Raw genomic sequence first — 119,213 nt, 5'->3', positions numbered from 1 at the left:
AAAATCCGTTGGTCTTTCTTGAAGTATTTTTAATTAACGACGGTTGGGACAAACTGAGCCATGAGTTCCAGCACAATTGATTTTGCTTCCATATTTATAGCCGTCCTAATGTGAACTAAGCATTCTTAAGCAGAATTGATTTATACGGAGGTACGCACACTGCTGATTGTATTTTCAGATTTACACTGTATATTAAGTACCATATGTTTTGTATTTTTCTAAAACTTTGTTGTTGATTTATGATATACTGTAGCTCCATGTTCGAATTTGGAATATGTCATTTTTATACAGGAAGAGCTAATCTACAAATCATTGTAGATGACTGTTGCAAGTCTTTGTTGTTACATACAAGCAACGTTAATTAATCTTAAATATCTGGCAAACAAAAGTTGTCGTCTCTGTTCTCCTCTCACAAATAGTCCTGGAATTTTTTTTGTTGGGTGCAAGGATTAGACCTGTCCTGTTTGTTTCGGACCTCATCTCGATTCGGTGCTGCTTGCACCTGTTGCTGAGGGTTTTTGCAGGTTTCAGTAACGTTTAATATTTCATAAGGCAATGGAGCTGAATTTTACAATCAAATCCCCCTCCCCTTTCTTCCCACGGGGCTTGGGCCAGAGTGAATAGCATAATAATAGCCCCCAATTCAAGGTATTATTGCGATATCTGGTAATTAACAAACTGACTGATTAGCTCCATCCTGTCAGTAATTTGCTCATTTTCTTAAGATATGAACGGTATGTCTGTAATTACAGACGCTAATTAACCGATAGACAAGGACTGTCATTCCTCCATAACCTGTCAGTAAATGAACTGATAGGTACTGAATGCTCCAAATCTCTCAGTAATTGCCGTTTCTGTTGACTCAAAGACAAGCGTCCCAGCCAGGCAATTAAACGAGACAGTGAGGTCTTTTGTAGGTAGGTGATCCTACATTTGGTTGGCTGGTTGTAGTGAGCCTATAGATCCACAGAAACCTGCTTAATCCCTTGAATGAACACTCTACCACTCCTGATGCGACTTTTGGTCGAGGACCATTGCCAGCGCAAAACCAGCTAGATCTAAGCCTATCAACCATCATGTGGCAATATCTTTCGCGGTGAGTGAATCGTGTATAACAGAAAACGTTGTTTGTGTCTTTCGGTAAGGTGTAGCTGTGACAGCACTGATAGTGATAATCAATAGCAGTTCTGTGACTGTGTTTTAGTGGTGTAAACTGCTCCCGGGAATGGCCTTTACTTTCCTTTGAGCTATAGTACCTTCAAGTTGAGTTAAAGTAGGTTTGATGTCTGTATTGATTATCTAGAAGATAAAGCTGGAGAAAATGTTGATCTTTTTGAATTACATTTGTGTTAAATTATTTATTTTTTGTGGGCGCTATTAAGGATAAGGTTGAGTTGATGTCTGTTGTAAGTTAACAGTTTGTGGTGTGTTTATTTTAAAGAGAAAGAAAACGTACATTGAAGATATAGTTGAATTTTTAAAATTCTTTGTCGGTGAAGTTGGCATTTTTATTTTTCACAGAGTTCATGCTAAACATGAACCTAATAGTTTAAAAATTAAGTTTTATTGAAAACAGAAATTCGCAGGGCTTCATATATGTGCGACCCCCCGCCCCCTTAAGGTTGTTGGCAGCGCCCCTTCGCCGTCACCCCCTCCCCCCTGCACACACGTTTAGACCTTTGGCCTCCATTCCAGCTTCCTTTATTCCAACTTGCTGTCCAGCCGCTTCAACCCCTCTTTCCACTGTCGTCTTGAGCGTTGAATGGCTGAAAGTGTCCAGTGCTTGGGTCTTTAGTTTAATTAACATAAATCGTCATTCATTTGCATGCGACCGATGAACAAATAATCCGTAAACACACGCGCGTGCGTGCACAGAGAGAGAGAGAGAGAGAGAGAGAGAGAGAGAGAGAGAGAGAGAGAGAGTATATCTTAGTTTAACCAGACCACTGAGCCGATTAACAGCTCTCCTAGGGCTGACCCGAAGGATAAGATTTATTTTACGTGGCTAAGAACCAACTGGTTACCTAGCAACGGGACCTACAGCTTATTGTGGGATCCGAACGGTTACATTATGACGAGAAATGAATTTCTATTACCAGAAATAAATTCCTCTAATTCTTCATTGGCCGGTCGGAGAGTCGAACGCTGGGCCACCACAGAGAGAGAGAGAGAGAGAGAGAGAGACAGACAGACAGACAGACACACACACAGACAGAGAGAGAGAGAGAGAGACTAAACATACCAAGAACCGTTCATATTATGTAGTGTTTTGCCCTGTAGGTAGCATGTTACAGGGCTATCGATGTAAACACGAAATCCAGAGATACGCGTTTATATCTGCAGTCATCTTGACTGTGACATGCTGTATATATGAGTCGTAATGGGGCCATAGCCATCTACTGTACCCATAAGCGTAAAAAAAGAGTTGGTTGCTTTTTGTACACGTCTAAGGGTTTGGACAACCTAATTCTGCCAGGAAACTTGATGGGTGGAAGTTCTTGGTATTGGCAGAGAGAGAGAGAGAGAGAGAGAGAGAGAGAGAGAGAGAGAGAGAGAGAGAGAGAGAGAGAGAGAGAATGTGCATCTGGAGAGGAAGGGAATGAGGTGTCAAAAGGGCATAGGGTATAGGGTATTTTGATAAGGTCTAGGTGACCGTATGCAGTTGGTTTTGAAGGTCGTGGAAAGTCGAGGGGAAGTGATCTTGCTGATACGAGTTGCGCAGTTGTCGAGGTCGGTTGAACTTTTGCTTTGGTCGGAAGTTTTAAGGGTAAGGAACAATTGGGAAGGTCAGGGAGGTCATTCATAGCCGGCGCGTGTAGGTCTTTTTTTTTTAATTTTGATTTGATTTTTGCAACAAGATTAACTTGCCTTCTAAGATGCGAATGTGCTATATGAAAATATTCTGTAGTATTAACTGATCGGTGCTACTTTGGCTTGTTATCTACGCGTCACCTACTCTGAGGTGCTAGTAGTCAACATGGCAGAAGCTTCTTGGGACCCCGTGTTTAGTAGTAGATATCGTTTATTATAATTTGTCAACCACACATTATAGAAATAGGTGCACATAATACGTTGATCCCCGAGGGGTTAGTACTAAACACGGCTTCCCAAGGAGCTTCCGCCATGTTTAGTACTAGGAGTAGTTGACGCGTAGACAACAAGCCAAAATAGCACCAACTGATCCTCACTAGAAAATATTTGCTTGAACACGAATTTTGAGGCCGTAAAAGGGAGTTGGGATACTCATATTTAGTGTAAGGGCGAGATCACATAGGCAGTTTGAATAGGGTTGAGATTTTCATTTATTTTAAAGGAAATTTAAGACTGAGCCCATTTATGATTTGAAAGATGGGCCTAATAAGAATTTGCATTACCAAGTGCGGCCAAATTGGAGATTTCTCAAATTATTGCCATCAATCCAGTGACCGTACATGGAGTTTTCCTATCCGAAAAGATAGTGGGTGTAAGTTATATATTAAAATTTTTTGTATTATAAAAATACTGATGTGTGTAAAAGTCTGCGTTTTTGCCATCATCGTAATCTCACTGATTAATAAATATATATATATATATATATATATATATATATATATATATATATATATATATATATATATTTATTTATTATATATATATATACATAACATAAAATCGTCATGCGACAAAAGGCCATTGTGAAATTCTACCAACTAATTTCCTTGTGCTTTGCAGTATAAGCAGAATATGACTTTTAAAGCCACTGGCGAATTGACAAAATGTTCGTGACAAATGGTTTTAGCTGCATAAATGTGTAACCGACTATTAACCCTTTATCGATCAAAATTCTTTTATTCCACAGTGCGAGAATGAGTGTTCTTCCAAACGTGAGCCGTCGCTTGCAAACCCCGTTGTTAACTGCCACTTTCGTAACTGCGTGGGCATTTAGTGTAAAGAATTTAAGCATGAAGTTTGCTTAGTGTCCCAGCAAAACGTACATCTTGTTCATGTTGGATGTTTGGAATGCTAAGGAGCTTCAGCTCATGTCGAATGTTTGGAATGCTAAGGAACTTCAGTTCAGCTCATGACGAATGTTTGGAATGCTAAGGAACGTCAGCTCATGACGAATGTTTGGAATGCTAAGGAACTTCAGCTCATGTCGAATGTTTGGAATGCTAAGGAACTTTAGCTCATGTCGAATGTTGGGAATACTTAGAAACTTCAGCTCATGTCGAATGTTCGGGATGCTAAGGAACTTTAGCTCATGTCGAATGTTGGGAATACTTAGAAACTTCAGCTCATGTCGAATGTTTGGAATGCTAAGGAACTTTAGCTCATGTCGAATGTTGGGAATACTTAGAAACTAAAACTCATGTCGAATGTTTGGAATGCTAAGGAACTTTAGCTCATGTCGAATGTTGGGAATACCTAGAAACTTCAGCGCATGTCGAATGTCAAGAGTGCGAAAAACTTTGCCTACCGTACACCTTGATCATGTTTAAATGTTATGAATGCTAAGGAACTCACACCTAGCACACAAGTAATATAATATGTTAAATATTAGATATAATAAGAACACCTAGCACACAAGTAACATATGTTAAATATTAGATATATACAATAAGAAACTTGTGCTTTTCATACACTTTGTTCATGCAGATTGTTAGATGTACCAGGAACCGGTTCTTAGTATTCACCATGTTCATGTCAAATGTTAGTAACTAACTTCTGCGTAAGCATCATAAAAGATGTAGTTATTTTGCTAGTACTTAATTCAGGTTTTTAATGCATTAAATCTGGTATTTTAACAAAATAGAATTTTATACTTTTATAAATTTTAACGGTATAATTAGCAATTTCACATGATCCGGGTTAAGCCTATTACAAAAACTGAATGTTGCGTAATATACATGACCTGATGCTAACAAAAAATCATTTTATACTTTGGTGCAAGTAAGCAACTTTCTTGCGTAACTACATGAACGATTGATGTGTTAGTTTATGTGAGTTAGCAGCCTTTTATAGCAATATATTTTTATAATGTAAGGAAAGATGAAATTAAGACCCTTTTCCAGTATCAGTATTAAAACAATAACTAGTTTTATAGGAACTTTGTTTTCTCCGTAACATTAAGCAGCAGCCTAATCCTGTAATGTTTTTTTTCGGTTATATTAAACAACAACAGAATGATTTAAAGTTTTTGGTGTCATATTTTGCACTGTTCAAGTAGCTGGAGCACGCATCCCCTTCCTACCCCTCCGTGGGTTGGGGGTTCGCGTCCACCCACCTTTCTATACGTCAAGTAGCAGCTTACAATGTCCATGCTTAATAAACAATTTGACCCCGATGTGTAAGCATTGGTTGTGTGTATAGTCTGGTTGGGTTTTGCAGATCCTGTTATGTGATTCTTCCATGTTTTGATGTTTTCTAGGGGAGTTTGAGTTAATTGGAGAGAGAGGGGGGGATGCGCGCGTGTTTGTAGCGTACGTGAGAGTAACTCCGACAAACTGATGTTTTTTAGGTGGTGTCTTCTTTAATTAAATTCTTGTATAGAGACTGAGAGGAGTACTGGAGAATCACCTATCATTCGTTTTATGCATATTTGGGTCTTGTACTATGTGGCAACGTGGTGTGTTTATAATGAAAATAAATTGTGCCAACCCATATAGTTCTTTTACAAGGTCATGCACTTCCCAAGTTACCATGTTTACCCGCCTTATAAACAAACTCTACCACGGAAGATGACCATGTTTGTATGTTTCTGTTATATGCAAATGAAAAATTGCAAGTTTTAGTTATTTATCTCGGGTTTCGACTGAAATAGATACTGTATTGATAATGGAAATTATGAGAAGAGGGTTGCTTGAATTTTTCATTTTGCTTGGGAAGCGACGGAGAATAGTTTTGCCTTTTTTTTTTTTTGATACCACAATATGAAGATACAGTTGCCAGTTAGTATTTTAATGTGTTTAATTCACACATATATGTGTATATGTGTGTGTATGTATATTCTAAATTTAATGTTAATACACACTCACGAAATAAGATTAAGATATACCCATTCTCTCTCTCTCTCCAACACATCTTCTAAGCCCTTTAGAATTCCCCAGATCGTCTGCATTTTGAGGAATCATTTTTCTTTATGCACCCATATTGTATTGGGAGAAGAATTTCTCTTAACTTTCGTAATTTTTGTAAGTTCATTGATGCTTGAAAGAGACCTTCCTCGGCTGTGAAAGAACGTCGACATTATTCTAAAGTATTCCCCCAAGCCAAAAAGATTTTCTTTTGGACATGACTGAATCGTAGAGGACCAGTAACAAATGTTGCAGGAATTGGACAAGTCCTCTTAGTGCATCAAATTTGTTGGGCCAATGCTAGCTAGGGGTTCTGCATGGGCTATTTGAAGCAGTTGGAAATTTGATTACAAACCTTAAAAGGACTGGAATTTTTTATGCCTGAATTGGGATTCAGGCAAAGCTGATAATTATTAATCCATATGAAAGTTCTCCTCAGGGAATTGTACACGTAAACCAAATCATGCAAAAAATTGCAGGGAGACACCATTTCATGGCTGTTTCTAAAATGTTGCATTTCTTTTTATACGATGGAACATTAACCTTTCGTAAAAATTCGATTCTCGAGCGCCTTTTCTCTCCCTTTCTAACGAAACTGTTTGGCGGCTCTGTTACTTGCAAAGAAGTAATTTTGACACATCGAAGACTAAATGATAGAGTTGCTTCGAGTCCACTGTACCATCTTCAATAATTTTCTTCGGTACTCGTCCCATCAATGACTTTTTCTGTGTCTTTGCACTGGAACCCGTTGATCCTTGACCCCCTGTCTTTGTCGGTGTTAAATCTCCTTCCTCCCCCGCAAACGCCAGGTGTATCAAAACATTAGTTGCTTCGACTTTTTTTTTCCTCAACCTGCAAGACTATTGCCTCCCAAGTTTAGGTGACTTTTGCCTATTTATATATATTTTTGTAACACCTGATTTGCCTCGCCCCTTCTCTTTCACACTGGTTTTTGTCCTTTGTAGCCAGTTTTTTGTTTAGTGTTTTGTCCTTAAACTAATTAAAATGGTATTTTTAATTTTGAATTGATAGGTTTCCTCAATATAATTTTCATCTATTTTGGGTCAGGTGTCAAAACTTAATTCTGTATCATTTAATGTTACATACAGTCCTCTTGTACATCATTAGATTGGCATACATATGTTTGTATGTATGTGCACTAAAAAGTATGTTTGGTATATACGGCTCTTCATGGCAGACCCGAAACTATTGACCTGTTATCTTGGATGGTGTCCAAGACTCTGCGTCGCCTTTGGGCTGTTTGTTACTAAGCAAAGAAATCTGGCCTTGGTGGTTGGGTGGAGGTTTTCTCCTGCCGAGTGAATTTTAGGTCTTGAAGACCAAGCGCCGGAACCCACCAGGATTATTCATAGTGTTCGATTTGCTACGTATATTTCATGGTGATATCTTCAGGATTTAAAGTCATTCGTGACATTTTACGAATGAAGGGGCTTTCATTAGTGTTTCTCCTTAAGAAAAGAACACGAACCCCGTGTTGACACAAGGCCAGTTTGATCTAACTACGTCGGTTAGACCTCTCTGTAGTCAATTTCCTCATAGTTACATTCTTAAGGCAGTAATAGTAACTGTCCTATTTGAATAGAAAGAGTTCTGTTTATATTAGGAGGAAAGTTCATTGACGATATAGATTCGGCACAATTTCTGTCAGTTTGTGGTTTAGTTTCCACGTAAAACAATACGTTTAGGAGGAGAATTACTATGCTGTTTGTTATGAAAAAAATGTTAAAGATTAAAGTAAGCATTTAGTTATTTTTGTTAACTTGAAAATAACTTGGTTGTACTTTCTCACTGTATAAGCATGTAAACGAAATGGTCTTCATAACGCAAAGCTAATATATCCTCATCTGAGTTCGCTTCCCTGAGAGTGCAAGGTTTCAGAGGTGCGTAAATTTGTAATGACTACTCTTTTTGATACAGCATTTTACAAGGTGCAATTGGCTGCCTGGTTAATCGGTCTCGTGTTCGCTCGTGTGTCCTTCCTACCTATTGAGATTTAGCTATTTAAAATTGATCTCCTTTACTACTGCAGGTCCTTTTAATTAATAAATTATGCATACGCTTCTTTAACTCTTACTTTGACCCTCATTATTCTACAGTAGCATTTGATTGGACTTAATTTTTTACATGTTTTTTAAATGATCATTTGATTATTTTTGCGTCATTTATTCATGATTTAGTGGTAGGTTCCAGAGCTTAAATAATACCTTACAAATGAAGATAAGTAGCTTGGATGCTTGAAACTTGTCGGTAAAACTGACATTTTTACAGTTGTCCTATTTTCGACTTTAAATCAGGAAATATTTGTGTATTTTTAGAGCAGTTCCTAATTTCATAAAAGATTACCGATTTACCGTGACCAGTAGAAATAGATGTATAGGCTACCTTATCCTACTCATGAATCTCATGATTGTTATTTTATTAAACAAATAAAATTTGGAACTCAGGGATTGAAATGAAGAATATTAATATTTATGAATATTAGACTTTTTTATGCCTTTTCTCCACTTCGTAAGATTATTGATGACAAGAACATTAGGGAAATATTTCTAGCTGTTTTTTATACTTTAAACAAGACCTTATACTAGTAAAATCTGAATGCTGGCTCGTATCTGTTTTTAAATGAGGTTTGTCTCGTTGTTAGATATCATTACCTGTGTATTGTTACTTTTAATAATTTCCTCGCATTTTGTATATATTCATGTATTCATTTATGTCAGATACGGCCCAAAAAGCTTTATTGCCATTTTACCGATATTTTTGGAACAGTCCTTTATTTGTCTATTTATTTGCAGAGATACGAACCCAAAGGCTTCCTGGCGGAGGTGGCGGGGGAGCGCCGTCGGGAAGCGAAGGTGTCCGTGCCGATGTTCCTGGAGGAGGTAGCATATAGCCGAAACTCTCTACCTCCTCTTGTTGCTGTCGAAGTAAGGCCGAACACCAGTGCATATCCTGTTAGTAGCCGCTAATTCAACTTTGTGCACGGACTTAGAAAATGTTCCGTGGTAGTAGTGGCTATATCATGAGTGGCAGTTGGAGTGTTGTCATTTTTCTGCTGCAGTTCATGGTAGCTTTTGCATGATGTTTGATCAAGCAACTACATAATATGCTTTTGAATATCTCTCTCTCTCTCTCTCGATGTTGATTTAGGATTTTTTATTATATTAAAATTCGGTCCCATTCGGTTTACGCGTAAAATTAATGTCTCTGTTGTGTGAAATGAAAGTACTGCATCTCTCTCTCTCTCTGGTGAAAATTCACTAAATTCAGGGATAGCATTTTTAGTGCAAAATACACAGGTCTCCATTATGATAGATTGAAACTTTTTTTTTTTTGTATATTTTAGGAATTAAATTGTTTTATAGCATGATTACAATGATGTTAAAAATTGTCATATAACAAGTTGAATTGCAGATGTCAATTTGAACTAATGCCAGTTAGGATGCTGTTTTAGGTTGTTTTTCAGCCCTTGGTCTGGTGAATGCTGTTCTATGACTTAGATATAATCTGTCTTTAGTAGTAAGTGGAGCCAATGTTGTTATTTCAGATAACAAAGTAATATTTTTTTGTATGGCAGAAACACTGTAGCTGTTTAAGATTTTGTGACAGTTAACAATAGAGTTCAATATCTGTAGACTATTTCATCCACAAAATATAATTGTAAGAATTGTATTTTGTATTGTATAATAGTAATTTGCAAGAACTCATTTTGTGAAATATGGTCAATGTGAATGCATCTTGTAGCAGTTTTTTGGCGGTATTACCATTGTACTGTATTTTATTTTATTCAGTTTTTATAAAAGATTTTAGCAATTTGGACTTCGCTATATTCTGGCTGTCTTGAGCATGGCTTCTTAGCGGCACATGCTTTTAAAGCTATTTTTAAACATCAAACATCAACAAGATGATGATTACCAAAGGGGAATGGTTATAGTCCATTTTCCTAACCAGTTTTATATGCAGCACTGAAAAATTGCGTAATATTCAGTTTTGAGTAAAAAAGTTAGTCATATTGCTTCCACAATCTTTATGGTAAAAGAATAATGTGGTATGGGAGCCATCCAGTTTTGTGTTAAATTACCTTTTTGCAGATTTATAGCCCATATCCGCAAGATTAAGGAAATAGGCAACATAAAATTATTAAAAGGGCGAGGAGAAATTTTGCCAAATAATTAAGATAAAAAACGGTACTGAAATATTCAAAATGCTGAAACTGACCATATAGAACTGGTATGGCTGTGTTTTTGTTATCTTGGAAATCTTGATTAGTATACTGTACTGTTTTTCAGTCTAAACCAGCATGCCAGGTGGAATAAGTGTTCAAATAAATCTGTACTTATGCTTTATAGTTAAATTTTTGGTTCAAGCAACAGTATAAAAATTCATGGTTTTTAAAGTTTGGAGTCAGTGTACAGGGATGACTTGTCTGCATGTGTTAAAATAGTGCAAAATATTCATCTTCATCATTGCCTCCGTCACATGAGAATAAAGGGACCTCTGTGAAATGAAGGCATTTATACCTTTTCCTTGCTTTATCTAACTCACACCCAAATTTACGACCAACCTCCTTTCTTGTAGTTCTCATCCAAGTAGAGTTGGGCTTTCCAGTTCTTCTGGGTCGCAGTTGACACTAACTTGCAATATGCTCCCAGTGGTTATGTGAAGGATATATCCAAGCCATTTTCATCCACCTTTCTTCATTATCTCATCTATATATGGAACTTCAGTAATCTTCTTATGGTATAATTTCTAATTGCCCTGCCATCTTCCATATGGTATTATTTTTAATTGTCCTGCCATCTAACTCCTAATATTCTGCTTAGAGCTTTATAGTTTCATTGCCATAAAAATTGCCCATGAAAGTAAGATTTAAAGAATCTATTTGATTTTCAGATCTTGTTAAGCCTGCTCATTGTTTCATATATCTTTTTCAGTCTTTCACTAAATTCCAACTCGAGGAAACATATACTGTAACTGGTTCCAGAATATTTTAGGATCGAATGTTGTTTCATGCCTTCGCACATGCTCCCTTATATCCAGTGAAAGGGAGAGAAAGAAAGAATATTTACTTCTCTCTTAAGAAACTCTTGATACATTTGCATCTTGCCGCCTTTGGACAGCTTTTTTTTGTTTTAGCAGACAAACAGACTTACTGTAGGGCTTGATTTTCAGTCAGCCACTTCAGCTTCCCTTCCTCTTTGTGTGTCTGTTTGTGTGTGTGTGTGTGTCTGTTTGTGAGAGAGAGAGAGAGAGAGAGCTAACCTTTTATATACACGGGCTCTTGATGACAGCATCATCTAATGTAGTGAAGGCTTCTCAGCCTTCCACCTACCCTGCTCAGGAGTCCTCCCCCTCTTACCCTTTCATCTCCAGAGGCCTCATTACTTCTGTTAATCTTAGATTTTTCTTTAGTCCCATCTCTCCAGATATATGACTCATTATATTAAGCCAGGTGTGAAATATTTTAGTGTTTTATTGATTAAAACCTTATTATCTGTATGTTTGAAGTTTTGTCAACTTTCTGTTGTTACTCTAATCTCAACCTTTTCTTAAATTCCTCATTGGACGGGTTGGTATCATTCTTGGATAGCACTCTGCTGAGCCCATGTTCGATTCTCCGACAGGCCAATGAAGAATTAGAGAAATTTATTTCTGGTGATTGAAATTCATTTCTTGTTATAGTGTGGTTCGGATTCCACAATAAGCTGTGGGTCCTGTTGCTAGGTAACCAATTGGTTCTTAGCCACATAAAATGAATCTAATCCTTCGGGCCAGCCCTAGGAGAGCTGTTAATCAGCTCAGTGGTCTGGTTAAACTAAGGTATACTTAACTTTTCAACCTTCTCTTACATTTTCGACCTCTATTTCAATATGAAATCTGTATGAAGGGCAAACAAATTCACTTGATAAGACTACATCAACATTATTTTGCATGTGTTTTGTTTGCAGATAATTTTCAAGGTAGACATACATAATGGGAATGTGATGGTATATAATGGGAATGTGATGGTGATGCAAGACCTTTCATAATTTTGCTTCTCATAAGCAACAAAAGCCATCAAAGGGAATTTTTAAACTCTATACTGTACTTTGCTGCAGTTTATATCTTAACACAAAGATTTGAGCTGTGTAACTCCTGGCTTTTGTAACTAGTTAGTTTATCTCTAAGCTTTTTATCAATTAATATTTTCAGTCTGTTAAGGATAAGCAAACCGGGTATTTTCATTTCAACTGATGAAAGTGCAATATCTCTATAGTGACCACATTCTGTCAGGTCCCTTTTTGTGGTACCTTAGCCATGACATACAATTCCCAGTCATCAGTCTTTTTCCTCATTCCATACTATGCAAAACAGTCCTGTTGTTATACAAGGCGTCATTTCAGTGACAGCTAAAATTTACAGAGATTCTATCATAACTTGGGTTCTGGAATATCAATCAAATTATCTCCATCTCTTATTCAGGACCTCACAAAAACGTTCCATCTAATGCTGTCTTTCTTTTGCTGATACTATTATTGACCCATCCTGCCTTTTGATGGGTACCTATTTTCCTTTTTTTTTCACCTATGGATATTTCATTAATAATTGGTGAGCTACCCAACACCATTGCCATTCCCTGAATACTTGGCTATGTCAAAATCAGTATTTTTGTCCAAATATTTTCTCTTATCTCTCCTTGATCTTCATTGAATTTCACTATTTAAACTTATGTTTTACTTTGCATTCTTAATCTCCTTCCTGAAATTTGTCTGCATGTACTTTTGCTGTTGTTTATTCTTTATTGAATCCCAGGTCTCATGTTCCTCCTCACATATGGATTTTAGAACTGCTAACCTATTCTGAACTGCAAAACTATTTTGACATTCAGTTGCAAAAGCCTCTTGATGCTGATTTTCAAGAAGCTTTTCTGTATTATGCCCAGATAATCTGTTATGTTTTTGTTGGGTGCTTTTACATCAACTTTAATGTGGCAGTAATGACAAGTTGGTGATCACTGCCAACATCTGCTCCTCAGAATTCTTCTCTCGTAATTACCATAATAGCTGTGATTTAGGTATTTGGCTGCTATGATTACCCTAAATAACTTTCCATCTTCAGATGGATGTTCTTTTGTTGGAAAAGAGTACTTCCAATTACCAAATTATCTGCAGCAGAAAAACTGATAAATTGCACCCCATTTTGGCTTGGAGTCTCTTCCAGGGCATCCTTCATTGTTCCAACTTTGTCATTCATATCACCAGTAATTCTTGTATCTATTTCTGGTATTTCATCTACAGCATTTGGCAGCTCTGTAGAAAATTCTGGTTTTATTTCTGTGGAGAGTTCATTTGCTGGTGCATTATAATACTCATTCCCACTGATTTTATTTAAATCTTGCCAGCAGTAATCTACTGTTCTTCTGCATTTGATGTTAAGATTACAGTACTGCATGTATATTCCTACACCAATGCCATTTGTTTTTTCCATTCATTTGCCTTGTGATTCACCAACAGCTAAGATGTCTAGCCTTATTTTACTATCTGCCCTAACTTTCCAATTTTCTTCAGGGTTCTTACAATCAAGTTTCATATTGTCAATATATCCTTAGTATTTATAAAGTGGGAGGTTCTTAGCACCCCCATGTGCCCAGGACTGGGGCCATTTCTGAGTTGTGCTTGCCCATTCAAGTGGTAAAATCCATAGAATCCGCTGGCTAATACACTAAAAGAGAGCCCAAGACTGGGGTCATTCCCAGTTTGTGCCTGTTATTCAAGTGGGAGAATCCATAGAATCCACTGGCTAAATAGTTTACTGTACACCAAAGGACAGCCCAGGAATGGGACCATTTCAAGTTGTAGAATCTATAGAATCCAATGGATAAATATGTTGAAGGATAGCTAGTTCATAATGGTCCCTGCTGTTACCTAAAGGTTTTTAACCAAGATCATCTGCCAGGTGTGCAGTGTTAACTCTGTCCATCATCCCACCGACACTGATTTCTGGTGTTCCCCCTGAGCATGGTCACAATTTTTTTTATTGTGGATCTGTCCTTTATATGAGGTGTAAACCTACAAAGTTTACATGTATTTCTGAAAGATACAGAATTATTTGTAGGAAATGGCTTTTAATATTTTTCTAATTGTTATACAGTTTTTAAGGACTGTACTTTGTCATTCATATACCTTCATTCATTTTTTCTGTAGTCAAGTTAGCACAGCACATTCATACATATTGTTGGGACAGTTCATTTACCTGTACAAGTATTCAGCTGGTTGTTTTGATAATTTTCTTTGTGGGATAATATTTCTTGTATGACACCTCCATAGAGTGGTAACCCTTTACATGTGCAAGTTGAATATATATTCAGCTGGTTGTTTTGATAATTTTCTTTGTGGGATAATATTTCTTGTATGACACCTCCATAGAGTGGTAACCCTTTACATGTGCAAGTTGAATATATATACAGTGTTCTATCTCAAGTCGGAAATTTACATTGTATTCTCTCTCAGAAGTGAGTTGTTTACCAATATTGATTTTGTAATGTTTCAACAGGTTCAAGGAACCGAAGTTGCAGCCTTAATTCACACTGCTTCTCACATCTCTTTGATGTCGTCGAATCTAGTGCAGGAGCTTGGAGTGCGACAAGATGTCATTCCAGACAATTCTGTGCCACCTTCCCCACTGTCAGGAGGTATGTTTGCCTTTTTGTATTTAAAGCCAAGTGGGACTAAGCTTTCATACTGAAAAAGTATTTTCATAATATTCATGGTGAATTGTTTGTAAATATTAAATTGATTCATTGGATTTTCATCAATAAAATCTTGATTCAAAGTTTTTAGTTTCATTTTGATTTGAAACTTTGGACTGACATTTTCATTATATTTAATTTTTCTGTTTGCATTGCATGTTCTTAATTTGGCCTTGGATTGTGTACTTCAGGTAGACTTCATAAACTATTTCTTTAATGGGAAATTTTTTGTGGACTATAATTGCAGATTTAGATAACTAGAATTTCCAAGCTGTTTTGTCTTCAGAATTTTTGAAACTTGAAAGGTTTTGGGTTTTGATTTTCATAATACAGTAAACTCATATTTTTGCCACCTTGCATAAATCAAGAAGTAAGGTATTTAATGCCTGTACAATTAGATATATTTAATTGAACAGTAAACAAGAAAGGTCCAGTGATGAAAACATGTACTAGTTAGTGTGAAAGAAAATGCATGGGGGAATGTTAATGCAGCTTTGAAGTTTTCATAGTTAGTAGTTGTCAGGTATTTCATTACATCATTCTAGTACCCTTGGGCACGATGAAAGTTAAGATTCAACCCTAATTGGCAGGTTAATGATTTTTATAGAATATTTCATACAATACAGTATCACAATTTGCTCAAAATATTAAAAGGCATAAAACAAAACTCATTGAAATTTGTAATATAGAATAATTAAAGTGTTCATTGTAGAAATAACATCAAATTAGTTTTTTCATAAATGCAACACCCATACCCATAAATGTGTAGGGAAGGAACAGCTTTTGTTATACACCACATGGATTTTAAATATTTGATTTTGTTTTTCAGGTTCTGGTTCATCCTGGTTAGTGGAAGGAAAACTTCGATATGTAGAATTATCGTTTAATGGCTCAAAACACGTCACTCAGTTGTACATAGGTAAGAGCCAAAAATATTTCAGCCAAACAGATGGAATAAATGCTTTTTTATATAAATTCAGTACTGTAATAGTAACGTAGCCCTATAAGAAAGTTTTTAGCTAAATATCACATGAGTTTGTCATAGATTTTTAAAATTGAGCACCCCTTGGTAATAAATACATGTAGTTAGAATACTGGGGATTCCAATCCTAACTAGTATGGCTAGACTGTGCAAGTTGAGATCCTGGTTCACTCATTGTTGCTTGTATTGCAAACATTTGAGTATCCTTTTGCAAGAAATCTTTTTCTATTCATATTTTCTTTATTATTAAACTGTTGGCTGGTCTATTTGTTCACTTGTTTTCCCCTTCATTACATTGTATTAGCCCCTTTTTACACTAATATTTCTTCATTCATTGCCTGCTTTGGCAGGAGTGTATTCATGGTATGGAGCAATTAGTTCCAGTGCCAGGTCATCAGACCAAACTTCCATAAATCAGTCAGTCATTCTTGAGTTTGTACATTACTCTTCATGCTGTCCACACTGTTGTTTTGAGGTGCCACTATTTTGAACTGTCAGTACTGTACTGTACTGGAGGACTTTTATTCCCTGAACTGGTTTGTTGGGCCTTGGCTTTTCCTCCATATTAACTGATATGCTGTACCCCAAGCTTTGTCATTAATTGTAGTTTTCACATTCATGGCCTCCATGGAAATTATTTTAAGATTAGGATTCCTGATTGCATATGGAAAAAAGGCATGAATTTCACCATATTTTTTTCTTTTGGAATCATCTTTCCATTTTTTATAGGCTTGTTACTGCAACATTTTTTTTTTTAGAAAAGCCTTGATGATCTCATAAGTAGCCTTAAATTTTAGTGTAGGTTAAGCAATGATGGCTTTCTTTTTGCTTTCCCTGGAATTTGGGCTTAGGAACTGATTCCCTTCTCATCAGCTCCTTACACTCCTGACAAGTAAGTGCAGCTTGTCTGTGCTTAATTGGCTGCTTTCTATTGGTATTCAGCAGAAGTGGTCTGCAAGTTTGTCATTCCTTTGGTTTTGCTAAAATTTTATGGAAGAGGCACCAGCTGAAAAGGTATTTCCCTTGGAGGGGGAGATGGTATCATATTTAAATTAAGACAAAACTGTGTTCCCGACCACATTAACCATACTGTACATTAATGTATTCATTACTACGTTCTTATTGTGACCATGTTTGTTTTCCCTTCAGTACAGGTGACAATGTTTACCTGATTTTCACATGAGGTCCAGACTATTTTTGTGTTGCACGTGCAGCAGCTTCAGATGGTTTATCACTTGGAATTGCAGTCATATAGCTAACACTGTTTTTCATATGGATTCCTGTATTGAGGCTCAATTATGATGCAGCTATTGAGAGATTGATACAGTGCAAAAAATAAATTTCTCTATTTGAAAGTCTATTTGCAGCATGTTTGTTTTGCTTTGTTGCAAGATAATCATCCAATAAAAATAAACTGTTTTACCAAGTTTAATAGACTCCACAAGGATGAGACTTGTCTAAACAGGCAGGGTACAGTAATTTTTATGGATAGTTTCAAGACTGAGGGGCCTTTGGATTAAGTTTTTTATTGTTATAGCCAAGTAACTGACATGAACTTCATGAGCATTGAATGGACTGACATGGCAACACACTTCATAATCTCTTAAACTTTATTTGCTTATCTTGTTTGAATTTGGTTCACATTGATCATTCTCAGTTCTTTGTATACTTTAAATTGAATATTATTTGTTCTTTATACCATTTTGCTTAGCTTACTTAAGGCAGCATCAGTGCCCTTTTTTTTAGGTTCCATTATGGTGCTGTCCACCTTTTGCAGTTTTGATAGGCCTAGGGTTTTTCCTTGTGTATGATATATCAAAGTCCTTGGTTATATTTAATTTCTAACAGTTCATTCTTTTATATTTTGGATGGTGGTGATGGTCTTCGTGCCATCTGTACAAGTATCACTATTCTGATTTAGTGTAACAGTTTGGTTGGCAGAAAGTTCAAGTTTGTCAAGTATTCTTTCTTCACCTTATAATGATGGGAAAATCATGGTCTAACCAACTGCAGTAGATTTCTGTGGATTTACTAAATTGTCCTTACACTTTGACCAATGATTTTTTTTTTTTTTTTTGGCTAGTTGTCATTTCCCAGCATGGGTGTTGAACATATTCATTCAAGTTGCCAATATGTATTGTGTCTCAAACAACACAAAATTTTCTTCCCAAGGGTGGATGATGATTTATGAAAATTAGACTGTAAAGCCAAACACTGGGGCACTTTCAGCCGTTCAGCACTTAAGACAGTGGAAAAGAGGGAGTTGGAGCTCTGAAAGGGAGAAAAGGTTTTATTCCTGTGTAAATGAGCCTAGGATAAAATTTGCAATTAAGATTTAACTTTTAATTGATATCTGGACATACGGTGAGTTTATATAATTCTGGCATTGCTGCATAGATTTCACAAGGAAAGATGGGTTAATTTGGAAGGCATTTCATATGTAGATGGTACTCTTAAGTCAAGTCTTTTTTAAATTTTCTATCATTGTCTTTTCACCTGGTCTTTTCGGTTCTTTCACATATAACTTGGCTTGTCACAAGTTTTTCCTTCCTTCCTCTGGTTACTATTTAAAGCTATTCCTGTTGTCAATAATCATCCTTGCTCCTGCTCACCTGGCTCTGCATCATACCACTTATGCTCAAGATTTTCTTAGGCATTGCCTCATGCTACACTGATTCTCCTCTGTAACATCAAGTTGAAGTTGCTCCTCTATTGTTACAACAAGTACTGTAGTTCTTCCTTCTCTTCTCAGTTTTGGAACGAGCAAAAGCCAAGATGAAATTACTAGAAAAGAGTGGAAAAATAAGGAAAAATAAAGAGGAGAAGAGAGAGCAGCAGCAGAGTTGATGCAACCATTCAAGAAGAGTGAAAAGCCAAGGTATACTTGGAAAGAATGAGGAAAAAGCAAGAGAAGAACTGATGTGACCTAAAGCAAAGGAGGGAAGGGACAAAGTGATATCCAGGACACTATAAAAAAGAATGTGAGAAAGCAAAGTTCCTCCTAACATGAAGAAAAGTGTGATAGAAGAGACAGTGTGACCAAGAAGATTAGAGAGAAGAGAGCAGAGTTGATATGACCAAAAGAGGAAGAAGGAAAGGGAAGAGTCAAGCCATTGTGACCAGTAAGGGTCATGAATCTTGGTTGTCACCCTCTCTTCCTCTTTTTCTCCTCTTCCTCCTTTTCTTCGCTTCTGGCTCTGCTCTCATTCTTTCTTTTTCTCTTTGCTTGCATGGGTTGGGCTCTCTTTCTTCTCTACCTCATTTCTTCAGGTTGCATCAGCTCTCTGTTCTTGCTCTTTCCTCTGATGTTTTTGCCCCTCTTTTTGTTCCAGTCTTCTTGGCTTTTTAATGCTCATGCTTTTTTCTTCCTCATGAAGAGGGAAAGGAAGAGTCAATACAACTCCAAGAGAAGGAAAGAGTAAGATCAGTCAACACAAATGAAGAAAAGAGAAGGGAGAGGAAAGGAAGAGGAGGCCAAGTTAAGACACTGTCTCAAGGATTACATTTATTTACTTGCTGCTCTCATGCTTTCTTACTCCTTTTCTGGTCATGTCAACTCTCTTATCTCATCACTGTCGTAAGTTGACAAGAGTAAAGCAAGATTCACTCCTTTCCTCTTCTTAACTGGTCATGTTTGCTTGGCTCCTACCTATTCTCTTCTCTTTTTGGTTTTCATCATTGCTCACACCTCATGAAGGCTTCACTTTTCCTCTAACATTTTGGCATCTTATTGTGTCTTTTCTCTCTGCCTCTCTGCTTGTCAACAAACTCTTCCCTGCATCTTATTATCTTTATCTTTTGGTCATGTCATTTTCTCTATTCTTTGGCAGTGGTTGTACTCAGAGATCCCTTCTGGTACTCCTTCTCTCTCTTCATATCTGGTAGTGGTGGTGCTCTCTCTCTCTCTCTCTCTCTCTCTCTCTCTCTCTCTCTCTCTCTCTCTCTCTCTCTCTCTCTCTCTCTCTCTCTCTCTTGCAGGGGTGTCTTCTGGCAGTTGAGGCATGCTCTGTATGCCTTTTCTGTTCTCGAAGTGGTGCCACATACTCAGCTTCTGGCAGTGGCACACTTTCTTCTTGTCTAGCAGTTGTGGCACACACTTTTCTCTCTCTTTTCTGGCAGCGATGGCACTTGCTTTTTGTTTCCTCTTATGGTGGCAGTAGTATACCCCCATGTCTCTCTCTCTATCCCCCTGACTACCACTGCAGGAGGAGCGAGAGTGTCACTCTCCTCTTCAGGCAATGATGGTGCTTGCTCTCTTCCTAGGCAGTGGTGGGTGCATGCCCGCACACATTCCCTTGGGGCAGTGGTAGCTCTCACAAGACTTCTGGCAGTGGAAACTTTTTACTCTTTCTCGTACATTCTCCTCCCGTGGATCCTCTGGCGGTAATTTTATTTTTCCATCCTGCTTTGGTGTCACCAGCTTGTGTTCTAGGGGCTGCCTTGTTCTTTCTATTTTATATAATACTTTTGTCAGCACTTTAGCTTCCTCCTCTGCACTTCTGGAATGGATGTTTTTGTTTTCTTCCTACCACCTCTTTTAGTCTCCTTCCATATTGTATGGTTTCATCACTTGGTTTCTTTATTTCAAACTTTAATAATTGTATATTCTTATAGCTTTGATGCTCTTGGGGCTAAAACCTTTTCAATTTTTTTTCTTATAGTTTTTTAAAGGCTTCTGTTTATCCTTTGTTAATCTGTGGTTAATCAAATTATATTTTAGCTGATGTTGGTTACTTTAGTTGTCTGCCGATTATCATCTCTGGTACAGGAAAAATATAGTTTACATCATCGAGACATTTTAAAAGACCTAGGTAAACTGATGTATGTAAAACAGCCTGTGTTGTTGTCCAATAAGTATGTACTGTATTACTTTGTTCTTCAACAGCTCGAGACTTGCCAGCTGATATAGTTCTTGGTGTTGATTTCTTGAAGAAGGCGCAGATAAGAGTCAACTTTCCAGAAAATAACATCACCCTCAATAATGGAACGCAAGAAACCAAGGTGTTTTTTCTCAGCAATAAGGAGATGAATCAGCACAATCAGCGTCGTGCCTCTAACAATGCAACAAATGTTGTTAATAAAACAAGAGCTTATTCATCTAATTATTGACTGGAAAATGAGTACCTGCCATAATCACCACTGAGTGCCTTTTGACATTCCAATGGCCAAATTAGCAGGATCACTCTCTCTACATAATAACTCCCCCTATTACAACTGCCATAATAGGAATTTTACCCATAGCTTTCCAAGTAAAAAATAAAATTAGTATCACTAATGTTAAAAAACTCTAAAAAAAAAATATGATGAATACCTTCGTGCATTGGTATTCGTGCATTATTTTAATAATAAAAATTTTGTCAAAATGAATTTTTCTATACTTAAATTTGTTTTCTTATTTTTAGATATGTATATTTTTATTCAATTTAAGGAGGATACTAAAAAAGGAAATGTAGAAAATAACCTTAACTTGGACATTTCAGTGTAAGCACCTGTGATATTTTTGTAAAGTAATTGTAAATGTATGTAAATAATATACATGTGTGTATTTTAAGTGTTACAATTTAGCTTGCCATTTTCATAGTTTAAGAGATTGGTTTTTTGGCTGTAAATAAAATTATTGTTGGGAAGCACTGGATTTTTTGCCAAATGTTTCTTTTTTTTCTTGTGTAATCATAAATAAAAAGCTTTGTTTTGCAATGCAAAAAATTTCAGTGGCATCTTGGAAAGACTGAAAAACCTTATGAAAGGTGAATATCATCACAATTCTACAAGACAATTTTCATCAACAAATTAACAGATTAGTTGTTCATAATTTGGTTGGTAGAAGTGGGAGTATTCATTAAGAGGCTTTGTGGTTTGCATAAACAGGAAAAAATAAAAATTATTTGTTCCTATATGAATTTAACCCTTAATGGACAGGAATTCTCTTATGAGTATTAATACTACGCGCCATACTGTTTGAATGAATTTAGCGGGAAAGATGTTCCTAACACTTCAATGGTCCATAAAATGACTTACGGCAACTATAATACCTCGGCACGGAGACACATCATCAGTATGCCTTGGGATTTCATAGGGGGATGTACTAGCTGTTTGCAGCTCCAGGACATCTTTTTATGTATATATCCAGGGGTTGCTGTTGGTTTTAGTTCTTATTTTTTATGAGACACTAATGTTAGATATAACTGTAATTTTGTAAGGAAGTATTAGAGAAACCTGTATACCTCACAAAAAGTTACTAAATCTCCCCATCTCGGTAAATCTCGTAAATATATTACAACAAATATACTCGGAATTTGTTACTGATTTTAGTTTTTATCCGTTACGATATTGTGTCAGCTGTAATTATATAATTTTACAAAAAATAAATTATTAGAAAAACAGAATAAACATGCATAACCTAGTAAAATTAACATATTTTTACAAATGTCTTGTAAAAAGAGGCCCCACACAGGGTTGTAAATAGTCACTTTCAACTTCCTGTGGAAGGTAGAGAAAAATTGTTAAATTTTTTTCTTACACCATGTGCATTTGCATATCCCCCTCTTTCCATTGTGTTTTTTCCTTAAATTGGCCAACCTTAAAGTTTGCCCGTTGTGGGGGTGTGCTTGATATATATTTAGCCCGTCCCTTAAGGGTTAAACCAATACCTTTTTAAAGGAGACTTTATGGATGGGAGGCTGTCTCACACCTATGAGAGAAATGCTCCTGGGTGAAAGATTTCTAACAACAACTCCTCACAAACCTGGTGAGAAGGAAACCAAAAAGTGAAGACCTGGGCTGTAACCCCTAAAAAATGGGATAATTATTTCCAAAGAATCGTGTTACTTCCTTAGGGAGAGTGATATGTTGGTAAGCAGCACACCCTATTACTATGAAATATGGGGCTTGGAAAGCAAGAGCATTCAAATGGCTAATACTAAGTAATGGGGTATGGTGGACTATCATATCACCTACCCCTTGTTCAGGGAGGTGACCAAAGGAGAGACATTCTAGACTAGTTAGTCTGTTGCTCATTTATGTACTCGCCTGTAAATCTCAACTGATGTTCAGTGTGTTAGAGGAAAGAAACAAACTACACTGAAACTTCTAAAGAACACCTAAGTGTACATTATTCAGATAAGATACTTCAGTCCAAAAAGATTGATTGATTAATTGTGGGTTATCTGGTGTCACAACTACCAGGGTCAGCTGGGATGATTTACACAACCTGTTGAGCAGCCATCTTGTAAATCCAGAAGAAAAGAATTTCCAAGGACTTGTGAGACATCCCTCAGACAGGATGAGGTTAAGGGTGGTCTGTCTACACCAGACTGCTGCCGTCATTGCACATGAAACTGGGACATTCTTGAAGAAAGCAAGTGATGGGCTCACACCACTGACTTTGTGAGCCCTCAAGTGAGATGTTTACAGGCTGCTCTGAGTGAGAAAGCCTGTGCTGGAATAACACCAGCTTAATCACATACAACAACTATAGAATGATATGGGAGACAAGACATTCAAAGATGGTCTATATAGCCTCTGAATGACTGAATGAAGCCAGAACCTTACACTGACCAGTACTAATGAAAGTCTCTTGCACTCTGGTCTGACAGTACAGGTTCTTTTCAAGTAGTACTTGACAGCTCAGAGAAGGCATGGAAGCATCTCATCTGGGTCACCCACCAGCAAAATCCCGGAGAAAAGGAACCAAGAAGTCTTGAAGGCTACATACTCAAAGACAAAAAAGAATGATAACTCTGAACAACCCCTTGAGTGCTGGACAAGATGAGAAATACCATGAAATTTTATCACTCTTTAGCAAGGCCACTTCCAAAAGAAAAATTCTTCACCTGTCCAAAGCTTATGACATTGGCTCAGTAGGAGAATTAGCCAAACTGCACAGTGGAAAGATCCCATCCTTTCAGTTTAAACACTTGTAACAAAGCTGAATGATATAGCCTTTCACTGCAGAGACCAGCAGGGACTTGTCTTAGTGTTGGTTAAGAAAGGAAAGGAAGTGTGCTATCAACCTTTTGTTGCTCTGATGAGAGGTATCCCTGCTATGACACCAATCTTAGAAATTGGCCCAATTTCCTTGACAGACATTGGTAGAAAGCCTATGGATGTCCTGACACATCTTGTGCACCTCTGTGAAAAACTCTCTCTCCCTGGGGCTGGATAGCTTCACCCATGAAGAGGAAGAGCGTAAACTGATGGATGGTGCCTTAAATTGTGGGATTGATGAAGCGTGGACCATAGGGGTAGCTCCCTTGGGGTATATCAAAAGCCATAGCTGATCTGCAAACCATTCTGCTGGCTGTCACATACGAGCCATCCTGGCCATTCGTAGGAGTGGAGCAGTAAGAACTGTTGATTCTTAGAAGAAGATTAAAGATGGAAATGCTACAAGTGTCCAGTTGTCCAAAGGATGTTGTAATGCATCTTCCATCACTGCTCAAGGGTCCAGAATTGCAAACATTGAGTAGAGGGCCCCCAATATGCAGACCACCCTTACTCACCATCTTGACCCTGGCAACTAAGCTGGTCTGCTAGCACATTTTAGTTGCCCAAAATTTATCTGGCTGACAGCTTTACTGAACGGAGAGCTGCCCACTCATGGATCATCACAGCCACATGGCAGAGAGCTTGAGACATTGTTCCCCTTGACTGTTGACACAGGTCACTACCGTAGTGGTGTTGCTCATCAACATGACTTAGTGATAGCAGAGCTAGCCAAGCAGCTAACATCTCCAAAATGTTGATGTGCAAGAGGAATACCTCTGTTCAACACCCCAAGACATAATTCCCCTTTCAGGGAAGCCCCCATCACCTCTTCAAGGCATCTGAGAATAGATGCATATGTGATGAAGAGAACAAGGGAATTCCTTCCAGATGTTTGTTGGTTAACCACCATCCAAGATCTTCCCTTCTTGGTTCAATGGAACTAGATCGAAGGGAAAATAAAGGTGAGCTGAGCAAAATTGTTTTAGTGGCTATTGGTGAGATTGAAGAGGACAGCAACCATGAGGAACAAGAGCCTCCTTGTTAGGCTTACATCCTCACAAAGTCTAGCAGCATATCCAGATCACTTTTCTCTTGATTTTGTACAGTCTGATTTCTTCCAATATACCACAATGCCTAGTGTTTTCCATAGGTCCAGAAAGTGATCCTTGTCTTGAATCAGACATGATCTTGATGAGGCTAGGATTAGTTAATCACTGAGGTACTTCCACAGATGAATACCTCTCGAATGGACCCAAGCCAAAACTAATTGGCCACTCCAGGCATGAAGTGCCAGCACTTTCACTGCCTGATGATACCTCTTGACGTGCAGCTGGCACAGTCAACAGGTCTGGGAACCACTTGGCGTGTGGCCACTGGGAGCTATCAGAGTTGATCTGAAATTTGGGGTGATAAGAGGCCAGTTGATCACTTGATGAATCAGAGAAAACAGAGGGAAGGCATAAACTTATAAAATGTCCGCTGGGTGCTGGGAAGCATCCTCTATTGCAACCCATGGTCCAGTGCAATTGAGTAGAGCACTGGTAACTTCCTGTTGTACTGGGTCACAAAGAGATCATGGTTGGGACTCCCCATAACTCGATGAATCTCTCTGGTATGTTATGGCGTAGGGACTGTCCCTGTCACCAGGCTCTGGCAACTGAGCTTATCTCCCACCACATTCCAAGACCCTGGAATGCATCTGGCTGACAGTCCCACCGAGTGTGCTACTGCCCACTCGTGCACCTGTGCCATCAACCTGGGCAGCTGAACTGGAACACCATCCCCCTTGAGGGTAAAGAGGAGGTACTTGTGGGAGGACCGATGGGTAATTATTGAAAATACACATCCCTCAAATCCACCAAAAGCATGAAGTTGCCCTCTCTAATGGAATCGAGAACCGAATGGGCTGTTTCCATCTAAGACCAAGTCTGGCAAACAAATCGGTTTAGTGGGGAAAGAGGTAGAAGACTTCCACCGTGCCCTTCCTGAGCATCGCATTTGCCTCTTCCCTCAGGGAGAGGTCCTTCTGTGAGCCGGGAAAGAATAATTGGAACCGGACCAGATTGAGGGTGAGGGGTGAAAAAGACCCGAAGGGCAGTCAGTACCTGCCTGATGGGTATCTGCTACCCAGGCCTCCACCCCATGTTGCTGCCAAGTTGGCCCAATTGCTCGACAGGCACCCCAACCCCATCAGCAGCAAACTGGGAGAAATGCTGCCCCACCCTCCTACATCCTCCTTCCTATCCTCTCCCTTAAAAAAACGGGAGGGGTGCAATTATGCGCCTTACACCTGATGTAGAAACAGCCTCGGTACCTCTAAGAGGGGCCAAGGAAGACTGGTATTTTCTCTGATTGAAGACGAAAGGCCAGCCTAACCCAAGGGTTCGACTGTAGTGCCACACGAAGACTTGGAGGTCTTAGCCACTGCCTGGTGAACAAGTTGTCGTTCTGAAGCCTGTCCACTGCAGCCTCCTCCTATCTCTTGCCAAGAGGGAGAAGGATCCCAGAGCTGGTCTGTTCCCACGTGTCAAAGCAGACTCGGGACCAACAAACCTAGAAGTTTGAGACAGCACAGCATCTCCCCCGAACAGGTTTGCTGTCAGGTGGAGGTTGAATAACCCTTCCTCTAAACAGTAACAGTCTCTTGAAGGCTGCATTCTCCTCGGGTGTATGACAGCCTGAAGAAGTGGTCTTGGCAAGTGACAAGACTCAAAAGATCAATCTACGAGACTGACTGGAATGCTGCCATGACAGTCAATTCCAGCACCACTGCCTCTGCCTACGAGAGGGAGACTCCCTCTGCACAGAGACACTCTATTAACAGACTAGGGCACACGTGAGTCAGGTCCGGATCAACCTGCTTAGTCGGCAATAGGTTCTCTGAGAGAACATGATATTTCCTTTGGCAAGCCAGAGGCTGAGGAAGTGCCTTGCATGAACAGCTGGACTGGGGAGAATCCTCTGGACCGGGAAGAATTCTCTTGCCTGGAACGAAGAGAATTCACTTGGAACAAAACCTCATCAGCAAGCTTAGCCCATAATGGGTTGACTGAAACTCGGGGTTCCTTTGGGGTCCCCAGAAAGACTCAATGGCAGAAGCACAGTGCAGGAAAAGCCAAAGTTTCTTCCTTGAGATCATTAAAATGATGTATCTTTCTAATGATCTCCACAAAAAGCCTCTTTAACTCTGGGTTGTCTGTGTTCTGAGACAGAGGACCCTCAGGTCCCCCCAGGATCAGGCCCTCCCTCCGCTCAGAGGGACACTCATCAGAGCTGTTAATCAGCTCAGTGGTCTGGTTAAACTAAGATATACTTAACTTTTTTCAGAGCTCCCTGGCAATCTCTCGATCATTCGGGCATACATCCTGTCCGGTCTGAGGACTGAACGAGGAACGTAAGCCTCCGTGTACAGGCTGGGATGGGAGCAAGAACAGTCTTGGTTTTAAGCCCCAAAACCTGTCTGGCTCCCGGCTCCCAAAAAAAAACTCAAGAGGAGGCAGAGGGCACAAGTGAGGGATGTCAAGCACACTTGCCCAGCCTGTCAAATACCCAAGGCCTAGGTTAGCAAGGCTGTGGGCAGTCATTAACCTGCTGTGACAAAGTCTGCATGGATCAGGGAGAGTGGTCCTGCTCACGCAAACGTGGGCGAGGGTTTCCCATAAGCATACTCTGTTCTTCTTAGAAGCCGAGGCTTACAATAGAAGAAGACTGAGCAGGGGACCTACTTTTGCCTTGCCCGAGTGACTGGGCTGGGCCACTGTCCTGGGACCCCTGGGCTGCTCTCTTGAGGAGCAGGAGGGAGATTAGGGAGCACCTGTATGTTCCCTGCTCACCTTCTCTTGCTTGGCTGTGCCAGCAGCTGGGACTGGGTCCATAGACCAGAGACCCTTGCTAACCCTGGTAGACGGGCTACTGGGGCCAGGGCTGGCGCAGGGCTGATAATGGTGGCCCCGGCACACAGGCAGTGCACTCAGTAACGGGAGCAGTGGTACTCGCTGTAGCACTAGTGAAACCGGGGATGGTACCAATAGATAGTGAGAGACCCATCAGGCCCCACTGAACATAATGAGGGCTGGCCACTGGAAGGTGCATGAGACTTCCAGCAGGGAGGCAAGGGCAACTTCCTCCTTCCTCCATTTGCACTTGCTAGTTTTGGAAGATGGGGAGGAGCCGACAGCACTCGATGACGAAGACAACTTCCTTCTACTCTCCTTGAGCTTCTTGCCGAGAGCAGCCTTTGACAACAGCGTGTAGAGGAGGACATCACCCAGAGATAATGTACTTGGCAGCATCCAGGAACACATCACCGATGCTGCATGAGGGGTTACCCAGGAAGTAGGAGCAGTCCTACAGCTAGTGGATACCATGACCGCTAAAGTCATCATAGTTATGATTAAAGTAGGTGCAGGCCCCTCCTAGCCTATGAATGACCAGTAAGTTCAGACACACTCAGCTCCCCCAAGAGGCCTACAGAGGGTCATAACTCCCCAAGTCCCTCAGCCTTCACAACACGTGAAACAAAACTTGGGTTAAGTTGTTTTGATTATACTCATGTCATGGTATATGACACACAATGAATGAGGGTCAACTTCAATAGAGGAGAGAAATTGAATGCACGGCTTGTCCTTCCCTGGACAGTGCCTAACCCCTGCAAGTTCCTCTCCAAAAAGAGATAAAGTGCTTGAGGGGTTTGTATTATATATACTGTACTGTATATAACAAACAACAATCACACAAAAATTTTTAAAACATAAAACAGAAAGCAAACCAGCAGTCGGGCAGAGAAGCACAGAGACATCTTCACATGACAGCAGCTGTAAGCAAAGTGGAGTACTGACTGACGAGTGGGTGGGGTACCTCCCTAATGTCAGAAGTTAACCACCTTGTCTGTAAGTTAAATAGCTGTTCCAGCTTGCACTCACAAGCTAAATCCTATGTAAAGAACGAAGGTTTGTATTTGTGTAGGAACAAATATCAAATCTCTCCACCTGACAATGCCTTATTATTCATAGAGTTGTGTACAATTGCATCAGACATAGAAATAATTAAAGAATCATCATTCAATAATTCTGTGACTTAGCAACTCAAAAGTGCTATAAATTATTACTATTATTAAAACAGTTTAACCAGACCACATGCTACTCAATTACAACACACATAAACACACACTGAATAATCCACATAACCCTGTTCCTGAATGCTCTAAGTGTAAAATAATGAAAACAAACATTTCTTGTGTGAATGTCTCAAGTATATAATCACCACTGGCTATCAAGTTTTGGAAATACATTGATCAGTGAAATTTTGTCAGGAACATTAACATTTGCAATTAATTCAATTATAACCTGTTTGAAACCTTTTAATTTATTTGATAAATTATAAAAAAAAAAACATCAGTAAAAATAAATCCTTTGGGGCAGCCCTGTGAGAACTGATAATCAGCTCAGTGGTCTGGTACAGCTACTTTAATAATAATAATAGGAACCTTTTTTTGTACAAAACATTAACTTGGGGTTTTTACACTGCAGTGTAGTTGTCTTTTTTCATACTTTGTATGGAGCATTAACTTACAGCTGGGCCATGGAGGAGATCATGGGATTTTCTTATATCAAATGAACATCTAGTACAATAAAGGCCTGTAGTAACAGTATTAGAATCATATCTGGCAATGAATTAAAGAACAATGCCATGACAACTGCATTGGTATTAATAAAACTTTTGATAAGTATCAAAACTGTATTTTAAAATTCTTTGCAGTTCATTGAAGACTATATAAACATATTACATAAGCAAATTCAAGTTACAAAATAATCTAAAACACCCATTTTTTTTTATCCATGGGCATCCATTAGTTGATAACTTATGAAAAGAATAAATAAATGCTTCTTACAAATTCCTAACCTAATGATTAATGAAAAAGCAATATGAGAAAGCAATAGCTGTATGGATAATGATGGTGCAGTAGCTAAGAGATGTTTTATACAGTATTGAATATATAAAGCTACTCCCTAAGGATGTGTCATGAGTTCAAAATACATTTGCAAAAATAATTGAGGATCAATGATCTGTGATAGAATAACAGTTACTGTCAGAATGATTGTAATTGTTACATAATGATTGTAATTATAAGAATTACAGTACTGTATTAATTATATGAAGAGAAAAGACTAGACACAAAACAAGAAACATGATGGCAGGTAACAATGGAACTTGGAAACCTACACTACTGAAGATGAAAATATGGTACTCAAGAATTAGAAAAAAATATTCACACACTGGGAAATGTAGATACTGTACACTGTAAGGGAGGGTTACACTCAAGTTCTCAATGAATTACATTCATACTGATAAAACATTACAATCAAAAGCTATCCAAGACGTACAAATTGGGATAAAGTACCAAGGTATGCAGTATCTCAAAAATAAAAATGACATTTCACTGTAAGGCACAATATGCAGGTCAATCATAACATATAAAAATACAATTGAAGACCCAACTTATTTCACCAAGAGAATCAACAGAACAGTCACACCATTGTTTATTCACCCATTACCTTTCTGACCATTCTCAAAAAGATGTATTTTCCCTATTTAAATCTTTTCAACTTAACAAGCACTCAGGTTAATTTCAAAACAAATCAAGATTTCTCCAATCAAATTCAATCCTTCAATTCATACTTCTTTTACATTCATACCATGTAGTGACTTCAATAAGCTATCCAATATAATACAATTTACTTTCAACAACACATGTACATACTTCCTTGCACACACTTAACTCAGTTGCCAACAATTTATCTAATTACATAAATTTAGAACAAGGCTTTATGGTTCATATTGTAGAGCTATATGGCAAAAACTTGGTAGTAATACACTTTCCATCACTTACTTAAAACACTGTTTAGTCTTAACATTATATGAGAAAGTAAGGTGCTCCACAGACATTTAGGCTTCTATGATCGATAAATGCAAAATGACTGGATTTTGATGCGAGACAAGGGGGCTCTAATAGGATTTCTGCCATTTATCTTTGTCACGAGTACACAAACAGAAAAAGATAAAACTGATAAACAAACACACAAAACTGTCACTCAAACCCGAGGGCAACATAGAGAAGCTTTATTAGTTGACAATTCAAGAAGAACAATAGCTCATATGACACGGAAAGACAACGCAGTAGTCTCAAAGAGACTGATAGATTTGTATTGAGCTCACCTCAGCTTATAAGCCTGGGAACAGGAACATAACCAAGCATAATGGAGAAATCAAAATAGTAATCAAATGTGTCAATAACTACTGGAGGTACTGAATGTGCTCTTTTATGGTATAATACACTGCATCCATGCTCTGTCTCTTCCCAATCCAATCTGTTACAGGTGCATGCAAAACTCTCACCCTTTCATGCTTGCCATTTTAATTACTTATTCTACCTTCACAATAACTTTTTTCCCGACAATGATTTCACTCTTTTGGTTATTATTCCTCATTCACATTTCATTTCCAATTAGTTTCTTTCACTTTTGCAAGTTTCTAAAACATGGAATACTCTTAACTGCAATGTTCTCTACATGCTAAAAGTATACCGTGATCCTAGAATGCCACACTTTCTATGTGAACTCTATAATCACTGATAAAAGACTCAGCAACTTGTAATTTTCTCAAATTTTCAATTTGCCATTTTGACCATCTGTTTCTGCTTTTGGTATTAATATACCAAAATAAAGTAAAAGTATTTCTCTTTAAAAATAAGTATCATTTTACAACTTCAAAATCCTGTCACAGCTCAGGGTATAGAACAGGGTCGTCTTGGAAAGGCATAGCAAGTGAAAGGGTTACCAGTTTTATTTCCCTTTCCTCCATCTAATCTGGTTTGCTCTTTACACTAAAACTAAGATTATGTGGTGGTCTTCTCCACAATACTGTACATATTGTAGTTACTTCGAACTTGTTAACTTTAACCATTCTCGCAAGTTGCACATTTTATACACTTATTTTCATTCTTATCGGCAGTCTGTATTGCCACAATAATTTTTGTGCATAGGGTACTACCATCTTTATCAGTAATATTTTGTATTCAAGGCTAAGTTTTCTGCCATAATACAGTTGCAAAAATGACAGATGCAATGGGAAAGGTGAAAGAGTGAAGTCAAAACTGTACTAAGCATCGAATTAACAGATTACGGCACAAGGGAAGCTTGTAATATAGAAATGGAACATAGGATTTTCCATTCAAAATAACATGGGAAGAAGACCATGTTGCAGTGGGAGAACAAGCCTTAGATGAGAGAAAACATTTTTACTTTGGGATACTGGATTGTGAAGCTGATATAATAATATAATAATAATAATAATAATAATAATAATAATAATAATAATAATAATAATAATAATAATAAAAAAACAACTTCTATAGCATACCAACAGCCTTGAATCAGTTGAAAACAAACTGAGAATACTGGTAAGAAAATGTATACCATTAGTAATAAAAATAAATATCTATGTGTGTGTAGGGTCTGCACTACTCTTTGCAACAGACATAAGAGAACATGCATAAAAAATGAAGAGCTAGGAGAAACATATTACAAAGAATGTTGACAAGATAGCAGTGTCCCAGAGATAACCAGAGACTTGAATATAAATATTAAATACTGATAGTTGACTTGTGATGAAAAAGGGAGAGAAAATCCTCTGCACACTACTACAATGTTACTTTTCTCTTTGATATTCCTCTGTAGAAATCTTATTTAAAATTTATGGCAGACCCTATTACCTGCAGGATTTTCATTTATATTTAAGAAACTAGTTATGAAGGGACTGAGATTTTGCAAGAGTAAAGTAGCCCTTGTATGAAACTGATGACAACAACTATATAAAACAATCATACAAAAACTTCTTGCAACACTAAGCATAGAAGATTTGTAAAGGACTGCTGCAGTAGACACGAGTTAACTTCCAACATGAAGGTGCATTGCATCCATCCAGAAATGGAATCAGCAAGAGCAATTCAGTTTCCATCATCAGGTTTTTAGCCTGGTGTACCACTTGAGTCTAAGAGCCAAACACAGCTTCAAAATAGTTGTTTTGGAGACATTGTTAAGGCCTATTCTTCCTATTTGTTCCAAACTAGGATATGAATTTTGTTTTCAAACCCTTCAGAACTCTAGTGATAATTGAGGCTGTCTCTGTTCTAGTAGTTTTGTGATTTCTAAAGTATTCAACAATAGCTTAAGAATGAGATAATTATATGAACATAGAGGAGAGGAGCTGGTGAAGTGCGGTAATGAGTCGAGCCAATTCAAAAATTAGAGAGAGAGAGAGTTTTCCTGTTTGGGAAATGTCTAACTTAAACTAACAATCAATGGACCAAGGACCTTCATGTTTGTTTCTACCAGAAACTATCAGGGTAGCACCTAAATTCCTCAAGAAGTGAACAAGACTAACTTATGACAGACTGGGAATCTTTAGGTAATTGGGGCTAATAGAAAGGGAGTAACATGATCAATGATAACAAAAGAAGTGAACCTAGTGACCTTGTGTGCAAGCACCTAGAAATATATAACAAAAGAAAATGCCAAGGAATGAAAGACTTGCCAAATTAAACACATGGACATCAAGCTTTGTGATGCAGTATTGTCATGTCCAGTTCTGGTAGCCAGATAACATTACAAATTATACCATATAGCCTTTATTTGTCAAATTGAAAGGATTGCCTACTGCTCTTCGTGGCTAAGCATACAACATAGACTGTACTTTTAAAGGGGCAAACTTTAAATACTTAGTAAATTGGACAAAACAGTTTATACTGTAACTCTACCACCTCGTTCTGCATTCAAAACTGAGTACTCTACAGTATGATGAACATATAGCTAGAATAATGATGTGGTTACATGCAATAAATTAATGTCTTCAATCCAAACAAATATTGGTTTCCTTAATCCATACTATTCCAACTGCTACTCTACTGCAGAGATGTCCTTAATATTTACATGTGTCCTACAATCTATAAGATTTAGTTGTGTTCAAGTAACACAGTTATTTGTACCAATTCAAATATAGTCTACCAATTATACCAATAAAATATGAAAGTACAATACCACAATTAACTTTTTCATTTGACCACTGAAGAAAATGTTAAAACTCACACCACTTTCAACAATAGCCTAAGTGACGTCTATCACCAGCCCCGTACAGCTGAACCATTATCCCATAAAAGAGTGTCAGAGATACAGAAGTTCTAGGTGTACACATACGTTCTATCTCATACCCAACAATTATAAAAAATTCACAGTTCAGTATATGAATCAGGCTTTGCTGAATTAAAATTAAAGGGGAAAAAGAGTCACTTTCAATTCAATTTACTAGGCCTTGAAGAGATACCATGAGACACTTTGCTAGCGGAAATCATAGTACAATATTAACCTAAGTGTACTATTTTTACTGTATGCATAATGATTCTAAATGCCTCAGTCAAGAATTCACATTCCTACTGACCCCTGCACACTAGTGTTCAACTCTCCCAGCAATTTACTCCAAAGCAACATTGATAAAATTTCTACAAACACAACATACCTTTGAAGCAAAAACGCTGCTGGGAACATTCAGATTTGTGACAATATTCAAACTACATCTAACCAGCTGTATCTTCATGAAACCTTATGTACACATTACTGTACTGTGAAAGGCATTTTATCTGGAACTTCACCATGGTACAATACAAGCTGTATCACTAGAGCTACGATGTGTTATTTGTAGATAAAAATAACAAACATGTAACAAAAATATTTTTAAAATCTCAAATACACATCCAAAAATTCCATACAGTAATATATATTAATTATGTAACAAGTATACAATAGTATCATGAAAGATTCCAAAATCACTGTAAATCTCCCCATTTCTTAACATAAACATGTTTTGCCTTTTACTCTTCAGCTACACATTCAACACTGAACACACATTCAACATTGAACACATTTGAGTCTTAACTCCCAGAAAATCCCACTCAAAAAGTTCTATAATGTAGCTTAACCTGTCAACTTACTACATAAAGACAACTTAATGATAAACTGTTTGATTTGCCTTTAAAAAATATCTGCACACTGAATTTGGTGACATCAAATTACTAAACTATATAAAGTGAGCAGTAAATTAAGCTAGTACTTGTGAGGAACTACCAATGTGAAAAATAATGTTATTAGAATTACAGAAAATTATTAGTCACTGATAAAGCATGGGCAATATTTTCAAACAACTACACAAAAATGGCCATATTCTGATTTTGAAGAAAAAAGATATATGTTGTTTGTCATGGAATACAATATGATAAGAATAGCCTCCATGATCAGTTATCATGGTTTTTGTTAGGACAGTCATAAGTATAGTATAAAAAATAAATTTAAGAAAGTTTTAAATTTCTTTTGGAGCATGCACAGACTGGACAGTGGGGTAGTAATTAATTAATTAATTCATAAACATTCAATAGGAACAACCCTACTATCAATCAGTGCCATCATGTTCATCATCAACAACCCCACTGCCACAAAACACCAGAAGCCTCTGAAATTTTTCCACTAATGTCTCTCTTATACTCTACTTTCCATAAATCACCAATCTCCTTTTTTCACAAAACTCTTATGGTGCCCACAGGAGCCAACCTGACACTATCACATACTATTCTCCCATGGGTTGTGTGAAAATCTTGTCCAAACCATCTACACAAGGAACTTCAAGTTCACTTCTGGTATCATTTCTAACTATCAGGTCATCTAATTCCTAATTCAAACAACAAATCTTTTAGATACTACAAGTTCACTGTCATGCCATGATTCATGCCTGTACAGCAATACAGACTGTGCTATACTCAAGTATGACCTTACTTATGTTTTCAATTTCAATTTACTTGATTACCAAAAATTATTCAGTTTTATTTGTTTTTTAAGCCCTCTTCTTCCTCTCAGCTTAATCCTTTAATTAGGACCACTTTTTAATGAGCCTTCTCAATTTTTTTAGCAGATGTTTTACAAATGGATGCCCTTCATGGCTCCAACCCTCCCAATTTATCTGGGCTTGGGAGATAAACAGCATAATCACTGCTAAAAATAGCAATGCAAAACTATAAACAATAAATGCCTTATTTACCTTTTTTTTAAGTATTTCACTAAATTACAACTCATGACAACTCTTACTGGATATCATTGTTCCTAAATACTTGAATGATTCAACTTCATTAATCCTTTATGTAATGTTATTTCCTCTCTTTGTGCATACACTGTTCTCATTACTTTTTATTTTTTGAGATTAATTTTTAATCCCCTTCTCTCTAGATATATTAAGCAAACTTTGCAAATCTTGTGGTGATTGTTGATTAAAACAGCATCATCTGTGTATTTCAAGTGTCAACATCCTATCACTGCTCCAGTTTAAACTATCTTTTGCATCTCCAACCACTCTTTTCATTGTAAGATCTATAAGAAGGACAAACAGTAAACATTAAATAACATTCCCTTGTAGCATCCCCATGACTTGCAGTGTTGTCCTAATGGACACATTATCACTCTTGTATCACTTGCATGTCTTTCACTAAAACCTAAACAAGATTTTTTTCATTTAATGGAGTGACTTTATGGCCCCCCTAAAGTTTACATCTATATTCAAACATAGAAACATGATGCGATGAGCAAGAGTATATACTCTCACAGAGTATATGCTAACAAATGACTGGCACACCATGCAATTTATTGATGTGAAACAAGAAAGCTCTGTGGAACAACTGAACAGTGCTCCCAAGATTAAACATGGGAGCAAGCTAAGTACCACCAATGACATGCAAATTTGGAAATCAAACACTGAAATTTTCTAAATTTAGCAAATATTGATACATTACTCAATTTGTGTATTCCAAGTTCCTGTATAGTGTGGGACTATTGCAATTGGTTCTTTGTAAGGTACTAATGTCCGAGTGCAGAGCAAATTCAGATACCATAAGGTTTTACACTGATGAACAAGGTGTACTAATCCTTGAAATTCTGATCATGCAATGAGGTAATAATTTTGACACTAGCTAGCATGGAAATGATATCTGAAGAGTGTTGAGGGGATGGTTTAACTGCTCTTCAATCCAAGCAGTGGCTGTTTTATGAGAATTATTAAATCAGTTAACTGAAATTATAAACAATTTATCTATGACTGAAATCTAATAATCGAAAATGCCGTAATATATAATATCATTGAATGGACAATTGTAACTTTTCAAGTTGCAAAAATGACTTTTTTATAATAAAATAAAGTTTTATATATACTTACCCAGTAATTACTATAGCTAATAGTTTCTACTCGCCGGCAATTAGAATTCCGAAATTCGCAGTAGCGATTCTTTTGTTTGTATAGGTGACTATGCCCCGCCCACTATCAGGGTACGAAAGAGGAACATCATTGCCAACACGACAATTTGTTTATGCAACCAAAAAGTCCATGTGCGGGGAGGAGGGTTGGCTCTGTCCATAATTACTGGGTAAGTATATATAAAATTTTATTTTATTATAAAAATGTCATTTTTATATATGCAACTTCCCCAGTAATTACTATAGCTGATTCCACATTGAAAGGTGGTGGAGAATCATGGACAAATTCTTACTTTAGAATAAATAAGGTAATTGTTGTTCCTTACCTGGTGAGAGCTGCTGCAGGTAGATACTGCCTCTAGTGGCGCTCTTCTCACCTGTTGCGACTTGGCGGCATGGCCATAAGCGCCTCTACTCAAGTGGGGCACTTCGCAGCGAAGGAGTACTCCGATGGCTGACGAAGTATAAGTTTAAGCTTTGCAGCGAAGGTGTAGACTGATGGCCGACAAAGCGTATGTAATTGCCCCTGCCCTGGGCACAGTACCACAACAACAAAATTACCTATACCACAATAAAATCAATGATTAACCATTAACTATAAAAAACAAGACCACTACCCAACTCTAAAAAAATAGTGGGTGCTCCAGATATGTCGTACCCTCCTAGGCTCCCCAAAAACTCAACACCATTTTCAAGGCGAAGAGGAAAAGAAAGGAAGGGATGCTTCCTACACTTCCTCATCCATCACTATGCCAGCTACGGACAAAGGTCTTAGGGTACTGCAATTATCATAAACTGTCTCGACGTCCCACAAATAATGCATTGCGAACACCGACTTGCATTTCCAATGGGTAGCTTCCAGGATTGCCGAGAGAGATAGATTGTGTTTGAACGCCACCGAAGTAGCAACTGCTCTCACCTCATGCACTTTAACTTTCAATAGTGTTAAGTCCGTTTCTGCTAATTAAGAGTATGCCTCGACTATAAGATCCCTCAAGAAAAATGAAAGGGGTCTAGAGGGGTTTTAAACCAAGAACCAGAGATTGTTAAACTGGCCTCTAAACTTCTCTGTGCGATGTAAATAATATCTGAGAGCATGTACTGGGCAAAGCTCTCTTTCTTCCTCTTCCATGCCTAGGATGTCTGATAAGCTTGGAATGGGACCAGGGAAGTGATGGGTTCTCATTTGTTGCTAGAAAGCCTAGCAGAAGGGAGCAGACTGCGCTATTTTGTGAAAACCCCACCTTTTTGCTTATTGTTTGAAGCTCACTTCTCTCTTAGCCTTTGCTAAGGCAACCAGAAAGAGAGCTTTCCGAGTCAGATCCCTTAGAGAGGGAGTGTGCATAGGTTCAAAGTGAGGGTCTGAAAGCCACTTAAGGACTACATCAAGACTCCAAGAGAAGGACTCCTCTTTCTTGGACTTGAAGACATTGAAGGACTTAATTAGATCGGCCAAATCTTGGTTGCTCGAGATGTCTAGACCTTTATTTCTCCTACACCAACTTCTAAAGCGTGCCCACTTAGCTTGGTAGATGTTATTGGGGGACTGGCGTCTACATTTGGAGATAGCCTTTGCTGCTGATCTAGAAAAGCCTTTCGCTCTAACAAGTCTGACGACAGTCAAAATCCTTTTAGGGCCAGGAGGATAGGCCTTGATGGAACTTCTTGACATGGGGTTGTCTGAGAAGACTTGGAATCTGGGGAAGGAGTCTCGGGAAGTCTACAACGAGATCGATCAGGTCCGGGAACCACTCCTTCTGCAGTCAGAAGGGGGCCACTAGAGTCATCCTTACATTGTGGTGTAGGTGGAACTTTCTTATTACTGCCAGAATCATCCTGAACGGAGGAAAAGCGTACAGATCTAGGTTGGACAAGTCCAGGGTCATTGCGTCCGTCGCCCAAGCTAGAGGGTCCGGAAAGGGGGAACAGGACAGAGGAAGGCAGTAATTCCTGGAAGGTGCAAACAGGTCTATGCTTGGTTGACCCCATAGTTCCAAAGGCTGGTACAGACACTAAACTCTAGTGTCCACTCTGAGGGAAGAATCTGCTGGTGATAGCTTAGCTCGTCTGCCAGGACACTGCATTTGCCCTGTATGAACCGAATGACTAATCGCGTCTGGTTCAGGTCCGCCCAGCATAGCAGGTTTTTCACTACCTCGCAGAGGGAGAAAGAGTGTGTTCCCCCTTGATGTTTGATGTACGCTAGGGCTGTGGTATTGTCCGCATGTACCACTGTTGTCTTGTGTACCTGCATTGCAAAATGTTGTATACCTAGAAAATTCGCCTTCAACTCCTTCATGTTGATATGCATCTCCTTCTCCTCCGAAGACCACTTCCCCGAGACGTCCAGGTTCCCCAGGAGCGCTCCCCAACCTACATCCGACGTGTCAGAGAAGAAGTCTAGGTCAGGGCTCACCGGACCGAGCGACTTCCCTTCCGAAAGTCTTTCTGCGGACCACCACCGCAGATCCTCCTGTATTTCTGAGGTTATCGGAAAGACATGGCTTGTCCTGATGAACTTTCCGACCCCAGCAAGCTCTTAAATAAAACTGGAGAGGTTTCACGTGAAGTCTCCCTAGTCTTATGAACTGCTCCAGAGAGGCCAACGTCCACAAGAGACTCATCCACTGGGTGGCGGAGCAAGAATGAAGTGAGAGGAAGAGGTCTACCTTCCTCAGACAGTCTTCTACTCCTGTGACGGAGAAGCCTGAAAACTCAGAGAGTCTAACAGAACTCCCAAATAAAGAATCTTCTGGGTGGGAGTCATTTGTGACTTTGAGAAGTTCAATGTTAGTTCTAGTTCCTGGGTCAAGAGAAGAGTTTTTTGTACGTCCTTCATGCACTGATCCTGTGTGGGTGATCGAATTAGCCAATCATCCACTTATAGCGAGATCCTTACTCCCGCTAAATGTAGCCAACCCGCCAAAGGAGCCAACACTCAAGTGAAGACTTGTGGGGCTGTCAAGAGACCGAAACAAAGTGCTCGAAATTGAAAGATCTGGTCCTCGAAAACGAAACGTAGGTATTTTCTCAAGTCCGGGTGAACCAGAATATGGAAATAAGCATCCTGCACGTCCAGGGATATCATCCAATCTCCCTGACAGATGGAAGCGAGAACTGAGTTGAAGCGAGAACTGAGTTGATGGTTTCCATCTTGAATTTCATCTTTTTGACGAAAGCGTTCAAGGCACTTACGTTGAGCACTGGCCTCAACTCCTGAAGCTTTGGGTACCACAAAAAGGCGATTGTAAAATCTTTTTGAGCTTGCAGTTTTCGCTAATTCTATTGCCTTTTTGTTCAGAAGAGAGTGGAGTGTCGGTCAATGGTGGATTCTCCTTGAAGGGGACAGAGCATCCCTTTTAAAACTTGGACTACCCACATATCCACTCCTTTTTTGCTCCATCTCTTCCAAAACAGATGAAGCCTGGCCCCCACAGGAGCATGAAGGACTGAATCCTCACTTGCAAGAGGAAGATCCTGAGGAAGATTTCTTGATCGCTCGGGGAGCAAACCTGACCGAACCTCGGGAACTGGGGCGCGATCTCTGATTTCCTCCACGAAATGGCTTAGGTTGACTGAGAAGAAATGGTGGTTTAACCGAAGAGGCAGATCTATCCTTCTGGCACTTCGCTGATTGAGTCAACAAATCTTGCGTTGACTTCTGATGAAGACTTGCTGCAATCTCACTTACGGTGGACAGAGGAAACAAATGATGTTTATCCAGAGGGGAAAACAGTAGAGCCGATTTCTGTGGTCGAAACACCCTTTGCTGTAAACGAGACCCACAGTTCGCACTTCTCCAGGACGCCCATGGCATACAGGGCAGCTACTTCATGCGATCCATCTCTGACTGCCCTATCTGCGCAAGAGAGAAAATTCTCCAGGTCTGTGGCTTCAGCACGCAGGGAAGGAAATTCTTGAAGCTTCTTGGCAACTGCTCCCAAACACCAGTCGAGAAAACTCAACACCTCGAAGGCCTTAAAAATACTCTTCAACAGGTGATCCATCTCCTGAACTGAAAAGAATGTCTTCGCCGATGTGAGAGCCGATCTTTGTCCCGAGTCAATGAGCATAGAAAAGTCCCCCTGGGTGGAGGCAGGTACTCCCAGGGACGGAGCTTTTCCCATGCCATACGACATGTATCATCGACATGAGCGATGAGGAGGAGGAACACTAAAACAGGCCCTTCCTTGATCCCTCTTGTCAGAAAGCCATTCCTCTACTTGGCGCAGAGCTTTCTTTGAAGATTTAGAAAAAACCATCTTAGGAAGACTTGCCGAATCCACAGGCTGATAGGTCATCATGTAAGACGAGCCTGGAGAAGAAGGAGAGAACAGAGTGAAAAATTCCCGGGAAATGCTGCAGAAGGCACTTAAGGAGTGCCACATACGAAGTAGAAGACGTGCCCTGTTCCTCTTCTTTCTCAACCAAAGAAATCGGAGAAGTCATCAAATCTGATTCAGGGGCTGCCTGCATTGCAGGTTTCTGTAAAAGATGAAGGATATTATCCAGCTTTTGTTGCAAAGGTTCGAGTGTTGGGTCCAAAGCAGAAGGAGGCTTATTCGAAGCTGCAGGGCGCTGGAAACTTGAAAAGGTTCGAGCACAATCGGAAGTCCAGCCGCTTCAGGACTCTCTGATGAAAGAGGGCGCTCGCCTGCATCAGGGCACTTGGCTGCATCAGGGCGCTTGGCTGCATCACGGCACTTGGCTGCATCAGGGCGCTTGGCCGCAACAGGGTGCTGGGCTACAACAGGGCGCCTGGCTGCTTCAAGGCGCTCCACATGATGTTCCACCGAAACGAGATGTTCCGAGGGAACAGGGCGCTTGTGTGACACCTGGAGCTGCTTGCCCGAGAGGCAATGAGAGCTAGAACCTCACTCTTGGCGCCGAGGAGAGGAGAACGGCTCTGGAGAGTCCCATTTGCTCCATAAAGGTTGAGGACTGAAAGAGGGCTCCCTCAATCTTTTGTAAGGGAGATGTGGAGACTGGTCCTTTCCCAAGAAGTGTCTCTTAAGCAGGCAAGACTCCTCCGTGAAATGACGAAGACGGCTCTTACAAGGCGACGCTTCTTCAGAACTTGACGAAAGCTGATGCATTTCCAAGACGCCTTTCCAGTGGCTGTCTCTAGTCGCAACCTGGGATGCAATAGGTTGGACTGAGGAGACGACTGCCTGTGGGCAGACCCCACTGACCTCCCTTGGGCTCCCAGGAAGAGGGGAGTATGGCAGTGACCTGCACCTAGGAGAATCAGTGGGATGAGCAGCCTCCCTCTCCACTGACACTTCACTTTTAGCACTATTTTCAGTCTTTCCATCAGGACACACACTGATGCCCCTAACTGGGCCATTATACTTACCACAAGATTTACCCTTCGTTCAAACTTATTTCCAAGGCTGGTGAAGCGATCGGGTTTGGAAGTGTTGGAGCCAGGAGAAGGAGTAGGTGGATTAGGAGAATTAACTGATGCAGGTGGGGAAGGGTTAATATTCAGAGAATTAACAGAAATATCAGCCTTATCTGATCTAGGAGTCAAAGCCTGACTAGCTAATCTATCGCTGGGTTTAGCAGCTGCTTTCCTTTTCCTATCCCTTTCTGGCTTAGCTAAATGAGAATTCAAGGTCTTCCATTTTTGTTTTCCCCAGCCCCTGCATTTGTCACAAGTCAAATTAATAGAACAAACTTGACCTCTACAACCGGAACATATGGTGTGAGAATCGTAAGTCACTTTGGTCATCCGTGTATTGCAACCTTTACTGCAATACCGGAAACTAGAACTGCTAGTGTCGGACATATCCTAGCTAGTCAAAAAGGTCAAAATCGTGAAAGTCAAAATGAAAAAATGCTGAATGGCTACAAAAATACTTCACCAAGGAGGAAAATATGAATTCGAAAACTCAAGACTGCTGAACCAACACCAGGTGTTGACGGTACAAGCGGCAGAAACAAATTGTCGTGTTGGCGGTGTTGTTTCTCTTTCATACCCCGACAGTGGGCGGGGCATAGTCACCTATACAAACAAAAGAATCGCTACTGCAAATTTTGGAATTCTAACCGCCGGCGAGTAGAAACTCTTAGCTATAGTAATTGCTGGGTAAGTTGCATATGTAAAAATAATTTATAGATCTACCCAAGTAACAAAAAATATGAAAAGCAAAGAAAATTCTTTTTTTTGGCTAACTTCAATGCATCTTGCTGATTAAATCACTTTGTTTCAAAGGTAAGCTACTAAAATAAATTACAATTACTTGACTTCACAAGGACACTATAACCAGCATTTTACCTCAAAAAGCAATTTACACCTAGTAATAAAGAAAATTATCTCTAGGCTCTCAAGTGTTAAGCCAGAGCACATATTTTACCTCAGACAAGTTCTGGACTCCCCCCAAGACCTCAAAGGGTTAACAGACTAGGAACAACAACCACCACTAAAGTTACCAAATTCTTCAGTGGATTACAAGACCACTGCAGCTCTCACATTCAGAGCTCCAGTGCACACTGAACCTTTCTTCGGGAATTCGCTGCAGGGTCCTTACAGTACTGTGCAACTCAAACCAATCTACTTAACTTTATAACTGTGATGACATCGACCATATACTGCCTTTTTACTTTAAACATAAAGGGGATCTGAGTACTTCTCACTGTGATATTTAAATTCCAAACATATAATAAAAAAATCTATAAAAATAACTCATGCTGAATGAAGCATAATTTAGACTACCTTGAAAAAAAAGCCAATAGCATCAACAAATCTCTATTATAAATTTAAAACAGAAAATTTCAGCTTCTGCTATTCCCTGAGCACAACAGTTCAGTTTGATCAACACTACAAAACACTGCAAGAGCCCAATGTAAGAAAGAAGTCTACAATCCAGTACAAAACATAATGTATATGAAGAGCAGAAAAACATCTGGATCTCCAAACTTCTTATCATCTTGTCTTTCCCTTATATTTTTACAATATTCATTTACAGTTTATGTTTAAGATTTATTCTTTTTGTTTTTAAAACACTTTCTATGTTGAGTAACAATACAGGCAGTATAAAAAGTGTGTTGAATCAAAGCAACATTCATTATGCATGAATGAAAAGACTGTTCTTTTGTAGTCACAAAGTTAATGTTTACTCATCTGATTAATCTACATGTATTTTCTTTGGCACTCTGAGCACATGTAAATTGAGAAACTTAAGTGTAGAATAGTACTGAAAGCTATTAAATAATTATAATGTTAATTAAAACAATAGCAAAATCAAGCTGAAGCCTAAATAAAACACAACTGAGTTTTCTAAATTGTGCTGATTGACCCTGACTAAACCAAAAACCCTAGCTTAAGAGAGAAAATACCACTTTCTGTCACTCTGTGAGAAGAATATAGTAACTGTTCCAACTTTTGTGGGTAGTTCTTCACCAATGCAGCCTATACGTCTCATCAATAACCATATGTACAGTGATGTGCCATACTCAATATGCTATACCATCGATCAAAAATAAGATTAATTTCTTACATTCTATGATACACCTGACAATATACAATAAAATTACAGGATCACTTGATTCTGAAAAAGTAATTAGCTTAAAATATTAGTATTTTGAGATACCCAAGAAAATCAGAACTTAATGCATACCTGGATCTCCATCATTAAAATCCTAAGCAGCTGCAAACCTCTCATACAACATTTGACTGTGAATAAAGTTTGGAATGCTTCCCTATATAATGAATACAAAAATGTATATATCAATTAGGAAGAAGTGAACCTATTCTAAAACAGTTTTTACTAAGACTAGATGCTGCATTAATACTTAACTTGCTTATCGAAGCAATGGTTACAATAAGGCATGGCAAGAATACAGATTTTACTAAAACCTACCACTACAGTTACCTATCAAACTAAGAAAAAATTAATGCCAAGCACTACAAAAACTAGAATAAAACCACTATATTAACAGTCATTTGATGACTACCCTTTCTGCAATAAAATTACACTGAATATGAAAATTAACCGACAACACTAAAGTCATTGTGCCTTGACTAATGATGATCGACACGAGCTACAGCATGTTACCACTGATACAGGAATCAAATCAATCAGCATCCCCAAAAATAGATACTGGTCATACAGTTTTTAACTGTGACCAATAAACAGGTTTAGGAAAGAAACCATCATCATACTGTAACTGGCAATGGGGTCCCCATTGCTACACACATCTGCTCCTTTTTTCAATTTTTGACTTGGAGGTTTTTGAAAATATTTAAACAATTACTGCAATGCACAAGGTGCACAACATACAAGTGTGTTACACTAAAAGGCTTGTGTAGTTTACAATAAAATGTACAACCAAAACAAAACAACTGCTTACTGTATTGTTAGTAATTCTTCCAGACATGTATGTACAAAATAGAATTTTGTGTTCGTATTTTAACTTGAAGCAACCAAAGCTATGGTTTAAGAAACTGTCACTATTTTTTTTAAGGAAGAATTTCAGCTAACAATGACAAAACAGCACAAAATCATTGGCTTAGATAAAACAAGAACATGACAATACAGATAATTACCAACCTCCCAACCCATACAACCACAACCTAACCAACTAATGAAGTTGAATCAAGAACTACTATTACATAGATACAGCTTTGTCTATCCAAGAACAATGTAATCTATGGTCCCATGCTAGAGAAGAATATGAAGAATATACTCATGTAAACACGCACTCTTAAAAAGGTATACACATTCAGCCTTTGTAATTCAAACTAGCCAAGTCATGCCAAATTTGCAAGACAATTTCTTACAATGATCAAACAAATTTTAAGTACAATATTTAGTACTTTAAACCTTCATAACATTTCAATGACCTAACAGTGAGTGCTAAAACATTCATAGCACCATTTAATACAGACTACAAATTTGAGATCCCTCCTAGCCCTACATATAACATTAAAATGTCATTCACATCATCATTCATGCAACTGCAAGTGTTTTATTACATCACACATATTAATACAATCACAAGAAACTACATTCCCCTTTTATCATAGAATTCATTGGTATTTTGAAGTAATAACATCACCTACAAATATTTCATTAACAGCATACATAGATTTGTGTCGGTATATATACACACAAAAATAACCATAAAAATTAGCTAAAACTGTTGATAACCTCATTTTTTCACAAAAATAAAGTCATTTGCCAGCCAATTAACATGCGTTACCTCTGAATGAACATAATACCCAAGATCAGTCATGTACTCCTGAATTGCTGCTTTCCCTTCATGGTCATGGATGAACTCAACTGACAAAGTCTGGAAGTAAACAATGGGCATTTGGCAAAGTAGTATACAGTAGATACAGGTATACAGTACAAGCACACTCAATCTTCCACACTATAAGTTTACTACCAGTGATCAATGATTACTGTATTACATAGTCACCACAACACTAAATTACACAACCATGCATGATAATAACAAAATTTCTGAGATTGTGAAGCCTAATGAAAAGTTCTGTAGAAAATCCTTACCATACAAGAATACTACATCAATATCAATACTAAATCTACATACTCTGTTTAAAACAAAGTCTTGTGCCATGAAGGAAATGATTAAGCAAAGTTTGAGTAGCAGAACAATACTGTACATCAAACTGAAAAAATATAAAATTGGTTTCAATATGAAAATCCTTACTTCAATACAGCCTATTTGTGCATGTAATCCTGCATAATTCCAAACTTAAAGTTTACAATCACATATGCCTATGTCCCCCTGTGTACTTCAACAAGGACAGCTATGGGGCAGGGAGGTGGGCACACTGGTTAAAAGCCATGGGTTTCTATTGGAAAAAATTGAATTTTTAAAAATCTATAGTCCATATACTGTATTTACAATGAACCTATTACTTAATACAGCTTTTAGTGAAACTTTGGCTGGAGGCATGCTAACCGATGATAATCTGACACGGTACAAATTGTGGAAAATGGCCTGGTCACAGGAAACAACCCTCAGTTCACTCTATGAAACTGAAGATCTGGATATCAAGAGTCCCTTAGGTAAGGCAAAAAGCAGCCCCTATTCACAAGCTCAGTCAGGTGAGCTTGTAAGACTGAGGATGTAGTAGATTGGGAAAACCTCCGATATTCCTTTCCTCCAAGAATGAGTTATAAAGTGAAAAGTGACAGATCTTACTCTGACTTTCCTATGAAATTCATGGAAGAGTCTTTTGGAATCAATCATGAATAAGCCTGAGAATTCACCTACTGCCAAGATTCAGTATCACTATCCAACTTATGAACGAGATACATTCTGGATGGCCTTTCGTATCTTGAATTGTTTGTAACTGGTTTTTAATATGTAGTGCATAATTTTTGTTGAAATATTATTAGGATAATGTTAAACTTTGAAATATGTCATGTTCACATTCCCGAGTTAACTGGGAGTCACAGATTATACTGTTTTCACTGTATTTTTAAAGTGTTACTTTCATAATAAAATTAAGTTTCTTATATACTTACCAAGTAATTACATCACTATACTTTCTGCTCATGCGGCAGGTTAAATTTTAAAATCTGCGGTAGCACTCCAATTGTTTAGTGTAGGCAACTAGTCCCGCCCACTAACGGGAATACCAGTTCCGCCTAGTATTCCTGTTAGTGGGCGGGACTAGTGGACCACCTCATTGTTTCTGTCCTCATATCCATCGGAGGGGAGGAGGGTGGGCTCCGACTCTGTAATTACTTGGTAAGTATATATGAAACTTAATTTTATTATGAAAACAACAAGAGGTGGGATACATGGACATATTCCACTCCAAAACATTAAGATAAATAATGCATCTGAGATAGAAAAAAGCTGCTAGCATTGGAAAACAATGCTTGTTGTTTCCTTATCAGTTAACAGAGCCATTGCAGGAGAATGCTACCTCTGGTTGGTACCCATCTTAACTTGTAGTGGTGCGGCAGTATAGCTGAGGATTGCCTCTACTTAAGTGGGAGCTTTGCAGCCAAGGAGTATTCCGTTGGCTGGCGAAGCATTAGTAAGTGGCCTTGTCCTGGGCGCAGTACCAAAAAATAAAAACAACCAGATAACTTTGTCACCTACACTGAAATAAAACAACTACCCATCCACTGAGAGTGGTGGGTGCTCCAGGTACATTGTACCCCCCGGCTCCACAAAAATTCTGCACTTTACTACAAACTGAAGAGAATGGAGAAAATCCTCTGCATCCTCCCTCAGTGCCATGCCAATTACAGTACTAATAATGGTCCCAAGGTACTGCAAAACTTCCAAGCACTGTTTTGACTTCAAAGAAAATTTAGAAGTGAAGAACTATTACACTTCCAGTAGGCCGATTGCCAAACAGCAGTGAGTGACATATTGAGCCTGAAAGCTAATGAGGTAGAGGCAATTCTGGCATCTTAGCTTTCCTTAACAGGTAGGTAAATCGTTCTCCTGAATCTGAGAGTGCGTCTCAAAAACAAAGTTCACTGGAGATGAAGGACAATGCATTCATAGACTGAGGGCGAGACAGGATCTTGTCTGGACACTCTATGTATGGACAGCCGTCTGATTGAAAAGTTTTTTCAGGTATAACCTGAAAGCTCAAACTAGACATTTCACTCACTCTCCCAGAGCCAGGGATGTCCGCCAGTCACTTAGGGGAGAATGCACGGATCCTGAACAGAATCTGCTTAGTTGTCTATTGTCTGAAGCTCACTAACTCGTTTGGCATTTGCTAGGGCTACAAGGAACAGAGTTTTCCAGTTAAGAGGAGTGGAACAGAGAGGCTCGATAGAGGGGTCTGTTAACCCCTCGAGAGCTACGTCTGAATTCCAATACAGTATACGGAGTAGACTCCTCTCTGCCTTGGAAGTCTCGAAAGACTTCATGGGTCTCTAAGATCTTGGTTAGAAGATAAATCTAGATCTCTGTGTTAAGATACTAAGCCTAGCATTGCTCTATGCCCCTTGAAGGTGGAAGAAGAGAGCCCCCTTGGAAATCCTCAGGTGTAGGAGGAGTTCCGATATCTGAGCTAAAGAGGAATTCGCAGACAAGATGTTATAGCCGTTACACCATCGACGGAAGACTGCCTACTTAGATGGGAGTACTTGGCAAGAAGACTGTCGTCTACATCTTGCAACAGCCCCTCCGCAGTGGTCTTGAAAAGTTCACTTTTTCCAGGCAAGCTCCCGAACAGTCTGTAAATCTGTCCAAGAAAAGTCGTCTACCAACAACCATATCTGGTTGAGAACCAATATTCATGGTCCAGAATGGGGCTAAGAGTGTCACTGTTATGTTGCGATGAACCTGAAGACTTGTTCAGTCCTTCCTTACCAAGTTGGAATGTGGAAGAGCGCTCAAGGTCCAGGTTGGACCTAACTTGCAGCAAGAAGTCAGTTGCCCGTGCAAGAGGGTCTAGGGCTGGAGAATGAAATGAGGAAGGCAACGGTTCCTTGAGGCTTCAAACCAAGCCATAATCGACCTGTCCCATACATTTCACAGATTGCGCCAGACCAGGGGTCCAAGGTCCACTTGGCGAGAAGGATACGCTTCTGACTGTTCAGTGCGTCTGCCATAACTAATTCATGCCCCCTGAAAAAGTCGAGTGACTGAAAAACAAGATTTGATATGCCCATCATAGGAGTTCTCTGCTGACTGGTGGGAGAGAAAGTGAGTGTCTCCTTGCTTCCTTCTTCTCCATATGCTTACGGACTGTGGTCTTGAACCAAGAATACCACAGTCTAGGCGTGAAAAAGGGTCAAGAAGCATTGAAGCCATTTGTGCAAAGCTTTCAGCTATCTGACAGAGATGAGAATATACTTAGGACTGTGGTTTGTGACAAGATTACCATAGTCTAGGAGCGAAACAGGGTTGATAAGCGCTGAAGCCGTAAGTGAAAAGCTTTCTGCTAACTGACAGAGATGAGGATATACTTAGTACTGTGGTTTTGTAACAAGATTACCACAGTCTAGGAGTGCAATAGGGTCGATAAGCGTTGAAGTCATGAAAGCTTTCAGCTATCTGAGAAATTATGTTCTTCCGAGGGCCGCATCCCGGAAACTACCCAGTTCCCCAAGCAGGCTTCCCAACCCAGATCCTAAGCGTTTGAATGGAAAACTAGGTCTGGTTTTGCAGTACGAAGGCACTTCCCTTCCAATGGTTTAATGTTTGAACAGCCACTACTGTAGGTCTGACCTAATTCAGGGCTAAGGGGATAAACAAGTGTCCAGCTGTGTTTCCTTGCCCCAAAAGTTAGAAAACCTCCTCGCACTTCCCTTTGAAGGTAATCGGAGAAGTCAAGACGATAAAGAATGACATTCCAGAACACGAAGTCAAACGCTAGAGGAGTGAGGACTGGAGAGTAGGCTTGCCATAGAGAGGCCGGAACACAGATCCTTGCACTAGAGGACTCTGTCCTGCCAGAAGGACTCAAGATACCCCAGAGTCCAGTGGGGACATGGAAGGATACTTCCTGCATAACTCAAGTCTTCATCCAAATGCCCTTAGAGAGTGGATGACAGGATTGTCTGGTTTATCTGTATCCTGAATTTTGTCTTCTATTTTAAGAGGAAAAAGGGGTGTTGCAGGCTGTGCAGATTCACTGACTACTCTGCTGTCTTGCAGACAACAGAGGGAACTTGCAGATCCTCGTCCTGACTCACAGACCACCATGCAGACTAGCTGCCAACCCTACGGACTCTGACAGTCGGCGGACACTTGGACACTTGAGCAGGCTCGATTATAATGGACTCGATAACACTACGCAAAGGCTGAAGACATTTGTGGAAGACATGGAAACCTAGCACAGGCATTACTTTGGGTTTGACAAACTGAGCCAAACCCTTCAGCAGAACAGACACAGTTCTCTCAACTGTGTCCTGAGGGAAGAGGAAACGTAGACCTGGAGGGAAAAATAACAGGGCTGAATGCAATGTGTGACTCCCTCAGCAGTAAAAGACCACCCAAGTTTTCTCTTCTTGAGGTTTCAAAGTAAAGAGCAGAGATCTCCATAAGACATCTCAACCATCCTTATCCATACAAGACAGGACTCAGAGACAAACCGAGATAATATCTTTCAACTAAAAACTGGAAGTCCTCTATCTTCTTCTTAACCAGTGCTCCTGCTGTCTAAGAGGAGGGAACTTTCTTCACAAAGCTCAAAAATACTGGACAAAAATGTCCTCTGAAAAGGGGACCTCTCTACACGCAGACTAATGCTCTCCATATGGCGCCCAGGGGCAGGAGACTGATACTGAAGAACTGGTGTGCCAAGTTATGAGGAACTGGCACCGGTCACTTGAAAAACCAGAGCCAGGCTCTCAATCGGGAACTGGCGATCAAGACAGAGCAACAGTGAGCTATAAAAAACTGTCCATGAGCAGGTGATAAATGTTCACAGGCAGGAGTCAAGTACTGGATAGATATTGATGCTCTGGAGTTGGCGCTGAGCATTCTGGAATCAGCACTGAGCGTTCGGGAAAACCCGCCGGACACTCAGGAGTTGGCGCTGAACTTTTAGCAACCAGTGCCAAGCATGCAGAGACAGACAGTGGGTGCTCAAGAGCAGGCGCTGAGTGCTCAGAGACTGTAACGGTTGTATGTCGCCGAGAGAAGAATCTCCAGTCATTTGAAACAATAGGAGATGTCTTGTTGTCACTACAGTACATCTCTTCAAAGGGCAGGATGCCCTATGAAAAACACCTAGAATGCCTCTTGTGAGGGCTAATTTTGAGTCCGACAACAACTGGTGGGCACAAAAAGGGACACCCTTCCAATGACAGTCTGAGGTTTTCCACTACACGAACCGTGACAGGTTCTATCAAGGAGGTGACTTCCAGTGGGCAAAACCCACCAACCTCCTCTGGACCTTTGGTATACCTTCTTCCTTCCATCTAGGAGGGTTGGGGGAGGGGAGGGGCAGCTCTGGTGCCACTGGACGCTTGGAAGGTGTTGGGCACCTACGAGTACTGGATGAGAGTTTTGGTGCCAAATACTGGTGCTCCTCAACTGGAGGTTCAAGATACAAGTGCGTAGACTTCCAAACTGGAATCTATTTCACTAAAGCAATCCTTCTGGACGCCTTTTCAATGGTTGTCCGCCGATGCCTGGGACCGGACAACAGGCTGAACTGAGGGGGGCAACTACCTGGGGGCAAACCCCTTCAGACTCCCTTGAACTGCAAGTATGTTTTATTCCAAGTTTAGATGAGAAGGACAGTGACCTTTGGTCTAGGCTCTAGGAGATCCGACAGGCCACATAGTCACCTCGTCCCCTACACTTCCAGCAAGACGCCTTTTCAGTGGCTGTCTGTCGCAGTCTCGGACCATACAACACGTTCGACTGAAAGGTAAAAAGAATAAAGTAAAACTTAGATTCATGCAACATTCAAAATCTGGTATTTTTTCCAGCTTTGAAAGTCACGAACTTGGAGAGAACTTTGCAGGAACAGCGTCTAACACTGGAAGTTCATAAAGTAAACAATACACACCACCACCTATTGACAAAAATGCGTACTAAACGTTTCCTACGGGGAGAGGAAATATAGAAAACAGGAATTCATCTAAGAATGAGCTAAATCAGGAAGATAGAAATAAGTAGGAATATTTTACAAAGTAAGAATGAGTACAGTATTCTCTTGACTATTAGAAGAGTACGTGGTAGTTATTCACGAAAATACTCAGGATAATCAGGGAAGGGGTTAAAGGAACAGGTTCTTCTTCATGCAGCAAAATTTCTACTAGGCAGAATAGGCACACAGATCAAAATTTGAACTCAGAGGTGGCAAAGGGGGAGCGCTCCAAACACAATTTTAATTTGCGACCGTCTGTCTGTGTCTCTGAAATGTTCATAACATGGTTCATAAGTAGGGTGGTGACTGTAAAGAAAACAAAGTTGCTTCAGTAATCATTCCCACCTGGATACTGCAAGAATCAACGAATAACATTCTTTACTGTGCATGTCTAAAGGAAGAATGCCGTAGGACAAGGTAGCATATAAGTGACACCACTGGAAAAAAGAGATACTCTGAGTGAAAAGTACAGTATAAAACCAGAATGGATGGAATGAAAATGGAATATAAAATTTAGGTCAAAGACCAAACTCTGGGATCTATGAGGTCATTCAGCACTGAAGGCATAAGAATAACAGGTTTTAAAGGCGTGATAAGAACAAGAAGGAATTGGCATCATTGGCCACCATTGGAGGCGAGAAGCCTTCCCAAGATGGAACAGCTGATTTCCTCTTATTTCTTCTTGCCAAAACTCTTCCACTGCCCAGGAAACCAATCACGACACTCTGAACAAGGGTTACTTACATTGCAATAGATAGATCCGCATTTGGTACAAGTCATATGAGGATCAGTATCGAAAGAGACTAAATAACAAAAATGACAAATTAAAATTAATTTGTATTTTTCAAAGCTAACAAACCTGCGGTCTTAATATTAGGATAAATCTTCTGGCGCCATCTGGAAACTGGTGCAATGAATTGGTGGCATCTGTCATGGAGATGAGGTGGGATGCTGCCGGCGACCCAATCTCAACCCCGTGACGTAATAGTTTTCTTCTACCGCCATTGAGAGAGGTCATTTCTTTCCTCCTTCCTCTCCACAGCCGGTTGTTTTTGTCTTTTCCCGTGTTTTTTGTTTGTTTTTGTGATCAATGTGAGTTTAGTGTGAATGTGTTTTGGTTTTTATCATGCAATCCCAAAACCCAGCTAAGAGTTCGTCTGCTCCCATGACGTCACAGCCTAGTTCTACTATGATGTCATCTGCGGCTGCACCGTCTGCTTCCTCTCTTGTTCAGACTGTACTTGACACTCGACTCTGCTCTTTGAGTGAAATACGGCCATTTTCTTAAGAAAAGATGGCGTAGATCTCTTTCTTCATCTGTGTCATCTCTGTCATCTACTTCTTCGTCCTCTGTCCTCTCCTGTCCATTCCCATATCAGGTGTTGGAGGATTAAGGAATTTGTTACAGCTCCTCTCCCAGGTAACAGAAGACTATCTCTTCTTCTTCACCTTTGGACCACGACCGTGTTTCTCCTTCACATGTACATTCCCTTCTTCTCCAACGCGTCCTGTTCAAGTTAGGAGGAAGGACAACAATGCTCCAATCAAAAAACCTGAGTGGCTGAATCTCCTAAGTCCTGTCAGGCCTACACCTCCTAGACATCTCGTTCCAGATCACAACTGCCCAGAAGAAACCATGATTCCTCTCCCATTTCCCTTGGACGCGGATGTGTGAATAGACACAGCTGTATACATGGGGACGGACTTGCTGCTAGTCACCACTGTAGAGTTGGACATGACCATGGTTCTTCATCTGACTAGCTGCTTTGCCATTCTCAATGACGTTCCTCATCACGGTCTTCAAGAAAGGACCATGGCCGTCGTTCGCCTTCCTGCATCCATGGCCATCATTTGCCTTCCCGCATCCACAGCCATCGTTCGCCTTCCTGCATCCATGGCCATAGTTCGACTCCCTGCATCCATGGCCGTCATTCGCCTTCCCAGGTCCGTGGCTGTCGTTCGTCTTCCCGCATCCACGGACATGGGCTACAGGATGATGCACGTCCGTTGTACAAGAAAGGGTCTCCTGCATCTCAAACCTGTGATCGAGACCTCTCTCTTCCTCTACTTTGAAACTTCAAGCTCCTGTGAAGGTATTAGAATCTGACAGATCTTATGCTCCAGTTTTAAACCCTGCAAATCCTTTGGAGGAAGTGGACAGGGATCCTCATGTCCAGGAGGCAGATGATTTGGAGAATCAGAGTTTCTTTCTTCTTATGAAGAGGATATTGATCTCATTCGTGAGCTCAATCATCTTTCTAAAAAGACTGACTCCTTCTACGATCATTCTGACAGGAATAGAAGCCTTGCTGAGACCAAAGAAAGACTAGAAGTCATCATTTGAGTTGCTTTGTTCTAGTCATGCTGACTCAGTCCTTAATCATGTAAATTCCTTGATTTGGGGACGAGATAACTCCCTTTGTTCGGGCAGATCGTTTAAGTTTCTCCCTCCTCCTCTTCCTCGCCACAAGAAGTATTATGCAACTCCTCTTGTGCCTCTTCTGAATAGACAGGTCAACTTCTTTGGAGTCAACTGCCTCTTCTGCCTTCCAAACTGTTTCTTGGCTGAATCTGCGATCTTCAGCTGTTGCCAAGATTTCTTCTTCTCCTTTGTCAAGGAGTAAAGTCAATAGTTCAGCTTACAGTTCATCAGAATGTTGCAATCTGGTGCTAAGGCTATTTCCTACCTTGCCCATCTGACTGCTAATTTGTGGGCTAATATCCTGCTGATGAGAAGAGATGCAGCTCTCTCCAAAGTGGCTCAGTCTGTTGATGTGGATTCCTTGTTATTCTTGAGGAATGGCGATATTCTGAATTCCCACCTGCTTTTCCTCAGGGATCAATTGGATGCAGCTGTCGACAGGAGTCAAACCGACAATACTGATCGTCTCGTCCAACAAGCAATGAGTAAAGCAGCTCCTTCTCATCTGAATGCTCCAAGGCAGAATCTGCAACTTCCTCCTAAGAAGCCTATAAGACCTCCTCCTACAATCAAGACTTCTCAACCTGCTTCGTCACCGAAGAAGCCTTCCCAACAACGTCCCTTTCAGTCTCGCTCTACCAGACCACGAAGGGAAAATAGGGGCAGTGATAGGGGAGGCAGATGGTAGAGTGGGCACCCATTCCCGCTCTGTGCCACCGGTGAGGGGATGCCTGACGAGCCACTGGGCTATGTGGTAGAATTACGAAGCAGAGCCGTAGGTGGTAGATGTCCTTCGGGTAGGGTATCTACTACCTTTCGACTTCGCCCCCCCTCTCCCCGATCATCCTCTCCCTCACCTACTTACGCCCAAGGCTCTCCGAAACACCTAGCTCTCCAAGAAGAAGTGAGGAAGATGATGGAGAAGGGAGCTGTAGATCAAGTAAAGCATCCTTCCCCAGGGTTCTACATCCAAGTCTTCCTAGTCCCCAAGGTAATTGGCGATTGGAGAACGGTGATAGACCTGTCAATGTTGAACCTCTCTATCAGAAAGACAAGGTTCAACATGGAGACTCCTCAAACAGTCTTGGCAGCCACCAGAGACAATGTCTGCATGTTGACCATAGATTTGAAGGACGCTTACTTCCAGATCCCTGTTCATCCCTCTTCCCAGAAGTTCTTTCACTTCAGTCTTAGAGAACTGGTGTTCCAGTTCAAGGTCCTTTGCTTCAGTCTGACATCAGCTCCCCAGGTGTTCACAAGAGTTTTCATCCTAGTGTTGACGTGGGCTCATGCTTAGGGAATCTCGACGACTGGCTGGTCTTGGTGAGTTCTCAGGAAAAGATCATTCGAGACAGGGATGATCATCTCCAATTTTGTTTGGGCTTAGGCATTGTGATAAATTTGGAAAAGCCCAATCTTCAACCCAGTCAAAGAATCCTTTACTGGGAATGATCATAGATACTGCCTCGTCGAGGGTCTTCCCGGATCAGAAGACAGAGAAGTTCAGGGAAGTGGCTTGCTCCTTCCGATCTGAATGGAACCAACAGGCTCGGCAATGGCAAGTGATCCCAAGACTTTTGGCATTGCTAAAGAAGCTGGTTCCTCACAGGCATCTTCATCTTCGTTCCCTGCAATGGAGGCTGAAGGAATTTTGGTCTCCAGCAAGGGACTCTCCTCATCTACAAGTCCCTCTGTCAACAGAAGAAGCGACCTCCTGTGGTGGTTGGACAATGAAAACTTGACGTTGGGGGTGCCTCTTCATTCACCACCTCCAGAGCTGCTCCTGTTCTCGGATGCTTCTTTCGAAGGTTAGAGAGCACATCTAGATCTCCTGACTTAAGGTGTGTGGAGTCCTCAGGACAGGAAACTTCACATCAACGTGCTAGAGTTGAAAGCAGCCTTCCTAGCACCTCAGGAGTTTCAAGAAAGGGTGATGGGGCACTCCATTGTTCTGGTGTCGGACAACACTACATTGGTAGCTTATGTGAACAAACAGGGGTGTAGTGTCACTCCAACTTCACTTGATAACAGTCCAATTACACCAGTGTGCTATCAACAACTCAGTAGACCTCATGGCCAGGTACATTCCAAGCAAGAGGAATGTAGAGGCTGACAAGCTAAGTCGTCGGGGCAGGAAGTACATAATAAACCAGCTCCTATGCGAGATAGGCAGTGCATGTCTTGCAAGGAAGACAGTTAAGAGATGAATGGTGCGTCACATGGCACAAGAGGGGGGAAGAGAGGTCAGACTCCAACTACTCTCTCCTCATACGCTGTCATCCTGCTGTCACCAACCCTTGTTCTATTTTTAACCAGATCCAACTAACACTAGAGATTTTTTCCTCCATAAAGACCAGGTTTGTACTGTATATGAACAAATACCCATGGCAAAAGCTGTATTATGTTCAGTCTTTGTAGTTTTTACATTAAAAAAAACAGTGCTTACCAGTCAAGGCAACACACTCATAGTAGAAAAAAAAATAAAAAGATGAAAACACTTATTACTAATGCAATAAATTTAAAAAATACAAGTACAGGCAGTCCCTGGTTATCAACGGGCTCGGCTATCAGTGATCCGGTTTTTCAGCGCTTGTCTAGCAACGAAAATCGGTGATTTTTGGTACCAACATGCGCCAATTTCCACTTATCAGCACTGATACATACCTAACAGAGGCAATGATAACCAAAAATCAGCGATTTTCGCTCATTGTCAAGCCATCAGAACGGAATCCCCGCCAATAACTGGGAGCTGCCTGTAATTAAAAAATGGAAAAATTGATTAGTACGCAGCTTTGGTACAGCAAACCTCCAAAGGAAAATATACAGGGAACTTAAAAGTAACAAGAAGTAAGGCTCCTTGTTGTTATTAAATAGTTTAACCAGACTCTAAAGCTAATTTATTTAGCCATCTCAGGGCTGGCCCAAAGGATTTTGCTTTAGTAACAATAAAATTTGGTTTTAATTATTAAATATCAACATTAAAATGTTAAAGTTGGGTTATTTGAAAATGATGGCAAATCTGATAAAATTTAACAGATTTGTTTCCATTGCTTGACTTTCATTGTAAATTATGAAACACTTGTGGATCCAGAGGATGCATCATGGAGAGCTACTTTCTCCTTTAGTGGCAGACAAAACTGATGATTCTGGTGACACTAGAAGAAAATAATGGCATATATATGATTATTGGGATTGTGATAAAAAAAAAAACACTTATTTTCAACCAACTGTTAAAGGTCAAGGCTTTACCAATATTCAGCATCATGTGGCCACGAGAGAATATTAAGCAACCCAGAATCGGAAGTGAATCGCCTGAAGAGGTATGGAATGACATGAAAGATTGTGGTTCCAGCAGCAGCAGAGGTGTGTGGGAGGACAAGTAGTAAGCAGCAACAGGAAAAAGAAACATGGTGGAGGAAACAAGAGGTTCAAACAGCTGTGAAAGAAAAGAGTATAGCCAGAAGAGGGTGGGAAGAAGATAACTATCAAACAAGAGAGGAGTATAGGCAGACAAAGAGGGAAACAAAGAAAATGGTAGCAATTGCAAAGGGAGAAGCCTAGAGAGAGTGGTATGAGATGATGGGAACACCAGAAAGATAATCTACAGAACTGCAGAAGCGAGAAGAAAAGACAGGCAGGATGTAGGAGAGGTAGGAATTATTAAAGATGAAAATGGAAATATCTTAATTGAGGAAGGAGAGGTCAAGAGAAGATGGAAAGAAAATTTTTCACAACTACAGTATTTAACACTGAGAATGAGTGTGAACTGGAAAATGCTATTCCAGTAGAAGGACCAATAGCAAACATCAGAGAGAGTGAAGTCGAGAAATCTATAAAGAAAGGAAAAGTAAATAAAGCTGCAAGAAAGTCAGAGGTAACAACAGAAATGATTAAAGCATTGGGAAAGCTAGGCGAAGAGTGGGGAGTGCACACACCATAGAAAGGATCTGGGATGTAGAGGAAATGCCAAGGGACTGGAACGATAGTTCGATGATTAAAATGTATAGACAAAAAGGAGACGTGTTAAACTGTGGGAACTACAGAGGAATAAAGCTTTTGCAGCATGCATTCAAGAAACTAGAAAGAACAGTAGAAGGAAGGTTGAGAGAGTTGATAGGTATACATGAGCAGCATTTGGGTTTATGAAAGGAAAGAGTATGATGGATGCTATTTTTATAGTGCGACAAGTCCAAGAGAAGTATTTAGAAGGAAACAGGAAAGTTTACATGTGTTTTGTGGATCTTGACAAGACATATGATAGGGTACCAAGAAGAGTAGTTTATTGGTGTTTGAGAAAGAGAGGAGTACCAGAGAAGTTGGTAAGATTAGTGATGATGATGTACGAGGGGGCAAGAACCACTGTACAGACAAAATACGGGGAGACTGAGGCATTCCCTGTGGGGGTTGGCCTCCATCAGGGATCAGCTCTGAGTCCATTCTTGTTCCTCATTGTTATAGACACTGACAATAGAATTAAGGAACAACGAAGAACTGTGGGAGCTGATGTTTACTGATGATTTAATCATTATAGTAGACACAGAAGAACTACAAGAAAGGTTTTTAACATGGAAAGGAGCCCTAAAAAAGAAAGGATTGAAAGTGAACACTGGAAAGAAAGAGCTAATGATTAGTAGTAAAGAAGGACATAAAGAAGTAAACACTCAAGTGAAAGATAGTACAGTGCTAAAACAGAACAATGAGTTTAACTACTTGGGATCAATAATAACAGAGGAGGGAGGTACTGAGAAAGCAGTGAGACAGAGAGTGAAAGAAGCGTGGAAAAAATGGAGAAGTAACTGGAGTTGTTTTAGACAAGAAAATGCCATTACGGCTCAAAATGAAGATTTATGAGATAGTTATCAGGCCCGTACTATTATATGGGGCAGAAACTTGGGCACTTATAGAGGAAAGAGCATCGACTGTTGGAGAGAACTGAGATGAGGATGGCGAGATGGATTGCTGGAATATCACTACTGGAATGGTGGGAGAGTCAGGATGTAAGACGAATGTGTGGTACTGTATGTGTAACAAGAGAGCTAAAAACATGCCAGTGATGGGGAGGAGGAGGAGGAATGTGGAGCATCAGATAATCAAATGGATGGATGTGGTAAGGAGAGATATGGGTGAGGTGGGAGTGGGGGAGGAAGATGCAAGGAATAGAAATAGATGGAGAAAGTCGACTCAAGCGGCCAACCCTGCTATACACTGGGATTAATTAGGTTGAAAGAAGAAGAAGAATCGGAAGGGACATCTGTGGTAAATGTTTCAAGTACTAATCAACATAATCTAATAAGACATTACCCTCAGATGATCACTAGAGTACAAAACCTTCTTACCTTTATGTCTACTTTGTCCCAAGGAATAGTCTTCAGGATGCTAAATTCTGCACCTTCAACATCGAGACTGAAGTAATCAACAGTTGTCACATTAAGTGCAACCAAGTAAGAATACAATGGAAAACACTGCATCTCTATGATGGCACCAAGCTCAGAGCCACCAGATGGGTTATCCTGTTTCCCAACAATATGGCCTTGGTTCTCTTGCTGCTCAAACATTACCTAACAAGGTATAAATGGAATGGTGAGAAATTTTTAACTTTGTATTCTGCCCCCTGCAAAATAGTGTAAAGGAAAAATGAAGTAAATAGCAGTTTATGTCCAAGTACTGTTCTGGAAAATAAAATTCAGTTATAAACCTCAATATCACTGTTAATTCATTATTGGTAACAATAATTCAAGATTCATTAAGGCAATGTCAACACTGTATCATCTAATCACAGAGAGAGAGAGAGAGAGAGAGAGAGAGAGAGAGAGAGAGAGAGAGAGAGAGAGAGAGAGAGAGAGAGAGAGAGAGAGAGAGAGAGAGAGCAAACAAACATTCTATAACACTTATCCATTAAATACTTAACTCTATATATTACAATTACTATCTGTACTTACTGAACTTGGATAAGAAGTAGGAGATAAACATGCTGGCGATATGTAAGCCTTTCTGCGCTTATATATCAACTCCTGATAATTTTTTGGATCTGCTTCAATCAATAATCCTTGCCAATCTCGCTGTCTTTCAAAAAATAATGTGTTGGAGCGGACCTCTCCATCAAGAGCACCACATTCTATGTAGAACCCTTTTTTCTGTAAAATTTTGTGACTCAGCCTTTTATGAAATCAGATGAAAATCAGGACATTGATATAGTTTAGAGTAGTTATTACCTATTTCATGAAAGAATTATTAATTATAGGACATAGTAGTAAATCTACGCCACTGACCCAAAGTTCTCAGCTATTCCAATAGAAGAAAATATTACAACAATGGTAGAATAATGATCTAAAGCTTCCATGATTCTTGCACACAATGGAATCAATTAAATCTTGCCACGCTGCATCTGATCAAGTACTTAACGTGTGCTGTGACTAGAGTAAAGAGGACCACAAGAGTTGCATTGTCATCAATTAAAGCATTAAGACTAAGAAAAAGTGTTCACTATGTACATGTTCACTGTTGTATTAACTGATGGCAATACGCATCAAAATTCACAAAACTTCATTGAGAGAAGTATTCATGCAAAAACTTGGTATAAACGAGCACCACATTAATCTTGAAATACTCATCTAGCTGGTTACTAGCCTGCATTTCACAGAAAATCCTGCCTTAGCAATATTAACATGGTTCTGACTACGGCTATTTTTGTAATCAGCATATAATACTAGAACATCCTACACTATGCAAATTTTAATGACATATTGCAATCTGATCCAATCTTAAAAGCTTATGAAATTTTTTACCCCAATGAATATCTGAACTATAAAGAAATCTCCAGTGCTAATAAGCAATAGTACATAGATGAACATTAAAAAACAGTTTTTGATAAAAAAACAGTGGGCTTACAATGAGGATGAATCATATTCACAAAGCACAAAACAGAATTAAAACAAAAATGATCACAAAACAGTGGACTTACAATCAGGGTCAATCATAATTCACAAAGCACAAAACAGAATTAAAACAAAAATGACATTTTTATAGTAAAATGAAGTTTTACATATACTTACCCAGTACTGTAATTACATTAGCTAGTTTCTCTTGCCTTGGCAGCTTAAATTAAAAAATTCGCGGGTTAGTGCTTCAATTTAGTGCAGGTGACTGGTCTCGCCCACTAACGGGAGTATCAGGAACTACTTGGCAAACATTCATCATTACGTTTATGCTTTATGTCCATGCACGGGGAGGAGGGAGGGCTTCGTCCGTAATTACTGGGTAAGTATATATAAAACTTCATTTTATTATAAAAATATCATTTTTATATATGCAACTTACCCAGTAATTACAATAGCTGATTCTACATTGAAAGGTTGTGGGGAATCATGGACAAATTCTGTTCCCAACCATTAATTCACGTAATGATTTGAGATAATAGATCAGTTGCCAGCAGTGGTTACAATACTTGTAGTTCCTTGTTAGTTAAGAGAGCCTGCAGTAAAGAACTGCCTCTGGTTGTTGCTCAACTTAACCTGTAGCAGCGTGGAGTAAAGCCAGGAGTGCTTCTACTTAAGTGGGACACTTCACAGCGAAGGAGTACTCTGATGGCTGACAAAGTATAAGATTAAGCTTTGCGATGAAGGTGTACACCGATGACCGACAAAGCATACGTAATTGCCCTTGCCCTGGGCGTAGTACCCATATAAACAACCAGATATGACTGTCACTTGCACTGAAACACAGACCATGACCCATTCACTGACAGTGATGGGTGCTCCTGGTAAATTGTAACCTTCGGCTCTCACAAGTCTCGGCACCTTACTACAAGGTGAATAGATAGTAGGAGAGAATCCTATGCTTCCTTCTACGATGCCATGCCAGTTACTAATAATGATCGCAAGGTACTGCAAGAATCTAACACTGTTTAAACTTTCTTTGAAAGGCGAGTAGTGAAGATCAATTACACTTCCCGAAAAACTAAGAAGGCAGAAGCTGTTCTGACATCCTTAGCCTCCCTAAAAAGGAGCAAAATGCTCTCCTACTTCTCAGAGTGTCTAGGAGAAGGTTGATTATAGACTGGACGTCAGGGGCACACAGTGCCTGAAAGCTATGAGGGGAGGTTGTACTGATGTGTCTAGCTTCCACTAAAAGTAGGCCAATAGCTCTCCAGAAACAGAGTGGTGTCAGAAAAAACAAATCCAATCACAAGAGAGGCCCATATGTTCTTAGACGGAGGGTGCTAAAATACTAAAGGTCATGAAAACCTCCTATGCTTCCAATCCTGCTTAGGTCATACCGTAAAACTCCAACAGAAAATGAGCTTCCAACTCTTCTCCAGAGCCAAGGATGCAGGAGAGTTGGCGTTAGACCACCAGAAGCTGGCGCCGGGTGTACTGAGCTGGTGCCAGGCTGTGGGTGGGGCCAGCAGAGCTGGTCGTCGGCTAACTAATTGGTCGGGAGCTGGTAGGCGCTCCTAGAAGCTCGAGGTAGAGCTGGCACCTGGCTGTAGCTGGTGCAAGGTGAGGTGAAAGTCAGGTGAGGAAAACAACTCAGGCTGATGGGTGCTTCTGGAGAAGCCCGAAATCTCAGAGAGTCTATCAGAACTCCCAAATAAAGAATCTTCTGAGTGGGAAGAGTCATTTCAGAACTCCCAACTCTTCTGAGTGGGAGTTCATTGTTAGTCCTAATTCCTGGGTCAAGAGAAGAGTTTTGTAAGCCCTTCGTGCACTGATTCTTCGTAAGTGATCGAATTAGCCAATCGTCCAGACATAGCGAGATCCTCACTCCCGCTAAATGTAGCCAACCCGCCACAGGATTCAACACTTGAGTGAAGACTTGTGGGGCCTTCGAGAGACCGATACAAAGTGCTCGAAATTGAAAGATCTGGTCCTGGAAAACAAAATGTAGGCATTTCCTCAAATCCAGGTGAGCTGGAATATGGCAATAAGCGTCCTGCATGTCCAGGGATATCTGTATTTTTCACTACCTCTATTGCCTTTTTGTTCAGAAGAGAGGACACTTCCTTGACAAGGCCAAATGCTTCTCCTAACCGATGGAGTAAGCTGTCAATATGACAGGAGTGTCGGTCAATGGGGGATTCTCCTTGAAGGGGATAGAGTATCCTCTTTTCAAAACTTTGACTACCCACTGATCCGCTCCTCTTTTGCTCCATCTCTCCCAAAAGAGACGAAGCCTGACCCCCACAGGAGCATGAAGGACTAAATGCTCACTTGCGAGAGGAAGATCTTGCGGAAACAAATGCTGTTTATCCAGAGGGAAAAGCAGGAGGGCAGATTTCTGTGGTGTAGAAACCCTTTCGCTGTAAATGTGACCCACAGTTAGCGCTTCTTCAGGACGTCCATGACAAACAGGGCAGCTACTTCAAGCGATCCATCTCTGACGGCTCTACCTGCACAAGAGAGAAAATTCTCGAGGTCTGCGGCTTCAGCACACAAGAAAGGAGATTCTTGAAGCTTCTTGGCAACTGCTCTCAAACACTAGTTGAGAAAACTCAACACCTTGAAGGCCTTAAAAATACTCTTCAACAGGTGATCCATCTCCTGAGCTGAAAAGAACATTTTCGCCGATCCGAGAGCCGATCTCCGTCCCGAGTCAATGAGCGCAGAAAAGTCCCCCTGGAAGGAGTCAGGCACTCAAAGGGAAGGAGCTTTTCCCATTGCATACAACAAGTACCACCTACAGTATGTGAGAGATGACAGGGGGAAAAAACTAAAACAGGCCCTTCCTTGATCCCTCTTGTCAGAAAGCTATTCCTCTACTTGGCGAAGAGCTTTCTTCGAAGACTTAGAGAGCCATCTTAGGAAGGCTAGTCGAATCCACAGGCTGATAGGTCATCATGTAAGACGAGCCTGGAGAAGGAGAGGACAGAGTGAAAAATCCAGGAACTGCTGAAAAAGGTACTTAAGGAGTGCCGCATACGGCGCAGCAAACAGATCCTGCTCCTCTTCTTTCTCAACAGAAGAAATCAGAGATGTCATCAAATCTGATCCAGGGGCAGTCTGCACTGCAGGTTTCTGTAAAAGATGAATGATATTATCCAGTTTTGTTGCAAAAGTTCGGGTGCTGGGGTCCAAAGTAGAAGAAGGCTTATCCGAAGCTGCAAGGCGCTTGGAAACTTGATGCAGTTCAAGTGCTATAAGAAGTTCGGCAGCTTCAGGGCACTCCGACAAAAGAGAACGTCCAACCCTCTCAGGGAGCTTGGCCGCATCAGGGTGCTCGGTTGTATCAGTGCGCTGGGCCATATCAGGGCGCTTGGCTGCAACAGGGCGCCTGGCTGCTACAGGACGCTTGTCTGCTTCAAGGCGCTCAACATGACATCCCACCGAAACAGGATGTTCCGAGGAAACAGGGCGCTACGGGGAAACTTGGAGCTGCTCGCCCGAGAGGTGTAGACAGCAAGAACCTCGCTCCTGGCGCTGAGAGGAGAAAAACGCTCTGGAGTGTCCCACTTGCTGCACAAAGGCTGAGGACTGAAAGAGGGCTCCCTCATTCTCTTGTGAGGGAGATGTGGGGACTGATCTTTACCCGAGAAGTGTCTCTGAGTGGACAAGAATCCTCCGTAAAATGATGAAGACGGCTCCTATGAGGCGACGCTTCTTCAGAACTTGACAAAAGCCAATGCACTTCCGAGACGCCTTTCCAGTGGCTGTCTCTAGTTGCCACCTGGGACACAACAGGTTGGACTGGGGCGACAACTGCTCGTGGGAAGACCCCACTGACCTCCCTTGGGCTACCGGTATGCCTCCTCCCAGGTAGAGGGGAGTATGGCAGTGACCTGTGCCTAGGAGAATCAGCCGATGCACTTCCGAGACGCCCTTCTAGTGGCTGTCTCTAGTCGCAACCTGGGATGCAACAGGTTGGACTGAGGAGACGACTGCCCGTGGGCAGACCCAACAGACCTTCCTTGGGCTACCGGTATGCCTCCTCCCAGGTAGAGGGGAGTATGGCAGTGACCTGTGCCTAGGAGAATCAGCAGAACGAGCAGCCGCCCCCTCCACTACACATCCAGAAAGACGCCTTCACAGGTTGTCGGTTGATACCTGAGACCAGCAACAGGCTCAACTGAGGGGGGCAAATACCGGTGTGTATCCCCCTGACCTCCCTTGGACTTCCAGCATGTCTCCTCCTGGTGTATGGGAGTATGACAGGGACCTTTGTCTAGGAGAATCGAGGGACGAGTAGACATCACCTCCACTGCACAATACTTCACTATCACAAGGTTAACATCTGTTAACCTAAAACAAGACTGGCAATGGCACGAGAATGAAGCGAGGGAGCCAGGCGTGGGAGCAAGTGGATAAAATGGGCAGGAAGGTTAGCAATGGGAGAGAGATGACTTAGATGGCGCCAGGGTACCAGTAACTGGCGCCGAGCGCCCGAGAGTGAATGTCGAGGCGCCAGTGAGCCCCAAGCTTAGGCGCCTGATAGCGGGCACCTAGCACCTGATAGCAGGTGCCAAAGCACCCGAAAACTGGCGCCAAGCATTCTGTAGTTGGCGCCCGTCAAGCCAGTAGCTCAAGCAGGCGCCGAGCGTTCTGCAGTTGGTGGCTGCCAAGCCAGTAGCTCGAGCAGGCACCAAGCGTTCTGCAGTTGGCGGCTGTCGAGCCAGTAGCTCGAGCAGGCGCCGAGCACTCTGCAGTTGGCGGTCACTGAGCCAGTAGCTCAAGCAGGCGCTGAGCGCTCTGCAGTTGGCAGCTGTCAAGCCAGTAGCTCGAGCAGGCACCAAGCATTCTGCAGTTGGTGGTCACCGAGCCAGTAGTTTGAGCAGGCTCCGAGCGTTCTGCAGTTGGCGGCCATCAAGCCAGCAGGTCGTGCAGGCGCTGAGCATTCTGCAGTTGGCGGCCGTCGAGCCAGTAGCTCAAGCAGGCGCCAAGCATTCTGCAGTTGGAGCAGGAGAGCGCTACTGGGCACTCGTAGAAGAAGCTAAAAAATGTGTAACTCTTCACGATTCCTGTCATCTTCCGAAAGCACGTCGTAACCAAAACAATGAGCACAATTCTCTCCCACTGTATTCCTGCCCTTACACTTTTCAGTTCTCTGCAAAGGAAAGTGTAATAATATGTTCAATTAATTTTTTAAGAACAAATTTATGAAGTACACAGAGTACCATTATACAGATATCTCAATTCCTTTAACATACATATCTCAATACTCATCAAACATTATTTGAGACTCGCTGGTGCATTTCATTCTCAAAAAATCGGTCCAGAGCGAGTACAAGGTTACGTTTATTACACTACTCGTAAAAGGAAAGTTAACCTTTATGGACCAAGATGATATCTACATGTCTCAATTCCTGTCACACGTTTGAGATTTAAAGTTATGCCCTTCAAAAACGAAAATATTGGTTGGGTAGATAACACAACATTAATATTTTATGCTAAAGAAGAGGCAGCGAATGCAAAACTGGAAGTTTCTTTACAAAGGAAATTCAGTTTGGTTGCAAACACATTATACGCTATTCAAGACGAAGTACACACAGTATCATGATGCATGCAAGTCTCATATTCTAATTAAGACTGAGACTTGCAGATAAGAAAACAATCATCTTACTGGTTTGGCAACGAACACAATGTTTACATTCACCAGTAAAGGCCAAATCGTCGGTTAAACTGCGCTGTCAGTAGTTAAACAACTGAATATGAGTTTGCTACTCTTGTGAAATATGAAAAATTAAACAAAATAAAAAAACTGTCCTGAATGCTGTAAGCTTAAAGGCTCCCGAAATCGGAGAGAAAACACCACCAAAATCCAGTCTCTAAGTGGCAAATTTAAGAACAAAGCTGACAAAGATGCTTTGTGTTGACTCAAGTGTCGGCAGAAACGTAATGACGAATGTTTGCCGAGTAGTTCCTGATACTCTCGTTAGTGGGCGAGACCAGTCACCTGCACTAAATTCAAGCGCTAACCTGCAAATTTTTTAATTTAAGCTGCCGAGGCAAGAGAAACTCTAGCTAATGTAATTCCTGCGTAAATTGCATATATAAAAATGAAGTTTTATTTTCAAGTTTCAAATTACCTTACCAGTCTCAATTTTCTGCTAGAATACAGAAGAACCAAACACCATTCCACATCAGGCATGACTGGGAGTTGTTCAGCACTAATGCAAGCCATCAAAATCTACACTGCCTACTGGCAGAGACATGTCAAAAAAAGCAAACACCTACCCACATAATCTTCAACCTTCTGTGTTAAGAACCTTATATATTTCAATTAAATATGGCAATGAAACTCCCACAATCCTTATTTATATCAGGCCCAAGCAAGTCTTAGCAGAAGGTCCCACTAAAATACAAAAATGAATGTAGAAGGGCACTCTCTTTTGAGATTCTGAGACATGTATCCATTCAGCAGTGTTGACTCTAGACTGAGGGAAAGAGCCCAGATGATGGAAATCCCTGGAACCTTTGAAGGCAAGGGTTGCTTGGATTCCAAATAGAAACTGGCCAATGGAAATGTGAGTGAGCTCAAGTACCAAGACAATAATAATACAAGCAACCCATTTGGCATAACAGAGGTTGCCAACAATTCCTCTGTCAACAGACACCAAAAGCACCTCTATTGCAGCGCTGGCTAGATAACCTTAAGACACAAAAGCAGGAGTAAGGTAATTCTGACAGTTTCCTTAAAAGGCTGAGGTATAGTCTCAGCTAATGAGGAAGTTCCATGGGAAGGCAGCAAAGATAAGATTTAATTATCACTTATGTCACATCATTTGGGCTGCTTGTCACACTTACTTCCTCCAAATCTGTCACTGTAAGCACTAAAAGATACTAGTAAGTGTGAAGAACAGGATTCCATATTCTACAAAAGTATTCAAGTGACCATTTTGTAAGTAGCATTTTATCTATAAAATGGAAGCATGGAAGTCTAAATGCTTAAAGGTATGGCAAAGATAGAAAACCAGAACCTGCCATATTTGAAAAAACTAAATCAATTATATAAGACCACTCTGAAATCATTATTTAGTATCTTTCAAAGCACTAAAATTTTCAAGAACAATCTTTGAAAGGGCAGGATGTACATCTATTTTACTCACACGAGGATCTGACAAGTCTATTTTATATCCCACCGTTGTTTCTCCTGGTTTGCCAATATGCAACTGTAGTTGTAAAGTCGGCTATCATTGCCAAATAATCAATACTAGAAAATGTTTGAAAAATTCTTAAAGTGCTAGATGGTTTATGTATGTCAATGAGCACCTGGCTGACAAATCAAGCTAGTTGGGCTCCAAACATTATCAATAGCCTTCAAGGATAATATCTGGAAGAGGATGACATGGTTCTCATACCAAGAGTTCCTGTTGGCATTGACATAAAGAGACTGCTTCCCAAGGGTTACCTTGACCAGTAGATCTTAATCTACTACTGCTCAGTGTCTGTAAAACGGAGAAACTGAAAGCACTGTGAAGGTTTCTTAAACCAGTCTAGCCCTGTCCCAGCTAGAAGAATAAATGTGGAGGTGGTGTTTATTACCTATCAAGAGGGTCTGATCTTGGTAACAGGATCACCAGATCTTGACAAGTATAGTTCCAAAAGAGTTGGAGAACAAAAGGGAGTGGTTCATCTGACCCATTAAACAAACAGCTGTCTAAGTAGAGTACCGTTTAATATGACCTGTGGATCTCCCAAGACCACACAGGGGTCATGACATGAATGAATGAGCACTGCAGGGGCTATACGGACACCCTAGACTGGAAGTTAAGCTGTAAGCATTTATCTTTACCGATAATATTGCTGATTAATGACTATTCATGATGGACTTTAATACAGGGTAGAGGTTATTCTCCACCCTCAAGGTGATTGGCAATGTCATGCACATGAGACTTTAATAAAAGATCTGTGGTAACCACAGCCTTCCAGACCTTATAGACTGCCTTAGAATTATAATGTAACTGTTTGCTTTACCTACATTTGTTATCTGATCACTTCACATTAGGCTGCGAAAGTTTACACCCATGTTATGAACTTGAAATCTACGGTAATTAGAATGGGCATGTCATTATGACCGTGGCAAACAAGAAAAAACAGACCATAGTAGTAGACTATGTATATGAACAGAGTATCACAAACATCTCACCCACAAAAACTGGTATATCAAATTCAATAAAAACCATGCTTTACTACCAACCGCAGTTGTAAAATGCATCCAACTTAAACAAAAAACACACACACGTCATTAAGAAATTCAATATTCGCTAGATCAACTTTACTACAAAACATCAGTGGGTGATAAGTTCAGGCAGTAACAAATCATCATTTGTGTAACATTCACAGCATACCATTCTAACTCACATCCCAGAACAATACAGTTTTTTGAGCCTTGTCATTAAATTATCAGTGGCCTAAATATACAAAAATAAATAAAAAAGTGGACATTTACCTTTCCTTTCAGTATGAAATCAATTCTCTGAGCTTGACCCATTGATGGATTTTCATCTTCTGGATGACTCAAATTATATGGTAATTTCGACGGAGGCTTCAGAAACCGTTCACGCAGAACCTGTATAACTGTAGGGTCATCTGGAGCCATAGTGTTTTTGTTTATATCTGAAAGTAAATGTTTGGGAAGCTTGCAAAATAGACCCAACAATATACCACAGAGGCCAAAAGAATTAAATTAAAATACAACTGTGGGAAATCTTCTGAGTCACACTGTCATGTAGCCTATCTAAAAAAACTTTACCTTTTTCAAATAAGAAACATTTTTGCTATCATTTGACACAGAACAGTAATTCACTCTACTAGCAAAATTCATTAAAATTAAGCACACATGAACCAAGTTATCTAAACAATTTCTCTACAAGAAATGAATGCTGCTCTTATTTACAATATTAAAATTGGGACTTGAAGATTTTTTCATCTAATTCATATTTGTTCTAATCTACATTTTATACAGCCTGTACCACTTAAGCAAACAGACATGCATGATCTCAAGTTACAGAACCTCCTATGCACAGCCAGTAATTAATTTTACTTAGGTGAAGATTTGTATGTTTTCTTCCTAAATATACAGTACTGGTAGTTTGCATGTATCAAACAAAGTGGGTTTGTCTATGAATTTTCAAAATTAAAGATGTTTGCTTTGAAAGACATCCTTGTACTTTTAATAAAGAACTAGGCAGCCTATTAAATTTGGCAAATGGAAAAATTATGTCAAGAAATTCATAACATTTAAATCTACAGCAGAAATGCTCCCTACTATTAGCTACTCCAGACTTGTCATATTTGTAATGATAATGATCATATACTAAAAAAAAAAAAAAAAAAAATACCCTAATAACTAAAATTTGCATATTTCTTTTTAACTTTTCCAAACTTCACTTTCTTGTTCCACACTTTAATAGAACTCGAAAAAACTTATTTTTTTATTCATTATTGTACAAGGGAAAATTTTTCAAATTCATTACTGTACAAGGAAAAATTCAAGAACCTTCTAAAATAATCATCTGCATAAAAACTACTTGCCTTTAACAACTGGAGCATAAGGTTTTCCAATGCGAGGTGAACGTGGTGCAGGATGAAGGAAGCTGTTCAGATTCAGCGAGTCTGACATAAATGCTATCATGAAGAAAACTACAATCACAGCTACCCCCAAATAAGTGAGGTTTCTCATGCGAGCCATCATGTTTCCAACTCCTGTAATGGAATTCTTGCCATTACTACCTCCAGGGGATCAACTGAAGATATAAGGTGAAGGAGTTACTTTGAGGCATGCCCTGTTATCAGACAGTTTAAATTCTTGAGAAACTTGGGAAAAAAATTTACACATGTAAGTTTCACAAAGCTTCTCTCTTTTAAAAAGTCCATTTCAACAACTTTGGTATAAAAGAAAACACACTGATACAAAAGAAAAACCAAAACTATGAAAGAAAAACCAAAACATAGAAATCAAAATAACTCTCAAACGAGTAATTTTAACAAATTACTGAATAATTACAATACAGTATTTTAACATATTACTGCTTATTTACAGTACAATACAAACACCATAATATTTAATATACATACAGACACAGTACAAATACAGTATTTCCTATAATACCTTACAACCTTGACTTGTAAGGTCTTAAGAATGGAATTTTTCTGAAGTACCTGCAGCATATTTCCATTTGCAAAGTAAATATATAACCATCCCACACACCTCTGTAGAATTCAGCATGATTCCAAAGATCTCTTAAATAATAGAGGATAAACTGACAAAATACAAAAGTTTATTGAGTTGGACAAGTAGGTGGGAAGAGACCAAAGGGAGAGGATGAAAAGTACAAAACAAAGTTATGTAATTTTGGGGTGAAGGATGTTTAGAACCTTCATTACGCTCAAAGCACAACGTGAGTAGCAACTTACAATGGGAAGAAGAAAGCCGATCAACTGTCAACCACACCTAACTACCAAATTCTAATTTCTAGAAAATATAATTATGCATTACCTTGCTGATTTTTCAAATCTTTGCCATTATATAAGTGCCATAATAAGATTAACATACTATTGTAACTCTACCAACAAGAGATCTCTAAGTGTTCAACAGATACAGTATCAGTCTTATCACAAGATAAAAGGTAATAAGTATTGCACATAATTTGCATATCTAACCTATTTTTCTTAGTCCATTAATATGGAGAAACATAGCAGTGAGTGTGAATTGTTGCACTTAAGTTTTGCATATGTCCCTTCTATTGTTCGCTGCTTTAAGTTGTATTACATAAAGTTCCGTCTAAAGCACATAGATGAAAAAGTTCGTCGATCAAAGGGCAAGACTGAACAACCACCCACAATAACTCTTGATCACAAGATCAAGTCAAAGTGGATATCATTCTATCTGATCAAGTCACAATCTGAAAGCTAGAAAAACACTATGTTTCATCTAAACAGACAACAAAAGTTCAGTAAACAGTAATGCGTAATTACGAAAATCGCACAAAGTTAATGGAGAAACTACAAGACACAGAGAGAGACACAAAGTATGTCTCATCATGCCATCGGCTATTTTCATTACTGTACACACAAAATCTATAACTGTATATAATCCATTATCTCAATCCTTGAGCAATACACATTTTTGCCTATTCCAAATCAAATTCATTTTACAATTTCTTCATACTGATCTACTCAGCAGTTTGCACTGAATAACAATGAGCTCCCTGTATATCTGGCCCTTCAATACACTCATTTAGTGCTTGAACATCCCAAAAACCATGGCATGTCTGAAAGCAGCCTTTCAGCTGTTTTCATTTTATGGTCTATATATTTCTAAACTAAACTACTGTACAGTAAATTCAACTGTTATTTTATCCAATGCCAATTACAAGTCTACCGTAGCCACACAGAAGTCAGTGTGACTGAACTCCTAAAAATTAATTCAGACTAGTGACAATACAAAATTGTGCAAATAAAGAGTCCATCACAGTCCACATTTCAAGCACATTCATTCACTGACCACCCACCACACCACTCCAAATACCTCATGGTAATCTGCCAACTGGATGAAGATGAGCCTTAAATATGGAAATGCTTCACTGCCAATTAGTATAAAGTTAGTCTTTAGTCAGTTTTAAAACTACCACAACAGTTACAAAAAGCTTAAATTTTTTGGACTAATTTCTGCTAAGGTTAACATCTCTTGGATATCCACCGTGGAAAAAATATTTGCAACCCATGCCCTTTTCCAGACACTTACCTTTGATGTATAAGGAATGTTGATTATTTTCATAAAACTTGAGCAGATCTCATTTCAAACTATACAGTATCATAAAACTTTCTTAATTAACAAAGAAATGATTCCTGCCAAGTGCACTTGATCCCTATGCCAGGTATCAGATTCTTCTAAAATGAATTTCTGAAATAGCTTGCAATTAAGCTATCAATTAAGTTATCAAAAACCTAAAAGCACAAACCACTTAATAAAATTTCCTAAATTCCTCCTCTTCACTACTATGCAACAGTCTTCATGGATTAAGTAAGCCTCATTTGGCTACTTCATTTGAGAAAATTCGAATAAGAAATAAAACTGATTACAGTTATGAAACTAAACAGGCACTAGGCATACAAATAAAAAAAATGGCCAAAATCTGCAAAGTAACAGAGCCTCAAGCATCCCCAACATGTGTCTTGGATGAATAAGAGTGTTTTAAAAGAACTGGCAAACAATAAATAAAATCCTGCTGAATTTCTTAAAATTGTGGACAGTATTTATGAAGTGTACAACCTCTTGACTCACATGAGTAGGAAGAGGAAAAGCAATGAATGTAACTCAAAAGGAGTAGCATTACTTAGTACTTTTCACAAGAAATTAACCTTAGACAAGCACAAATGAATAAAACTTCAAAGCAAAAGCTGTTGGAATGAGGAACCTATAAATAATAAATTGAAACAGATAAAATCCAGTTTTGGAAAATGGAGTTCATCATATCAAAGAGAGAGACACACACAAGTAATTCTGATGCGTCTTCGAATAGGCCATACTTCTTTGACACGTGGACACCTTAATGAACAGTCCACATGGCCCTCCTCCTGAATGCTCAGGTTACAAAGTGATGATAACAGTCAAACGTGTATGGTGTGAATTCCAAAATATAACCAACAGCGATTATCAACTTTTGGAAGTACAGTAAATCAATGAGGGAATTTTTGTCAGAATCTTCTACATTATCAGTAATTTCAATTTTAATACTGTATAAAAGAGGAATTTAATTGACAAAAGTAAATAAGTAAATAACGAAAATACGAAAATCCTTAGGGCGTTTAATGAATTTTAAAAACTAAAAAATTTTAAATGTTACTTAACTAATGAATTTTATTATTCCTTTTTTTGTGTGTGGGTATGTATGGATATATGAGTAAATGTATTTATTGTGTGGATGAGTTCCAGTGTGAGAGCATATGCCTTTGTGCAGTTTTTAATTTCATTTTCACCCATTCATCACCACACCGAATGTCCTATTTGGCCTAGACCTGGTATTTCATTCAAATCCTTCAGGCCAGCCCTACAAGAGCTGATAACGAGCTCAGTGGTCTGGTTAAACAATTTTAATAACAGAAGCTTTTGACTTGGGTGCCAAAGTTAATCGAAATGGTAAAATCATTAATAAGAATAAATACCAAGCATGAGGATGGAGACATCCAACAAAAATGGTAAAGGTATAGAACAGAGAACATGCTTCTCATATTCTACATTCCTGACCTTAAATAATGACACTTCCACAAGATCAAAGCCATCAAGAATTCATACAAAGCGTCTTACAAACGAAGTATCGTCAACTCAATCATGCCTCAAAAGTTAACCTTCATCTTTTCAGGCAGCAACCCTTTACAATGGCACACCAACAGAATGTCTCCCCAATATTGACAGGACCAGTGATAATTCTAACTGGTCACCACTGGGAGACTAATAGCAACAAGGTATAAATCAATCAAGCATAACAAATGTTTAAATTGTCAATAGCATGTAAAGAACTATTCAAGTGAATACAGTCTAAATAACTATCTCACAAATAAAAAAAAAAAAATTACATAAACTTAAATTTTATTATTAAGGTCACTTGTTTCACTTGGTTTACAAGACCTAAAAATAACTTTTTCCTCGTTCTAAAACAATTTAAAGACATCTTGTATAAAAAATTCTGGCTCTGTTTTCCTAAAGCCTTAACTGTCAAGCTTAGTTCCTAAATCCATAATTCCCTCTACAAACAATTTGGGGTCTAAATTTCTATTTCAACACATCAGTTTTGAGATGAAAGACATTAGCAATAGACAGTATTGAAAACCAAAGTTCACTTTATAACTGATTTTCCCAAACCATTATTGCATGGTATTCAGAAGCTTACCGACACAAACACTGTGACACTATTAAGACAATAGTAACATAGGCAGACATCCTTAAGGTATTGTAAGCCTCTGATATGACTACATACAGGCAATTTTTCTTGAGATTCTAATACCGGCTGACTCGAATCCATCCGGTAGCCATACTGACAAACATAATCCGACTGCCCTGGGCTATCCTTTTTGGGCCAAAGCAAAATTATGAGAATTAAAATAGACATACAAATTCCACTGGGCTGCCTTACAGCATATTTCTTTATTAGCCTAAGCTGGTTCAAGGTAAACCTAAATACAAAAGACCTGGAAAAATTCATGCTAAACCCCAATCACACCAATTTTAAACCTCAATAAAGCTTTTAATTGAAGCTTCCTTCTAGCTATTAGCCTAGACTAGACCACAGCCAGGCATTGGGGACAGTCTTACCAAGCATTATATATAGGTTATAATTTACAATCCTAAGCCTTGTTATAGTGTACTGCAATCTATGCCAAGCTTCCAGCTCTATAGCCTATAGAGTACATACCCATAAACAACGTGACAGAGGTAGCCTGATGTAAGGAATTTAATTCCACAGGTTCAAAGCTTAAGAAGGAACTAACAATATGTCAATATGCCAAGGATAGACTATTCTTGCCATCATTCCAACAATGACTGCATTAGGCTCAGTCTAGGGTGCTCATCAACAAAATAAAACAGAAAATTGTGCTTGGTGATTGTTTCAAAAATTCAAAAATAAACCTGACATAAGGCATAAACCTGACATGGATATGCTTGAATACTAAAGCAGGACTGTTTGATCAGCCTGACAGTTTGACAAAATAATATTAAAGCCTCAACAGAAGCTAAAAGCCTAGTAAACAATGACGAAATATAGCAATATTCCTACAAACTGTGTAAAATATTAACAAAGCAAATGAAGAAGAAACACCTAATCTTAGGCACAAAAACTGAGCCCTGTAAACTACCTTAGGCAAATCTACGACTGCCAAGTAATAATACGATACTAAAAGAATATGCTTTAACGTTTACGGCAACACGGGCCTAATCATATTCTCTAGCATACAGATGTCGCCCATCCGTCCCAACCCCTTCAAAGAGGCCTATGCAAGAACCAGTGGGCGGATGCTTTTCTCCTTAAGCTGAAATCTAACCATCATAACTTACTTGGTAACATGGCAAGAAGAAAATCTTGTTATATCTTCAATAATTAACCATACGCAATTAACACTACTTGCAGTGGCATCGATGATGAAAATGACAGAGCAGCTGGTGACTTACCTATTAAAAACTTCATGGGGCTCAGGTCAAATGGGTAATTTGTAACGAAAATTTCCGCAGCGGACGGACCATCAATGGGAAAGTAATGTTTACTTCTTAGCGAAGATGTCATGGAGGAATGTCAACGGATGAATCTGATTTCCTGATATACGACATTATTTCATTCAAGTATTAAATATATGTTTATCTTATTAAATATAATTACAAAATTTCCACCCAGAATAAAAAAACATTGCGCAAACCATTGTAAATAACTTATTTTGTAATCCATACATCAGGATTGACGTCCACAGAAAACTACATAGGGGTGACTATTGAGATATCCTATCTTTCATTTAAAATGCACCAGTTTTACTTGGTCTGATTTACTAGTAACATCGGTTTGTTTTGGAATGCTATCAAAATTCCACAGCCGGTCATATCAACACCATACCTAAACAATGAGGTAAAATAGTATAGGCCTAAGCATCAACGTACATTAATTTAAAGCTCTTATCATTCTGAGAATTTAACTCAAACCTAAAACTCTCTGCAAAGTCTTCAAACTGCTCCATACGATCGGAAATTTTCTTTGATATAAGAACAAAACTTCATTAAATGTTTAACATGTTAAATCATATGAGTAATAAAACGCCTAACGGTAGGCTACTAGGTTCCACTTTAAAGCGAGTGAAGTGGGAAACCCCAAGTTTTGCCTACAGCCCAGTATCGTTTTATTTGTGAATTAACTAGAACTATTTTCTAATATTACATAAAAAATCAATTTCAGATAACAGTTGTATTGACTAACGTTCTATCGTGTGCAACAAGATAATCAGCAATTACTAGTTATTACTGTCCCGTGAAAAAATTGCCTTACTCCGTTAACAAAACATCCGCACTAGTCATATCAAAGCTATCATGAATTTCAATGTTGAGCAAATAGATAAGAACAGCAGATTACATATGATAGGCTACACTGTACTAAAAATAAAAATTGTTGCACGAATATGAAAACATTTCTGCGTTTTTCTTACTACCACCTTTGCAAACATCGTCGTGTGAGAGAGAGAGAGAGAGAGAGAGAGAGAGAGAGAGAGAGAGAGAGAGAGAGAGAGAGAGAGAGAGAGAGAGAGAGAGAGAAATAATATTTATAATATTTGCGGTTCTCTGGCGCTGTGACATCAAAGTTAAAGTTCACTAAAACCGGTGCCTTCTGTTAAAAATGAGTAATCAAACCGAATCGGTTTAAAACAAAGGCAAACTAATTAAAAACACCAAGATGAACTAAATCTTTTGCATTAGACCAGCCTCTGAAATAACACTGAAAATCACACTGTCATCAGACATCACATCCTCTCCGAGAATCCTGTCGAGGATGTGCGCACAAGCCTCAGTGAGATATCAACTACGGAGACCTCCATGACTGGGCCATTCGTCCAACAAACACCTCACAGTCGAGGGGGCCAAACAAATTTTTGATCCTCCACTTTTTTATGATTTACCAAATTCTAACATTTTTGTCAGGCGTTTATTACTAGGGCTTTGATACTTGGGATGACAAATCTGTACAAAAGTGCCTATTTAATTTTTAATTTTGCGTACAAACATGTATAATAGTTACCTGTCTTTTGGTACATAGCCTACGACTACTGGGTGTACAGTAACACATAGGCGTACGGGGCCCTTCTCTTCTGGGGGCCCTAAACTCTCTCTGCCCGAAATATTTTTTGCCTTTAAATCCAAGCTGATATATGTGTGTGTGTGTGTGTGTGTGTGTGTGTGTGTGTGTGTGTGTGTGTGTGTGTGTGTGTGTGTGTGTGTGTGTGTGTGTGTGTGTGTAGGAGCATCCAGCTCAGCCTGTCGACACTGGCTGATAGTTTATTTAGTAAGAACTAAAAAATATTTTTAAAACATAGAGAAAAGAACAGTTTTGTTATTTCGTTTTTAAGGGAAAAATAAAATTTCATGCATGAAAAGAAAAAACACTTGTAAAGTCCCCACTCAACGCATTCTCAGTGGAGAACATCCCGTTTTCTGCGGTGCCTTTCCACGACCTAAGGTCGAGCGGAATATATAATTATCATCACAATTATAATCTTTGTATATGTTGTCTTTCCAAGCAATCATGTATTATGTACAAGTAACAAGTTATTTATTTCATATGTCAGACATTGTTTATCACTATGTTCTCTGTATGGACCTGTCCTGTTTTTTAAGGAACTAGTTTGACCTCAGGTTACCAGCAGTCCCTGCGCATTACGCAGACGTCCGCATCCCGCTTTATAAGCAGCTAATTTTTATCAGCATTATTTTGCACCTCTCTCACAGTGGTGACCCCTGGAGTGGTTCCTGGAAGCCATTAACGGACCCACACGGCGACTAAATCTTGGCCCAATGAACCTAATCCACGACCCTAACGGACTAACTATGGTGCTCTAACAAAGCGTTCGGGCATTAACTGACCCTTGTCGGCAGGTCACCAACGTCATTAGCGGACCCACACGGCATGCCCCCCCAGCATGTATTGGTGTGAGTGTTCCCACACACTCCAAGTGAGAGCTCGAAGAGAGCGTGAACGGAGACATTCCCAACCAAGTACAAATTACTACAAACACCTGACGGACTCCACGAAGGCGGCCAAGCGGGCTACCATGCCCGCACACTCCGCCAACTGCTTCCTGCCGGAGGACCCCACAACGGAGCCCATCAACTCCACTGAGCAGAAAAGGTTGTCCCACCAGCAGAAGAGGGAAGGGCCTGGACTATGCTACTTTCACTGGAGGTTCAGGAGAGCTGCCCGGAAGTGCAAAGCTCCCTATCCTTTCTTCCTTTCAAAAAAACGGAGGTGGCGGCGGCCAACCCCAAAGGCTGCCATGGCAGCAACAACAAAAATACCCAGGGGCCCCTTACCAGTAGGGTTCTACATCCGCAATGCAATCTCTGGCAGGATGATGTTGATCGACACTGGAGCCATGTGTTCGGTGTTTCCACGTTCAGGAGAGGACCTCAGACAACTGCCAGACCCGACTACCTGCCTGATGGCCGCAAACGGGTTCCCCATCTTCTCCTACGGCACCAAGCTCCTGTCGATCTCCATCCTTGGCCAGAGGTCCAACTGGGAATTCATCATCGTGGACGTCAGGACTCCACTCCTGGGGGCGGACTTCCTCGCCCACTTCAGTCCGGCAGTTGACGTCGGCCGCAAACGCCTGCTAGAAACCCAGTCCTGCCAGTCCCTTGCCCTTGTCACCAGGCCCCAGGGAGCCCGCCATCTGTTCCATCGCGCCCCACCAGTATGGTTCCCTCCTGAAGGAGTTCCCGGAGGTCTTCAAACCCGAGCTCCGCCAGATGCCTGGGACTCCTGCCAAACACAGGATATACCACCATATTAAGACGAAGGGCCCCCGACGCACGTGAAGTTCCGACGGCTTCCCCCGCAGCGCCTTCAGGTGGCCAAAAAGGCCTTCACAAAGATGGAAAAGATGAGCATATGCAAAAAAGGCTCCCAGCCCATGGGCTTCCCCTCTTCACATGGTGCAGAAAGCAGACGGCACCTGGAGGTCCTGCGGTGACTACAGGCAGCTGAACCTGGCAACAGAGCCAGACCACTACCCCCTGCCGAATATGCAGGACCTGACGGCCTCTTTCCACCGGGCCCAGGATATTCTCTGAAATGGACCTACTAAAACCTTATTTCCAGGTCCCAGTAGCTCCGGAGGATATCCCCAAGACCACCATCGTCACGCCCTTCGGGTCCTATGTCTTCGCCTTCTCCACCTTTGGCCTGAGGAACGTGGGCGCGACCTTCCAAAGGTTGATGGACAGCATCCTGGGGGACCTGGACTTCTGCGTCTGCTATGTCGACGATATCCTAATCTTTTCCAGATCCCGGGAGGAACACCTGCGACACATCTGGAAGGTCCTGCAGCGCCTACAGGAGAATGGTCTCGTTGTCAGGTTTGACAAATGCACCTTTGGCATCGAGAAGGTGGAGTTCCTGGGCCACGAGATATCCCTGGAGGGCGTCCACCTGATGTCGTCGAAGGTCGAAGCCGTTGAGAAGTTCCCCACCCCTCCATCAGGGCCGTACAAGAATTCCTCGGGATAGTCAACTACTACAGATGATTCATCCTGGGGATCGCTCACACCATGGCCCCCCTGACAGAGGTCCTGAAGGGACGTCCAAAGACCTTAGTGTGGGGACCTGACCAGCAGAAGGCTTTCCTCCTGATGAAGGCCTCCCTCGCCAAAGCAACATCTTTGGCCCACCAAGGTCCCAGCGCTCCCCTCCAGCTGACGACGGACGCCAGCAACATCGCCTGCGGAGCAGTTCTGGAACAGATCATCAGAGGGACCCATCAGCCCATTGCCTTCTTCAGTAGGAGGCTAAACCCTGCCGAGTTCCACTACAGCACCTTCGACCGAGCACTCCTCGCAGCATACCAGGCGGTACAGCACTTTAAGTTCCTCCTGGAGGGGACGCCCTTCACAATATGGACCAACCACCAACCGCTGGTCCACGCCTTCACGAAGCTGGGTGATGCATGGTCCTCTAGGCAGCAGCGGCACCTTGCAGCCATCGCGGAGTTCACCTGCACCATCAGGTACCTACCCGGCAGGGAGAACCCGGTAGCCGACGCCCTCTTGTGGATCGAGATCGATTCCGTACAGCTCGGGATCGATTACGAGGACCTCGCCCGTGAACAAGCTGCTGACCCTGAGACCCCAGCCTACTGTACAGCCGTCACGTAGCTGAAGTGGAAGGACGTGCCCTTCGGCTCAGAAGGATCAACATTACAGAGCAATATCGTACTGGATGCCCCCGCCCCTGGTACCCGCCTCCAGATGTCGGTTGGTTTTCGACATCTTCCCACCCCTCCAGAAGGACAACAGCCAGACTGCTGATGGAGAAGTTCGTCTGGCACAGCATACGGAAAGATGCGACGGCCTGGGCAAGACAATGTATGCAGTGTCAGGCAAGTAAAGTGGGGCCGCACACCGAATCGGGGGTGGGCGAATTCCCCCAGCCAAAGAGACATTTTGGGCACATCCACGTCGACGTAGTAGGACCTCTTCCCCCATCAGGAGGAGCCAGATACCTACTGACAGTTGTTGATGCTTCACCAGGTGGCCCGAAGCTATGCCCATGGAAGAAGCCACCTCCAGTGCATGCTCAGAAGCCCTCCTCTCCAGCTGGATCAGCCAGTTCGGTGTCCCAGACGACATAACGACAGACAGGGGACCCACTTTCCTGTCCGAGCTGTGGACTGCCCTGGCACATCTAATGGGGACCATTCACCACAGCACCACTGCCTACAACCCTGCAGCCAACAGAATGGTGGAAAGGTTCCACAGGTCTCTGAAGGTATCCCTCATGGCTCGTTGCTCTTCTTAAAACTGGAAGTACCAGCTGCCCAGGGTCCTCCCCGGGTTGAGGACTGCCCCCAGAGCCAACAGCGACCCCTACTCAGCAGAAAAAGTCTATGGGGAGACTCTGGTAGTCCCAGGGGAACTCGTCACAGAGAACAGGGACGACATAGGAGTACAAAGGCTCCGCGACAGAGTTGGAAAGTTCGCCCCCTGCCAAAAGACATTCACTGACAGGACGTCCCCCTTCATGCCCCCCGAGTTGTCCTCCTCCATACACGTCTTTATCAGGGGCGACGGCGTACACCCTCCCTTGACTAGGCCCTACAGAGGACCTTTCCTTGTCCTGGAAAGGAACAAAAAGGCATTCCGAATGTCCATCCATGGGCGGGAAGACAGGGTGTCAATAGATCATCTCAAACCTGCATTCCTGGAGGGGGGCAACTGAGGCAGACCCCAAGATCTCCTGCAGGATACGGCAGTCCCTCAAACAACCCCGGTCTCAGGAAGGAGGCGAGGGCGTCCCCGGAAAACCCAGAAACCTGATGGAAATGCACCACAACAAACTACTGCAGAGGACATCAGGGAAGGCGACCACCCTCTCCAGTTGACATCAAGAAAGAGACCCCCCTTCGTCGCCCCAGGAGATACCTGATGGCGGGGGGGAGTATTGTAAAGTCCCTGCTCAACGCATTCTCTGTGGAGAACATCCCGTTTTCTGCGGTGCCTTTCCGCCACCTAAGGTAGAGCAGAATATATATTTATCATCACAATTATAAACTTTGTATATATGTTGTCTTTCCAAGCAATTATGTATTATGTACAAGTAACAAGTTATTTATTTCATATGTCAGACATTGTTTATCACTATGCTCTCTGTATGAACCTGTCCTGTTTTTTAAGGAACTAGTTTGACCTCAGGTCACCTGTAAATCTTTGTACCAGCGGTCTCTGCACACTACGCAGACGTCCGCAACCCGCTTTACAAGCGGCTAATTTTTATCAATAAATCAGCAGTACTTGTCTCCCTGCTCATTATTTCGCACCTCTCTCACACACTCATGGACCAGATTTAGCTCACGATCTGCCAGATGAATAGCCCTGCTACATTGGCTACTCTCCCCGAAAAATTTGTCTGCCCAAATCTTGGGGGGGGGGGGCTGCAGCCTCCCCAGACCCCCTGCCTCGTGCGCCTATGGGTTTAAGCATTCAGAATAGAACAGATTATAGAATTTAAGCCAATGGCTAAGCCCCGGGATATATGAGGTCATTCAGCGCTCAAAAGTAAACATGAGAGCAAGGAGGTTTGAAATGTGTACCAGGGGGGAAACCCTCGCAATTGCACTATGAAAAAATTGTTAGAGGGGGTGGAAAGTCAGATGGAAGAAAGAGAATATGAACAGGGGTACAGTAAAAGGAATGAAAGATGTTGTAGCTAGGGGCCGAAGGGCCGCTGCAAAGAACTTTGCTAATGACTACCGTAAACCAAGTGAGGTCACTTTATCATTATTAAAATGGTTTATCAGCGCTCATAGGGCTGGTCCGAAGGATTATAATGAAATGGAATACCAGGTCCAGGCCATAGGCCACACACTGGGACCAAATAGGTCATTCAGCTTGGTGAAAATAAACAAAAATATGTACAAAAGATGCTTTAACACTGGAACATACACACACATTAAATACACTTACTAATGTTTCCATAGAAAAAAAGTACGACAGACATCACAATACGTTAAAATGTTTATTTTTTTATCGATTAAACGCCTTAGAGTTTTTGTATTTTCATTATTTACTTTTTATATTTAATCAATTTCATTTCTTAATGAATATTAAAATTAGAATATGTTGAAGATTCTGACAAAATTTCACTGCTCGATTTATTCCTAAAAGTTGATAACCGCTGTTGGTTATATTTTGGACATTCAAACAACACATGTTTAACTGTTATTATCACTTTGCACTCCGAGCATTCGGGAGCAGAGTTATATGGGCTGTTCATTAAGTGTCCATGTATCACGAATTTGGCCGACTCGAATACGCGTCAGAATTACTTGTGTGTGTGTGTGTGTGTGTGTGTGTGTGTGTGTGTGTGTGTGTGTGTGTGTGTGTGTGTGTGTGTGTGTGTGATATGATGAACTCTGTTTTTCAACACTGGGTTTTATCTGTTTTAATTCATTATTTTCGGACTCTTCATTCCAAGCAATTCTGTCATTTATTGTTAATACTAGTTTTTACCCTATGTTATATAATCCATAATAGGAATGCTTATATTTGTTATCATGTGGAGGGCTTCTTTAGCTGCTTTATTAGCCTCTTCGTTTCCTTTAGTCCCTGCATGGGCCGGGATCCAACATATTTCTATATTTTTCCCGTTGTTATACAATTTGTGAAGTGAAAACTTAATCTGACGAACAGGTTATTTTTCAGGTTGTAACTCTGATTTGCTTCTATAGCGCTTCTTGGGTCACCAAAAATCATGAATTTATTGAAAGTTATTTCCTTTATCATTTTGATGCCTGGTGTGATTGCACACAACTCTGCAGAAGACGACCGAGGCACAGTCAGGCAAAGACAATGGTATGTTTTGTTTAGTCACATTGCTGCATACCCAATACCATATTGGGATTTAGACCGATTTTGTGTATACTGCGTAATGTGGACCTTTTCGTCTCATGATCTATTATACGTTGTCTGTGGCGTTCCGGGGTATTTAAGTAACTTTTTGATAGATATTTTAACTGCGTGCAAGTTTTTATTTTATTCACAGTCTAGTAGGGTGGTAATTTTACTGTTGAAAAATCGTGCCGAAAATTAGGTCTCAAAACAGTCCCAAAAGTGCCCTTTTATTTGAGTCTTCCTTTTACTCATGATGAGTTCTCTATTACCGGAATTAATTCATTAATACGACAGTACTGTCCTGCTATAAAATGTCACCTCATTCCCACTATGCTATAAAAAGTCACCTCACTCCCACTAATCTTCTTACTATATAGGTTTCCTTTTTAAATTTAAGGATAGATTGGACCCTCTGATGACATCGAATGCGGTGTATTTATTTTCTTGCCCCCGGTGTAGTCAGGGGAAATATGTCGGTGCCTCTCGTAGGTTACTGAAAGTCGGCATCGATTGTCACAGAGGTGTTAGCTATCGTACTGGGTTCCAACTGTCGATTCCATTGTTTTCCAATATTCGACAGCATGCTAAAAAATGCAAAATAGATATTAAATACAATCAATTAAAAATTTTGTAGAGGGCTCGTTCTCTTCAGCAGCTGGGAATCCTCGTCTTTGTATAAAACGGGTGATCCCGAAGTTAAACAACCAAACTGCCTCCGTTCCTCTTTTCTTAGCTTAAGTTTACCCAGGACTTTTAACGTTTCTCCTTGTCACTCGTATTATTTCTTTCCACTTGGATGGTAATAGCTTTCTCCTGGCATCTTTAACTGAATATTTTGTAATTGTTTTTAGCATACTATCTTTGAGTTCGAGTCTTTAATGATGTTTTAATCTATTTGCATATACTTTTTACAGCTTGGATGATGAAGCTAGCCTTGAAACGTAAGCAATACAACATGCAAATGCCTGAGATGTCTTCCTCCAGTTCCTTAAGGCTATATTTTGGCTGTTGATTGCCACCACCCATCCATATACATACATACATACATATATATACAGTATATATACATAATATATATACATAATATATCTATACTGTATATGTGTTACAAATATCAAGCCACAAATGTTCAATATCCAGTTACCGATACCACTAAGGGAATTATAACTGATGAGTGCTTCGCCACCAGTGGGATTCGAACAAAGAAAATTGTTAATAAATATAAGGTAAATGTTGTATGATGAACAATTGTAAAATAAAAATAAAGAAAAAACAAATTTAAGATAGAAGTGAGGTACTGAGGAACATTGTTACAGGAAGTTTCATGTAATGTTGCAACTCGAGGCTATGTATATTGTACATTGAACATTTTTAAATAAAAGAAAAAAAAATTAGTATGTGACTATAAAAAATGTCACGGTGTATGTGACAAAAAAAATACGTTTGTGTATAAATAATACGGAATATCTGGGCATTATGAAATATGCAAAATTGGGTTAATATACAGGTATATCCCATTAGAAATTAGCTATGTATACATGTGAAAAATAAATGTTGACAAATAGGCAACGTTTAAAACTTTTAATATTTAATAATGTAAACAGCCGGCAGACTGTTCCACAGCTGTGTGTACCTCAGGTGCTCAGCACTCCAAACCACCTGTATATTGACTGATCAGTAAGTGCTTCAATAACCCACACCGCTGTGGAATATTCTGCCGGCTGTTTGGTAAAACTTTAAAACTTTTAAACGTTGCATATTTATGTCAACATTTAGTTTTCACACGTATACATAGCTAATTTCTAATGGGATATACCTGTATATTAACCCAATTTTGCATATTTCATAATGCCCAGATATTCCATTATTATTTATACATAAACGTATTTTTTGCCGCATACACCGTGACGTTTTTTATATTCACAAATGCTAAGCCGTAAATGGCTCAAGTGAAACGTCACTGGACGTCGTTGCTTACCAAGCCGCCAGCTGTTCGAATCCCACTGGTGGCGAAGCACTCCTCAATTATAAATCTCTCAGTGGTATAGGTAACTGGATATTAAACGATATTTGAGGCTTGATATTGTGAACATTATATATATATATATATATATATATATATATATATATATATATATATATATGAATCTTTATTAATACATTAGAAATGCATTACTGAAAATTACCGTATTATCTTCAGTTTGAAGTGACTACAAGTGCAATGATGACCTGTGCAATCTCTCTCATGGAAAGACATTATCTAATGTTGAAAAGAAATGGTCTTTTTATTTCTAAAAGACTGTTGAATAACAGGTGATGAATTTGTTAATCCTTGCGGGAGCCTTCATATTCTGGCGATGTGAGATTACCAGTGATATCTCCAGCAAATTCCAACTGACACGGATCCCATATGAATCAAGTGGACGTGACCATGCGCTGACTGGTTTGTGGACAAAAACATTGGACGAACCCAGGCAGGTTGCCAGCTCTGGATTGTTAAAAGTAGCGAGAAGCTGCCTTAAAAGTAGCGACTTTTTAATAAAAGTAGCCCAATTCCTTTTCACTGGTTGGTTTGCATTAAGAAAAACATATTACAATACCTATGGGACATAACATTATTTCAATAGCTTATTGCCATTACGGCTGCAGAAATTTGATGAAAATGTAATAACAGAATTACGTACCAATATTTAAAATATTAGTTAATAAATTGCAGGCTATATAAAGCAGAGTAGTACATCCATCCACTCCACCTCTTCACAATTGCAGATTATCAAAAATGTCATTTCTTCATCAGCATCTACTGCAGCATCAGTTTTTTTATGTAGAAGAATCATATTTCAGCATAGAATTCGGGGCTCGAATGACAAGCAACAAGTCCTGTTTTCTTCAAGATATGTTTTGATTCTCAAAATTAATGTCAAAAGTTCTAATCCTATTCTGTTTCTCAATTTAGACTTCACAGATGTTACTCTCGAAAATACCCTTTCAACCAGGGCATTGCTCACTGGCAAACTATATACTTCTAATGCAAACTCAACAATATCAACTAGTAGCCCAAATGTAGCCCAATTCATTTTAAAAGTAGCCCAAAAAGACGCAAGTAGCGAAAGTAAAAATTTAGTAGCACAGGGCCTTCAAAAGTAGCCCAATTCGCTACTAATCTGGCAACCCTGAACCCAGGCAGACTTCTCAGCCAAACGATTACTTATTTTTGGTCAGAGGTGGTAGGATACTTCGTAACTAACAACAGTGATATAATTTTTAAGTCTTAATGGTGATGTCAGCTTTGAGAACTATTCTACCCTTTTGCTGAAAGATATGTGCACTTATTTAGCAAAATCAACGCAGCATGCATTGTCTCGTCAGTCTCAACAATAGGGAATACACTGGTAAAAAAAAAAAAAGGTAGAGATATTTTTGTCAACTCACTTTATCTGCCGTTGGGCCATTATCGGTCGAACTGGCTTTCACGCAATCCAAATGAGAATTATGCATCTAATTCTTTTCTAGATATGCGAAAAAAAGCCTGCAGCTAAAAACTACACAGCCACATCAACATCCTCCGCAATTTGAGGAAATATTTTATTATATAATGGCAACGTCACATCATACTAAGTTTACACTTTGACTAGCAGTTTTAGTGAGTATTGCATTGTTAAGTTTTAGTCAAAATTACAGTTTTGACCTACCGGCATTTTATGAGTCCTTAAAATCAATGCACTGGGCAAATGAGCTACGGTACACATGGCCAAGATTTTCGGAACAGTTTCACGGTGTTTCTTTATCATCAGTTTCAGACAAGTGATTTTAAATGATGCTTAATCGTTTGTTCACCCGAAGGACAAAATACAAAACAAAATTGCTTGTTTACATGTTTTCAACTTGTACGGTTTGAAATGAAAGTTTTAAGACTAGCAAAACTTTACATATAAAGAATTTCTTTAACCGTCTTATCCTCTGGCCTACAGTAGACCTATGCTAATTTTTTCTCATGCCACTTCCCAACAGACCCACTTCCTTTTAACAGCGGGGTCAACCCGCCATTCCCATAAAATTAGGTGAAAACGCAGATAGACAAATGTGGAATGTAAAAGAGCCCGCACCAACGGTCCCATCCGGGAGCCTGACCCTAGGAAATTAGGGTCAAACGTTCGTGTTCAACTAAAACACCAACGGACTCGAGGGCGTGGCAAGCGAGTGAACACATTTTGCACGGATCTGTTAAATATTGTGAAAGAAAACGAACGGTGCCTCAGTAATTAAGCGTATGTGAAGGAAAACCATACTAATTAAACAATGTGAATGAGCATGATTTGTGAAGCGCACAGATTCGATATGCCAAAGATTCTCGATGATCGATTAAGTTCATGCTAATCCAATTTATCGGATAGTAAAATATAAAAAAAATCTTATAGACCAGAATTAATATTTAATCAATTTAGGTAGAGAAGGCTTAAAGGTTATTATATAGCAAAAAAAAAAATAATAAATAAATAAAAGTGAAGTATCAAATTAAACTTACCTGGAAACCCCTCTCGGACACTGCAATGGTTTTGTTCGGAGATTGGAACCAACCCGGAAACCCAACAAAATGAAAGTATTAGCGTAAACAACAACAAACATCCGGAAAAACCATATTTATTTTTGTTATGACTGTGACGCGTTAGTCTGCTTTTAATTTCCACTTTACTGGATAGAGTTATGCACACAGAGATCGTTAAAAATGAAAAAAAAAAACTTTAAAATGTTGGGATAATGTTTCTTGGGGAGTCATATGAATCAGTTTTTCTTGGAGTTAGGATATGAGAATCATAAGAAAAACTAAGATAAACAGTCATTTCATTTTCTAAACTACCTCTGCGATCCTAATTAAATATGAATCATAAGGCGTATTCAAAATAGAATAATGATACGGACATACGATTTAGCAATTCGTTTAAACTGGAAAAAGCTGAGGAATCGCAAGAGCAACTCAGTGTTTGAAGGAAGCTCTCGATTGAGCCAACAATCTGAGCTCTAGGAACTGTCAAAAAATGCACGCAAACAGAATAGAAGCTGCGTTCATGTTTATTAAGTCTTTGTTTTAGCTTCTAATAGTTATTGAACATTAAATAAGCTACGTAATACCGTCTCACTAGATTGTCTAATAATTAGGTATACATACCGTACATAACATACATCCACAAACACATTCCGTGGAACATATACTATTTACAATTCCCTATAAGTTTGTTCTATGAGTTTGTTTGCTAATTTCATAAGATTACCTAATACCTATACGGTACAATTCGGTAAAAAAAAAAAAGCAACATACCTCCGTGGAAATATTTGGTGTCTGTAATTTCCATAATTCGAACTCCGGAGATTATAAAGGAAGAAAGGATAAGTGTAATCATGTCCTTCCCCAAGTGAATTTTCAGCTTTTTCGCAAATAACAAGAAAGCGTACTACTACTTGTTGCAGGCTTCACACGATTGACCTTGAACAAGATGTGTCGACTGTATGTGCTTGAACCACACGATTATTACAATCATAATAAGCAGTAGGTTAAACTTAACTATGCAAAATTCATTAATGTTCAAGAGCCAACATTACTCAGCACTAACTCTTTGTAAATTAAAAATGACTGGACAAGGACTATGACAGTTAAGATGAAAACAAAAAGCAAAATTCGGAAAATATGTCAACGTGCATTTAGGCGCAGAATATTCGCCTTCGTTGTATGTAGCACATCAGAAGATGGATATTGGGTCAAATCTGAAATCTGTAACGAGCAGTATCCTACACAGAGCGAAACACGTGAAAAAGTGTTTAATGTAACAATAAACTACTAGTTAGGTTAAAATAAACGTTAGGTATTACGTAGGCAATGGCTTCTTGTTAATGCCCGCTGAAAAATCTGATGAAACTGAAGTCTCTCCTGAGTCTGATGACTAAGACCAACATGATTAAGTTCACTGCGAAACTCGAGATGAATGTAAAAATGGTTAGAAAAAGGAATTCAAACTCAAACAAATGGAAAATGTGGTTTTTGAATCAGAGGATACCCCTATACAGACAAATTAAAGTGGTTCCACTGATAAACAAATACTGTATGAAATTTTGAGAGTATCCAAAAGGAAATTCAAAACAAGGTACAAGAGTTGAATATGATAACAGATAGGGCAAAGAAATGAACATGGCAGCTAGTAAGAAAAAAAAAACCAAAGTTCACGGTGGCTGTCCCCGAAAGTTAAACTGATAAAAAGGACAATGTCAACTTAAAAATGGTTGGTACACTGATATGTAAAGTTAGGGAGACGAAATATTGCATCATAAAATGCTTGCCACAGATAAGAATACACGATAAGATATACGTACTTAATAAAATTTTTATGTTTTACGGCTTCAAATCCAGGTCCACACAGTATACGGGCCATGCCAGAAGTACAAAGGAACATCAATAATAAACAAAAACATTGGAATAATATCAAATACAGGGTACCCAGGTTCTCAAATCACGTGTCCCATACACTACAACACTTAGCAGAACTTGAATACTTTCAAGATAAAACATGAAAATGGGGCTAACACATAAGACATGGAAGAAGTTACTCAGAGAAGCTTTTAACTAAAACCTCAAACAAACGGGGTAGAGAGAGAGAGAGAGAGAGAGAGAGAGAGAGAGAGAGAGAGAGAGAGAGAGAGAGAGAGAGAGAGAGAGAAAGCTACTCGTATCTACAGTAGCACAGACCGAAGATAGAGCTTTCCTGGGGATCACTGTCACTTTTGAATAATGTATCTTCTCTATTAAGCGTTTAACACATTTTGTTTTTTCCCCATTGACCAGATATATTACACTTTCAAAAAATTGATCTTTCAAGTTAACGTTACCAGAACTTACGTCTTCGTATAACCAACATTCTACAGCACATCGTAAGGTTTGCGATATTGAAAGTCAACTTCTTGCCATAAAAATAAAATCCTATACCATGTCGTGGTTATTTGATATTCTTAGATACACAATTACGCGCCGCACAATCACTTGACAGCCATCACCCACAGACACGCACGGTCCACTGGCTACTGAGCGCTCCTCTTCTAACAATTATTAGGGTGAACCCAGGACCCACTACCGAGAGACAGTGCGGCAAATTTCTGTACCAGAGTTATTAAGAATTTCCACCGTACACTCCAGTTCTGATGACATTTATTGTTAAGCCACGGCGCACTTGCAACAGTTTTCTTCGTGTACAACACTCCTTAGTGGTAAAAATGTGTGTTAGTAGGTTTGTTGGCCAGACTTTTTTATACAGATTTCATTACCATGCCCTTGATTTTAAACAACTGGTCACACACACTTGTGAATATCAGCATTTAATGACTTCCTACCAATTTTGCCAGATCGCCGGACACCTGCGACTGCGTCACACGTGATCGTGGTCTGACATTTGCGCGGCATTTGATACCAAAATGAACTTAATGGTTCTGATAGTATCAAAGCAACCAAGCTTTACACCAGAATAAATCGGAAAAATATCGATTGCATGAGTTGACGTGCGTTGGTTTCCAACAACCGCGCAACTCTGCTAGACAAAACTAGAACAAAACTAATATCATATAAAAGTTAAATAGGTGAACTAGAATTGACAGTAACTGAATTGGACACCAAAATGTTAAGCATTTCTCAAGCGAAGGTAGGCCCAAAAACGACGTAACGCCGAATGTTCTGCAGGGAAAATAGAACCAGACTCATGCAACCATAAAAAAGCTCATACCAGTGAAGTACAGGGGTATACGTCACGGAAATGTTTTTTTAAAAAAACAGCTATGAACATCTTATGCAACTGAGAACATGGAGATAAAAAGTGATATGTCTGAATTTATAAGACGAAAGACTAGTGCTCATGCGCAAAGCAACAGAACGCAGCAAGTTTGGTTAATTGTTTGGACTAAAGTCTAGACCTTGGTTTGGACAAAGACTAAGACCAGTCATCGAAACCTCAGGTATGAAAAATTCAGTTAGAAAAGAGAGCCATTCAAAAACAGTTATGAAACGATGGTGGATGACCCCACTGCTGAAAAAGGAGGGGTTGGGGGACGGGAGGAAGCAATCATAGCTTAACTGAGGTGCCCAAAGAATATACTCCAGCTACGAAACCAGACGTAAGATAGTGTACACTTAGAATTTCCTGACAAATACTGCAAACATTCCCATGCAAGTTATGTGAGGAAATGACGGATAGACACGTTGATAAAGATGGGTGCAAACCCTAACATTATTTGAGCAAAATTACTGGCTCGGAAGGATTATAAAGATTACAGTATTGTAACTGTATAAAAGGGAGATCGTGACTCAATGTGAACAAAGTAATAATCAAGGAAGTCGCAAATATGGTCAAAATTCCAATGGCAAATTGTACGCGTAAGTATCAAGCGTTGCTATTCTGTATGTGCCACGCGAGTACAAATGCCAGAAAACAGGATGTAAGCGGAGATAGACGGGTGTACAATAAAAAAAAAAAATACGAATTACGAAGAACAATTGAAACAGTAACGCATGAGTTGAGAACTTACGCTGGCTAGCCTATAATAAAAATTAGGAGTTTAAGCCTACAGTTACAATGAATAACCATAATAACACTTTTTATCTTTTACAATCCAAGTGCAGATTTAGGTACTCTTCGTTGTAATGCTTTCGAAACCAAAAGCTAATAAAAGGGTTGCTTTCAAGGTTTAAAGTGTTATGTTAAAAACATTTCTGTAAGTCCACGAATCCCATAAAAGGAAAATGATAAAAGTGGGCGTATCACTTGATCCATTTAGCCTCCACACCGGATACGTTGACCATGCAGATTCTCCTTCCGCCCCGAAGCTCAGCAAAGACTGAAATCATTGACCCCTGCCTGGTGTTAACTGGGTTGTACGTGCTTGGTTGCAACGCTATCGAGGTTATTCCTCTGAACCGCTTTTTAGCTTTTATTACGGAAATGCAGAATGACTACCCCCCGGCAATAAGGTTTTTTTTACTTAAGTAATTGCTAACAGAAATAGCTGAGAAATAATAGAGAACAAGTGGGTCAGAATAAAGTAAACGACGATTACTCAAAATAGGACCCTCCCCAAAAAATGCAAAATAAAATTATCTTGTTCATTCGAATAATCAGAAGCCATAGATCAATCTCAATCGTCATCTCCCCTAAAAAAAGGAAAAATTCCATTAGCCTAATAACCTTGTTAAGCTCTTTACCTTTCCTAGATCCTGTTAGTACAAATTTTGACAACGCCCTCGAAATAAAAACACTTTGCCGATGTTAACGACATATTACGAGGGAAAAACCAATGAGGTAAACAAAACTCTCAACAGTTCATTCAAATATGCCAGAAATGACTATAACAAATCGTAACGACTGAAAAAATTCCATCTTCCTATGTCCCAGTAAACACTGCAGCAAATACCAGCGTCCCCTTCCCCCATAAAAAGTTATCCATCTGATGAACCAAGTAAGCCGACAGGTACCGGCAGTCAGGCCTCCAAATCAAACATGCTAAATAGCCTTCCTCTTCGACCGTTTTGCCAATTAATCAAATAACAAATCTTATAGAAAATAACGCATTAGTTTAAGCTGCCGAGGGTGACAACTTACAAGAATTATACATATTTCCTGAAAAAGTTGAACCTACCGTTCCGTATTTCCTAAATGGAATGGAATATAGAGTTCTGGCCAAAGGCCAAGCACTGGGACCATTGAGGACATTCAGCCCTGGAAAGGAAATTGAGAGTAGGTAGGTCTGAAAGGTGTAACAGGAGGAAAACCTCAAAGCAGCTGCACTAAGAAATAATCGTTAGGAGAGAGTGGATAGCAAGATGGAAGAAATATAACATGAATTGAGGCACTGTACAGTAAAAGGAATGGGAAGGGTTGCAGCTAGGGGCCGAAGGGGCTGCAAAGAACCTTTAGTAACGCCTGCATTGCATCGAGTGAGATGCACACTGACGGCACTACCCCCCAGTGGGGGTATTTTCCCAAGCTATTGGGCGAAAAAGCTAATCTGCAAGATAGTGCTCGCCGTGCACTTTTCGGTATTCAAGGGCTCTACAAGGTCAAATGAACAACTCAATAAACCTAGTTTCAGTTTCTATGGTGTGAAAAATTCGGGAAACATGAGCAAAAATCAGAACCGTATATGTCATTTCAATAACCTTGTACACCACAGCGTATATACCTTCCACATAAAAAAATTGAGTCATTGTGACTAACGGCCTACTCTAGAACTTAATGGTTCTTTAAATATATCATCCCTACTGAAGGTAAAATGTACTCATCTCCCAGGAGACCATTTTACATTTACTAGAACCTTTAGTGGGATGATTAAGATGAGAGATCTACGAGTTCTGATTTATTAACAAATGAATGGTATTTATATGGATTGCTGACCAATCAGAGGCCAGGAAAATTACATAGTAACTAACAGACCAACAGTGCACATGCATTTGATTTTGGACTTTAGGTCTTCTGAACATATGAAAACCAGGTGTGCCGCGAAGTGTTGCTATCCTGCTGGCTGGACTTGTTGCTAAGGAGCGAGACGTGGAAATTGCAGGGGTGCTGCTGGTGGTGACAGACTTTCAGCAAAGTGTGGGAAATTTCTGGGGCACAATACTTCTCGGTCACAATACCCACCTTAAAGTTGACCAGGGCACTGCAGAGGGCGTCCCACCCTTGAATACTGGATTGGAGGAGTAATGTCGTCGAGTAAATATGCTGGTTTCAGGCGGTCAATGGCAATCCAATCTGTCATGCCACGAATGTCAATGACAAAGGCTTTCTGCTTGCGGTCGATGACCCAGTAGGGGTCCTTGTAGGGCTGGGTTAAGGGCGGTTGCATGGCATCGGTTCTGATGAACACGTGTTGCAGTATGCAGATCCTTGGGTATAAAGGTGCTGTTGGTTGGCTTACAGGATGGGAGGTCAGGGGCGAATTTTCCGACGATGGTCTGGAGTCTGATGATGTCAGGTGAGGGATTATTGTCGGGGAAGAACTCACCAGGGATCACAAGTGGATTGCCATACACCATCTCTGCTGCTGACAGGCCAAGGCCCTCTTTGGGTGTGGTCCAAGGGCCAAGGAGGACCCATGGAAGCTGTGAGTACCAGGTTGAGGAGTTGCAGCAAGATATCAGGGCAAGGTGTGGTGGAACCTCTCAACCATGCCATTCGATTCAGGATGGTAGGTGGTTGTGTGATGCAACTGGGTGCCGAGGTGGTGGTTTAGGGACGTCCAGAGCTGCGACATGAAGGTAGTGCCTCTGTTGGAGGTGATGTGATCTGGTATGCCGAATCTGGACACCCATGATGAGAGGAAAGCACTGGCACACACTGCTGCTGATGCCTCTGTCATAGGGGCGGCTTCGGGCCATTTTGTCGAGCGGATAAACCATTGTGAGAAGGTACCGATGTCCTTCAGAGCGTGGGAGGGTTCCTGCAATGTCGATGTGGACATCAGCGAAACGGTGTTGCGGTTGATGAAAGGAGCCCACGCCTGAATTTATGTGACGTTGGATTTTGGAGAGCTGGTAGGAGGGACATTCACGGAACCATGACTTTCCATCTTTCGATATGCCATGCCAGATAAAGCACTTCTTCAGGATTGTCCTGAAGGGTGTACCAGACCATGGACGATGTTGAAGACGTGATGTCTGAGTGCCTGTAGGATCCATGGGCATGGGCGGCCAGTGCTGATATGAGAGAGGATGGAGGTGGGGCTGTTGTCGTTGAGGGAGACATTGTGCCATTGCAGAGATGTTAATAAAGTTTTGCAGGCATTGAGCTCTGGGTCCTGCTATTGCTTAGTTGCCAGCTGCTTGTAATCAAGGCCAAGGTGTACTTCATCGACGGAGATTCTGGAGAGGGCGTCAGTGACAGAGTTGTGTTTCCCAGGAATGTGATGAAGGGTGCAGTTGAATTCAGCGATGGCTGACAAGTGGTGGCACTGACGGGGTGACCAGGCATCGGACTGCAGTTTATAGAATGTACTAGCGCTTGATGGCCACTTTGAAGGGTGAAAGGTGTGGCTTCCAAGAAATGTTGGAAGTGTATGATGGCGAGGTATGCCGCCAGGGGTTCGCAGTCAAACGTAGAGTAGTTTGTCTCTATCTTGCTATGTTTCCTGCTAAAAAAAGGCGAGGGGTCGAGGACGACCGCGAATGATCTGTTCCAACACAGCTCCTATAACTACATTACTGGTGTCCATTGACAGCAGTAGAGGATGACCTGGTGCAGGGAAAGAGAGGGCAGTGGCCTTGGCGAGGGCGTTTTTGGTGGTGGTGAAGGCGGCTTCCTGCTGGAGTCCCCAGGCAAGGGCCTTGGGCTTGCCCTTGAGGATTTCATAGAGTGGGGCCAGGGTCGAGGCGATGTGGGGCTAAAAGTGATGATAGTAGTTCACCATTCTGAGGAATTCTTGTAGACTCTGATGGTGGTAAAGGTGGGGAACTTCCTGAAGCAGCAACATTCTCTGGCAGGGGCTGGACGCCCTGAGGTGTTATGAGGTACCCCAAGAATTCTACCCTCTTGGTGGCGAAGGAGCATTTGTTGTATCGGACAACGAGGCCATTTTCTTGCAGGTGTTGGAGGACAATGTGCAGGTATTGGAGGTGCTCCTCTAATGCAGAGAAAATTAAAATATCGTCGACATAACAGATGCAGAAGGGAAGGTCTCCCAGGATGCTGTCCATTAATCGCTGAAAAGTAGCTCCTGCATTGTGGAGGCCAAAGCAGGAGTAACTGAAGGTGAAGGTGCTGAAGAGTGTTGTGATGGCAGTCTTTGGGATGTCTTCAGGAATCATGGGGACCTGGAAGTACCCTTTGAAAAGGTCCAGCTTTGAGAAGATTTTTGGGCCATGTAGGAAGGTGGTCATGTCTGTGGTGTTAGGGAGTGGGTAGTGGTCAGCCTCGGTGATCATGCTCAGCCTTCTGTAATAAGCACAGGCATAGGGTGCCATCCTTTTATGTTACTATGTGGAAAGAAGATGCCCAAGGACTGGGTGCCTTTTGACACCAACCCATCTTCTCCATCTGCAAAGGTTTTCTTTGCAGCAGCAAGTTTTTCGGGTGGTAGGCGCCGGAAACGGGGGTGTACGGGAAGGCCAGAGATTTTAATATGGTGGAAAATACCGTGTTTGGCAGGGATTTGATGAGATTGTCATAATTCAGGTTATGTGGCGAGCAGGTGTGCAAAATCGTCTTTGGAGTCAGTGACATGGAGGACAAGTTCTGCAGGTACTGCAGTGACTGGCGTCGTGGACAGATCGATGGCATCGACGAGGCGCCTGTTGGCAGTGTCCACGAGCAGTTGGTGGTGTGCCAAGAAGTCCCCCCAGAGGAGAGGTAATGAGACGTCCGTGACGGTAAACTACCAGTGGTACTTTCTGTCGCCGAGGTTAAGGTCAAGATGCTTCTGGCCGAAGGTAAGGATGGAAGAGCCATTGGCAGCTGTGAGTTGGACTTCGGATGGCTGTGGGCATTTGGTTGGTTGACTGTATAGGCAGAAGGGAACGGCAGGCCCGTGTCAAAAAAAAAAAAAAAAAAAAAAAAAAAGTACCTGTGGCGGAATCAAGGATAAAAAAGACAAAGGTGCTAATGGCACATGTAGATTGGATATATCAGAATTATGGTTTGGTTTTGTGTACATTAGTATGGCCCCTGGTTGAGGGATATGCACCTGCTATGGTTACTGCAAATGGTGGTAGCAGTCTCACGCATTTTTTGGCCATGGGCGCCCCGGGAGGCAGTTCTTGGCGGCAGGGCCGAGTGTTCTGTGGTAACGGCAAAGCTGAAATGGTGGCGAAGATGTCTTTGTCGGACATCTTTGCCGAGTGTTGGTGCAGCAGGGTCGCCACTTTAGCGGGATGATTAAGACAAGAGATCTAGGAGTTCTGATTTATTAACAAATGACAGTGGTATTTATATGGTTTGCTGACCAATCAGTGGCCAGGAAAATTACATCGTAATTAACAGACCAATAGTGCACATGCATTTGATTTTAGACTTTGTCTTCTGAATATATGAAAATCAGCTGTGTCACAGAAGTGTTGCTATCCTGCTGGCTGGGCTTGTTGCTAAGGAGCGAGACGGGAAGTGCCTGTGTGCTTCAGGTGGCAACAGACTCTCAGCAAAGCGTGGGAAGCTTCCGGGGCACAAACCCAAGAGCTAAACCTTTCCTGCCGCCAGCATGTTGTTCACATGGACGGTCACAATATTGAACATTTCATTCATTATGAAAAGTCATGGATATGGAACGTGTAATGATTGTTAGCTGGATTTTTTTTTTTTTTACTTTTCAAGTCGAGGACCATACGACCTAATACCAAACTCGAGCTCCTCTATGTTCCTCATTGGACAGGTGGGTATTGTTCTCAGCTAGCACTGCTGGTCCTGCGTTCAATTCTCTGACTGGCCAATGAAGAATTAGAGGAATTTACTTCTGGTGATAGAAATTAATTTCTCGTTATAATGTGGTAGGTAACCAATTGGTTCTTAACCACGTAAAATAAATCTAATCCTTCATGCCAGCCCTAGGAGAGCTGTTAATCAGCTCAGTGGTCTGGTTAAACTAAGGTATACTTGTTTTTTAAGCTCCTCTGAACAGCGAATCCCCTGGTCAGGAAAAATTTTCAAAACGGATAGTCTTCCTTGTCTGTCCTTTAGTTACTAGCCTCAGTAAGAAGCCAAGAAGGTGCCAGATTGGATTTTAAGTGTAAAAAATTCACTAATCATCATTCCCTTTAGAAACATGGAACAATAGTCTCCTCAATCCACTCTCAAACCGATGAACGAATCAGCTGAGGGGCAGTTTATTAGCAATTTTGCTTAACTTTCTTTTATCCTTCTTTTCGTGCACTATTCTACCTCATTTTAAGGCCTGTTTAAAGCACATTAAATACAGCATCAACAAAAAATGTAATAATTATTACTTTATTTAAGCAGGTTCATCTCTGGCAAGACTTTCCCATCAACATTTTATCTTTAACCATAAGGAATCTTTCAACGCATCGAGTTAACTTGCACACAAACTACGACCCTCTGATGTGTTCGATCCACAGAAAGGCCACACACTTTGCCAATTAAGTGTGGCATCCTGATGTCCCTTTAACGGTGTTCGTGTCACTCAGTAGGCCTATCCGTAATTTACCATGTCACCATTGTTTTTTGTTACTTTTCAACTTGAGGACATTAGTCAATATTATTATAATAATGTTAGTTTTCTTAACACTCAATTTACTTCATGTATAATTTTTTTAATATGCAAAAAGATAATATGCTACTTGACCAGCCAACAATAACTCTTGTAAAATTTTCTTTACAAAACTCGCGTACTCCTTCGCAAGTTCAGTATTCCATTATGTCTAATTCAACCATTATTCCTAGGATACACAAATACACCCTGTGCTAAGGCTAGTAAGAAATTAAAACCATACTTTGATAAAATATACCACTGAAATACAGCAATTTGTACTGTACACGCAAACACACACACACACACATAAAAGGAGAGACCTACAAATCAGTTCACCCTCGTAATAGTATACTTGTTAACCATATGCAAGATTTTTACACAAGAGTAAAGCCCTGGGCAGGGGAAGGTAATATTAACCACCAATGCCTTGGAAAAACGAAATGAGTTACCAAACCTTTAAAAAAAAGATCTTAGCGGTCCGGTAAAGTGGCAATGGGCCATAAGCAGTCACTGAAACCAATCGAGTGAGAAAGATTTCATTTGTTTATTCTTCCAAACTATGGGTGAAGACTGCAGTTAAAAGCTGTTGTATATTTTGTAATAACCTGAACTTACTCGACTACGACTCTACAAGAGACATCCGATAAAAGAGAGGACCTAATAAAAATTGATGCAGGGTCAAATATAACACTTGTATAAGGTCAGATGTTCCACGAGAACTGTCAGATTTATAAGTTAGATTCATACTTTGGACTCAGCTAAAATCTTACGTTAATAAATCTTACCATCATTGAAAATTTGCCCAAAGAAAAACATTCCCTGTACAAGTGTTCTGTAGCTCAACTCTCACAAGATAAGATATAAAACCAAGGCAATGAAAAAATACTAATTTAATATGCTAAAAAAAAAAAAAAAAAAATGTCTGTACGAGGCGAAAATAGCGGCAATTCATAACATATAACATAAAAACAAAGCTGGATTTGTTCAACCGGACTTTCGGTTTGGCTAACTTTTGTTCATTAGCCATAGCAGCGTCATAAGCACTCGTACTTCACACGAGCAGTAGTAATTCAATAGATTTGGAAATTTTCTTAAGACGCTATCAAAAGTTTTGCAACTCCGCTGGTCTACATTAAATGAATCTTTTACATTTCTCTCTCAAGTGGTTAAGCAAGTTAAAAAACAACACAAAAGTTTGGCAATTCCCCTACTCTACAATAAATGAATCTTTTATTTCTCTCTCAAGTGGTTAGGCAAGTTACAAAAACAACACATTCACGATGTATTACTTAACGATCAATTTTGTTTGACAAGAATCAAGCCAAAATCAAGCCACCTGGCATGTTTAACTATCAGGTGACGCAAGCATTTACTTAAAATAATTTTTTCCACATATTTCAATATTAAACAGCTATAATTGTGTTTTCTAAACATGCAGTTGCATTTCAGTATTAAATATATTCAATTCACAGAATTATCTTAATTCCCTAACGCCAATATCTTGCCAAAAATATGAAATGTTTAACTTAATTACTTAAAGGTGTTAAATCACATAACATTATTAACTATAAATGTGCTTCGAAACTTCTGAACTAAAGGGCCTTCAAAATAGATCTAGTTTTCGTTAATTTCTATACGATTTTGCCTTTACGAAACTGTCACCAGTTATTCATAATTATGAAAAAAAGGAGGAAATCTATTTCTCCATACTACACACAGAATGTTACTGTAACATTTCAGTTTTACTTGAAATTTTTAAGTATGTTTTAAAAATGCATCTGTAGTAAATGTTGCTACGTAAGCAGAGTACAAGAACAGCGGATATCATTCACCTCCACATATGAGGAAGGGCGAGTGTGTATTCAACAACGTTCTCCCGCCTCAAAGCACTAATAATTCATGGTGGAACTATAAACCAAGATCGTGCTTTTAATTTTTTTTCTGAAGATTTAACAGTTTAACTGCACCAATATCAACTAAAACCCGGCGTATCAGTACCTTAGACCGAAATAAATTTAATAAATTTCACCATTATTTCTAATACAATTTTTTAAGCATCTTTTCGTGAACTTTGAATATCCCACGCAGATCGCGAAGACCTAAAGGGGTTAGCAGTTTTCAGCATCAGGAATGCATGCTCTTATAATATAAGAACATAAATCTACGAGCACACATCATAGGTTCAGATTTTTCTACCAATTAATATTAAGCACACATCAGTTTCAAAGTTTTCTACCATTTAATGTTATAGCATTCACAATTCGTTAGGTAAATTTGGGGTTAGAATACAACCTCCATCGTTCTTTTTCCTATGATGTCATGAAAATGCAAATATTACAAAGCCAATTATACTGAAAATCTGAGACCAAAATCTGGTATACCCAAATCAAGATATCAGAAACAGTGTCAGTAATAATGGACTTTCTTCCGAAATATAGCCTATACCGCATAGTAAGAATACCGCATAGTAAAAAAATGAAACATCCCAGCAAAACACCGCATTTCCTATCTATCTAAAATGAAATATCCTTGCCTCAAAGAGTTTTCAGATGACATCCTAACATGGTTACCAATTCCTGCTATGATAGTGTCAGTCGTTAACCATTACCTGGATGAATTGAGCTAGACTAAAAAGGTACACAGCCGTCAACAATAACGGGAGGCCGGAATATCTTGAACACTCATCAGACTTAATGACGTTCCAATGGTGTTTTAAAATAAACAACCCAAAAAAAGGTATCAGGAGGCACTGATGTCTACAACCAACGAAGGACATGTGAACCTTATATGGAGACCATCGACACCATTGTACAAACACACTCAATATCTAGCCGTCAACCAATGAACAGCTCACAGGCTGGAATACGACCCCAATTAACCAAGCCTTACCAAGGTTAGTTCTGCCAACCCTTGCTGCAATGGAGTTAAATGACTGTTCACCGTCGAAGTACACTTCCATCGAGAACTAAATGAGGTTTAACCTCATTTAGAACACTCACAACGACGTAAACCCTGTCGATTCTTACTGGAATGCTATAAGGACACAAGACGTCTTTATGAGACCCGGTGGGACCATAGCATTGTTTCAAGAGAAATTATTATAATTTGTTCTAATTAAGAGAATTTTATTTCTCGCAGTTCTATTTTAGTCCGAAACAATGGTCTGATTTGCATACCGTGACTGTGGGGACTTGTAGCCATGAAGTATAGTTTTCACTTTCATACGTCCTTTTACGTATACGTACAGTGAAACACTCGACCTATTGAAGTTTTCCTCGAGGAAATAAACAGGCAAGAATACGCCATTACTTTACAATAAAGTCCTTCACTAATGCTAAAAGTTGAAAAGCACAACGAAAACTGACCTGGTTGGGTACGCCTGTGCATACATGAAAGCCAGTCACTATTCGTGAAAGTAAGTTTCATACATTTTTTTTCGATACAGTAAATAACACGCCAAGCCAGCAAAACTTACAAACTTATCCATACACCTAAGTTCAATTAAACGAAGCAAGAATTTTCCGAAACACTTGAATGAAGCAGAGAATGGCAAGTTGTTGACAGTTGTTGACAAACGCGGTCGCTCATAACATTGTGCCTATGAAACAACGAAAATACTCTAAAGGCGAAATACAGGTCTCCACTGTTCATGCCGGGAACAATTCCACATAAAACAATAGGGAAACTAATTACGTTTTCTGCGACTGTAAAAACTAATTAGCCACATGAATTTAAATGACAATGCTTCAACAGTGTTTCGGTAAACCTTACTGTAACACGTCAGCACTGACTCCAATTAGTTTGAAGACTGTGGTGGGTCGCAGCCATGGATGGAGGAGAAAGGCATGGACTAGCAACCTCGTCCCGAAAAGACATGTCAGGAATCGATAGGCTAACACCTAGAGGCAACCCCCTCTTAACCTGCTGCCAGAGGTTCTTCCTTAGGATTCTACCTCCGAGGGTGGGAGTGGTGGACTATCCACGTTCCTCTCCCACTGGGGGAACCGTTGTTTCCCCTTGTGGGATCTAGGATGAGCCTAGACAAGGTCTAAAGAGGGATTCACTCGTAAATAGCTTCCGAAATGACATCACAAGTCTCATGTTTCTACTTTTCTTTCCAAAACTCGACTAATAGAGATTTTATTAACAACTAAATTCAAAATTCCTTTTTCCTTTAAGATTCAACTATAAATAGCTTCACTTGAAATTTTCTTTTACAAAGCTCAGCTTCAAATCACTCTAAAAGTAAATTCCCCCAAAAAATTTTCCTCTTAAAACATTTCTTTTAATGTCCATGACAGACAGGATAAGTCAGATAGGCCTATGCATCATGAATTCCTCCGCGTAACCGAGATATGAGGAAGGGTAAAGTTAAAAGTCAAGTATACAATTATACATTACTAACATCATCAGTCAAATGAGTTCCCCTTAATTCAAAAAGCTGAAGGCTCTTCACGTGATCCTTGAATCTGAAGGCCTTTCCCTGGGTGAGAGATTAGTGTGTAAACACTTGTCAACAGAATTCTTCCTAGACTAATCAATGTCTTCTGATTTCAGACACACATTTCCTGTTAAATGATCAGTATTCAGTTTTGGAAGACACTTTGTATAATCCTTACTGTCTAAAAGGCTCATTATAAACTGTGACCCCGACTACGGATCAAACTGAGATGATGATGATGATGATAATCTTTTCCTTCGATTTGTCCATCTTCTTTGCTTATCATTTGTCTTACTACCCATTTCGGACAAGCAAGATCTACTGTCTCATACAGCCAATTTCAACCGCCATCTTTTATAGACCTGATTTCCCTTCCAGCTTTGCCCCTCGAGTAGGACGCCTTGACGAGGTGAGGGGCTAAGGGACCCTGGCCTTTGGGCCCGGGTCCTGACGAATCATCCTACATAGTTTTTGGTTTAAATGGCGTGGACATTTCCACATTCGCAAAATTTTACTGCTTAGGTGAGTCTGAGAAGGGATCGTTTTTTGGAAGGGTTCGCATTCGAAGCTAATTGTGGGAGTTGTGGTGGTTGAGTCGCCACCCGAGATAGTTTGGACCTAAGAGATGGTGATGGGATTTTTCCCACTGCTATCTTGAGGGCGGAACCATCTCTGGGGATCAGCCCATCGGAATCCAGGGGCTGGTTTTGGAGGTGGGACTCCTGGCTTTTGTCCGAAGCCCACGAGTATGTTGGAGTGGGGAGTCAGTCCCCATTAGTGGGGCAGAACTCCCAGCAGGCGGATTGGCTTATACCTGGGCCACTGCAAGCGTACTGGTGCTATCCCGAAAGGGTAGGGTATGGGGTGGACTGTTGGGAGTCAACTCTCACTTGTGCCATTGGTGGAGAATGCGAATACCTGACTGATCTACGATACTTTCTTGATATGACCAAGCAGTTTTGGGTGGGTGGATGAACCAGTTTGTGTGTGGTGGTCTGATGTGTGCATGCTTGGCAGCTTGGGGTCTCTTCGTGGGCTTTGGGAGTGTGTTGGGGTGGGGAGCTGAGCAGTGGAGCTGCCCAGTTTGTCCTTTTGATATGCTGTCGGGGTCTGTGCGGGGCTCTTGGGTGTCGGGTGTGCACTTTTGGACCTTTGCATGTGGACTGGTTTAAACTTATGGATTTGGCTTCTAGTTCTCCCTCCCTGATCCGATGACTTAACGGCACTGGCAACGACTTCTGGCATGAACATGGATACGGGCTTGGCTGTTGGACAGAACCAAACACTGAGACACCAGGGTGTTAATAAATCTGGTGGATTTGATTCAAATAATAGGGTCCTTTATTGCACTAATGTAAACTTATCATTAGATTACGAATGTTTATACAGTGTAGTGAAGCAATTCGGCAAAGTGGAAAGAATTAAATTAGTTCTAGAAAAAGATAAGCAGTCATTTTGTGCTTTTATCAAATTTTCCTCTCCCTTGGAAGCTAGTGAGGCACAACAGAGACTCCATGGCCACATTCTAAATGACTCAGTTGTCAGCACGAAAGTGTTTTCAGTGAAAAACTTGAATGATGAGCCATTTGACTTTGTTCCAAAGGCTGAAGAACATGGACCAGTCCCATGTACCAGAGCTCTTCCTCCCCTCTATGGCATGTTGCTATCTACAAGGAGGGAGGGAAAATTTGATAAAAGCTGCTGACTGCATTGAGAGCAAGGTTGGTTCCATTCCCATAGGAAATTTGAAACGGTATGGAAAGAATCTTCTAATAAAAGCTGGAAATGAGACTCAAGCAGTTCTGTTAGCTAACTTTAAACCTCCTGAAAGTGGAAATATTGAATCTATTTCATCTCACAGATTCTTTAATACACTGAAAGGAGTAGTTTACTCAAAAGATCTGCATGTTTTTAAAGAGGAGGAGATTCTCCATCGATGCCCTCCTTATGTATCTCATGTAAAAACTGGGTGGTGATGCAGCTATTCTTTAACCTTCTCCTCCAATTACCTACCTGATACCATCATTGTTGGCCATGAGAGGATGCAGGTTAAAAATATAAAAGAAGTCCTAGACAGTGTCGCAAATGCTTTGAATATGGCCACATTCAAAACTCTTGCGATAACAATAAAAGATGTCCTGTGTGCTCTGCAGAGCACGATAATTTTGATGATTGCAAAGCAGCCCGATACTGTTTTCTTTGCAAGGGTGATCACACACCAAACTCTAGGGCTTGTCCCAGATATAAATTTGAACAAGACGTGTTGGCAGTGGCAGATAATGAACATATTAGCATTAGTGAAGCAAAGCGCACGGTAATGGGGGCAAACAAAGTGCCAACACTACGTATGCTTCTGTAATAAAACTTATGAAAACTTCCAACAATGTAAGGCCACCAATAACTGTGTCTGATGGAAGATATCACAAACCTGGTATTTCTCGAACCATAAATAATAATGAAAATCTCCAAACTGGTGAGAAACTTTTTCGTCGGCAAGTGCTTTGAAGTCCAGTAGCAAAAAATTGTACTTCCAAAAGCACAGAAAATTTATCTTCCACCACATCCACAGCTGTCGATTCATCTCCAAAAATAAGGGTGCCAAAATCGGCCAATAATTCAGGAAAATATTCTGTAAATACTTCAAACCAAAATAAGCTAAAGGAACAATCCCAATTAGATAGAGCTAGTTCAGAGCCATCGATCGCCACAGCCACAAACAAAAATAATAATAAAACTACGGTTGCAACTACCAAGAAACGCACAAGAAATAGTTCCCAAATAATGATAATTTTATAATAAAAACTTCAAATGGGTTCAGTGTTTTGGAAGACATCTCTCCTCCTAGAAAGGTGGTTCCAAAAGTAGTTTCAGAACAAAAACATCTGAGTTCAATTCAGTCTTGCCGCCCTAAGACAAATAGGATTAGTGGTGCACAGAACCACAGCAATAATTCTGAAACATCAGGTTCATAATAAAAAATATGAAGATCAACCAAAGACCCTGAACACCAATTCAGATGAAAAGGGATTAAGAAAACAATCTCTTATAAAGGAGAATTTCCCACTCCACCCTAGGAACAGTACTTCCCCTCCAAGGAGTGGGAAGTAGCACATTTTACCACCTTAGCATTCTTGCTCGATATTCTTCAGTGGAACTGTAAAGGTCTCAGAGCCCGTACAGAAGACCTTAAAGTTTTAATGCATGAAGTTAATCCAGGGATTATATGCCTACAGGAAACAATGTTAGGCAACTCTGTTTATAATCCTGGACTAAATTATTCAATATTTAAATCATATCCCCAATTGGTGATCGTGCCCATGGAGGTGCTGCAATTATTATTAATAAATCTCTACAGCACTCCACAATACAATTAAATACAACACTACAAGCTATCGCTATTTCAGTCATTTTGGAAAAGAGGATAACAATCTGCTCCTTATACCTTCCACCAGACCTTGATTTTAACATTGGAGATATTCAGTCGTTAATTGACCAACTTCCAGCTCCTTTACTTTTTGCTAGGTGATTTTAATGCCTACAATCCCCTTTGGGGAAGTCGGTTTTTAGATAGTAAAGGGAAATTAATCGAAGACCTTATTGACAGGAATGATGTTACCCTGTATAATAATGGGTCAATGACTTTCCACAACATTCACGATAATCATTTCTCTGCACTGGACCTTAGTATTTCTTCAACTAGTATCCACCTTGATTTTAATTGGTCTGTTAATGAAGATTTAAATGGAAGTGATCACTACCCGATCCATTTGAAATATGCTCTGAATGCTCCATCTGAAGTTTTACCTAAGTGGAAGGTAGAGGACGCAGACTGGGATAAATTTAGTAAGGGTGTCAATCTAGATAGGGAGTTTGAGTCCTTTCATTCTCATCTAGATGCCTATGATTACTTTATTGAATCTACTTTGAAGAGTGCTGAAAGCTCGATTCCAAAAACAAAAGGCAAACCTCGTAGACCTGCAGTTCCCTGGTGGAATAAGACATGTGGTATTCTGAGAAAAGTGACTAGAAAATGCTACAGACGTTACAAAACTAGTGGCTCCCCTCAGTCTAAATTAATCTACAAACGTGCTTTAGCCAAGCAGCGGCGTTTTATAAGAAAGCCAAAAGAGAATGTTGGCTTTACTATATTAATGGAATAAACTCCAAGACCCCACTAAGAGTGGTGTGGCGCAAAATAAGGAAACTGAGTGGAAAATTTGTAGCGTCACCATTGCCCTCGTTAAAAATAAATGACACTCTAATCACAGAGCCCACTGAAGTTGCCAATGAGCTAGGAAAACACTTTTCTAAAGTTTCCAGCCCTAACAATTATTCTCCAGAATTTCAAAGAATTAGGAATTCTGAAATGTGTCTGAATTTGATTCAGGGAAAATCTGAACCATACAACTACAAATTTTCCCTAAGAGAACTTCCATGAGGCGCTTTATCCTCAAGTGAATCCACAGCTCCAGGTGAGGATACAATCATATATGAAATGCTGAAACACCTCCCAGATGATGCCAAAAATATTTACTGAAGATTATAAACAAAATATGGGAAACTGGAATTTTACCCAAGGACTGGAAAATATCCATAATTGTCCCTGTTAAAAAGCCTAATAAAGATGCTTCCCAAGCCACCAGCTATAGACCAATAGCTCTTACCAGCTGTGTATGTAAGCTGATGGAGAAAATGATAAATACTAGACTGGTTTGGCACCTGGAGACCAAAGGATTACTATCGCCATTTCAATTTGGTTTCAGAAAAAACCGCTCCACCCTTGATCCCTTGCTGAGGCTGACCAACCAAATCCAGCAAGGATTCGCCAAAAAGTGTCAGACCATTGGCATATTTTTTGACTTGGAGAAAGCATATGACACTACCTGGAGAATTGGCATCATGAAACAATTGCACAAGATGGGCATATGTGGAAGAATGGTCAGGTTTATATATTCCTTTTATCAGACAGACTTTTTAAGGTAAGAGTGGGAAACTCCTTCTCCCAACCTTTTATGCAGGAGGAAGGAGTTCCCAAGGAAGCGTTTTAAGTGTAACACTTTTTTCAGTGGCAATAAATAGCGTGATTGAAAAAATCTCGCCCCCTGTTAAATGCTCGCTTTTTGTCGATGACCTTGCAATATACTGCACAGGATATGATTCCTTGTCCGTATGTAAACATTTGCAAAGGTCTATTAATGCTATTACTAAGTGGGCTGATGAGAATGGTTTCAAATTCTCCTCTTCCAAAACAGTTGCAGTAAGATTCACCAGGTGCCGGCGTGTGGAAGAGGTTCCCACACTTAGTTTAAAAGGGTCCATCCTTCCTTACGAGAGTGAAGTTAAATTTCTGGGGATGACTATTGACCATAAATTAACATGGGCTAGCCACATAAATGCCCTAAAGTTTAATGTTAAACAATCTATGAATATTTTAAAGGTTGTTTGTGGATTTAGTTGGGGGGCTGATAAGAAATCCCTTCTGAGGCTATATGACTCTCTGTGTCGATCTAAGTTAGACTATGGCTGTCAGATTTATTCCTCAGCCTGTAAAACCAAGCTAAAGGAACTGGATGTTGTACACAACATGGGGTTGAGAATATGCTCAGGGGCTTTTAGAACTTCGCCTGTTGAAAGCATTTATGTCGACACAGATCATTTACCCCTTGATATAAGAAGGCAAGAGCTAGGGTTATGCGATACATGGCTAGAATGAAAAGTGCTCCCAAAAATCCCTCCTTTCAAGCACTAAAGGAAACAGACTCTCGAAGTTTTTCTGGTACAAGAGCTTCTAAACCATTCCAAATTCGACTGAATGAGGATGTTAGGAATAATCACCTTAAATCCCAGAAAGTCCTAGAAGTAGAATATCCTGTAAATCCTCCATGGCTTATCCCAGAAGCATCAATATGTAAGAAACTGTTTAACAAAAAGGACTGCACTGTAGAAGAGATTAGGGAAAATTTTAGAGCACGATGTTACCCATACTAATTTTACAAAAATTTATACAGATGGATCTAAGTCAGATAGTGGTGTTGGTTGCGCTGTTATCCTGGTGATACAGCGTACACAGCTAAATTACCTGACTCTGCATCAATATTTACTGCCGAATTAACAGCCGTAGTGTCTGCCCTAGATTTAGTTTTTCAAAGTAGTGACTCTAATTTTGTCATATACTCAGACTCTAGAAGCACCTTAGAAGCTATTAAAAATTTAATAGCTTTCATCCATTAATTGAAAAAGTTCAGGAGTGGCTTTTTCGTATATATTGTCGACGTAAATCAGTCTCTTTCTGTTGGGTCCCTTCTCACGTGGGGATTCGCGGAAACGAGATGGCAGACAGGGAAGCGAAAGCTGCTAGTATTTTATCAGAAACCTCTTTAGAAAAGTGCCTCATACAGATCTAAAAGGTCCCATTAGATCTTATGTTTTATAAATGGCAAGAAAGGTGGACTTCTCCTTCTTGCCAATAATAAGAAATATAGAAATATTAGGGATAATGTACTACCGTGGTCTTCGTCATTCCAGCTTGACAGACGAACAGAGGTTATTTTAACGAGATTAAGGATTGGGCACACTCGTCTAACCCATCAGTTTATTTTAGAAGGAAGCAGCCCTCCAGAGTGTGCTTACTGTGACGAGACACTAACAGTGGAGCACATTCTGGTGGTCTGCCCCAGATATTTTAACCAAAGAGAGAGATATTTTCAGGGTAAATCCCTGTCTGATATTTTGGGAGATGAAGCAGATATTTCTGCTATCATCTCTTTTTTAAAGTGTATTAAAATTTTTAACGATATTTAATTTTATTTAATTTATTACATCACGTAGAATTTTAATGACATTAATTTTTTTTTTTTTTTTGTATATAGCACATCATTCATTAAACTTCATACCCTTATTTATTGGTCACATCACTTCATTTTATTTATTAATCATTTCCTTCATGAATTCATAACTTTAACATAATTTATTTTCTTTCCATTACGGCGCTGAATGGCCTTGTTGGCCCCAGTGCCTGGGCTTTTGCCCTAAATATCATACATCCATCCATCCTTCCAGCTTTGGTCTTCATTCGTTTGGTTTCTTCCTTTCATTACACAAACCTGTCTTTCCTTATCTATCCAGTGAGTTTGTACGTCAGCTGACCCTGTCAACCGGATACTGGGTCTTTTGCACCTGTTCTACATCCCCATTCAAGTTCAATGTTGCCATTTTTTACTTACAGTTTTCTTTCTGCTTTCTCACTGGATCATCTTTACTGAATTGGGAGATTTCTCCATTTCTTGGCTGTCCTTTTTGAGATGTCAACTTGATCCTTTAGCAATGCCTTTTCAAATCTTCAGGCAATAGCCTGGAAATTGCATACCTACGGATGGAATTTTCTCATTTAAATTTGAGGTATTATTTCACTTATGGACATTAATTGCTTTCAACATAAAATATAGTTTTTCTGTTGTATTATGATGTGATTTGAATGATTTTGAGGTTTATTTCCATCGCAAATGAATATTATCCTTCCCGGCAATAATATATTGTATACAAAATTAATAAAATACGACTTGTCAGAATATTGCCCCTCTCCATAGCTAATACGGCAAAACTGTGTTTACTGATTACAGTTTTGCCGTATTAGCTATGGAGAGGGGGTGCAATTCTGACAAGTCGTAATTTTATTAATTTTGTAACAGTATATCATTTGCCGGGGAAGGATAAGTATTCATTTGCGATGGAAATAAACCTCAAAATCATGTAAATCACATCATAATACAACAGAAAAACCTATATTTTATGTTGAAAGCAATTAATGTCCATAAGTGAAATAATACCAAATTTGAAAATGTCTTATTGAGCAGTAGCCTGAAATCAGGTTGTCTAATCTGGACCTGAATTCTTGACCACAGTATCCACAAGTTACTTGCTCAAAACAGAACAGTTTCTCTTGTCAGGTTACCATTTTTGTTTCTTGACAGTGGCTACATTATCAACAATGTATTTCCACCTGCAACTTTGGGGAAGGATGGTCTGTCTGCCAGATTTGGTTCTCAATGTGTCTCAGTAACCCAGGATACTGTGGAGGTTGCTTAACCTAGAACTGATAGGTTAGGTTCTCTGAGTATAACTCAGGATAATGAAGAGGTTGCCTAATCTGGAACTGCTAGGTTTGGTTCTCAAGGCATGTCAGTAATTGGGGACACTGAAGAGGTTGTATACCTAGGATCTGCCAGATTTGGCTCTCAAAATGTCTCAGTAACCTAGGATACTGTGAAGGTTACCCAACCAGGGACTGCCAGATTTGGTTCTCAAAGTCTCTCGTGAGGTAGCTGGGGAGAGTGTTTAGGTTGCCTAACCAGGCACTGCCAAGTTTGATCTAGAAGCATTTCAGTGCCTGAGTAAACTGCAGAGGTTGCCTAACCTGAACTCCCAGGTTTGCTTCTCAGTGGTTGCCTACCCAGAAACTGCCAGATTTGGTTCTCATAACATCTAAACAATTCAGGACGCTGTGGAGTTTCCCTAGCCTGGAACTGCAGGGTTTGGTTTTCTGAGTATAAGTTCAGGATGCTGCAGAGGTTGCCTTATCAGGAACTACCTGTACTAGTCTAAATCTGTTTATCTAAAGGCTGATTTGGCCAAGCAGTATTTGACAAATTTTCATTGTTTCTTCATAGTAGTTGCGTTATCTGTCACATGCTTTCATAGTCAAAGTATTATTTGTCACAATCCTAGTATTGGCAATCAGACATAGTATTACATATCACAGTCCTATTATTAACAATCATACACAGTAATTGCTATCAAAATGAAAATTCTTCTAAAGTTATAGACCACGATAAACATTTTACTCGCTCAAATTGTGATCAAACGAAAAACAGGTGGCCAAATTCACATCCCCTTATACGACTCCGAGATAGGAACGACCACGTGAAAACTCGTGTGAAAGGTTTTTCCCTGGTCCAAAGTAACAACGATCAGTACATTATTCGCTAGTCCTTACCAGAATGGCCGGCAGAATAATCTCCGAGATTTCATGGCCCCTGCTTCGTTCGTAGATTATGCCACAAAAGAATCCGTTTCACTGCATCAACATTCCGCTGTTCAAATTTACAACATATTTGAGGGAAGTCACTAAAATAGAAAGAAAAAAAAAAACCTCAGCACTTGTGCTTATTGTAAGAGGCTCCTTCTTTCACAAATCACAATACTGAAAAAAGTAAACAGGCTTCGTTCCCTATACAAAGGCTTCTCAATTCTACTGGCTTAGGCTACAACACCTGTTATCGCTCTCTCACTATCACTTACAGAAACAAACCACCTTTAAAGCTGATGAATTTATTTTTGAGAGCATAAAGAAAATAAAAGAAACAAGCCAGGAGTGCAGGTGTAATTTGAGGAATACCTTGACAGGCGACCAAGTGTGTGTAAGCTGTTTTACAATCTATAGCAAAAGTATACTGGGGTCAAGCTACAACGATAAATGTCCAGAAGTACCAAGGCAAATAATAGTTAAAGAAAATGCCAAATGGTTCAACAGTGAATTACGTGAAGCTAAGAAAAAAAGGAAAGTAGAAGAATTATGGAAAAGATCGAAAGAATCAAGAAGTAGTGAAAATTGGTCACTATAAAACAGCCAGAAATCGGTACAACGACTCGATTATGAAACTCAAGAAAATATATTACAATAAAATGTTGAGTGTAGAGCAAAACCCCCCAAAAATCCATGACAATTTAGCCGGAATATTGGGACTCAAGAAAGAAAAAGTTCTACTTGATGTAACTAGTGACTACAAAATCCTGGCCGATAACTTTGTGCACTACTTTGAAGAAAAAATTGAATGAATCTGTCATAGTTTAGATAAGGAGGCCCCTCCTGATCCTCCCAGTGATCACAATGAGAAAGAACAAATTCAGTAAGTTTAAAGAACTGAACATTAATGACTTTGAAAAAGCGACGAGAAAAGTAAAAAACACCTACTGTGAAAAGGACCCGTTTCCATAAAGTGATTTAAGAGGCAAAAAGCTATATTTTGATACTGTCAGAATGAGTCTAACTCAGGCATCCTTCCCAAATAGTGAAAAGCTTGTTTGTATAAAGCCGGCCTATAAAGGAAAATGTGAAAGAATATCTCAGTTTCTAAGAACCAATATCGAACCTATCATACTTCAAAACTTATACTGTAGAAACGGAAATTCACAAACAAACGTGGAAACATTTGAAACAACTCAACATTATACCCGACGATCAGTCAGCGTAAAATCCTCTCAACTGGGACTACATTGTGCGTAATTATAAATGATATGGTAAAAATTACAGCAAACGGAAAATGTGGCATCCTGGTTGTGCTTGACCTAAGTGTAGCATATGACACAGTTGACCACAATCTGCTGCTTGAAGACCTGAGAGCAGTAGACACTAGACATCGAAGATGATGTACACAAATGGTAAAAAAGGTACCTAGAAAAAAGGATGGTTATATCAAATGTGAGATCAGAAAAGAAAGGCCTAACAAAAGGAGTGGCCCAAGGCAGCGTTCTGGGTCCACTGATATTTGGCATTTACGCAAGTGAACTATCTAGAATTCTAAATAAGCACAAGGTTAAGTATAAACTGTATGCTGATGATATCCAGTTCTATTTTCCTGTCGAAACGGTAGAAGACGCCATTAGTAAAACTGATGCAATAATGAAAGATATAAAAAAATGGATGTCGGCGAAGAAATTTAAACTTAATGAAGGCAAAACTGAGTATATGCTGTTTGGATCTGACAGTACACCACGAAAATATGAACACTTCAAAAGAATAACTATTGGTTCGTCAACAATAAATATTGTAGCAGCAGTGAAGAACTTGGGAGTATTTATTGATAATAAATTGTCGATGAAGAACCATATATTGCATATTACAAAAACCTGTAAATATAATTTTTACAAATGCGTAAATTAACCAACACCTCTGCGAAGGAACACCAGACTTCCGAATTGCTTATCAGTATATTTAACGTAGGAAGCTATTGAAAGAAAACATCCATGGAACAGGGAAAACTACCGCCTTAGATTAACTTTTGAAATTTAGGCTGCCAAGTCAAGCACCGGGGCACTTGTGACCATTCAGCACTAAGACAGTGAACTGAAGAGGTTAGCGTGGTTGGACAGTCCTCCTAAGAACACCATTTTACTGCATTTCCTAACAAAAAGTTTCAGCACTTGATGAAAAGGACCTTCCCGGCAGCCTGACACAAAAACACCAGGCGAAGGGTACAATGGAACAAGTTAGTAACTTACAGCGTCTGGCTACCAACGTTTATTGTCGTCACTCAAAACAATATTGCAACATATTTCAAAACTTCGGACAACAGCTCATAATGGTGACATCTGGCACTATGCCCCAACTCCATTGCAAGCTCATGAAACAACTACAGACACCACTGGCGCACCAAAGAAATTACCTACCGATTCTTTTACATCGACTTTTTTCCTGATATTGTTGTAATATATGTACTTGATTAGAGGATGTTTCTATAATTCTTCAAAGGTCATCCCTGTTCTTGTTTTGCTATTTTCATCTTCAAAGGCCAGCACTATCGTTGTTTTATCATTTTCATGTGTGAAATTTGTAGACAGGCCTACGACTATTATACGTTGAATAGAATACAATTTAGGCCAAAGGCCAAGGGCTGGGACATGTGAGGTCACTCAGTGCTGAAAGGATAATTGAGAGTAAAAGGTTACATAGGTGTAACTTGAGGAAAACCTCACAGCTGCACTATGAAACAGTTGTTAGAACTATTATAAGCTGAATTACTAGCCTTAGTAACATCAACAATTACGACTTCTATAAAGATGTGCAAGCATGTCATTATGAATCAAAATTTTCAAGAATGGCATTTGAAAGACTAATCCTTTGTATACTGTAAACTAGTGAAACTTAATATTTTTTATTTAGGGTACATAAACACTAGATACACAAAAATTTTTATTTTCTTAGCTGCTCATAATTCTGCCACTATATATATATTATATATATACATACACACACATATATATATACACATTATATATATATATATATATATATATATATATATATATATATATATGTATATATATATATATAATACATATACATAATATATATACTGTACATATATATATATATATACATACATATACATAATATATATACATATATATACCCTATATATATATATATATATATATATATATATATATATATATATATATATATATTCCTCCATACATACATACATATATATATATATATATATATACATATATATATACATATATATATATATACCAGTATACTTGGGTGTTTCAAAAATTAGAGCCCCTCCACAGAACAAATGGAAAGTTATGAAGTTTTGTTTATGCACAAGTAGCCTATCTCCAAGTACATTATTTTAAGTTTCTATTAAGCTATTTTTCATTTTACATTTCTTGTATTTTCAGACTGAGAGACGGAGTTAGATGCAGCCATGCTAACTTCACCTGGAGGAAATCAGATGGATTGACCAAATCCGGGCTATAACCTTCAGAGAGGCCAGGGATGCTTGCATCCTTCATTCACATTCCTGGATAGCTAAATACATTAAAAGAGATGAATCCTTGTTAAAAGAAACTGGAACAAAAATCCATATGACTGTCATCGCAAAAAAGTGAGAATCTTGGAAGGCCTGTTCTAGTCCTTTCTCAGGAGTCAAAAGACATCATAGCTGAGGCAGTGGGTAGATGAAGAAAGTCTTTAATAAATTGGCGCTTGAACTAGAAACAAAAAAGGGGAAAGAAGAGAAGTTATGATGCTCTATATAATGAGTTGAAAAATCTGGTATCAAGCCATTTCATGTTATCAGCAAGGCCAACATCACTCAGCAACAGAGAGAAGACTGTGCATGGTTTTGTGGTTCATTTCTTAAAGATTGGAATGAAGCTGACTTTCTCCATGTTACCGCATCAGATGAATTCTTCATTTACACATTCAGGAAGCCAAATAAAAAAATTTCGCTGTTTCACAGCCAAACGGTTAATGTGGATCATCAAAGAAAAACGACAGTCATGAAATGGTGAATACTTCAGAGAAACTGTGCTTACTGGTGGAGTATTTCCTCTCCTCAAAGATCCTGAAAATGTGTTATCTGTTGAAGAAGTCATATTTTTACATGATAAGGCACCATGTTTGAAGGCTCTTCAGACACAGGAGCTGCTTTGAAACAGTGGGATCGATTTCTTCTTGTCAAGTGAATTTCCAGGTAGCTCCCCTGACCTTAATGTGTGAAAACATTGATAGTATCTTAAAGGATCATGTTGAAACGCGCACATTGAACTTGTAAAGTCACCACATCGACGTCAGCGGAGTGCTTCAAAGGCGTCATTAATTAAGTCTCCGCTGAGCAAGTTTTCTTTGGTGACTTCCCGCTTTCTTCACACTCAATTTGTCACGCCTAACGTGCCAGGTCACGCATTTTCTACCATTTCAACTTTATATGTATTTGTCCCACTGTCATAAATCATGTATCGTATGTTTCTTTATTCGCAGGCATCAAGACTGTATCCATATTGAAGCTCTATACGTTTTTGTATTGTAAATTGTACTTGTTCGCCGAATATTATTGTTAATTGTTTTTGACCTCAGGTCACGCTCAATGTCATTGTCTTCCGCAGTTCGGCGCCAGTCGGCCGCTATATAAACTGCCTGAATCTGTAATAAACCAGCAGTAACTTTTACCTGCTCGTTTCTTTTGCATCTCTTACAAACTATGATGGTATACCAGGCCTCGACGACCTGTGAAGAGAGGTGACCGAAGTGCTCAGGGAAATGGAGTTTGAGTCTCAGCTTTTTTGCGATTTGCTGAAATCACACCCCTCAAGAATGCAGGCTGTGGCACAGGCAGATGAAGGCCACACAAAATATTAAATACTCAGAGAGAAACTTAAATAAATACCTGTTCTGAATTACTTTTGTTTTTGTCCATATCAATTTTAGTTTATGCTCTCCAATCCCGAGCATTCAAGCATAAGAAACCATTCGAAAATTTGTAAAACATATATTGATAGAAACGATTTCTGTATCATAGGCCAAACAACTAATGCATGCGAACTGCCTATCCTGGAATCATTATTTATTAAACAACTGGCTCCCCAGTTAAATACCCAGACCTCCTCCACTCAGCTGTACCTGAGTTAACTTTTTTTTTTATGCATTCTGTCTTCTGCCTTCTTGGTATAAGGTTGGTTAGCGGTCTTTGATTTTGCTTTTATGTCTTTTTTTTTTGTTTTTTCGTTTTTTATCTTGTATTCTAACTGTGAAGTATTTTATGGATTTTATTGATTTTTAGAGCAATTTTTAAAGTAATTTTATTCATTATTTAACGAAACGTTGGAAATAA

The 119,213-nt window shown here is 39.9% G+C and overlaps 2 protein-coding genes across 8 annotated transcripts in view; one reads left to right on the top strand and one right to left on the bottom strand.

Annotated features, from left to right (window-relative positions):
• Positions 1-21,408, top strand: part of LOC136844923 (uncharacterized) — a 647,158-nt gene extending 625,750 nt beyond the window's left edge. For 2 of the 5 annotated variants that reach the window (XM_067114273.1, XM_067114272.1), the window contains exons 4-7: positions 8,867-8,998; positions 14,604-14,742; positions 15,629-15,718; positions 20,667-21,408. In XM_067114273.1, the coding sequence (XP_066970374.1) occupies positions 8,867-8,998; positions 14,604-14,742; positions 15,629-15,718; positions 20,667-20,890 (585 nt within the window). In that variant the 3' untranslated portion in view covers positions 20,891-21,408. Of the gene's footprint in view, positions 1-8,866; positions 9,026-14,603; positions 14,743-15,628; positions 15,719-18,533; positions 18,660-20,666 lie in introns of all 5 variants that reach the window. The other 3 variants (XM_067114271.1, XM_067114270.1, XM_067114274.1) reach the window with 2 other exon arrangements.
• A 22,683-nt stretch (positions 21,409-44,091) lies between these two features.
• Positions 44,092-114,046, bottom strand: LOC136844916 (protein Star-like). Of its 3 annotated transcripts, none has more exons than XM_067114244.1 (6): positions 113,807-114,046; positions 71,552-71,722; positions 70,467-70,633; positions 61,025-61,219; positions 60,422-60,643; positions 44,092-46,404 (listed from the first exon to the last, which is right to left on the bottom strand). In XM_067114244.1, exons 2-6 carry the CDS (start codon positions 71,709-71,711, stop codon positions 46,264-46,266), a joined length of 885 nt encoding a protein of 294 aa, XP_066970345.1. In that variant the 5' UTR covers positions 71,712-71,722; positions 113,807-114,046; the 3' UTR covers positions 44,092-46,263. The 3 variants fall into 3 exon arrangements, with proteins under 3 accessions (XP_066970345.1, XP_066970343.1, XP_066970344.1); XM_067114242.1 differs by lacking the exon at positions 113,807-114,046 and adding an exon at positions 92,041-92,283; XM_067114243.1 differs by lacking the exon at positions 113,807-114,046 and adding an exon at positions 77,187-78,072.
• Between the last annotated feature and the right edge of the window lie 5,167 nt (positions 114,047-119,213).

Source organism: Macrobrachium rosenbergii, chromosome 13 (genome assembly GCF_040412425.1).
Source record: "Macrobrachium rosenbergii isolate ZJJX-2024 chromosome 13, ASM4041242v1, whole genome shotgun sequence".
Classification (NCBI taxonomy): domain Eukaryota; kingdom Metazoa; phylum Arthropoda; class Malacostraca; order Decapoda; family Palaemonidae; genus Macrobrachium; species Macrobrachium rosenbergii.
The sequence above is the reverse complement of the archived record's forward strand: the minus strand, read 5'-3'. Positions and strand labels throughout refer to the sequence as shown.

What these genes read in the sequence shown, in the direction of transcription:
- LOC136844916 (XM_067114243.1), bottom strand. Translation starts at nt 77,298, where the DNA reads ATGACATCTTCGCTAAGAAGTAAACATTACTTTCCCATTGATGGTCCG. An exon ending in CCCCATGAAGTTTTTAATAG is followed by an intron (nt 71,723 to 77,186) that starts GTAAGTCACCAG and finishes ATTCCATTACAG; the next exon opens with GAGTTGGAAACATGATGGCT. An exon ending in TTATGCTCCAGTTGTTAAAG is followed by an intron (nt 70,634 to 71,551) that starts GCAAGTAGTTTT and finishes ATTTACTTTCAG; the next exon opens with ATATAAACAAAAACACTATG.